The sequence below is a fragment of the Odocoileus virginianus genome, chromosome 29, assembly GCF_023699985.2.
Source record: "Odocoileus virginianus isolate 20LAN1187 ecotype Illinois chromosome 29, Ovbor_1.2, whole genome shotgun sequence".
In the NCBI taxonomy this organism is placed as follows: Eukaryota; Metazoa; Chordata; class Mammalia; order Artiodactyla; family Cervidae; genus Odocoileus; species Odocoileus virginianus.
The window spans coordinates 18,029,418-18,173,596 of NC_069702.1; the positions used below are offsets into that span (position 1 = coordinate 18,029,418).

A 144,179-nucleotide genomic window follows, 5' to 3' on the forward strand; every position below is an offset into this window, starting at 1 on the left:
GGGTGCCCCCTTCCCCTTATCGCATGGTTGGTACCAGGCTTGGCATGGGACCCAAATCGGGCCAAAGTCCTTCCTTCGAGATTCTTCTGTCTGTACCTGAGTCACAACACAGAAATTGTTTGAAATCTGGACCTCTAGCAGCACTCTTCCCTGAAGCAAGAGGGGATAAAACCAAACAGAAATGAGAAATAGAGGGGCAGGGCCTGGGGACAGTAGGACCTGGAATTAGCCTCCAAGGCCTTGGCTCCTGCGGCAGCTTCCTCAGTTCTGCGAGATAACACCTTCCTTGCTGCTGCTGCTGCCGCTGCCAAATCGCTTCAGTCGCGTGTCTGACTCTGTGCAACCCCATACACAGCAGCCTATGGGATTCTCCAGGCAAGAACACTGGAGTGGGTTGCCATTTCCTACACCTTTCTTAAGACAGTTCAAAACAGGTGTCTATCAACTGACATCAGAACTGATTACTATACAAAGGCTTTGTCCTAGCCAAATAATGTAAACTCCTTTTAAGACACTAGTTCTATGGGGTGAGGTTTTAAGTCTGAAAGCCCAGAAGTCCTCATAAACTTTTCCCTTTTTTTCTTTTTTTTTTTTGAATATAATTGCTTTACAATGCTGTGTTAGTTTCTGCTGTACAATGAAGTGAATCATCTATATGTATACAAATATCCCCTCTTTCTTGGACCTTCCTCCCACCTACCCCCACCCCATCCATCTAAGTCATCATAGAGCACCAAATAAATAGCTGGTGGGAACCTCACAAACTTTTTAACAATTTTTCTGGAAAGCTGAAGATGAATTGAATTCAATACATTCATAATACTGACCACAAGATGGCACCTAAAGCATTCTTTCAAAGACTTCTCAGCCACTCATGATGATTGCCAAAGTCTAAGATCTTATTTATGAGCCACATAGATTCCTATTAGATAGCAAAATTGCTTCATTCTAGATGATTCCACATACATGCTGGTAGTTACAGTGTACCTCACAGAGTATCCTGCTCTTAACGATGGTCTTCAGCTAATAGTCAAATCACTAACATGTTCAACAAATGGATAAAGGTGAGGTCTGGTCATTTCTTTCAGGATAACAGATGCACCTACAATGTGTTTAGGAAATTAGTCATATCACCTATTCACAGGGCAGCAGTAGCGATGCAGACACGGACAGCAGACTGTGGACACAGTGGGGGAAGGGGAGGGAGAGGGTGGGACAAATGGAGAGGGTAGCATGAAGACATATACATTTCCATATGTAAAATAGATAAGAGTGGGGATTTTCTGTGTGACTCAAGGATGTATGACCCACTACAATGCTCTGTGACAACCTAGAGGGGTGGGATGGGGTGGGACGGGGTGGGAGGTGGGAGGGAGGTTCAAGAGCGAGGGGCTATATATATACCTATGGCTGATTCATGCTGACGTATGGCAGAAATCAGCACATATTGTAAAGCAATTATCCTTCAGTTTAAAATAAATATTTATTTATCATAAATATCAACATGTCATATCATCATATCAACATGTCATATGACAGCTGAGATCGCCAAACTCCTATGATGTACCCATGAAATTAGCCTCATTATCTGTTCTTTCTTCACGGCCAAACACAACTTTAATGAGTTTTAAATCACTTTCTCTGTTGAAACTTAGAGTCACAAGTTTATGTCCCCATCTCTAAACCAGATTTAATGCCCACCAAATGGCCCTAGGGGGTTCCCAGGTGGCACAGTGGTAAAGATCCATCTGCAGTGCAGGAGACCCAAGAGTCTCCAGTTTGATCCCTGGGTTGGGAGGATCCCTTGGAGAAGAAAATGGCGACCCACTCCAGCATTCTTGCTTCAGAAATCCCAGGGAGAGAGGAGCCTGGCAGAACTACAGTCCCTGGGACCACAAAGAGTTGGACACAACTGAGCAACCGAACACACATACACAAGTGGCCCAAGAGGTCTTCTTAAAACTTGCCTTCAGCTTTCAGTTACAACCTACTGTCCATAAAGTCAACACAAAAACATACTGTACCTTACAGAATGTATCACACAAAGCCTCTTGGATAAAATGCAAAGACCTTACCATCAAACTGAAAGTTGGTGAACCCTCTTTACAGGGAAAAGTCTCTCTCCATAGCCCCTCCTTCAATAGTAAAACACCATGTTACATCCTGATCACAATTTGCAATATTCCTGCTTAGCACGTGGCACAATTTGTAATTATAAATTTCTGTTTAACTGTTTGCTTAATATCATTCTCCCCCTCTCAACAGTTACTATCCCCTTGAGAAAGGAACTGTATCTACTCTGTACCACTAGGTACTTAGCATCAATATCAGTGACTGGCATTCAATAAATATTTACTGAATGAGTAAACAAATGAGTGTCACAAATCTGAGACAATTTCTTGAAGGCAGAGAGTGACTACAAAGCAGGTGCAATGATTTATCAGGACAGGATCTATGTCCTGATGAACAATGGCAGGTTCAGAGAACAGTTCCAGAGTCCAGTACAATTCAGGCTGGAAGAACAGTCTAACTCAGGGAGCCTAGGATCTATACCAGTCACTGGTGTCCAACCTGTTTCCAGCACACACACTGCCCAAGGAAGAGGCTGACTAAGAAGTTCTGATCTATTCCTGTCCCAACAAGAGTTCTCCCTGAACTCTCTTGGCCATAGATGGATGAAACTTGACCTTGTCTCCAACCTTACACAGGGTTGTTTTTTTTTTTTTTTAATTTATTTAAATTGGAGGCTAATTACTTTACAATATTGTAGTGGTTTTTCCTATACATTGACATGAATCTGCCATGGGTGGATGTGTGTCCCCCATCCTGACCCTCCCTCCCGCCTCCCTCCCCATCCCATCCCTCAGGGTCATCCCAGCCCTGAGCACCTTGTCTCAGGCATCCAACCTGGACTGGTGGTCTATTTCACATATGACAATATACATGTTTCAGTGCTATTCTCTCAAATCATCCCACCCTCGCCTTCTCCCACAGAGTCCAAAAGTCTGTTCTTTACATCTGTGTCTCTTTTGCTGTCTTACATATAGTGTCATTGTTACCATCTTTCTAAATTCCATATATATGTGTTAATATACTGTATTGGTGTTTTTCTTTCTGACTTGCTTCACTCTGTATAATAGGCTCCAGTTTCATCCACCTCATTAGAACTGATTCAAACGCATTCTTTTTAACAGCTGAGTAATGTGTATATGGACCACAATTTTCTTATCCATTCGTCTGCCAATGGACATCTAGGTTGCTTCCATGTCCTGGCTATTGTAAACAGTGCCTACACAGGGTTCTTGACCAATAAACATCTTTATAACTACCTTTTCTCTTCTTGAACCCACTGTTTCCTGGTGAGCTCAGATTTCCTACACTTTTATTAACTGTTTAACCTGGCTCCAGCTTGTCTTCTGCTTGAAAAGGGCTTTTTCTCCACAAGTTAGCAAATGTACAGAAGTATTTGCATAGAATATGAAGGCTGCCCACAACAAAGAAAATACTGAGCAACACTGCACCACTGCTGTACTTGCTAGAGTTTTTTTATTATTATTAATGCTGTGCAATGAAGGAAGCCTGAGTCCCCCCCCCCCCTTTTTTCCTTGCTGTAGAACACAGACTGTGGGTTCTTAGCTCCCCAGGCAGGAACAAACCTCTGCCCCCAACATTGGAAGCACAGAGTCTTAACCACTGGATCACCAGCAAAAGTCCTGTTAGAGATATTTAGATTGAAGCAACCAAAATTAACTCTGGGCGACTTAAACTAAAAGCAGTAAATTAGAAGGGCATGTGGTAACTTATCAAGTCAAAAGAAATAGAGAAGTATCAGACCCCAAAGAGGAAAGAGAGCAGCGTTGAAGATCGCAGTAGCGGGAAAATAATGGCCAGATTCTCTTCAAGTGATCTCCCTCAGAGTGAATCACTTCAGTCCACCTGAACATTTCAGTCCAGACTCCAACTTCAGAGAGGGAACCTGATTGGACTAGAGTGGATCATGTGATCAACCCTTGACCCAAGGAGGGGCATCTTGATTGACAGGCCCACTAGAACCCAGTCAAGGGGGATGCTTCTGCTACTCAAATAAAGGAAAAGATACAGAAGAGTCCATGTGTCCCTTAGAGCCTGTAAACCTAGTGTAGATTCCTCTAGGTCCTAGTGTGCCGTGTACCCTTGAGCAGAGTGAAGCATAATATTCTTTCAAAAGAGTCTCCACAATAATTGGCCTGATCTCTGAGCTCTGGAGTTTTCCTCCCAGAACGTTTTGATGAACAGTAAGTGATGATGTCATAAGGAAAATGGGAATTAAAAGGGCCATTATCCATATATCTAAAGCCAGATCCTCGTGACTTGTTGAAGCAAATCCCTCTAGTCCTTCATTCATCATGCCTTTGTTGAGTGATTGGGCTGTTTTGACATTTTCCTCTAGAAAAATCTGTCTTGAGTCCCCACACCTTCTCCCTCACTTCCAATACATGCACAGTACACACACGCACACACCTCTAGGCACTGTGTTTCTGATCATAATGGCAGCAGAAAGAGCTTCAATCTAGAAATCTGAGTCTCTTCTTCCTCATCTGTAACAGCCTAATTTACATGGATCAATCAAGAGGATGTGTGCAAAGCTGCTTACGTGCACAGAAAAATAAGATAATATTTTTATTGCTAAGAAAGTATTATTTCTAAAAAAAAAAAAAAGAAAGTATTATTTCTGAACCATTTCCCCATTTCACAGCTTTTCGCCCCTTTCTTCACTCCTTCTTCAAGTCAGAAGCCTGATGACCAGTGGTGGTTTAGGAGGAAGGGGTGCTGATTTGGTTTTTGTTTTATTAAATGGTAGAACAAACAGCCAGATAACTCAAATCCCAAGAGGAAAAGTTACAGACTAAAAATAATTGAATATTTTAATATTACAGTTTAATATTAAGTAGCAAGTGATATGGAGGGTCTGTGCCCAGGAAGGCTCTGAAATGTGTGGCTAGGTTTCCATAGCACCTTGGGGGACCTCCCTGGCGATCCAGTGGTTAAGACATCACCCTTTCACTGCAGCTTTGGTACCTGGTCCGGGGCCTAACATCCCACATGCTATGTGGTGGGGGCAGAAAAGGAAAAAAACAAAAATGACACTTTGGATATAATCTAGTAAAACACACAGCAGCCGGCATGCCTGGTGGACACAACCTGTGTCCAGACTGTCTCCCAGACTAAGCCGGGCAGTCTATTGGCCTACCGTCCACAGGAATACAGTCCACCAGCCATTCTCCAGCGGTCTCCGCTCAGGCTGGTTTTGTTGCGTACACGACCCATCCTGTCCTTTGCTTCACAGGCTCTGTTCCCTCCGCACGCAGAGGTGTCCGGTGCCTCCCTCCTTCCCTCCGGTCACCACCCCCATGCAAGTCAGCGTGGGGCTTCCTCGGCCACACTGCAAGGCTTCTCCAGGTTCCTCCCTGGCGGCCAGTCGATTCCCCACCGCCGCTGGGAACCGGTCCTGTGCAACTTCTCTGGCGCCGGTGGGGGAGCCGTGGGAGGAGACTGTGCCTCCACACGCCACGCCCTTCCGCTCTTCGTCAGCTGCGCCATCGCAGCTTGCGGGCTGGGACAGAAGGACTTCGCGGCTTGCTGCCCTAAAGCTTCACCTGGGAAATAAGGGGCAGGTCCCCTCTGCTCCGACATCCTCCCAGATGAATTAAAAATGTCTCTCCTTTCTCATCCTTCACCTCCACTACATGGCACAGTGCAGAAGGCCCGTCCCAGATACTCAACAGCATCAAAGTCTCGGTCATGTTCTGTCTGAAACTTGCTTCTAACATTAGACTTAGACTTTAATGCCTGTCTGAAGGGAAGCTACTACCACACCATTACACATGCTTTCCAGACCACAGTTAGAAAGGTAACTCAATGCTTAAGGCCTCCTTTTTTCCTCTCAAAAGTTTACCTCTTCCAATAGGATTTCCAATATAATAACGAATATAATAATTCATTATTATTATTCATATATAATGAATAATTCAATATAATGAATAACAATAATGAATGCTGCTATGTGGTTTTTTTTAATCACATAAAACTCAATTTTTACACTTTCTAGGGCCAAAGCAGTGAATGCTACCAGTAGCATCTATGGAGCAACAAGAAAATTGCAGAAGAGAAAAGCATTGGTTATTATTTTGCAGTTCTCTCTCGTCACACTAGTCTGTGTGTCACGTGAGGACTTGGAAGTATAAACAACGAAGGCATTTGAATATGGTTTTCGAAAGTCAAATAATAAGTTAAACTAAGTCAGCAGAAGTCTTGGGAACTGTATTTAGCTTCACTGAAAGTCAGAGCTCCAAAGTCCTGAGAATTCATCTTTGTCTAACCCCCTCCCTGCACATGTGAAGCTCCGAAGCTTTGGAAAGCGGGGAACAGATGGAATCAAATGATTCGCCCAAGGACATGGAAACAGACACTCTTTTTTTTATTTTTAGCTACAATCTATTCAGTGCTTGCTCCCTGGCAATCCCTTTGCTGTCACTTCATAGTCATTGTCTCATTTACTCCTCTCAGCACTCCTGAGAATTGGGATGATTAAACTCATTTTACAAGGGAGTAGCTGGGGCTTATAGAGGTTAATTTATCTGCCCAATGTCACACAGCTACTGAATGAAGAGCCAGTTTGCAATGCCATGATGTTGGATGCCAGAACCCAGGCTTCTAACCTGGACCTACTGTGTTTCAGATACCAGGCTGAGGGCTGAGAAAACATGGAAAAATAAGGTACCCTCCGTGGCCCTGAGTGTCTGGATCTGCTAACAATACAAGTTCCTGTGGTCTACTACTGTGACCCGCAGCGATAATCCTATCAAGTCAGGAAGATGGCTTTCCCCTTGGAAATCTACTTAGTGGCAACTACTCATTCATGGGCAATGTCGTTATGAGCAAAGATCACAGGACTTGGGGTCTGAAGGCTCTGGTTCTAACCTCAACTCTGATACCTACTCATCAGCTACGAGTCCTGGGTGAGCCTCTTTCCTCTACCTGCAAAAGTATAAAATTCCCATCCGAGTTAGTTCATAGAACTGTTGTGAATTTCAAAGGAGACCATAGCCTTGAAAGCCCTCAGCATGAAGTGAAGAATTACTGTATTAATAAATACACATCTGAAGTCACATTGCATATTCTCCTAAAAGGTTTTCAAAACTCTTTATAAATATAGTCAGTTCACGAAAATTTTGGAAAGCGCAACGTGGTTCATAGTGGGAAGGGAAGAAGGAGGAAGGAAATGAGCCACAGACCAATTGAATAGCATTAACCATGTCCTGGCTCAGAAGTAGATTGGTGGTTCCATGGATATTCAACTTATTAGTAGGTTTCTTGATTACATATGTGGTACAGACATTCATTTTTATATATTAACTGTTGAATAATAAATGTTTGAATTTTTAACATAGAAAGGAAGGTATTACTGACAAAAAAAACCTGTGGACCCTTTTCTGGAGCTCTTTTATATTTGGGGTTCTTTTATGGAGGGAGCTTAAGACCACGCAGATTTGAAGGATGGAGAGGGAATAAAAACAGGATCCCTAACCCACTGACCTCTCTAATACAGACCCCATCAAGTTTCAGCCTTAATACAATTGGGTGCCCACTTTCCCTGTTTGAATGGAAAGAGACCATTTCCTTTTCCAAGAAAAAAAACTCTCATCTAGTCTAGAGAGATACCACAGTTGTCATAACTATAAATTTATTTGGAAGAACAACTGGGCTTTACACAGGCCATCTGGAGAAGACAAATGTTTCGTGTAAGCATGTGGGAAATTTCACTGACAACATATGCAGCTAAATGAACTGTCTTCAGCATTGCCAAAAAAAGAAAATTCCGTTACACATGGGGAAGGTATTTCAATCATCACCTCAAAATAAATACACATCCATCTTTTAATTTAACTAAAACATACCTAAGGTGTAGCTATGTTTCTTTTCAATGTACTGAAAACCAAATATACAGCCTCTGCAGGGAGATGTCTTAGGTCAACTCCACAGGGACAGCTCTGAAATCACCGCATTCATCTGCTCATGTTTCAAAAAAACACATCTTCTTACTACCTCTCCTGGTCTGTATACCTTCCACTCCTCTGAACCCTGGATGTGACATCATGGAAGAGTGTTAGACAAGAAATCAGAAATTTGAGTCCTGCCCTCATCACTAATTCACAGTGACCACAAACCCTGTTACCAATCTGTTTTCATTTACTCCCATCTAAAATGAAGAAAAAGTCCTTCCCTATTTACATCTTAGAGTTTTCTGTGAAGATACTATTAACACCTCACATTAGCAGACTATTTCATAATTTAATAAGTGTTTAAATATATTATTTCAGTAACAACTTTATGCCCATTTTATAGATTTTTAAAAATTGATGCTGGACCTTCCCTGGTAGTCCAGTGATTAAAAATCCGCCTGCTGATGCAGGGGACACGGGTTCCATCACTGGGCAGGGAAGATGCCTCATGCTGCAGGGCAGCTAAGCCTATGCACCAAAACTCCTGAGCCCATATGTCCTAGAATCCATGCTCTAAAAATAAAAATTAAAAATTAAATAACAACAAGAGAAGTCACAGTAAAGAGAAGCCTGCATCCTGCAACTAGAAAGTAGCCCCTACTTGCCACAACTAGAAAAAAAGTCCCCATACAGCAACAAAGATCCAGCACAGCCAAAAACAATTGGGTAGCCAGTTCCTCCTCCAGGGGATCTTCCCCTCCCAGGGATCATACCCACGTCTCTTGTGTCTCCTGCACCGGCAGGCGGATTCTTTACCTCTGAACCACCTAGGCATCCTCAAAAAAAGTAAGTAAATAAATAAATAACAATTTTATTAGTTTGGAACCATACTGTGGGGAGCCTAGAATTCCAGGCTAAGGAACTGACCTTTGTTTGGCATCTAGTACGGACCCAGGACAGGATGAAAGGGTATTTTAGGAAGCTGAATCTAATGGTGGATTCAGATTTGGAGAGTTTTGGTTCCAAGGCTGTTATAATCTAGCAACGGAGTGAATAGGTCCGAACGCTGCCTGAATGGTGATGACAGAAAAGAAGAAAGGAGTGAGCCTAAAGGAAGATTCCAATTGCGTGTATAGGGTAAGAGGTTCAGACATTGCCAGACAGTTTGATGGGGAGACAAAGGTGAGAGAGAAGACCCAGAGGACATACAGTATCAATAAATCAGAAAAGCAACTGGAATGCTGAGGCAAAGAATAAGAATTAAGGAAACCAAGTGATAAGGAGTGGCAGCCATTTTGAAAAATATAGCAGTAAAATATTTATAAAGAAATATCTTAAATGTATACTAGCTGTGACTCCATCTCAAAAACTGTGGGGCTTTAGGTAGCCTCCTCGCCTCTGTGGGCTTCACTCCTGATCACCTGAAAATGAGGATAATAATTCTTACATCGCAGGGTCAGAGTCCCTGGGACACAGAACACACATAACAATGACACCTACTTTTGCAACTCAAAAGAGTAAGGGAGGAGACTTCCCTGGCTGACCAGTGATTAAGATGTGACACTTCCACTGCAGGGGTGCAGGTTTGATCCCTAGTCAGGGAATTAAGACTCCACATGCCGTACAAGCCTTGAACGAAGTGTGGCAAAAAAAAAAAAAAAAATTAAATAACAATAAAATGTCAATGAAACATAATTTTAAAAAGTAAGCGCAGCACAACCGGCAAGTGACCACACGCTCGGCTGTGTGGCTCAGACAGATCCACCTATTGAAGCAGCTGCGGCTCAAGTTCCTTTCTCTTCCAGGAAATTGCATGAATCTAGCAGCTTTAGTGGCAAATCCAACACCAGGGGATAAACAAAGAGAAACACAGTCTCCCTCACCCCTGTTTGAACTCAGGAGTCTTCAAATGCCAACCACTCCCACTGCTACTGCTGCTATTTAGCCACTAAGTCATGCCTGACGCTTTGTGACCCTATGGACTATAGCCCGCCACGCTCCTCTGCCCATGGGGGTTCTCCAGGCAAGAATACTGGAGTGGGCTGCCATTTCCTTCTCCAGATAACCTTCCCGACCCAGGGATCAGACCCTCATCTGCTGCGTTGCAGGTGGATTCTTTACCACTGAGCCACCTGGGAAGCCCAGTCGCTTCCACTGGCCACTAACGAACCTGCCAACGTGGCAGGGACCACCTCCAGCCCCTCCACGGGGAGCACCCGGAGGCAGTCTCACAAGCCATGCTCAAAAGCTTGACGCGCCAATGTTGGCCACGCCCTACCCCCACAACCACCACAATGAGGGGCCCCAACATGGACCCCAAGACCAGAGAAAGATCTGTAGGCAGACTCAACTCCTGCCCCATGGCCACACCCACAGACAAACGGGTGAGACGTCAATCGATGTGAAAAATTAACGCTTGTTTCTGCCCCGAGGGTTGTCAGGAAAGGTTCTATTTCAGTGATCACTGAGTCAATGAATGAATCACTGTCTTTAAGCTTTTGTTCAGAACGTCGGGCTATAGATATAGGACAGGTGGTTAATCCACAAAGAATTTTGAACTGTGGCCAGAAGATCCACTCTCTAGATTTCATCTGTAAATATAAGATGACAACAGCAGAATAAAATCTCCTGAATTGGAATTTATTAGGAGTCGTGAGAAGGAAGAAATGTAAAACCTTTTGACTATATAGCAATTTCCCATTATTAAAAAAAAAAGGCGCTAATATGATATTATTTACTTTCTTAGTAGAACATGAAGTTGAACTTTTGGTCACAGACTTTGGCTTGTGTCTATGAAACAGGATTTTCTTCTAAGGATGCAAGCAATTATTTGATGAGACCACTTTAGAAGGAAATGAGATCAGTCCTGGGAAATAAATACTTCTTGTTCCAAAGCAAATCTCACTAGAAAGAATTCCCATGACCACTTGGAAAATACTACTCTTAAAAAAAAAATTCTGACTTGGCTTCGCTTCAGTGATTACTATGCCTTTGTTAGCTGAATGATTTGTGCTGCCAAGGCACATGATTTTGATCCAAAACTACCTCAATGATGTGTTAAAAATAGCAAAGCTAAATGAACTGAACACAGGCTACCAAAGCCAGACTGAGTGTTGAAGAAGTCACACTATAAATAGAAGAAAAGAGCAAAAGAAAACAGGTCAAAAGAAAAACCAAAATGTTCTTCTTTAATACAGACTGGGAGTCCAAGATTCCAATGAGAAAATGGGTTACTTCTGTTTTTAAAAATTTTTATTGGAGTATATTGTTTTACAGTGTTGTGTTAATGTCTGCTGTCCAGCAAAGTGAATCAGCCACGCATATATATTTGGCCCCTCTTTTTTGGATTTCCTTCCTATTTAGGTCACCATAGAGCAGGGAGTAGAGTTTCCTGTGCCATACAGTAGGTTCTCATATCCATTTATACAGAATAGTCCACATATGTTAATCCCAGTCTCCAGCTCAACCCACTCCTCTTCCCCTCCTTGGTGTCCATACATTTGTTCTCTATGTCTGTGTCTTTATTTCTGCTTTGCAAATAGTTTCATCTGTACTACTTTTCTAGATTCCATATATATGCATTAATATACAACACAGCTCATGCAGCTCAATATCACAGAAAAAAAGCAAACCACGCCATCCAAAAAAATGAGTGGAAGACCTAAATAGACATTTTTCCAAAGAAGACATACAGATGGCCAAGAGGCACATGAAAGGGTACTCAACATCAATAATTATTAAAGAAATGCAAATCAAAACTACAATGAGATATTATCTCACAGCCACTATGGAGAACAGTACGGAGGTTCCTAAAAAACTAAAAATGGAGCTACCATATGACCCAACAATCCCACTCTTGAGCACATGTATCTGGAGAAAACCATAATTTGAAAAGATACGTGTATCCCAATGTTCATTGCAGCACTATTTCAATAGCCAGGACATAAAAAGCAACTTAAATGTCCATCCGAGGAATGGATAAAGATGTAGTACAAATATACAATGGAATATTACTCGGCCATAAAAAGGAATGAAATTGTGCCATTTGCAGAGACATGGATGGACCTAGAGACTGTCATACAGAGTCATAACAAGAGAAAATGGGCTACTTCTTATGTTGCTTTATAGAAGGTTGCCATGGTTTACTCATTCTGAGATTCTGCAAGTTGTTCTTCTGCAATGCAGCATTCTCTCCTGGACTTCCCAGGTGGCGCTAGTGGTAAAGAACCTGCCTGTCAACGCAGGAGATGCAAGAGACCTAGGTTCTATCCCTGGGTAGGGAAGATCCCCTGGAGAAGGAAACGGCAACCCACTCTAGTGTTCTTGCCTGAGAAATTCCATGGAAAGAGGAACCTGGCAGGCTACAGTCCACGGAGTCGCAAAGAGTCAGACACAACTAAACAACAACAAAAGCATTCTCTCCTAATAATAGGGGTTTGTTTACAGAAGAAAAGCACTGACACAGCCTTCTCGTGGTCCCCCTCAAAGTGTAACTACGGCATTGTGGAATCTCTAATTCCCAGTATTTTATTACTAAACCCCTTTGAGAGTCTGTTCAGTTATCCCTTTTCTGTTCAGATGTCAGAGTGGTGTGAAAGTGAGTGTGACAGTCACTCAGTCGTGTCTGACTCTTTGTGACCCCACGCACTACAGCCTTCCACGCTCCTCCGTCCGTGGGATTCTCCAGGCAAGAGTACTGGAGTGGGTTGCCATTCCCTTCTCCAGAGGATCTTCCCCACCCAGGGATCGAACCCCAGTCTCCCACATTGCAGGCAGAGTGGTGTGCCCTATACCAAAATCTATCATTCTGCAGCATTAGAAAACGTGTGTATGTTCTGCTGAATATGGGGACTTCCCTCAGGAGATGGCTGGAGTCAGGTATAGATTCACCACAAGAGGTACTGGGGTCTCAAATGCTCTTTTTCTCCAGCTCACTCCTAAAGGGAGGGGGAGACTTCTGAAAAATCTTCCTCTAGCTTCTGTGAGTGTGTGATAACTCTGTACTGCTCAGGACAGGCTCAGACTGGCTGGCTGTCTGCCCTGACCTTGAACTAAGATTCTGTGCTCCGCAGCTGCTGAAAGAATCCATGACTCTGAGGTCTCCCTTGTCTAGGGGCAACACCCACACTGGCTTCTCTGCCTCAGACAGGAGTTCTGCAGCAGGCAGGAAGCTGCCAGGAGCTCATGGCACAGTTACTGATCTCAGCTGGACTCGGGTTTAATTACATTAATATTTAATTAGCATGATAATTGATGCTGTCCAAAAAGTACTCTGAGGGAGATATTTAAATTCTATAAATAGTCAATAACAGGTTTACTGTAGTTTTATATTTAAACCACTAAAATTAGGCCCTACTTAACTAAAGGGGAATTTCCTTAAAAATGCACATTGCACGTTCATTGCCCAAAAATGGACTTTCATTTTTGTCTCGCAGAGCCCCAGGATTTCACAGTGTTGCCCCAAAGAGAATGGATGGAGGCAAAAGGAGACCGAGTGAATGAGGCTCTGGGCATTTGGAAGCCCATCCCTAACCCAGTGAAAGTATTATGTTATGGAGTTCCAAAGAAGATTTCAGGTGGGGAAAAGAAAAGAATTCCTGGGACTTCCCTGGTAGCTGAGTGGCTAAGACTTCAGGCTCCCAATGGAAGGAGCTCAGGTTCGATCCCTGGTCAGGGAACTAGATCCCGCATACCTCAACTAAGCATTCACATGCCACAACTTAAGACCCTGCCTGCCGCAACAAGACCTGGCATGGCCAAATAAATAAATAAATATTTTTAAAAGTTAAAAAAATTCCTAGCTGGAAAGTTCTTGTGTATGTGCACATATATGTATATAAACTATACATATATATTTATAAAGCTATTTGTTTAGGACTGTTTCATTTTCAACATACTATAGCCAAAAATTTAAACTCACTCTAGATACAAACCCATCTAGCTTAAGTAGGGGGAAAGTAGTTTATCAATTATTGTATCTCAAAATTCATGGGGTTTTCTGGCTTCAGGCATGCGTGAATGAAGGGTATCAAACTGTACCATCAGGATGAATCCTTTTGCTGTCTACTTTCCTCTATGTTGGCTTCATTCTCAATAAGCTGCTCTCCGTGTGTAGCAAAGATGACCTCAGGATTTTGAGATCTGCATGTGCAACCTCAGAAAAAAATAACTTATCTCCCCTATATGCCTTTTGCTCTTTCAAAAGACTCTGCTTGACACTCTTGGGTCATCTATTCACACTGGGAACAAAGGAAGTTCTCTAACTGGCTAGCCTGGAGGGGATGTACCAACCTCAGTGACAGGAGAAGTGGCTTGCTCAGTACCGTAGCATGGCAACAACAGGAAAGAATATGGCAAAAGTAAAGATAACATTTACCCTCTGTGGCACAGTAATATCAGACCTCAGTTTGTTTCATAGTACTACCAGACCGCCAGGAGATGGTGAGGGACTGGAAGCCTGGAGTGCTGCAGTCCATGGGGTTTGAAAGAATAGGACACGACCTAGCAACTGAACAATAAAAACAACCATCAGATCTCAGTTTTCAAAAGAAAACATAGTCCTAAAACATTCTGACATTCCTTGTTTGTTAAAGCAAAATTAGAATTCATCCAGGAGAGGACTTCCCTGGCAGTCCAGCGGTTAAGACTTCACCTTCCAATGCAGGGGGTGAGGGATCAATCCCTGGTAGGGTAGCTAAGCTCCCACATGCCTTGGGGCCAAAAAACCAAAACATAAAACAGAAGCAATATCGCAACAAATTCAATAAAAAGCGATCCACATTAAAAAAAAAAAAAGAATTCATGCAGGAAAATGACCTAGTCATTTAGAGTGAAAGTTAAAGTGCTCCTTGCTTAGTCATGTCCGTCTCTTTGCAACCCCATGGACTGTAGTCTACCAGGCTTCTCGATCCATGGGATTCTCTGGGCAGGAATACTGGAGTGGGTTGCATTCTCTTCTCCAGGGGATCTTCCTGTACCAAGGCTTGAACCCAGGTCTCCTGCATTGCAGGCAGATTCTTCGCCATCTGAGCCACCAGGGATCTTTAAATATGTACACTTATCTATGTGTAATTTATAGAAACATGTAAGATTGAAAGTAAAGGTTGAAAAAAAGATACACTCTGCAACCACTAACCAATGCCCCTGCTGTCCCCTCCTCAAAATACAAAAAACAGGAATGGCTCTCCCACCTCCCGTTTCTCTGCTTCTCCCTTTCCTGAACCACCCTGTCTTAAGGCCACAGGTGGTGCAGAGTAAGGCGGCCCCCACGCTGGGGGTGGGAAGGCTCGGGGAGCGGAGACCAAAGCAGGTGTCAGAACCTGCACAGGGGGCGGAGCTGTCCGTGGGGGAAGGAACCACAGGGCTCATTTCACGGGCAAGTGACATGATTCAGTTATGATTCTAAAGGATCATAATCATTCATTAGGATGCTATTTGGTGATTTGCAGTCACCAAATAGATTATTTTTGAGAGAAGAGCGGAAGCAGGTTAATCCGTTGAAAGATTCTTACTGTAGCCCAGATGAGAGGTGATGATGGTTTGGGCTCAGGTAGCATTAACAATAGGAGAGAAAGGGTAAATGACTCTAAAAATAAGAACAGGAAACACTTCACAGACAAACAGCTCTGTGGTTATAAACAACCCTCTCCTACTGAGGCTTTTGTTCTGTTTTTGTTTGGGGTGGGGGGAGGGAGGGTGTGGTATACCTAGGTGCACAAAGGGAAAGGAGGAATCCATTCATCTGCATTTTCCCTAATTTCATCAGAGAGCACTTACCCTCCAGAGATGGCTCAAATGTCCTCCCTTCCACACGCCCTCTCATCCCCTGCATTAACCACTTCTTCAGACTCCACAGCACTTCGCGCCTGAGCCAAAAAAGAAAAAAAAAAACCCAACGGTCTTGCCACTTCCTCTTGTGGTTAGTGATGCTTGTTTTCACTTCCAGGTTTGAAACTCCTGTGGTGCCGATTCCTATCGTGGGCAGCACAGAGCCTCCGTACTAGCAGAGTCAGAATCATCGTCTGCATTACCTAAAGAATGTGCTAAAAACCTACACAAAACCACTGTTTAATAAGAGCATTTTCCAGGGCTTCCCTGGTGGTCCAGTGGTTACAGATCCACCTGCCAATGCAGGAGACACGGGCTCCATCCTTGTTCTGGAAAGAAGGAGACACGGGCTCCATCCTTGTTCTGGGAAGGAGGAGACACGGGTTCCATCCTTGTTCTGGGAAGATCCCACAGGCCACAGGGCAACTAAGCCTGCGCTGCAACTGCTGAGTCCATGCTCCAGAGCCTGTGCTCCAAAACAAGAGAAACCACCGAAATGAGAAGCCCTCACACCGCAGCCAGGGCAGCAACAAAGACCCTGCACAGCCAAAAATAAATAATTAAGTAAATAAGTAAATAAATAAATTAGTTGGTTTAAAAAAAAAAAAAAGCATTTCCCAAAGAGAGGTATTAAACCAAGGGATTTATTGGTTAAAGCCACAGCATCTCATTCATCACTCCACTGATTAACCAAATTATTGTAGAACCTCCTGGGTAAGACAGGGTTTCAAAGTCCTTCCTTTGTCTCATCCTAAACAAAACTCTGGCTCTTCAAGGACAACCTCAGAACCTGCCTTGAAAACAACCAGCAGTGAAAATTCTTTCCAGTTAGGAAGTCTGGAACTCTTTCACTTATGTCCAATTTAGCAACAATCGGGCTTAGCGGTAAAGAAGCTGCCTGTAACACAGGAGACATAAAATGCAGGAAACATGGGTTTGATCCCTGGGTCAGGAAGATCCCCTTGAGAAAGAAATTGCAACCCATTTCAGTATTCTTTTTTTTTTTTTTTTTAAGGATGAATTCTATTTAACTATCTTCCTTTTTTCTATTCCTATATTTATTTTTTTTATTTTTTTTTTATTTTTATTAGTTGGAGGCTAATTACTTTACATCATTACAGTAGTTTTTGTTATACATTGAAATGAATTAGCCATGGATTTACATGTATTCCCCATCCCGGTCCCCCCTCCCACCTCCCTCTCCACCCGATCCCTCTGGGTCTTCCCAGTGCACTAGGCCCGAGCACTTGTCTCATGTACCCAACCTGGGCTGGTTATCTGTTTCACCCTAGATAATACACATGTTTCAATGCTGTTCTCTTGAAACATCCCACCCTCGCCTTCTCCCAGAGTCCACAAGTCTGTTCTATACATCTGAGTCTCTTTTTCTGTTTTGCATGTAGGGTTATCGTTACCATCTTTCTAAAGTCCATATATATGTGTTAGTATACTGTAATGGTCTTTATCTTTCTGGCTTACTTCGCTCTGTATAATGGGCTCCAGTTTCATCCATCTCATTAGAACTGATTCAAATGAATTCTTTTTAAAGGCTGAGTAATATTCCATGGTGTATATGTACCACAGCTTCCTCATCCATTCGTCTGCTGATGGGCATCTAGGTTGCTTCCATGTCCTCGCTATTATAAAGAGTGCTGTGATGAACATTGGGGTGCACGTGTCTCTTTCAGATCTGGTTTCCTTGGTGTGTATGCCCAGAAGTGGGATTGCTGGGTCATATGGCAGTTCTATTTCCAGCTTTTTAAGAAATCTCCACACTGTTTTCCATAGTGGCTGTACTAATTTGCATTCCCACCAACAGTGTAAGAGGGTTCCCTTTTCTCCACACCCTCTCCAGCATTTATTGCTTGTAGACTTTTGGATAGCAGCCATCCTGACTGGCATATAATGGTACCTCATTGTGGTTTTGATTTGCATTTCTCTGATAATGAGTGATGTTGAGCATCTTGCCTGGGAAATCCCATGAACAGAGGAGCTTGGAGGGGCTAGTCTATGGGGTTGCAAAAGAGCCAGACACGACTGAGCAATTGAACAAGACGTCAGGGTTGCCAAAAGTATGAGAAGATGGTTGCTATAATAAGCAGGTCTTAACCAAGGTCAAATGTTCAGTCCATTTGGCAATGTTGACTGTCAGTTGTGCATTCCATAGAGATTAGGCTCACTCTCTTCTCCCAGTTACAGAGCTCCATTGAGTTGACACGATACTCTAAGAAGAGTATAATTTTCTGTAAACTCTTCCTAAAGTTACACTGAAGAATGCATAGGCATTTACTATCCTAGGCTTATACAATGAAAAAAGTTAAAGATCACATGGAATCCCTGGGACGGTTTTGTCCAAACATGTGCCTTGATTTTTTGCTTTTCACCTGCTACTGTGGATTTCTGTAAGCCCAGTGACTTTGTCACTCCTTGTCATTGCTGTATCCTTTGACCAGGCCCACAGAGCAGTCACCAAGTATGTGTTTTACTTTATTAAGCTAGAGAAACAGTCATTTGAAGGCTTTCCCAAGAAAGCTATCTTTCCTAATTGGTTTGTATAACTGGCAATAATGTATCTTAAGTGAAGGGATATAATTTTGAAAGCATCTCCAAAAAAATTAAATTCACTTATATTTAAAAGTAATATCATACTTCACTTTGCAAGGAGGATGAATTTTTGGTCCCCGTCTTCCAGGCATCCCACACCCTAATCATAGCTTAGAGCTCAAAGGGATTCACGGTATTTCAGTTCACCAAGACAGGGCATAAATATTCTATTTTAAAAGCTGTTTTGGGGCATCTTTTCCAAGAGACCATTGAGTAGCCGGAACTGCTGTATGCTTCCTACAACAGCAGGGGTCACCCATCAAGGAGATTTTTGACTCTCGTGAAGAGCAATCAAAGGCTTTGATGGGACTTCAGCCCAGGTTGATTCAGACCACAGGCAGTCAGAGAACTTGTCATTCAACCAAAACTTCAGGAAATACCACTGCACCTGCTTTCAGCTGCCATCATGCCATCAGGTTATCGTATGCAATGTGACTGTTAAGAATCTCAGAGCTTTCCCTGTGTTGGTCCAATCTTCCTGTTTATCACTTCATCTTACAAAAAACCTTCAGCACAGTACTTAATTTGTAAATTAAGTTCTAATCCTAAAGGAAGCACTCTGCTCTTTATATTAAAATAATGACTCAGAGAAACTTTTTAGAAAGTTATTGCTTTCTAGAACTCTTATTTCTACCAACATGTACCTATCCTCTATTTTGACTGCTTCTATGAGCTAGCAATAGCAACCCACTCGTGTTCTTGCCTGGAGAATCCCCATGGGCAGAGGAGCCTGGTGGGCCACAGTCTGTGGGGTTGTAAAGAATCATATACGACTGAGAAATTAAGCATAGCACAGCACATTAACCAGCAAAAAGGTACTCACACCAAAGAATGAAGGAAGATACATTACCCCAGCAGATAAGCAGACTGGAGAGGCCAGCTATTGCCCTTCACCTTGAGGGTGCTGGCTGAGCCAAGCAAGCTTGAGCAGTGGTTCCAGAGCCGCAGGGACCATAAAAAAGGCTGAGCGCAAAAGAATCAATGCTATCAAACTGCGGTGCTGGAGAAGACTCTTGAGAGTCCCTTGGACTGTAAGAAGATCAAACCAATCAATCCTAAAGGAAATCAATCCTGAATATTCATTGCAAAGACTGATGCTAAACTGCAGCTCTAATACTTTGGCCACCTGATGTGAAGAGTTGCCTCATTGGAAAAGACCTGATGCTGCGAAAGACTGAGGGAAAGAGAAGAAGGGGGCGGCAGAGGATGAAATGGTTGAATGGCATCACGGACTCAATGGACATTAGTTTGAGCAAACTCTGGGACATAGTAGAGGACAGGGACGTCTGGCGTGCTGCAGTCCATGGGGTCAGAGAGTCGGACACAACTGAGCAACTGAACAACAACAAGAAGGACCTAAGGGACCAGATAAAAGGCTGAAGGCCAGCCTAAGGTGAGAAGTCTAACTAGAAACTTTCCTTGAAGAGTGGGATCTCAAAGGACTACATCCTTATAAGTAAGGAGAAAGAAGAAATCACCCATCCTTCACTCCCAGATGCCAGCCCAATAAATTGCCTGTGTCAAACCTTAGTGCTAAGTGAAAGGGAAAGATAATTTTCCCCTAAGGATTTAAAACCACTTGGCAATTAAAAGGAAAGAACTACTTATAAACATAACAATATGGATGAATCTCAAAAACATTAAGCAGAGAATTCAAAACCACCAGATGACCTCACTTGGGTTGACAAGCTACATTCTCACTATAAACATGGTTCAATAAATCTCAAGCTAGTCAGTTAGTATAAAGTGGTGCCAGGTTGACTGTACCCTAGAACAGAAATAGGCAAACCATTCCAGGTGAAGGGCCAGAGAGTAAATATTTTACGCATTCTGGGCAATCCGGTCACTGTTACAACTGTAGCACAGAAGCAGACAGACAGGGAGTGAACAAACAGGTGTGGCTGTCTTCCAATAAAATCTTACAAAATTTTTTTTTTAAACTTACAAGATTTTAAAAAATATTCCACAGGGTCCAGCCTATGGGCTATAGTTTGCTTATCCTTGATCTGAAGGCCTGAAGCTTAAAGATAAAAATTCCAAGATGACATCATCATGAAAACTCTCTAAACACACAAGAAATGACTCCCTTAATGAGAAGCCATGGGGGGGAAAAAAAAAGACTCAGACTCAAGAAAGATGTAAGACTTTGGAATAGGTGGAAAAACATATAAAATCTATATGTGTAAGATGCTCCAAAACTTACTGAAGAGTAAGCACTCTTGGAAAAGAATCAAATACACAAGGAACTATATACAATATCTTATATAACTTAGAAAAGAATCTGAAAGAGACATATATAGATGCAGATATAGATATGTGAATAACTAAATCACTTAGCTATACACCTGGAACTAACACACTGTAAACCAACTACACTGCAATTTAGACCAAAAAAAAAAGGAACAAATAAATGTATATGCAAAACAGAAATAGACTAACAGGTATAGAAAACAAATTCACGATTACCAATGGAGAGAGGAAAGGGGGAAAGACAAATTGAAGGTATGGAATGAAGAGAAACAAACTACTATGTATAAAACCGATAAGCAATAAGGATAAGCACATCTTGTAATAATTTTTAATGGCGTAGAATCTGTAAAAATACTCAGTCACTATGCTGTGAAACTGAAATGAATATAATAAACTATATTTTAATAAAAAATATTAAACACTGTGATTTTAAGCAATATGCCCTTTAGAGAATTATATTTTAAAATCTTCAAGTAATAAAATACCTTGCAGCCTCATAAAAAAATTAAAAAATAAAAAGAATCAAATATAACTTATAGAAATGAAAAATATAAAAACTGAAATTAAAGACTCAATGAAGGGACAGAACAGCAAATTAGGCAGAACTGAAGAATTAGTAAAATGGTACAATCATAAAATTGTCCAGAAAGAAGTCTAGCTAGAGGCAAGGAAATGGAAAGTATAAAAAAGAGATATTAAGAGACATACAGGATAGAGTGAGAAAGTCTGCTGCTGCTGCTGCTAAGTCACCAATCGTGTCTGACTCTGTGCGACCCCATAGACGGCAGCCCACCAGGCTCCCCCGTCCCTGGGATTCTCCAGGCAAGAACACTGGAGTGGGGTGCCATTGCCTTCTCCGGTGAGAAAGTCTAGCACCTGCTTAATCAGACTTCTAAAAAGACAGGAGAGGGCAAGTGGAACAGAAACATTATGGAAAGGAATATCTGAGAATTGATTAAAAAAATACTAAACCACAGATGAGAAGTCAAGTCACAAGCAAGAGAGATAACAAGAACCTCACACTGAGTCCATCACAGCAAAGTGGTATAAGAACAAAAACAAGTCACCTTAAATATGCTCAAAGAAACTACCTTCAAAGAAGTAATAATCATGCCTCATGGCTGACTTCTCAGTAGCAACTATGGGATGATCCTTACCGTGTTTAGAGAAAAATAACTTGATATGAACATAAACTTCTACATCTAGCAAAAGCTTTCAAGAATGTATATAAAATAAATAAACATTCAGAAAAACAAAAACTGATTTGCCACCAAGAGACTCTCAATCAGAAAAGTGATCCCACATGGAAGGGTTGAAATAAAAGAGGTAAGAAATAACAAAGTAGTCAACATATGGGTAAACACTGACTATATAAAATTACAAAAAAGATCACAACGGCAACAATGTCTATGATATTTTGTGGGATTATATAAGTAATTAAAATGCATAATATCATATAAATTGAAAGAAGGAATGAATGACTGGAATTCAAAGTCCCTCTTTTATTCAGGAGTATAAGGATAGTGATCAATTTCAGACTTTGGTAAGCATGCAAGTTTAAATTTATAAAGTAACCACAGACGAAAACAAACAAGACCATTAAACTCCAATTTAAGTAGAGAAAATGGAAAAAGGAATAAATCCAAAAAAGGGCAAGAAGGAGAGAGAGAGAGCTATTTTTTTAAATGTAAGAAAGAGAACTGGGCTTCCCTGGTGGCTCAGTGGTAAAAAACTCACCTGCCAATGCAGACGATTTGGAGTCAATCCCTAATCTGGGAAGATCACCTGGAGAAGGAAATGGTAACCCACTCTGGTATTCTTGCCTGGAAAATCCCATGGACAGAGGAGCCTGGTGGGCTACAATCCCCGGGGTTGCAGAACAGTTGGACACGACTTAGGGACAAAACAACAAACAATAAGAAAGCACAAAATAAGATTAAAAATAAAATTCAAATATGTTACTATACTAAATGTAAATGTTGCTTTCATGTACTGTTTACAGTGCAATTTGTGTAAAATGATACAACCTTTTTGAAAATGTATGGCTGTTTCAAAACTAAAGTTGAAATGTTTATACCCTATCCTAGAGTATGGAAAATTCTTAAAGAGATAGGAATACCAGATCACCTGACCTGCCTCTTGAGAAACCTGTATGCAGGTCAGGAAGCAACAGTTAGAACTGGACATGGAACAACAGACTGGTCCCAAATAGGAAAAGGAGTACATCAAGGCTGTATATTGTCACCCTGCTTATTTAACTTATATGCAGAGTACATCATGAGAAACACTGGGCTGGAGGAAGCACAAGCTGGAATCAAGATTGCCGGGAGAAATATCGATAACCTCAGATATGCAGATGACACCCACCCTTACGGCAGAAAGTGAGGAAGAACTAGAGAGCATCTCGATGATGGTGAAAGAGGAGAGTGAAAAAAGTTGGCTTAAAGCTCAACAGTCAGAAAACTAAGATCATGGCATCCAGTCACATCACGTCATGACAAATAGATGGGGAAACAGCGGAAACAGTGGCTGACTTTAATATTCTGGGCTTCAAAACCACTGCAGATGGTGATTGCAGCCATGAAATTAAGATGCTTACTCCTTGGAAGGAAAGTTATGGCCAACCTAGACAGCATATTTAAAAGCAGAGACGTTACTTTGCCAACAAAGGTGCGTCTAGTCAAGGCTATGGTTTTTCCAGTGGTCATGTATGGATGTGAGAGTCGGACTATACAGAAAGCTGAGGGCTGAAGAATTGATGCTTTTGAACTGTGGTGTTGGAGAAGACTCTTGAGAGTCTCTTGAACTGCAAGGAGATCCAACCAGTCCATCCTCAAGGAGATCAGTCCTGGGTGTTCATTGGAAGGACTGATGTTGAAGCTGAAACTCCAATATTTTGGCCACCTGATGCGAAGAGCTGACTCATTTGAAAAGACCCTGATGCTGGGAAAAATTCAGGGCAAGAGAAGGGGACAACAGAGAATGAGATGGTTGGATGGCATCATCGACTCGATGGACATGGGTTTGGGTGGACTCCGGGAGTTGGTGATGGACAGGGAGGCCTGGGGTGCTGCAGTTCATGGGGTCGCAAAGAGTCAGACACGACTGAGCGACTGAACAGAACTGAACTGAGAGCAATCCTAATTCCTAGTACACATACAACTAGAGAAACTCTTGAGCATGTCTACCAAGAGATACACAAGCATGTCTCAATACACTGAAAAGAACCCTACTGTCCATTGCCTACAGATGGAATAGCTGGTGAGTTTTTCATACCTTCCAGGATACAGTCATTTCCCACTCATTGGCTTGGTAACAAACATGCCAACAACGAAGTATCTGTTTTTATCATTGCCCTTAAAGTGCACCTGCACAAAACGTACACACGTACATTTGTGCGTGCTCTAGAATTTCACAATAAATAAAAAGAAGACAAATGAGAATCAGAGCAGTAATTGGTCAAAGGCTGAAAAGTTGATGAGTGCTACAGTCACAATTAGAAAATGTCTTTATGACTCTTGTCTCATCCTAACCATTACTCCAAAAAATAACATCAAATACCAGTAGCATCTATCCATTGGAACCCAGTATTCAGAAAAAAAACAAAAAAACAAAAAGCAAGCACACAGCTTTTGTCAAGTTCATAATAGGTCACTCAGACCCAGCAAGAAACAGGTTAGGTCTGCAGTACCACACTTTTAAAAGTATCATATTTCAGAAACAGCTACTGAAAGCAACTCTGATGCAGAGGTGGCCCTCATAACCCCGGGACATTATCTGTAGGCACGAGAAACCAACAGTCCTTATTGTGTATTTCCAGGTATCAGTAGATGTCCGAAATGCAGCATGTGCAAATCACCAAGAAGTTGACTAGACCTTAGCAAGTCTGTCTCTGCTAGAAAACTTTCCTCACCACGGTTCTTTGCACCAGGCTGTGATCCAGGACTGTCTCCCTTGTGCTCTGAGGATTATTTGCTGATTCAGACATGGCTGCTCATCAAATCCCAGTATGTGCCAGGATGTTTCAGAAACCCTTGGTGTTCCTGAAACCCAGTGCCTATAGAGGTCACCGAGACAAAGGATAGGAATAAAAATGGGCCGTCACATTTTTTTAGGTGATGGCCCTTCACAAGACTCAACGAATGAATCTGTGTTACATGAAAGAGTCAGATGAAACGGTTTATCTAATGGGATTTTTTTCTACCAATTCCTGCTTACCCTTCATACACCAATAGTTACAGAAGTCCCAGGAATACTAAACTCTGGGCACAATATTTCTAAAAGTGGGTATAAAATAATATAAAGAAAGGCAAGTCAAAAAAAAAAAAAAAAACAGGTATTCTAGGGAACATAAGCTAAATCTGAGCAGTATTTGCTTTCTAAAAACATGCTTTCAGTAATACTGTAATTCCTAAAACAACTTGAAAACTAGTTGTATAAGTCAAAAACTTACAAGACAAAGGTTCTGGTGCTCTGTGATGACCTATAGGGGTGGAATGGTGGGGGGTGGGGGTGGGTTTTACAGGGGAGGGAGGCTCCAGAGGGAAGCTGCTGCTAAGTCGCTTCAGTCGTGTCCGACTCTGTGCGACCCCACAGACGGCAGCCTATGGGATTCTCCAGGCAAGAATACTGGAGTTGGTTGCCATTTCCTTCTCCAGGATATATGTATACATATAGTTGATTCACCTTGTACAGCAGAAGCTAAGACAGCATTGTAAAGCAATTGTATTCTGATTAAAAAAAAAAACAGCATTAGATTTTCTAGTGAATGTGTGATAGCATGATTGCTTTCATGGTGCCCTTGGAAAGATACATATTATCAGTATCCAAACAAAAGGGCTATTAGTTGCTCTACCAACTTTTCTGAGAATTGACCTAATTAATAGAATGAGTTTATTAATTCAAGCTGTATTGAATATGACAAGCAAAAAGAAAAAGGAAATCTTCTGAGAAAAAAAGAGTCACCTCAACATACAGATTCACTGATTTGGGGTCAAAGCTTACCCTCAAGAGAGTTTTTTGGGGGTGTGGGGGCAAAGGTTAAAGCAAGAACAAAGGAAAAAGATGGGGGGAAGTAAGAAGAGAAGGCTAGCTGACCGTGACGGTCACCTGTTCACAAATTTTCCTTTGGGACCAAATCCATAAAGCTTGATGAGAAAAATACACATTGATTGTGCTGGGGCAGGCCTATCTCAGTTAAGAGAGTAGTGCCTGAGTTCATTTGCAAAACAACTGAAGTCTATGTCTTTGCTCAAGACAAGGTCCAAGAGTCAGTCCAGACAACTTAGCTTAAAAAAAAAAAGGAGAAAGAGAGGAAAAAAAACCACAGCGAAACCAACGGTACATGTTTCTCATTTTCCAGCCGTTCCAGTCGAATAAAATCCAACTATGTCACTGAAATGAAAAGACAAACAATCCTTGATTGTAATGTGAAAAAATTTAACTTACTCAAAATCAGAAGAAGGCAAGAGAGCTGAGGTACAGAGAAAATAATGCAACACACGTTTAGAAATATAGAATTTATTTATATTCACCGTAAGACAGTGTCACATTTTGTACATGGTTCCCAGAAGAGAAATAACACTCTGATGGCACTATATTGCTATCAACATTGCTTATGCTGCAGTCGGGAAACATTGATTTTCCCCTTCAAAAGATTTAAGGCTCAGATTCCAAAAGGTAATTTTACCACTTATTTTCATGTTTAAGAAAATGGCAAAGTTCTGAAATAAAGGACAAAGGAGTGATGGGGGAGGAACAGTGCCAAACACTTCACTCACAACACCCCCACCTCTGCGGAAGACACTCAGTGTGATTGGTGGTGGTTGTCAGAGGCTCTTCCTCTTTGAAATGTGTTTGGTGACATGGATCAAACAAATCAGTAGATGCGAGAGGCATCAGGTAGAGATCTTTACTATAGAAACATGGAAAACTAAAAGCTTTATCACCGGTTGCTGGCTAACACAGGTCTATTTGAAAGTCACCTACATATAAACATGAACTCACTGTAACGTAGATTCACTTTTCTTTGGTAAAGTTCACCAAATAGGATGTCTCCTCTAACACGCCAGTAAAAAATATTTAATTTCCTTTCAACTTTCAGATCAAGGGGCCACAAAGCTGTCCTTTCTCCTAAAGACTGTCTTCCATTTTTCTTTTCAACCTTGTAGTAGAACAAAACCGTAACAGCCATTCGAACCTAATGTGCAATCCTTGTTTAAGTGAGTAAGCAAAGTGGGAAGGGAAGGGCGTGTGAAAACGAATCATTAACAAAGTGTGGGGTATTTTCTTGAGAACTGCCCTCTCAATGAGTTCCAAACACAATGAGTTCCCAAAGTGTTTTAGAAGAGCTTTTTCCAGTACAAATATTTCATTCCATCCACAAGGCCACAGTCATTTCACAAAAGGCAGAATCAGTTCAAACTCAGCACACAACTTTACCGTTCATGCGGCTAATGCTTTAACAACAAAAGCCAAAAATGGCACCGGAGGTTCTGCCTCTGGCAAGAGGAGGTAGAGACAACCACCCTGTAGAAAAGGTTAACAATTAAAAAAAAAAAAAAAAGTAAAACAAAACAACGCACTTCCTTCTTCCCCTTGTCAAAAAAAACAAACAAAAAAAAAAAACCCCACCCCGTTCCATTTCTAAGGACTAGCTCTAGAAAGCCTGCATGGCATTCAGTCCAGTTCCGACTCGAGAGATCCATTGCCCACGATCATTTTGCTGTAATTCTTCTGCTGCTCTTCCTTAAAGGTGTCCTTCACCTTGGCTCTCTTCAGCCCTCCATCCCTGAAAACAGAAAGACACATAAATACTCCCAGCAGTGATTTCAAAGGGTTACCTACTCACACATGTTGCACAGTGCCATGGCGCTGAGCAGATGCTCAGAGAGGAGGCAAAGTACAGCGGATCTGGAAGCAGAAAAACCCAGGCTTCAGTCTCTGCTCTACCACTCAATCAGACCTGTGTTACTTGAAGGAACAATCTCTTTGATGTTTGGAAAGAATTAAGCACAATTTCACTGCTCACTTTCTTTTTAGAAGTTAGGGCTGCTATCTTCCATATTTGGATGTGATATTAAAACTCGGACTGTTTACCTATCTTTTTCCCCAAGGAAAGACAAGTACTAGATCTTTTCATCTAAATCAGCCTATGTGTATGTTAGTTGCTCAGTCATGTCCAACTCCTTGCAACCCCATGGACTGTAGCCCACCAGGCTCCTCTGTCCATAGGATTCTCCAGGCAAGAACAGTGGAGTGGGTTGCCATTTCCTTCTCCAGAGGATCTTCCTGACCCAGGTTTCAAACCCAGGTCTGCTTCATTCCAGGTGGATGCTTTACCATCTGAGTTACTGGGCTTCCCTGGTCTCACTATAAATATACATATAAGAAATGATGAAGGTGCTATGTGTGGGGGTGGGGGGGTAAATTCCTCAAAAAGAAATGGGCTCATGATTCAAATCTAATCCTGTGTCTAACAAGTCATGTTTTGATTCAAAGTGCTCTATTGTAAGTATTGATAATCTAAAGAGACTCAAAATAAATCAAACAAACAAAAACATAAATGGCATTCAACAAATCACAGGGCCTATGTAAGCAGCATTCCTTAATTCAGAGCCTGTGAATCTTTGAACTCTCTCCAGGGTAGTAAAAATCAGACCTGCCAAAGTTAAAAGGATTGTGTATGTCTTTCCTTCTTTTGACAATACAAAGAAACAAGTTGGAAGACCTGGAAGAAAACTGGATTATCAGATCCACTCTCTCCTAATCTCACACTTTAGATTTTAATTCCCAGGAGACCACGGACCAAGAAAGTGCTTACTTTATACTCTGCCTGTTTAATTTTAACCCAGCTAAGCATGAATGTTTACCAAGTGCTCTCTAATGATGATGGGAGTTTTCATAGGTTAGCCAGTGAACTCAATGCCATGAAGACAGAACTTGACCTACAAACAGAAGGCAGCCTGAGTCCGCTGTAATGTTCAGGCCTCTAGAGTCAAAACTAAGACGTGGTCCACCACGAAGTCCTCAACTTTAAAAATGGACTTGGGCCCACAAATCTTCCAGGGGGCCAGCTGTAGGAAATTTCCATGAAATAAGGTCAGAAGTTGTCATGAGACCTCCAGAATTGTCCACAAGAGCCTCTCTTATCCACAGGAGATGCTTCTCACTATACACAGCATTTAGGGGTTTCCCTGGTACCACTCAACATCTGCTCAAGGGCAGATGTTGGTTAACTGACTTGTTGCCTGTTTTGGCTGCTCAGGAGAGATGTTGCTAACTGACTTGTTGCCTGTTTTGGCCTGGACCTCAGAAAAGGAGGAATGGCCTTTCCTCTGGCCCTCCCTCCCTTTCTTAGTTCTTCAGTTCAGTTTAGTTCAGTCGCTCAGTCGTGGCCGACTCTTTGCAACCCCATGAACTGCAGCACGCCAGGCCTCCCCATCCATCACCAACTCCCGGAGTCCACCCAAACCCATGTCCATCGAGTCGATGATGCCATCCAACCATCTCATCCTCTGTCGTCCCCTTCTCCTCCCGCCTTCAATCTTTCCCAGCATCAGGGTCATTTCCAATGAGTCAGCTCTTCGCATCAGGTGGCCAAAGTACTGGAGTTTCAGCTTCAACATCAGTCCTTACTATTCAGAATTCACATAAAAGCAATGTGTGCAGTGCTTAGTCGCTCAGTCAAGTCCAGTTCTTTGTGACCCCATGAACTGTAGCCCGCCAGGCTTCTCTGTCTGTGGGGATTCTCCAGGCAAGAATACTGGAGTGGGTTGCCATGCCCTCCTCCAAGGGATCTTCCCAACCCAGAGATCAAACCCAGGTCTCCCGCATTGCAGGCGGATTCTTTACTGTCTGAGCCGCCAGGAGAGCCCAAGAATACTGGAGTGGGTAGCCTATCCCCTCTCCAGGGGATCTTCCCAACCCAGGAATCGAACCAGGGTCTCCTGCATTGTAGGCAGATTCTTTACCAGCTGAGTTACCAGTTCAGTTCAGTCGCTCAGTCGTGTCCGACTCTTTGGGACCCCATGGACTGCAGCACGCCCAGTTTCCCTGTCCATCATCAATTCCCAGAGCTTACTCAAACTCATGTCCATCGAGTCGGTGATGCCATCAAGGATGGTTGGTAAGAAATAAGAAAGGGAGGGAGAGCCAGAGGAAAGGCCATTCCTCCTTTTCTGAGGTCCAGGCCAAAACAGGCAACAAATCAATTAGCGACGTCTGTCCTTGAAAATCCTGAGCATCTCCCTTCTAAAGAAAGTGAAAGTGAAGTCACTCAGTTGGGTCCAACTCTCTACGATCCTATGGACTGTAGCCTATCAGGTTCCTCCATCCATGGAATTTTCCCAGCAAGAGTACTGGAGTGGGTTGCCATTCCCTCTCCAGGGGATCTTCCCAGGGATCGAACCTGGGTCTCCCGTGTTGCAGACAGATGCTTTACCGTCTGAGTCACTGCTCTAAGCACTCCAATAGAGACTTCAAAACTTTATTCAATTCCCCTTTGCAATGGCAGATCTTAGTTCTTACGGAGGGCAGCAGCTGAATATAAAAGCCAGTTTAAGATGGTACAATTGAGGGCTCCCCTGGTGGTCCAGTGGTTAAGAATCCACCTGTCAATGCAGGGGACACAGGTTAGATTCCTGGTCTGGGAGCATCCCAGACCGAGGGGCAACTAAGCCGGGCCCCAAACTACTGCCCATGTGCTACAACTACCGAAGCCTGTGCACCTAGAGCCCAGGCTCTGTGTCAACTACAAACTGGCACTTGCCAAGAGGATTTGCCAGGGACTGAACAACAAGAGCATTTGCCATCTGCCTCTGCGGAGACTGAACCTTGTGCTGCTGCAGCTGTTGACCCTCAACAACCCCTGCGGGCGTTCAGGGTGGAGAGCGAGGCACTCTGTGCTCCACGGAATCCGACGGGACAGGCCTTTAGATAGGTAGATGTTTTCAGGAACTGATTTCGTGATCCCAATCTTTGCATCTCTTCATGTCTAGAAAATCACTAAGTCCCTTCATGATGACATCAGCTCTTCACGACAAGCAGAAAACCTTTTGTAAAGTGCTTCATTCACCAAAATCTTATATATTGACCTTCCCCCACTACCTCTTTGGAGCAGTCTCTCAGAGCAATCTGAGGTGCTATCTCCTAGGCTACAGTCCTCATTTCGCCCTAAATAAAACTTGTAACTCTCCCAGAGTGCATCTTTTTTAATCGACATCTATAACAAGAAAAGCCATAGCAATGAGAAACTCATTCACTGCTACTAGTAGTAGCTCCCACTCACTGCAACTAAAGAAAACCCACCTGCCGCAACGAGCCAGCAGAAAATAAATCAATCAATAAATTTTTTAAAATAGTCACATAATAATTTTTAAAAAGATGATTCAATTAAGTTCTCATTTAATCGAGGGGGGGGAATATCTAGACATGTTAATTCATACCCAACAGATGAATGACAAATACAACTGGAAAGGCAGCGAGCTTATTTTCTTTTAAAAGAAGAGTCTAAATAATTAAAAGTAACTTTTTTATATATAAAACTGCATAGAGCCTGATAAAAGGCAATTTTAAAACTATGAGGATCATTTCTGTCATTCTGTTCAAGCCAGTCTGTCCTTGAGCTCACTCCCTCGGGCTCTCTTTGTTTCGCAAGGCTTTCTTCCTTTCCTTGGTACCTGAGGCTACAGATCTAAAGCTCTAAGCTTTTCATAATGGCTTCAGGGCAGGATTAGGGCTAGCATGTCAAGTAAAGGGAAGGGGGGATAAAGAATAGAAAACAATGGACGAGGAAGAGGAAGCCAGTTATACATATGAACATGGGTCACTAAGACATCTGTAAACTAGAGCATTGGTAAGCCTGTTATTTCCTGATGGCAGTGATAAGGATAGAATAGGATACTTATACAGGTAGTTGTAAGGGTCCCGGTAGGGGACTACAAATAGATACAGAATCCTAGGAAACTTTGGGAGACTGATTGCTCAAGAAAGGTCCGTCTAGTCAAAGCTATGATTTTTCCAGTAGTCATGTACAGATATGAAAGTTGAGTGCCAAAGAACTGATGCTTTTGAATTGTGGTGCTAGAAAAGACTCTTGAGAGTCCCTTGGACTGCAAAGAAATCAAACCAGTCAATCTTAAAGGAAATCAACCCTGAATATGCCCCAATACTTTGGTCACCTGATGCAAAGAGCTGACTCATTGGAAAAAACCCTGATGCTGGGAAAGATTGAGGGCAGGAGAAGAAGCGGGCAACAGAGAATGAGATTGTTGGTTGGCATCACCGACTCAATGGACATGAGTTTGAGCAAATTCTGGGAGTTGGTGATGGACAGGGAAGCCTGGAGTGCTGCAGTTCATGGGATCACAAAGAGTCAGACATGACTGAGGGACTAAACAGCAACCGCTAGTTGTAAAGGTCCCAGTATGGGACTATAGATAGACAGAGAAACTTAGGAAATTTTGGGAGACCACTGTAAGTTAATGATTGCTCAAGAAAACTATGGGATTATCATGGAATGAAGCAGGCTTGCTTTGCTATAAAGTCATAAATAAAAAGCATGAGACATTCCCCAGGTCATTAGGTCAAAGAAAAACATTACCACCCTCTTACTGATTTGAATAAGCTATGATAGTGTCTGACCCTGCAAGGTCTGACCCTTGTAGGGTCAGGCACTCTCCTACCCAATACAAAGGAGGAGCTAGTGATATAAGCTTGACCTCTACTCAAAGAAGACAGTCTTTTCCTCTCCCTCATTTTCCTTTGATTATAAAATTGTAGACCACTTAATTTGTGAGGCAGGCAACCTGTCCATTTGCATTTCCTCAACTTTCCTATAGTAACAAATCTACTTCTTGCCTGTCACTTTGCCTCTTACTGAATTTCTTCTGCACTGGGACACAAAGTACCTGAGCCTCAAGTAACCCCAGACATCAGGTGAGTGATTCTAGTTAAAACACCGTGGGTTCAAGCCCCCATCTAGGTTTAGGCAGGGTTCAAGTCCTGGCCACGTGGACTGAAGTCCCACTCTGAGTCACCTGGTTTCAGCAGGATGTGTGAAATTTAGTTTCACATATTCCAGTTTAGAGAGTGTAATAAGAATGTTAGTCCTAAACTATCTTAACCACAGTTCAGGCAGTTGCCCTAAATCAAGAACTCACAGCCCCAGAGCGGTCAGCCAGGCATTTAATTAGAAGGCCATCCTCCAGAGATGCCACTATAAGGCTTTCACTGTCTTGATCTCCCATCAACTTTGCAAGCTTTGTTAATTAGCATAGTGAATTTAGAAATGGGTTATCACTGCAGAAGTTAGTGGCTTGTTAATTAGCAAGACAGATGCCAGAAACAGACTTTCCTGGGTGAAATTAAGTTGTGTTCAAGATACGTGAGTTGATGAAATTATTTTAGAGACATCCCCCACCCTTGCATTAAATGGTATATAAGAATCCAAGCAGCCCTTATTCATAGGCTTAATTCCTAAGCAGTCCTGGGTACCTCTGCCGGTTCAAAAGGTTTTGGCTGCCTAGCTCATAGCCAGACTTGCCTAGCCACTTCCTGCTCCACGACACTCCCAAAATTGCCTCTAGTGAACTTCTCAAGTCAAGTGTTTTCAAAACACCAAATAGATAGATAGCAGGGACTTTATTAAACGCACAGGACTTAACGAATGGACTGTTTTTGTGCTAAATATGCTAATACAATGTCTGTGTATATGTACAAATTTTATCTCCCCTTATAACCTAGTGATATTCAACCCTCACTGACACAGGCAAAATGTTTGCATGTGCCCCCCAAAATTCACGTCCTGAAGCCCTGACCCTCAATAATACAGTATTTGGAGATGGAGATTTGGGGAGTCCATTAGGTATAGATGAGGTCATCAGGGATGGGCCATCAAGACAGGAACAGTGCCCATGTAAGAAGACACACCAAAGAGCTTCCAGCCTTTGGAACTGTGACAAAATAAATTTCTGTTGTTTAAGCCACCCAGTCTATGGGAGCTTGTTCTGGCAGCCTGATCAGATTAATACTCTCACCTATATTCTATCCTTCTTAAAAAAAACACAAAACTAAAGCCATAGATATCCATACTTATAATATTCCACTTACTTCCTGTCAAGTTTTGAAGTTTTCTTTAATATAATTACAGCTGGAGATAAATAAGAACAAGTTTGTAGGTTGCCCCCCTGCCTTCAAAGATCCATTTCCCTCAAATCCAATCCCAGTTTCTTCTTCAGTGAAAGATCCCTAAATTTTAGCAAGACATATGGCCAAGCAGGAGCTTCCCTGGCAGCTCTGACAGTAAGGAGTCTGCCTGCAATGCAGGAGACCTGGGTTTGATCCCTGGGTCAGGAGGATCCCCTGGAGAAAGAAATGGCAACCCCATTACATGGACAGAGAAGCCTGGCAAAACCCAGTTCATGGGGCTGCCATGAGTCGGACGTGACTGAGCCACTAACAGGGCCAAGCAGAACAAATCCGAGCGTCCTCTACAACAAGGTGTCATCACGTGACTTAGCTCGAGTCAACAACAGAAGTGGAAGTGGCATGTCCAACTTCCAGCTTGTGCTCTTAAAGACATGAATGCATTCTTCTTGTTTTAGTTCTTCCCTGCTAGTCATGTTACTGTACGCACTGGGCAGAGCCGTCTTGGACAACACTGAGGATGGGAGATCAACACAAAATGAGCTGTTGTACCAGTCTAGGCTGCCTGTGATGAAGTATGAGAGATACATTCAATCTTATTTAAGCCATCATTATGCTGTATCAACCACTGTCAATGTCAGCTAAACCTCCAACTAGAAAGCATAATAAATAATCTATTTTTTAAAGTAATAATACTTCTGAAAAATTTCTTACCAAGGAAGCTCAGTCAACCCTCCTTGCACAGCAATAGCAGACTTAACCCTGTTAGCAAACTGGACTGCATCTTCTCCCTCCTGAAATAAAAAATGACCAGCACATCCTGAAGACAGTTCTCAACGCTTTCAAATATCGACACAATCATTTAGATTTGTTTTAAAGTATAATATTCACATTTTTAAGTCAAATATGCTCTATTCTGAATTATATTTAGAATTATATTTAGATTTGTTTTAAAGTATAATATTCACATTTTTAAGTCAAATATGCTCTATTCTGAATTATAGCAAATACCATTTGTTCCATCAAGAAAATGCAGTGTTCTTTTTGTTTAATAACTTTATCACATATATATATTTATTATGCTCTTTACTAGACTTATGCAAGATACAACATTCTACAGTATCTGTAGGTTCAATAAACCAATAACAATGGTAAAAACTATTATGGAAAAGAGTCTCTTGATCTAAAACCAGTGTGATTTTGAAGAGCACTAGATACATTTTTGTTAAATGACTCATTTGCTGAGAAGGCAGAAAGTCCAAATTCAACTGATATGAGGAAAGGAGACACCCACACGTGCAGGTAAAGGTTTTCTCGCCTTCATCTGATTAGATAAAGCACCTCTTATCTATGCAATACCTCTCTGGTCATGGGGGGCATGTACCACACGTCACAGACAATGGCCCAGCTGGTCATCACTCGAAGCAGGTAGCTCACCATGTTGTATTTACTACTGTTCCAAAACGCATCACCAAACTGAGGATTATACTGAGAAAAGAAAATGCATTCTAGTTAGGAATTAAATGGCAGCATCTCTTCTACATGTCAGTAGATAACAGGCCAAACATCCATCAGACCTGGCCCCCTCCAAAAAAACAAACAGACTATGGTTACCAGAGGGTAAAGGAGGGGAGGGATAGACTGGGAGACTGAAATCAACATAAACACAGGACCATATGTATAAAATAGATGACTAACAAGGACCTGTCACACGGCACAGGGAAGCCTACTCAATACTCTGTAACAGCCTATATGGGAAAAGAAGCTAAAAGACTGGATACATGTGTATGTATAACTGAGTGGATTCACTTTGCGAAACACCTGAAAACAAACACAGCACTGTAAATCAACTATATTCCAACGAAACTTTTAGCAAAAGAAAAGAAACAAAATAAAGAATAAACCAGGCCAGGTAACTCGCCTGACGAGAGCCTCAGAGTGCTTAGCCTGGAGGGTTATAGACATGATTCTTAAATATCCGTCTACCCACTCCACTGGGAGGTGGGTCAAAGCAGGAATAGTATCTGATACTGATATCACAGTGTCCTCAGTACCCAGACACTGGCTTTGCACATAGTATCCCCCTACTGCTACATATCTGTATCTGTATCAGTAGAAAGAGATCTAGCAAACGGGACAAACGTAAACAATTGGTGGATATGAATAAAGAGCACACGCTCAGTGGTGCCCGACTCTTTGTGACCCCATGGACTGTGCAGCCCGTGAGCCTCCACTGTCCATGGAATTCTCCAGGCAAGAATCCTGGAGGGGGTTGCCACTTCCTTCCCCAGGGGATCTTCCCAACTCAGGGATCAAACTCGGGTCTCCTGCATTGCAGGCAGATTCTTTACCGTCTGAGCAACCAGAGAAGCAAAGAGCACACAAGTATTCCTTATTCTTACAAATCTTAAGTTTGAAATTATATCAAAATAAAGTGACCAAGTCACTGTCTTTGGCGGGGAGGGGTGTGAGAGTGGATAATCTGTCTTACCTTAATGGCAACTGGATGGATGGTTCCTCCAATTTCAAAGCTTCCTTTTTTAAACATCATGACTGAAGTATTGTTGATACAAGTTCCTATAAGGACATCGGCAGGGAGTGAAATTTTTTAAAGCAGTCAATTTAAAAAGGAAATATTTTGTTATAAAATAATTTAAAATATTCAGGTCACATCAAAGTTACAGACTTTTTTAAAAATTACAGATATTTTAAATACTATCACTTTACAAATTAACTCCTGTCTAAGCAGTAGTAATTCAACAGTTCTAAGCAGGTTTGACAACAAATTTTACTTTATTGTTAACTACTTTAGAGATACAGTTTCTTCACAACAAATGGCGACTTCAATATATTTTAAAATAAGGACCTTTATAAAGTTATGGACAATACCTATCTTAGTTCATTAAAAGTGAAGTTGTTAGTCACTCAGTCATGTCCAACCCTTTGGGGCCCCATGGACTGTAGCCAGCCAGGCTCCTCTGTCCATGGAATTCTCCAGCCAAGAATACTGGAGTGGGTTGCCATTTCCTTCTCCAGAGGATCTTCCCAGCCCAAGGATCGAACCCGAGTCTCCTGCGTTGCAGGCAGATTTTTCACCATCTGAGCCACCAGGGAAGCCCATCAAACTTTATTTCCCAGAAACAACTTCTGAGATCCAAAAGGTACCATGACTTCCATCAAACCTCATAAGAAAGCAGGGAATTACTGGCTGAGAGAGGCCATAACATTCCTAAAGGACAGCAGAAATCTGGACTAAGAATGCCAGCTCCAGAACAATCCAGCTCCCCATATACTTCGGGTACCTGTTGTCATCAACCATAACTTGGTAAGCAATCCCACTTCTCACCTTCAGGAAATATTAATATGGGTAATTCTTTCTTATGAGCAATATGTTCTTTTAGTCTGTGAAGAAAAATAAAGGATCTAAATTATACCTTCAAAAGTAGAGAGGTGGGAATCCTCTTTGATATCCTTTCTTTTAGGTTCAATTAAATCATGTACATTTTTTAAAATTGGTATACAGTTGCTTTACAATATTGTGTTAATTTCTGCTGTACCACAACGTGAATCAGCTATAAGTATACATATAACTCCTCCCTCTTGAGCCTCGCTCCCACCCTACGCCCATCCCACCCTACCCCCATCCCACCCCTCTATGTCATCACAGCTCTGAGCTGAGCTCCTTGTGCTATACATCAGCTTCCCACTAGCTATCTATTTTACACATGGAAGTGTGCATACATCAATCCCAATCTCTCTTTGGTATTCTTTACTCTCCACTAACACAAGTATAATTGTAAAGCAATAAGGAGAAGAGAAAGGAAATAAACTCAAGTTGGCCGCTTTCTAAACAAGTGTAAGAGTTGGCATAGCTGAGATAGATTACAACTGCCAGGATGCACACCACTGCTCAATAATCACAGACGGGAAACAGTTCTCTAACCTTAAAGACATTTCAATAGGCACGTACCATTTCACTCTTAAAAGCATAGCCCACCATCATATTTACAGAAGCAATGACTCGAGTGCCTCCAGTTAAAGGTCTCAGGCAAAAAGCTGCTTCAAACAAAGGTTTCTGGTAGCTTAACTCCACTCCAAGACCCAGAAGTTCCCGTCCTGTTCCATAAAGAGCACTAGCTCTGTCTGCCTCTCAGTTCAATTCAGTCGCTCAGTCATGTCCAACTCTTTGCAACCCCATGGACTACAGCACACCAGGCTTCCCTGTCTATCACCAACTCCGAGAGCTTGCTCAAACTCATGTCCATTGAGTTGGTGATGCCATCCAACCATCTCATCCGCTGTCATCTCCTTCTTCTCCTGCCTTCAATCTTTCCCAGCATCAGGGTCTTTCCCAATGAGATAACTCTTTGCATCAAATGTCCAAAGTATTGGGAGTTTCAGCTTCAGCATCAGTCCTTCCAATGAACAGTCAGGTCTGATTTCCTGTAGGATTGACTGGTTTGATCTACTTGTAATCCAAGGGACTCTCCAACACCACAGTTCAAAAGCATCAATTCTTCGGGGCTCAGCTTTATGGTCCAACTCTCACATCCATACATGACTACTGGAAAAAATATAGCTTTAACTAGATGGACCTTTGTCGGCAAATAATGACTCTGCTTTTTAATATGATGTCTAGGTTGGTTGTGGCTAAGCTGCTAAAGAATCCACCTTCAATGCAGGAGACCTGGGTTCGATCCCTGGATTTGGAAGATACCCTGAAGACGAGAAAGGCTACCCACTCCAGTATTCTGGCATGGAGAATTCCATGGACTATACAGTCCATGGGGTTGCAAAGAGTCAGACACTTTTCATGATGAAAGTGAGCAACTTTCACTTTCTTTATTCACTTTCTAGGTTGGTCATAGCTTTTCTTCCAAGAAGCAAGCATCTTTTAATTTCATGGCTGCAGTCACAATCTGCAGTGATTTGGGAGCTCTAGAAAATAAAGTTTCTCACTGTTGACATTGTTTCCTCATCTACTTGCCATGAAGTGATGGGACCAGATGTCATGATCTTAGTTTTTTGAAAGTTGAGCTTTAAGCCAACTTTTTCACTCTCCTCTTTCACTTTCATCAAGAGGCTCTTTATTTCTTCTTCGCTTTCTGCCATAAGTGTGGTGTCATCTGCATATCTGAGGTTATTGCTATTTCTCCCAGCAATCTTGATTCCAGCTTGTGCTTCATCCAGCCAGGCATTTCACATGATGTACTCTGCATATAAGTTAAATAAGCAGAGTGACAATATACAGCCCTGACATACTCCTTTCCCAATTTGGAACCAGTCCGTTGTTCCATATCCCATTCTAACCATTGCTTCTTGACCCGCATACAGATTTCTCAGGAGGCAGGTCAGGTGGTCTGGTATTCCTATCTCTTGAAAAATTTTCCACAGTTTGTTGTGATCACACAGTCAAAGGCTCTGGCATAATCAATAAAGCAGGAGTAGACGTTTTTCTGGAACTCTCTTGCTTTTTTAGTGATCCAGTGGTTGTTGGCAATTTGATCTCTGGTTTCTCTGCCTTTTCTAAATCCAGCTTGAACATCTGGAAGTTCATGGTTCACATATTATTGAAGCTTGGCTTGGAGAATTTTGAGCATTACTTTGCTAGCATGTGAGATGAGTGCAATTGTGCAGCAGTTTGAACATTCTTTAGTGTTGCCCTTCTTTGGGATTGGAATGAAAACTGACCTTTTCCAGTCTTGTGGCCACTGCTGAATTTTCCAAATTTGCTGGCATATTGAGTGCAGCACTTTCACAGTATCATCTTTTAGAATTTGAAATAGCCCAGCTGGGATTCCATCACCTCCACTAGCTTTGTTCTTAGTGATGCTTCCTAAGGCCCACTTGACTTCACACTCCAGGATGTCTGGCTCTAGGTGAGTAATCACACCATTCATGGTTATCTGGGTCATTAAGAGCTTTTTTGTATAGTTCTTCTGTGTATTGCCACCTCTTCTTAATATCTTCTGTTTCTGTTAGGTCCATACCATTTCTGTCCTTTATTGCGCCCATCTTTGCATGAAATGTTTCCTTGGTATCTCTAATTTTCTTAAAGAAATCTCTAGTCTTTCCCATCCTATTATTTTCCTCTATTTCTTTGCACTGATCACTGAGGAAGGCTTTCTTATCTCTCCTTGCTATTCTTTGGAACTCTGCATTCAGATGGTTTTATCTTTCCTTTTCTCCTTTGACGTCAGCTTCTCTTCTTTTCTCAGCTATTTTGTAAGGCCTCTTCAGACAACCATTTTGCCTTTTTGCCTGTCAATCTCTAGATGCGTGTAAGTGATAACATCCAGCAAATACTTACGCAACCATCTATTTATTCAGCCAACCGTTACCAATTATTTACATTCAAGGTAGTAATTTTCAGTTTTAGAAATTCAGTGATTGGAATACCTAAGTCAGGGCAATGTAAATGTATGGGTCTTCTAACCACATCATCTATACCACCATGACTACAGAACTCAAAAATTTTTAAGTCCAGTTAAGACAGGTGACTCACCAGAAATGGCCAACCACAAACAGAGGTCCATATATTTGAGTTTTAACCCTTATTTTTAGTGTAAACTTTTAGTACCGCTGGCTCTGCCCTCTTTGACGGGAAGGCCAAGATTTTATGCCAACCCAATGGATACCAAGTAATGTCACTGCTTACCTCTTAATAACCAGGTGACGATCCTTCATTTCTGAGCGTTCAAACCAGACATGTGGACAAGCCTTGACCATGGCTCTCTGAATAATTCCCATCAATCCACCATGAACCTGGCCAACCTACAAGGACAATGAGAAAATGGAAAAAAATGTAAAGGCATAGCTGTCCAAAGAAAGCCTTCTTTTCTTTAACGTGAGTTCCTACTCCCCCTCAGAGAAAAGACTGGCCTCCTGCTGACTGAAGTTCTTAGTCTCTTCAAAGGTCATGTACGCATGCTCAGTCACTCAGCAGTGTCCCACTCCATTGCGACCCCATGGACCGTAGCCCGCCAGGCTCCTCTGTCCATGGGATTCTCCAGGCAAGAATACAGGAGTGGGTTGCCATTTCTTCCACCAGGGAATCCTCCAGACCCAGGAATTGAACCCGCATCTCCTGCTGCCTCCTGCTTTGGCAGGTAGGTGCTTTACCACCTGGGAAGCCCCTGCTCAAAGGACATGACTGGCCAAATATAAGCACAAAATGTTCTTGAGTAGCACCTTTCAATTTTAAGTTATGTTGCGGTACTGGCTTTATGCTAGCTCTTAGAAGTAGAGATTTTCCAACTAAGTCAAAGTAAGTGAAATACAAATTAAAACTACACTGAAATATGATTTCAGACCCAACAGACTGGCAAAGATTCAAAAGCATGACAATGTACCAAGTCTGTGGGAAATAGGCATTCTCCTACAGTGCTTGGGATGGGGAGCTTATAACACTCACAGAAGGAAATCTGGCAATCTCTATTAAAATTACATATACATTAGCTTCCCTGGAGCTCAGATGGTAAAGAAACTGCCTCCAAAGCAGGACACCAGGGTTCAGTCCCTGGGTCTGGAAGATCCCCTGGAGAAGGGAATGGTAACCCACTCCAGATTTCTTGCCTGGAGCATCCCATGGACAGAGAAGCCTAGGGGCTACAACCAATGGGATTGCAAAGAATCAGACACAGCTGAGTGACTAACACCTTTACTTCACTTTACATAAACGTTTATCCTTAAACTCAATAATTCACTTCTAGGAATTTACCCTGAAGATATACCCCAAACAAAATGGAAATACACAATGTTTAAATTGCAGCATTATTCATAATTGTGAGATACTGGAAAATTAAATTTGAAAAATAGACTTGGCTTAGAGAGGATAGGAATGGGGAGGAGGACAAAATAGGTGAAGGAGATTAAAGAGTACCAACTCTAGTCACAAAATAAGTAAGTCATGGGATGTAATGTACCACACAGGGAATATAGTCAATAACGTTCCACTAACTTTGTATGGTGAACAGACAAATAGTAAACATATAGTGGTGATCAATTCACAATGTATATAAGTGATGAATCACCATATTGTACACCTGAAACTAACATAATATTGTATTCAACTACAATTAAAAAATTAAAAGTAAAAATTAAATCCAACAGGATTTTGCCTTCTATTACTCAACCCATCAAAGTTTGCAGTTCTATTTCTAAGTCTTGGCTAATACTGTAAATTATACAATTGTATATTGAAGCTGTAATGACAATTATGTATGATCAAGAAGCATGAAAAACGCTAAGAAGATTCTGAGGCCTTCAATCACATTTAAATGAGTTATCCTCAAATCTTTGTTGACTAAGACACATAATGAATATTGTCTCAGAAACACAAAATCATGATTAGGCAAGTTGGTTCAGAAATTTACAAAGATAGTATTGTAGGAAAACAGCTGCTTTCTCAGCTAAACATCTCAGCCCTAACCTCTTTGGATTACAGGGAAGGTCACAATGCATGTGAAAGGTCACAAAAGATTACAGTGGATGTGAAAGTGCTTGTCCACTTAAATGCAAGGAATTACTATATACACCCAGAGTTGGGTGGGATCTATCAAGGACAGTTAACATGAGGGTCTCTGGATGGGCTTTTCCGGAATCCATAAACATCTTGGAACTACATAAAAATATTTGTTGGTATAAAGCATGCCTTGTTTTTCTGAAAGAAAGGATACATAAATATTAACTGATTGCTAACCTAAAAAATGTCAAGAACTACCAATTCCCATAAGTCTTTTCGGAGAGGTTGTTAAAGCTTCCTTAGAGTCAGAAAGAGCTTCACAACTTAAGAGAAATCTATAACTTGTTAAAAGGTAGTTGTCCAAGAGTTATATATCTGAGCTTGTGTTTTAGACAATATCTGCCAATAAGATAGCCGTTTTTACAAAGGTGTTCAAACCCCCCTCAATGAATGTATAACCCACAGGCAATCAAACTACCAGGACTCCACGGTGGCCTGCAGACATTTCAATCAACAATGGCTCCCTTCAAATGCCTTCCCAGGAAAGCACAGCAGACCATGACTATCAATCACAGGAGTAGGAGACTAATAGGTACAAAACTACCATGTAGAAAATAAATAAGCTACAAGGACATACTGTACAACACAGGGAATATGGCCAATACTTTACAACTATAGATGGAGTATAACCTTTAAAAAACTATGAATCACTATAGTGTAAACCTGAAACTTACATAATATTGTACATCAATGATATCTCTAAATAAATAAATAAAATAAAGGTTCCCTTCAAATGCTTTCGCAGAAAAACAAACCAGACCCCAACTATCAGTTACTGGAGCTGACAGTAAACTAAAAAAAATCCATCTGTTCTCTATGAAGCCCAAGCCAGTAACATGAGATATGAAAAGAAATTCCCCTCCCCAGAATCCCAGGCTTCCCTGGAGGCTCAGGTGGTAAAGAATCCTCCTGCAATTCAGGAGACCTGAGTTTGATCCCTGAGTTGGGAAGATCCCTTGGAGGAGGGCATGGCAACCCACTCCAGTACTCTTGCCTGGAGAATTCTGTGGACAGAGGAGCCTGGCGGGCTACAGTCCATGAGGTCGCAGAGTCGGACACGACAGAGCGACCAACCACACCTCGGGATCCCCATGCCATCATTCTATTTCACACACCAGCGTGGGGCATATTTACCACCATGCAGGACAGAACACCTTTAGAGATTCTCCAAATTTAACCTAACACACACAGGAAAGAGATGAAGGAAATCTTGACAAGTTCTTCAGGGTGACAGAAAAGACCCACTGACTTGAAACATCTTCGATTTGAAAAAAATGCAAGAAATGCCACAAAAAGATCTTTAGAGATGTTTGATTTTAGTAGGCTTCGTTTTTTCCTTGGGAGCTGTCAGCAAGAACTGAGAAAGGCAATATGGTATAAATATTAGCCTTTCTTGCTTGATCTTCACTAAAGAGCCAGGTTTTTCTTTTTCTTCTTTTTTAATTGCATATGACTCCCTGAAGGGAGAAAGAACTAATTGGCTGGTGAGGGATTTGTACAGCTCTAAAGAGGATGGCTTTAACATCTTAAAGTGTCATTAAACACTGCAGGGATTCTAGAAGCAAGATGGAATCAACTTTATAAAGTATAGTCATGCTCAAGTGTGTCTACATTTCAACACATTAATTTCTTACTACCTTAAATATAATGACTATTTTCTTTCTTTTTCTTGCACTATATATTCCTCATGTAATTATATATTAATATAAATAATGTAAATATATTATTAATGTATGTAAATATATTAGTAATTTATGGGTTTCCCTAGTGGCTCAGGCAGTAAAGAATCAGCCTACAATTCGGGAGACCTGGGTTCTACCCCTGGGTTGGGAAGACTCCCTGGAAGAAGGCATGGCAACCCACTCCAGTATTCTTGCCTGGAGAATCCCCATGTACAGAGGGGCCTGACAGGTTACAGTCCATGGGGTCACAAAGAGTCGGACATGACTGAAGCGACTAGGTATTAATAATTTACAGACTTACTTATATAGTATAATCCAGTCACTTTCTAATATAAAACTAACTTTCTAATTTGTGCCAAAATAAAAAGTCTGAACAATCCACAGAACATGCAAGTACTTGAAATACCAGTGAGCTGTTCTTACCATAGTATAGCACCCATCCGTGGTCAAGATCAAAACATCGATTGGGGATGTATGGTTGGCAACACAAATGCCTCCCTTCTGGGGCCTGTACTGCCTGCAATTACATACAATGGTTAATACTAAACATTGAAAAATGACCACTATTTTACAAAAGAGCAACTTCCACAATAGCTCAGACGATAAAGAATCCACCTTCGATGCAAGAGACCCGGGTGTGATCCCTGGGTCAGGAAGATCCCCTGAAGAAGGGCATGGCTACCCACTCCAGTATTCTTGCCTGGAGAATTCCATGGACAGAGGAGCCTGGTGGGCTACAGTCCGTGGCGTCACAGAGTCGGACACAACTCTATTTTTTATAATAATTTTTTCTCCATGTGTACCTTTGTGAATTTGTGAATTTATAAAAAAAACACAAAAAATATTAGGCTGAATATTTAAGACTGAATCCCTAAGAGCATGATGAATGTCACAAAGAGTCATGTTAGATGGACCATAGTCCATCAGCCAAATTTTATCAACTGAGATCCTGATTGCCACTGAGCAGCTAACTCACAATACACCTGGAGAAATTCATGCTATTTTGTGTCTTAAAGAACACTGAAAAAAATAAATAAACTTTCAAATATGTGGGCTCATCTTTAAAGGGCTGTCTCTAGGCAGTACAATGGGAGGGGGTAAGAGTATACGAGGAGGGGGGCCCATGATTTTCCCTTTACACATACTTATATCGATTTTCTGTATTGATCATATTGTCCTTTTAGAATGAAAACACTTTTAAACATTAGACTGAATTATCAATACAAAAGATTCCATCACTTTAATAAACTTTGTGACATGTAAGCTTTCCTTGTTTTATCCTAAGTATTTTTGTATTATCTCCATCTTCATAAATATCACTTTCAGTTGCTTCAGAGTGATCCAGAGTAAATGTACTGTAGTTTCCTTCACCTTATCTCCCTAAAGCAGAAGTTGGCAAACTTTTCCTTGGAAGCCCAGACAGTAAATACTCTAGGGTTTGCAAGCCAGCCAATCCCGGTCAAAACTCTGGACTCTGCTGTTTTGGCACAGTGGCAGCTACAGATTATACATAAATGAATGAGCATGGCTGTGTTCCAATAAGACTTAATTTACAAAAACCAGAGGATGGACCACGTTCGGCCTACAGGCTCATAGTTTGGTGTGCCGACCTCTGTCCCAAAGTTTAAGCAGTATTTGACACTACTGAAGCAAAGTAGTTTTCTTTGAGCCAAACAAGAGAAGAAAGGGAACAAAATGCATAACAACTTCAGCAAGTTTTCCTTAAAATTAGAAGCAATTCTACAATAAGCTGTGACCTCCTCTCTATGTAATTAAAGCACCTTTTCCGAAGAAGGGGCTTCCCTGATGGCTCAGATGGTAAAGAATCTGCCTGCAATGCAGGAGACCAGGGTTTGATCCCTGGGCCATGAAGATCCCCTGGAGAAGGGCATGGCAACTCACTCCAGTATTCTTGCCTGGAGATTTCCATGACAGATGAGCCTGGTGGGTCACAGTCCATGGGAACGCAGAGTCAAGACACGACTGAGTGACTAATATTTCATTTTATTTCTGAAGAAGGTGTTTCCTTTGATCACACTTCTACCAAAACATTTTCTTCTCATTCTTGCCCCAAAACTTACAGCCCAATCACAAAAGTCATGCAATTTTAGACATTTAAGAGGGCTTTTAAGTTGGTAACACATTTGGCAAAGCCAAATGATGACATGTTTTCCTTCTACAAATTAGCCAGAAAGATCCAGTCACACGGATACAGAGAACAAACCAATGGTTATAAGTGTAAGGAGGGGGAGGGCAATACGGGGGTGAGGGAGTGGCGGGTACAAATTCTTAGGTGTAAGATAAGCTCAAGGATGTAATGTACAAGGGGAATATAGCCAACATTTTGTAATAACTGTAAGTAGAAAGTAAACTTTAAAAGATAAAATCTTTTTTAATTAAAAAAAAAGATCTAGTCAGTAGAAAAGAGATGTTTGTCCTAGAATTTTTAAACTAATGATACTAAGTATAAAAAAACTGAATTTACAGAAAAGCAATTCAAAAATAATCAAAACAAACTTCAGGTGGTTAATGACTTCATTTACCACCTTTCTCCCCCCTGATGAAGCAAAAAGCTAGGTTCTATTTTCAGCTCAGTGCTGGGATTTTAGAAGCTGGCAAGGCTGAGACTAGAAACCAGCCTCAGAATTCCAAGTCTAGTCCTCTTTCCACCATTCTATATCCCTATCACCCTCACCATTTAAAAAAAAAATTTTTACTTAACCCCATTCCAAACCTAACTCTGACATTTACTAGGCACGTGACCCTAAACAACCAATCCTGGAGCTTCCACTTCTTCACCTGTAAAACGGTATAATAGCACCTTCTCTTAGAGATGACCTAGGAGAAAGAATCACAGGCCAGGCCTGCACACCATGAATGCCCAATTATTAGGTGTCATGACATGTTTATGGTCATGTTCCTTCTGCAAATAGATTGCTTTTTCGGGTGGGCTGGTGCTCGCTGTGCTGGGTCTTTGTTACAGCGCTCGGGCTTCTCTAGTTGTGGTGTGCGGGCTTGGTTGCCCTGCGGGATGGGATGTGAGATCTTAGTTCAGAGACTGAAGCTACGCCCATGCATTAGAAGGTGGATTCTTAACCACTGGACCACCAGGGAAGTCCCTGGATGCTTCTGAAAGTGCTCAGGTGCATTTTTATGTCTCTGACGCTCTACACGGTAGAGATGAACACTCCGATGAACACTCTGGAAGTACTCTTACTTCCCTTGTTTTCCCCCACCCACTCCTGTCAATCACACTGGCCTGACCTGGGAAAGCAGGTATGAAAGCGGTACACACTCACCTGTTATGATAGTGAATGGTTCCGGAGAGGGCACGGACACAGATGCGGCAGCAAGTCAGGTGGACCACTTCACTCAGCAGGTTTTTGAGGCTAAAGGAGACAAAACATTTTATTGTGCAGCTCTGGGCTCTCCTATGAAACAACACAATCAAAGCTCCAGGGTGTTCCTTCCCAGCAACATACTATGTGCTGAAATACGAGCACAGTTCAATTCTCAAGGTCCCACTGAGGCTGCTGCTGCTAAGTCGCTTCAGTCATGTCCAATTCTGTGTGACCCCATAGACAGCAGCCCACCAGGCTCCCCCGTCCCTGGGATTCTCCAGGCAAGAACACTGGAGCGGGCTGCCATTTCCTCCTCCAATGCATGAAAGTGAAAAGTGAAAGTGAAGTCGCTCAGTCATGTCTGATTCTTAGTGACCCCATGGACTGCAGCCCACCAGGCTCCCCCGTCCAAGGGATTTTCCAGGCAAGAGTACTGGAGTGGGATGCCATTGCCTTCTCCGCCCACTGAGGCATTTAGGACAAAACTCTACTGGAAAATGGTTCCCATCATGACAAATCCTTGACCAAGATAAGCTGAGGCATCTATGGTCTTGGCCTCACAAGCTTGACGATCCTACAAGAGTCTTTTATGTTCCTTGAATCGCTCAGTCCATTTCCTCCCTCCTCTTCATTTTCTCTTTTGTAAGAGCACCTTCAGTCAATTTAAATGAAAGCATGATGGAAAATCACTTAGAGACTCTGAAGATGAAATGAGCAGCATTTTAATACATGTGCTAAGGCCATAAATTTGAGGCACTACACAGGAATCACACAAATATTCTCTTTGTGGACACAGCTAAGAAAAGGAACAATCCAGGACTTCCCTGGTGGTCCAGTGGTTAAGACACCACATTTCCAAGGCAGGGGAACAGGTTCAATCCCTGGTCAGGGAACTAAGATCCCCCATGCCATGCAGCATGGCCAGAAAACTTTTTTTAAAAAAATTTAAAAAGAAAGCAAAGGGACAATCCTATTAAATGGCTGGGAGGAAAAAAAAACATTTCACCTGCTTCTCGGCAGCTGTCCAACCAGGGTGGTTCCTATAACAAACAAACTGATCCCAATGAAAGCCAAGGTAAGCCTGAAAGAGAAAAGAAAAGGTAATGCAAAAGCTAGTTGAACAGCAGGGGGAAAAGAGAAGGAACATAAAATTCATGAATAACAAAACCACAAGTAAGCTGTGGAGTATCCACACTACAAAATATGATGCATTCAAAGAATCATGCAAATCTATAGATTCTGACACAGAAGAATGGTTCGTGGTACATTTTGAGAGGAAAAAAAGCAGCATAACTTTCAAAATACTGTGTAGGGTTTGACACCATTTTCAAAATAACAGCAAGCACATAACCAGCTTACAGATGTATAGAGCAGACCTGGAAATTTGTTCACAAAACTGCCACATTCAGTCTATGCAATTATCAAAGGGTTGATCTGGCTAGTGAAGAGAATAAAATCTTGCTCTTCTGCTTTTCCGAAGTATTTTTTAATTAAAAAAATATATATTCATATTTAAATTTTAAATGTTTTTATTAGCATATAATTGTTTTACAATGTTCTGTTCATTTCTGCTCTATAACAAAGTGAATCAGCTATAAGTACACATGTATCCCCCCTTTCTCTTGAGCCTTCCTCCCCCTAGGGGTCATCACAAAGCACTGAGCTGAGTTCCCTGTTCTTCCCGCTAGTATCTAGTTTACACATGGAGTACATATGTCACTCATATTAACTTCTTGTACAATATACAAAGCTTCCCTGGGGGCTCAGATGGTAAAGAATCTGCCTGCAATGCAGGAGGCCCAGGTGCAAGCCCTGAGTCAGGAAGATCCCCTCGAGAAGGGAATGGCCACCCCGTCCAGTCTTATTGTCTGGACAATCCCGGTGGACAGAGAGGAGCCTGGTGGGCTACAGTCCAGGGGTGGCAAAGAGTCGGACAGGACTGAGTGACTAACACTTTCACTTTTTTTTCCTTTCACATAATGTAGAAAGGAGTCATTTTGGGTTGAAAGTGGTTATTCTGGTGTGGCCTGGTGTGGCCTGGTGAGGCTATAAAAGAAAATACCTTGCAAAGTTCTAAAAATAACTTGTTTTCCTGTATTTTCTAAGTTCAGTTCAGTTCAGTCACTCAGTGTTATCCGACTCTGCGACCCCATGGACCACAGCAGGCCAGGCCTCCCTGTCCATCACCAACTCGCGGAGTTTACTCAAACTCACGTCCATTGAGTCGGTGATGCCATTCAACCATCTCATCCTCTGTCGTCCCCTTCTCCTCCTGCCTTCAATCTTTCCCAGCATCAGGCTAATTTTTAATCATGGGGACAAAAGGGAAAAAATTCCAATTTTCCTCAAAGAAATTTAAAATGTATAGCAAATGGCAAGGAAGTTTTACTTAAAGGTTCCTTCATAATAAAAACAGCACATTATTTTTTTCCACGTAAATTTAACTGCTGTACCCTTGTGAAGTTCTAAATAGCTCAGAAGTTAGCAAACAGGGCGGCAGACAGGACCTCTCATCTCAACAGACACTTTCTAATTTTTAGAAAGTGCTTTTAATATCTGGGCCAATCACTTCAAAAAGAAAATAGTTGTTTTTAGAAATGTAAATAGAATTACTCGAAAAGAAAAGGCTGAGATTTTAAATCTTTCAAGATAAATAGGGCTTCCTTATAAATTCTTTGTTAAGGTTTTAAACCTTGCTAGAGTCTTGGTTTAATACCTTTTGAGACTGCAGTTTGAAGGTTTGTTTCATTTTCTTTGGACACCATATTTTCACGCCAGCCACTAATGCAATAACTAAAGGACTGCTTAATCTCATCCATCAGTTACACAAGTTTTAAAATACTGCCACCTTACATAATGAATCATTTGCTCCTACACATTAAATCAGAAGAGGTCATATATTTTAACACACTTCACAGCTGGGTTCAAAACTACTGAACATTTTAATTTGCTAAATTAACGGAAAATTCTGTTTTCCAGTGTCAGTGAGCCAACGTGAGAATTCTCAAAGATGACACAAGTTTTCTGGCACATCTGTTTTGCTAAAGAACTTTAGTGAGATACAATTCACATGTCATACAATTCACCTACTTAAAAGTGGCAATTCAATGGTTTTTGGCACATTCACAGAGTTATACCACCATCAACGCAATCAATTTTAGCACCATCTGTGTTTTAAATGCTCACTTTGTAGAAACTACTTTTTTTTAAATTGGAGTATAATTGCTTTACAATGATGCGTTGGTCTCTGCTATACAACAATGTGAATCAGCTCTAAGTATCCATATATCCCCTCCTGAGCCCCTCTCCCAGCCCCCCGCCCCCATCCCACCCCTCTAGGTCATCACAGAGCAGCGAGCTGAGCTCCCTGGACTACGAGCAGCTTCCCACTAGCTATTTTATAAACTATGTCAATGTTGCTCTCTCAATTTGTCCCACTCTCTCCTTCCCCCAACGTCCACAAGTTGTTCAAACTGCTTCTTCTAAAAAGTACTTAGAAAGTAATTCTTTCACATGAAGAGTAGGTACTAACAGGAGGAGCTTCAATTCTGCCATTTTCTTATTTTCTCGGGTGCTTACTCGATTATCCTAAATCTGTGGTTTCTTTGCAAGAATCTTTTATGTCATGTACTTATTTTACGAGTGTAAATTTAAACCAGGAACAGAATCATACCATTATTTGGTGGGCACCTCCAGCAAGTGGAAGCTAACCAACAGAGGAGAGCATCTCAAGCACCCTGGACTGTAAAATCCTCACTCTTTCTTCAGGTTGCCTTGGATACAGTGTCTGACCAATTGAGCAAGTGACGATGTAAGAGCTCATCTATGTATTATTCAACTTGGCTGAAATTTCATTTCTTTATAAAAATAAAATAATATCAATGGAAGGTGCTAATTATAAACAGACTAGAAACTTCCAAAAAATAAAAGTTGAACTATTTTTTTTTTTTTGGGGGGTTGTGCTGGGTCTTCTTGGATGCGTGGGTTTACTCTAGTTGTGGTACGCAGGCTCCTCACTGCAGCAGCTTCTCTTCTTGCGGAACATGGGCTCCAGGGTACATGGAGGCTTTAGCTGTTGCCGTAAATGGGCTAGGCAGATGCAGGTCCCGGCTCCAGAGCACAGGCTCTATAGCTGTGGCTCAAGAGCTTAGTTTCCCCGAAGCATGTGGGACCCTCCTGGCTCAGGGATCGAACCTGTGTCTCCTGCACCAGCAGGTGGATTCTCCACCACTGAGCCACCAGGGAAACTCAAAGCAGAACCATTTCCTTTTTACCCACCAAAGGACAATCTTCTGTGTCCCCAGAGAACATGAACTCCACTTTGGGAACACCGACTTAATGTTCAAGCAAGTATGTCCGAATTTCACTCTGTTATCACAGCTGAGATGATTCCCCAAAGATACCTCCACCGTCTAATTTTTTCTCTCCCCTCCTCTCCCTCCTACCCCCACCATCTAGACACTGGCAACAAGAGGGCAAGAAAAGAGAAACAGCTTGGTAGAAATGTGCCTTTGCCTACACTTAAGCAACCTCTTTCCTTGTAATAAATCTGAGTGAGGCAAGGACAGGCCACCCTAGGGGTGGTCAAGACATTTCAACTCACGTGCCAATTTTAGTTGGCTGGTAGCAACTCCCTGGAAAGCCCTATTGAGAGTACACCAAGGCCACATCCAGGGGAATGAAGCAAGACCATCAGCGACGATGTCATGCCTGGCAGCCGCGTTTCCACCTGCCACCATCATACTAAAGAGACCTCTGCCACTTCCTCCCGCGGCCCGGCTTGTCCTGCTTCATCACTTTTTCTACTTACACTCCACACTGTGGCTCCAGGAAACTGGGCTTTGAGGCTAACTCCTCATGAGGAGGCACCCTCACTTAGAACAAAGGGGACCCAACTGGGGAACTTTTAGTACAAAAGAGAGAGATCAAAATGGAACGAGGTGGAACAAATTCACCCTCCCATATATCTCTCTCCCGTGTGGTAACCACTCTCAGGAATTTTTTTCTCTCCTGTGCAGTTATGAACTGCTACAGACCAGTGAAGAGAGGCAGTCACACTTTGGATGACACTCTGGTGGACATGAAGCTGTACATACTTTCCCTTCTTTTTTCTAACTTCCCTTTTCTATCCATCCTCAGGGATTCCTGGGTGGCTCAGTGGTAAAGAATCCACCTGCTAATGCAGAAGACATGGGTTCGATCCCTGGGTCGGGAAGATCCCCTGGAGGAGGAAATGACAACCTACTCCGGTAATCTTGCCTGAGAAATCCCAGGGACAGAGAAGCCTGGTAGGCTACAGTCCATGGGGTCACAAAGAGTCAGACACTACTTTGCGACTCAACAACATTGAAAATCCACCCTCAAGTTATCTATGACTAAGAAAGCAACATGGATCCAGATGGATATATACTAGATTCTGAATACACACTTTCATTTGGGGAAGATACGAGAGAAGAGATAATATGTCTCTGTGGAGGTCACATTCAATGGTGTTTTCTACTAAAAACGGGAAGGGGTGGGATCACTGCCATTAATACCCTCATGTGATCACTACATACATAATTTAAAAAGAAAGCTGGGGGACTTCCCTGGTGGTCCAGCAGTTAAGACTTCACCTTTCCATGCAGGGTGTGCAGGTTCGATCCCTGGTCAGGAAGCTAATATCCCACATGCCCCATGGCAAAAAAAAAAAAAAAGCCCATAAAGTTGAAGCAATAACGTAACAAACTCCATAAAGACTTTAAAATGGTACACCTCAAAAAAAAAAAATCTTAAGTACATAAAATGAAAGCTGCGCCAGTTGTACCATCATCAAGTTACTGGCAGGGAGACGTACCTCAGAGGCAGCAGAACACAGTAGCGCACAATGACGCCCAGCACCCACACCATGGTGAGCCGAGGACTGATGTACTGGAAATTTACATTGGTCCTTGTGAGGAGATTCCATGACACTAGCTCCTCTGAGGAGAACCTCTGGGTCACTTCGTCTTCCACAATGGCTTCCAACCCCTTCTTGGAGAAATAAAACACGTCAGACAGCTCAAAGTCCCTTCCTCGCAGACCAGACAGCCCTTTTTCCATGGGTGACTCATCTCTTTGGATAATACCTTAAAAGAAAGCATCAGGACATGAGAAAACGCCATAGGACAGAAGAACAACTGATCAAAGAGACTACTTTATGCAGAAGACAAATACATCTAATGGGTAACATGAAGCAGATTTCAGAAATAAAGGATAAGCAACTGCAGTGAGAAAAGGGGCAAAATCACTGAGTCTGCATGAAATGGCTTCTATCCAATGATTTCAATTCATTACAGAGGAATCTCGTCCTCAGTAACTCTCTTGCTTGCATTCATCCCTATGCATCATCAGCAAAAGAACTCACAGAAACAAACTCTCCCCCAAGTATAGACCAAGATTGTGTAGAAACAAAGGTTTATATTTTCCCCAGTAAAAAGCTATAAAGCCAGAAAGTAAGCAAAATGGCAAAATGTATTTTTCATAAATAGCAAAAGGTTGATGTTTTTAATTTGTAAAAATTATTTAATAAGAAAAACATAGGCTCCTGAAAAAAAAATAAGCAAACTTCCTGAACTGAAGTTTAATCAGTATCAGAGAAACAACATAAATAGTTAATAAATATTCAATGCCTTTTTTAGTCATCAAAGAAATGTGAAATCAGACACAGTGGCCTGTTCACATGGTCAAGTCAGCAGCATGTTTGTTTAATGATAAAATTCAAAGACGGAAATGACACAGGTATTCTCATACTCAATTTGTACGAGTTTGGAACTGTATTATTTTCAGTAAATCACGCAAGAGAGGCACTGATGTCAGCTTGTCCTATGCTTGTGCTGTTTAACTCTGAACGCTTGGTTTCAGGCAGTCAGTTAAGAAGCAATCTTGTCAAAATCTGTTTGGCATAAAGAGACTAAAAGTAGTTTTGCTGATGATTATAATTCCAATTCTAGGAAACTGTCATAAGAAAATAATCAGAAATGCAGGCAAGAGTGTTTACTGTAGCATTTTCCATTATAATCGATCCAGACAACACAATATAGTGCATCCATTAAAAGAAAAAAACTATAATGTTAAGTGAAAAAAAGTCAGGATCTAAAACTCTGGTTTACTCAATTCTATGAAATATATACACAGTAAAAATGTCAAGAAGAAAAAAACTAAGAGGTTACTCTGGGCTGTTGGGTTTTCCTCTTTATACTGTTTATTGTACCTCCCATAAAGAAAATAATTCAAAGACTTTTCAAAGTAGCATAAGTTTGTTAAATTGAAAAATGACTAATACTACCCAGTTCTAACCACGTAATAAAAATAATAAATGAGAAGATCTTCACAGAATAAAAAGTAGCTGCATACACAGTGACATGGCTGTCCATCTGTCCCTATGGGGCATATCACAAACAAATTTATGTTCACCTTTAATTAGAAAAGTCAAGAATTAAGATGTTAAATTCCCTGAAAGAAGATTGCCTTTGATTTCCTCCCTTTTCCATTTCCTAGGAAATCAGTAAGGACAGTGGAGGGAGCTATGTTATCTACCTGCTGGAGAACTTGGATGTACATCTAAAGAATAAGCTATAATATACCCATTTTCTTTTTTTTTTAAGAACTGCAGCATAACGGAGTAGAAAATAAAGAGGATGTGAAGTTCAAAGTCAGGTTCTATTAGGACAACCAGCAGGCAGCTCTATGTCCAGGTGTAACTGGTAAGTCACGTAACTTGGTGTCCTTCTTTATAAAATGGGGATGGAGAGCAGTTGGGAAAGTGTTTAGAATCCTTACACTTACTTACTAAAACTTACTCAAGTTTTCTGATTTTACTTTTGGGATTTGGGGTGGTTTTTCTTTCATTTTTGCCCAAAGCAAAGCTAATACCTAACCACCTTAAGAATGAGAGCACTAAAGTAAGTTCTTGAATGATCATTAGATTATCTTCTTCAGTTGCACAGTCCAAGTAGTTTAATCTTGCTTCAATTCTGCAAAGGGTTTAATCAGTATCAGAGAATGAACCAGCGTTCTACTGAATTACCCTCGATTCCATAGGTACTGCAGTATCGCTCAGGGCAGGTGACTCTATCCAATGTGGCCAATATTTAGCAGTAAAAGAGTTTCATTATTTACCAATGTACACTGTTTGTTTTTTTAAGTCTAGAGGGGAGAGATGAACAGTTACTTGGGAAATCGCTGGATGAAACACGCTGGAGACAGGAGTGTGTGTGCCTAGTTGCTCAGTCATTTCTAACTCTTTGCGACCCCATGGACTGTAGCCCACCAGGCTCCTTTATCCATGGGGATTCTCCAGGCAAGGATGCTGGAGCAGGTTGCTTTTTCCTTCTCCAGGGGATCTTCCAGATCCAGGGATCGAACCCAGGTCTCCACACTGCAGGAAGATTCTTGACTATCTGAGCCACCAGCCCTTCTAAAAATAAGCTTTTTCAGAGGACTTCCCAGGTGGTGCTAGTGGTAAAGAATTCGCCTTCCAACACAGGAGACACAGGTTTGATACCTGGGGCAGGAAGATCTCACTGACAAGAAGCAACGAAGTCCTTGTTACACAACTATTCAGCCTGTGCTCTAGAGCCCAGGAGCTGCAACTATGAACCCACCCGCAAACCACTAAAGCCTGCGTGCCCCAGGGGCTGTATTCCACAAGAGAAGCCCACACACTGCATCTGGAGTGTAGCCCCCGCTCCTGCAACCAGAGAAAAGACTGCGCAGCAACGAAGAGCCAGCACAGCCAAAGTGTAAATAAGTAAATAAATAATTTTTAAAATTAACTAAACATTTACAGACTTAGACAATTTGCAAACATCAGAAGAAACAGATAATTCAGTGTAATACGTGAAAGGTGATATTTTTAGAGTTTGCATAATGCAAAACAATGAGAAGAACTAAAGAGCCTCTTGATGAAAGTGAGAGAGGACAGTGAAAAAGTTGGCTTAAAGCTCAACACTCAGAAAACTAAGATCATGGCATCCAGTCTCATCACTTCACGGCAAATAGATGGGGAAGCAGTGGAAACAGCGGCTGACTTTCTTTTTTTGGGCTCCAAAATCACTGCAGATGGTGACTGCAGCCATGAAATTAAAAGACACTTACTCCTTGGAACGAAAGTTATGACCAACCTAGACAGCATATTAAAGAGCAGAGACATTACTTTGTCAACAAAGTTTCATCTAGTCAAGGCTATGGTTTTTCCAGTAGTCATGTATGGATGTGAGAGTTGGACTATAAAGAAAGCTGAGCTCAGAATAATTGATGCTTTTGAACTGTGGTGTTGGAGAAGACTCTTGAAAGTCCCTTGGACTGCAAGGAGATCGAATCAGTCCATCCTAAAGGAGATCAGTCCTGGGTGTTCATTGGAGGGACTGATGTTGAAGATGAAACTCCAATATTTTGGCCACCTGATGCAAAGAGCTGACTCATTTGAAAAGACCTGATGTTGGGAAAGATTGAAGGCAGGAGAAGGGGATGACAGAGGATGAGATGGTTGGATGGCATCACCAACTCAATGGACATGAGTTTGGGTAAACTCTGGGAGTTGGTGATGGACAGAGAGGCCTGGCATTCTGCAGTTCATGGGGTCGCAAAGAGTCAGACACGACTGACTGACTGGACTGAATTGAACTGAACTGACTAATGAAAAACAATAGATACTATATTATTGAAGAATACATACATGTATGGGGGGGCTTCCCTGGTGGCTAAGTTGGTAAAGAATCCACCTGCAATGTGGGAGACCTGGGTACGATCCCTGGGTTGGGAAGATCCCCTGGAGAAAGGAATGGCTACTCACTCCAGTATTCTGGCCTGGAGAATTCCTTGGGGTCACCAAGAGTCAGATATGACTGAGCGACTTTCAATTCACTTCACTTCACTTCACATGTACAGGGGAAGTATGAAAATATGCATAAAAATAATAAACATCAAATCAGAGCAGTAGTTTCAGAGTGTGGCAGGGCAAGTGTTAGTGTGAGCAAGCTCCGGGAGTTGGTGATGGACAGGGAAGCCTGAAATGCTGCAGTCCATGGGGTCACAAAGAGTCGGACACAACTGAGCGATTGAACTGAACTGAACCATGAAATAGAAATTTCCTTTAGCACTATTTCCACAGGAAATTTAAAAATTAAATCTAGTTTGGGATTAATAAAAACAAAAAATTCCTCATCCTGTAGGGACTTAGACAGGGCAACAGGAGGACTTTCTGGGGCACAGGTAATGTTCTATTTCTTGATCTACATGAGAGGTTCATGGATACATTTACTTTGAGAAATACATCAAGTTGTACAGTTATAATTCTGCACCCTTGTCTGTGTATATTATGCTTCAACTTTTTAAAAAAATCATACTTGAGACCTGCTGTACAGTATGGCCTATGGTTAACAATACTGTATCGTACACTTTAAATTTTGTAAATAAGGTAGATCTTATGTTAAGTGTTTTCACAACTATGGGAAAAAAGAAATCGGAGGAGACAGTATCTGTTAATCCTCTATTTTCATGATTTATCTATTACAGGATTAAGTAAATACTACTTCCCTTTAAAAAAAGTGTACTCTGTCTATGTGTGTGTGGGGTGTGTGTGTGTGTGTGTGTGTGTGTGTGTGTGTGTATTCAGTCGTTCAGCCATGTCTGACTCTTTGCGAGCGTATAGCCCACCAGGTTCCTCTATCTACGGGATTATCCTGGCAATAATACTGGAGTGAGTTGCCACTCCCTTCTCCAGGGGATGTTCTGACCCAAGTAGCAAACCCACATCTCCTGAATTGCAGACAGGTTCTTTTACCACTGAGTACTGGGGAAGCCCTTTACTCTATAGCCCCCTACCCAATTATTAAGCAATTGGGCAAGAAGGAGTCTATCTGTCTCAGTACCAAATCCTGGTAACAAGGTTGTTTTTCTGCTATGAGGAGCTCCTCTGAAGGGCTCTGGTCTCGGCAAGGAAGCCAGCCCTACATTCTTCCCTCCCCTGCCCCAATATCCTTTCTGATCCGTAAATGCAATCTGCTTGATTAAAGAGACCAAGGTAAAGTAGCTGTAAAAATTAACTGCGTGCTGTTGGGTTTGGGGAGTGGGGTGGGTCAGAGCTGCTGGGATTAAAGAGCAGAAATATTCAGTGCCAAGCTCCAGAGAGATAAGACCCATGTTTAGTCACTTAGGCGTAGTTCAAGGTCCTGATGCAACGCTAGCAGGCCAAGGCCAAGGATTCCTGAAGACCACTGAGCTCTGTCCTCGTGCTTCTCCAGTTCATTAATCATCACAGATATTAATTAACACACTAACCAGTTCACCAACTATGAAGTTACACAACTGCACAGGTTTCTAGTCCACTTTTTGTCACCTTTTTTCAAAGTAATTTACCAGTAATATGACAAGGCTAAGCTTGAGACATACCATATGCAAAAAATTCCCTGGGCCATTAGAAAAATACAATTTCCAGCATAGAACTTAGGCGATTTGACTGTGCTTCTTCACAGCAAATTCTTTGTGTTTCTGATGACAACTGCTTTCCTTCTTAAGTACCTTTTAAAATCCAGTTTACTGTTATCAACTTAGTTAAGTATAATAATGGTACCTGGATTATGTTTTTTAAAAGTCAAGTTTTTGAGGTGCATGCATACTAAGGTACTTAGAGGTAAAATGACATAGTATCTAGATTAGTTTTAAAATACTTCTACAAAAAAAGATGAAACACTTAAGGTGAGAATATGGTGTTTTTGATTGTTTATCTGTATCCTCTGATTTTCTACATTGCTTACATACTGCACTTCTCATTAAACTTTTAATGAAAAAAAAAACTTCCACAAAGGAAAAACTGAACAAAAAAGGATAGATGAAACAAATCCTTGTTGAATTTGTGTGATGGGTATAATGGGATTAATTGTACTATTCTCTTTACTTTTTAAAAATGAATACTAGATATATATATTTTTAATGTATCTAAAAACTCATTTGAAAAGCCAATTTAGCTGGGAATCTATTTTCTCATCTAAATCAAAAGCACTCATTCATTTGTTCATTCAGTCATTACAGAGAGAGTGCCAGGCCAGGAACTAAAATACACAGAAAGGTGACGGAAAAAAAAATTGGACTTGGCTGCACATTAGACTATCTTTGGTATCTATAAAAATACAGACATGAGTGTGTGCTCAGTCACTTCAGTCGTGTCCAGCTCCCTGTGACCTATGGACTATAGCCCGCCAGGCTCCTCTGTCCATGGGATTCTCCAGGCAAGAATACTGGAGTGGGCTGCCATCCCCTCCTCCAGAAAAATACAGACACCAGGGTCCAATCCCAAATCTAATAAACTAATCATGGGGACTTTGTTGGCGGTCCAGTGGTTAAGACTCCACGCTTCCAATGCAGGGGGCACAGGTTTGATCCCTGGTCAGGGAACTAGGACCCTGCCATATGGTGAGGCCAAAAAACTAAACAAAATAACTACACTTTTAAAAATAAATAGGAATAGAGGAAAAATTATAAGGAAAGACATCAAAATACTAGGTCTTTTCTGAGTAACAGGATTTCACGTGGGTGATTTTTTAAATTTTCTTATTTATACATCTGCCATGTCTAATTTTTCAATTAAGCATATGTATCATTTTACATAGGCTTCCCAGGTGGCTCAGTGGTAAAGAACCTGCCTGACAACACAGGTTCGATCTCTGAGTAGAAAAGATCCCCTAGAGGAGGAAATGGCAATCCACTCCAATATTCTTGCTTAGAGAATCCCATGGATCCTGGCAGGCTACAGTCCATGGTGTTACACAGTCAGACACAACTGAGCAATTGAGCACACACATCATTTTACATAGTGAGAGAAAAGTACTTAAGATGCTGTTTTTAATAAAATGCTGCTTTTAAAAAAACCAAAATGAGATATGTACTGCTACTTACCCTCCACAACGGCTATAATTAAAAAAAGCTCAAAATATCAAGCACTGAAGAAGAGGTTATGGCACTCAGACCCAGCTCTGAGAGCACACAACCATCTTGGAATACCACTTAGCAGTTTTCAACAGTTAAAACACACTTGCTTACCCTGTGACCCGGCAATCCTGCTACAAGGCATGTACAAGAAAAACAAGTAAATAGGTTCACAGCAATGGTCATAGCAGGTTTATCCCTAATGGCTAAAAACTGTAAAATACTCAAACGTCAATCAACACAAGAAAAGGTAAGCAAATTAATATGCATTTGTATGTAAAGAAATATGTGCGTGCAAAGTCACTTCAGTCATGTCCAACTCTTTGTGACCCTATGGACTGCAGCCTGCCATGATCCTGTGTCCATGGGATTCTCCAGGCAGGAATACTGGAGTGGGTTGCTGTGCCCTTCTCCAGGGGATCTTCCCGACCCAGGGATGCAGCCAGCATCTCTTAAGTCTCCTGCATTGGCAAGTGGGTTCTTTACCACAAGTGCCATGTGGGAAGCCCCATATAAAGAAATAGTCCACAGCAATTAATAAAAACCCACTGATTCATGCCACAACAAGGAGAAATTGCATAAACGTTATGCTGGGTGAAAAAACTGATACAAAAGAGCCCAAACTGTATGATTCTATTTTTGTGAATTTCAATAAATGGGAAAAACTAAATGATGATGACAGAAATCATGAGAGGTTACAGCAGGGACTGAGGGATGAGTGCTATCTCCTACAGAGAGGCCTGCGAGAACCTTGAGATGATGAATATGATCTTTAGTTGAATCTGGGGGGTAGTCACATTGGTCTACAAACATGTAAAAATTCACCTTGTTGAACAGCTGATATTTGTACAGTTTAATGTATGCTAATTATGTCTCAGCATTGTGGTTTTTTTTTTAAAGTCTTCACAGGGACTTCTCTGGTGGTCTAGCAGTTAAGACTCCATGCTCCCAACTCAGGGGACACGGGTTCGATCCCTGGTCAAGGAATTAAGATCCCACATGCTGCACGGTACATGGTGTGGCAAAAAAAAAAAAAAAGTCTCCACAGCTTTCAGCTTTTAGTCTCTCAATTAGAGGCTCTAGACAATCACACCTACAATTCCCATGGATATTTTTGTCTTCTCTGCTGACATTTATTGAGTGCTTCCTGATGCCAGACTGTGTGCTAAAACCTTGACACATACACTGACAGAATCCCCATAATCCTGGGAGGTACTGTCTATTATCCCCATTTTGCAGACGAGGAAATTAAGACTCAGTGTGATTAACTTGCCCAGGGCAATTGGGGAGAAAGAGGAATAGAACCAGGATTTAAAAACCAAGCCTGTGACTCTGAAACCAAATGTTCCCTCATATCCTAAATTTCCAAATTCCATGTTACTCTGTCCAACATTTGATCTTTCACAAACCTCAAAGATATTAATTAAGATCTTCCCCCATCAACTCCACATCAGCCTAGTTTTTCCTTGTTAAATAGATGCCCTACTCCAGTAGCGGTTCTTCCTAATATCTCTCCTACCTCGGAAGGAAGAAATGGAACATTGATATGGGAAAATCTATAAGTGGCCTCCATCTGCCATTAATCTGGACACCAACTTGTCACTAACTGACCTAGGCTCAATCATCTTTCCCAGGAAGCCAGAACTCAAGTCACTATTTTGTTATCGCTTTTTTTTAACAGGGGCAGGAACCTTTACAGACTGGAGCACATCTGTTTAGGTCTTCCCACTACAAGCCCAACAGAGAACAGCCCCCGGGCTGGGGTCTGTTTAACACTCCCTTGGTTTGTAGTTCAGCCAGACTCAAGTTCTCTGAGGAGGCTGTTCTGTCCAGTTAATGACTCAGCACACAGATGTCCTGCCTGTATCTTTCCTCTTCAAGTCCTCTCTGAGGCAGAGACAGCTGCCCCATGCATCTTGCAGATTGGTCAAGGTTTAGAAAGGATAATCATCCCTGATGTTTATTGCTGTCGCTAAGGTGTATTCTAAAATTGTCTACGTCTGTTATATTAACAGAGGTACAGTAACCTGTACAGTCACACTGCCCAGTTTTGTAGAAAACAGCCTCTATCTCTTTTGGTCCCAATAAATAAGCTGCTGCATCTTCAGCCATGATAGCTCATTGAATTCAAGGTCTCTGAGCCAAAGACAGACGGACCGTGCCATTAACGAGGTTAAGCCTCAGTTTCCTCACCTGTACAGACCTTTCCAACCTCCCACATCTAATTTTGAGTACTATTTTTCTTAAAGACAGTCTCCAAACTGTCTAAGCATCAGGCCCCCACAAAATCTGGAATGGCCCCCACCTCTGAATCACATTATTATTTTGTTGCTACAAGCAACAGATCTATGTGAACACACTCACTCTACAACCTAAAAGGGTTGTGTATGCCCAGTCGCTTCAGCCATGTCCTGTAGCCTGCCAGGCTCCTCTGTCTATGGGATTTTCCCGGCAAGAAAACTGGAGTAGGTTGCCATGTCCTCCCCCAGGGGATCCTCCCGACCCAGAGATCGAACCCACATCTCCTGCATTACAGGCAGAATTTTTTGCCGCTGAGCCACCAGGAAGCCCCCTAAAATGGTTTAGAAGAAGAACTACTTAGGATTGAGAGAACCACATTATTACCAATAAGTATTAGAACACTGAGATGTCATACACATCAACATCTTTCTCTTATTTTCACCTATTATTGATATTTTAGCTGACTGATGGTCAACTTAGCAATGTACTTGTAAGAGGGGTTGCCCTTCGCTCGGTCGTTTGGGTGTTGTTCTAAGGTCTGAAGTTTCTGTCTTCTTGGAAATGGAGAAACTGGTAAAGATGAAAAGCAAAAATGTGGAAACAATGCAAACTAAAAACAAAATCAGTGCACAGAAGTTTCACAAGTGTCCCTGCTTTAGAACTAGATTCACATGCACCATAAAATAGAACCATAAAAAGAAAAGGAATTTCCTGGTGGTCCAGTGGTTAGGACTTGGCACTCTCACAGCCAAGCACCTGGGTTCAATCCCTGGTGGGGGATCTAAGATTCCACATAGATCCTTCAAGCTGCACAGCCAAAAAAATGGGGTTGGACAAAGTCAGAATAATCATGAAGCAATCATTATCATATACATGACATGTGCTAAAAATAAATGCTGACTTCGCACTTCTTCTGGTTTCCTAAGCACTACTCTATCACGATGGCCTAGTTTTTTAAAAAGCATTCGAGTTATGAAATTAGGTTCCTCTGGTAACCTTTCCCCAGTTGGCACATTTAAGAGTTACATTCAACTTTTTTTTTCTTTTTTACATAAAAAGGGTAAAGTTTACTTTAAACACCTATATATCCATCAGTTAATCCAAGCAAGAAAAATAAGGACAGGGGAGAAAGTCACATAAGTATGAAATAAGAATTTACAAAGATGAAATTAGCAACTGGAGAAGCCTACACATCGAAACAAGAAGCCTGGCACCACAACTACAGCAGGCCCTGTGTGATGCTACAGAGAAAGCCTACACGCTCAAACTACTGCACAACTGCCCTCATCTCACAGCCAGCAAAGTGATGCTCAAAACTCTCCAAGCCAGGCTGCAGCAATACGTGAACCGCGAACTTCCAGGTGCCCAAGCTGGTTTTAGAAAAGGCAGAGGAACCAGAAATCAAATTGCCAACATCCAATGGATCATCGAGAAAGCAAGAGAGTTCCAGAAAAACATCTATTTCTGCTTTATTGACTATGCCAAAGCCTTTGACTGTGTGGATCACAATAAACTGTGGAAAATTCTGAAAGAGATGGACATACCAGACCACCTGACCTGCCTCTTGAGAAACCTGTATGCAGGTCAGGAAGCAACTGTTAGAACTGGACATGGAACAACAGACTGGTTCCAAATAGGAAAAGGAGTACATCAAGGCTGTATATGGTCACCCTGCTTATTTAACTTATATGCAGAGTACATCATGAGAAATGCTGGGCTGGAGGAAGCACAAGCTGGAATCAAGATTGCTGGGAGAAATATAGATAACCTCAGATATGCAGATGACATCACCCTTACGGCAGAAAGTGAAGAAGAACTAAAGAGCCTCTTGATGAAAGTGAAAGAGGAGAGTGAAAAAGTTGGCTTAAAGCTCAACAGTCAGAAAACTAAGATCATGGCAGCCGGTCCCATCACTTCATGGCAAATAGATGGGGAAACAGTGGAAATAGTGGCTGACTTTAATTTTCTGGGCTTCAAAATCACTGCAGATGGTGACTGCAGCCATGAAATTAAAAGATGCTTACTTCTTCGAAGGAAAGTTATGACCAACCTAGACAGCATATTAAAAGGCAGAGACATTACTTTGCCAACAAAGGTCCATCTAGTCAAGCCTATGGTTTTTCCAGTAGTCATGTATGGATGTGAGAGTTGGACTATAAAGAAAGCTGAGTGCTGAAGAATTGATGCTTTTGAATTGTGGTGTTGGAGAAGACTCTTGAGAGTCCCTTGGACTGCAAGGAGATCCAACCAGTCCATCCTAAAGGAGATCAGTCCTGGGTGTTCATTGGAAGGACTGATGCTGAAGCTGAAACGCCAGTACTTTGGCCACCTGATGTGAAGAGCTGACTCATTTGAAAAGACCCTGATGCTGGGAAAGATTGAGGGCAGGAGGAGAAGGGGGTGACAAAGGATGAGATTGCTGGATGGCATCACGGACTCAATGGACATGGGTTTGGGTGGACTCCGGGAGTTGGTGATGGACAGGGAGGCCTGGTGTGCTGCGGTTCATGGGGACAAAGAGTCGGACACAACTGAGCGACTGAACTGAACTGAACTGACAGGCAGCAATGAAAACCCAACACAACCAAAAAAGAGAAAAAAAAGAATATAAACAGAAAGTATAAAAGGAATAAGAAACAGCTTTGCACAAAGTCCTGCCAAATTAATAAAAAGCTGAGCAAAAGTTTGGCTTTCTAACTTAAAAAAAAAAAAGTACTAATACTGACACCAAGAGATGAATGCTCTAAAGAGAACCATTTGCACAAATGAAATAATGTGGGAGTAAAGAAACTTTATCAGTCCCTGACCCAAACTGTTTTTACAAGGAATTCTACCAAACCTTTAAATCTGAGAAGAAAGGGAGACAAGGGGAAAGAAGGGAAGGAGGGGAAACAAGTAAGCTGGTAGGTAATACACTAACCTCAATATAAGGATCAATTGCAAAAAGTCCTAACTCCAAATTTTGGCAGACAGTTTCTAGCACCATATTATGGTCAAGCAATATTTAGCCCATAAACTCAAAGATGACTCAAATATTATGCTATTAATGTAATTTACCAAAATACGCCTAAGTGGGGGAAATGTATATTCATCACCAAACATGCTGAAAAAACATTAAAACTTCAACATTTGTTCTTGACTTACAAAACAAGCATCAAGAAGTATTTACCATAAGATGGAAAACTAGATCAAGCCCAACCTAATGCTCACTGGGAAGACACTGGAGGCCTGTCCCAGTAGGAATGACAACTAACAGCACTGCTAGTCAACACTACTGGAGCAGCCACCAGAACAATTAGACCAGGGGAAGAAAGGAAGTGTAAACTGGAAAAGAGGGACTTTGCTGGCAGTTCAGTGGTTAAGACACCACGCTCCCACTGCCAGGGGCACAGGTATGATCCCCAGTCAGGGAACTAAGATCCAACATGCTGTGTGATGCAGTCAAAAAAAAAAAAGAAAGAAAGAAAGAAAATAAACTGGAGAAGAAATAAAATACAAACTAAAGTTGAATAATAGGTGGCAAAACTATCACAATTTGACAATAAAATAACTGCATACCTGGAAAAATAAACAAGGAAATATGAAAATCTACATACAGTAGGAGAATTCTTACTTGATTATATCCTTCTGCCTTACTAAAATCAAAAGCTTTCCAATACACAAACAACAACCAGTTAGAAGATATGATGGAAGAAGATGCTCCATTTATAATATCAGCTAGAATTATAAACTTAAGAGGAAATGTACACTATGTAAGGAAAACTTTCAAACACCTCTGGATGACACACACACAAAAAAACACCTAAACAAATGGAAAGATGCAATGTCCTTGGAGAGGAAGACTCAACACTGATAACTTCAAACCACCCTCAGGAAATTTATAAATTTAACATGATGCCAATAAAAACAGATGTTGTATTTCTTCTTGATCACAGACAAGCTAAATCTCAAGATCATATGGGTCAAAAGCAAGAATTATCAAAACAGTTTTCTGTAAGGAAAAGTGACCAAACAGCAATCCCTACCAGGTATTTAAACAATCTGTTAAAATGTCAATAATTAAAGCAACATACCCGTGCAAGAGAAGACAAGCAAATGTTAGAGAACAGAAAGTTCAGAAATAGATCCAAAAATATACTAGAATACAGGAAACTATGAAGGATGCATTGAAAATCAGTTGGGTAGAGATGGGCTTTTTAATAGGGAGTTGGCAACATCTGGATAGTCATCTGGACAAACAGACCAGAATAAATGAGTCAAAGATTTAAATTTTTTTAAAGCCATAAAAGTAATCAAAGAAAACATTAGGAAATTCCCTTAGGACTTGGCAGAGGGAAAAATCTTTCTACTAAAAAACTCAAAATCCAGACGCCACAAAAAGAAAATACTGATAAGTTTGACTACATAAAGATGAAAAACACTCGTAAAGTAAGACGCATGATAAGCATAGGACAAAACACAGATCGCAAACTGAAAGCAGTACTTTTATCTCCACAGAGATGAAAGCTAACCACTTTAATGCATGAGAAGATCCTAGATGCCAAAGTGAAACAGAAATCAAGAGAAATAGAAAAGTGGCCAAAAAAAAAAGAAAAATGACCAAAGATGGGAGTAGACAGTTCCCAGAAAAACAAATACAAATCGCCCTTAAAAACATAAAACAAGTACCAAACCACACTCTCTATAAAAGAAATGCAAATTAAGACTCAAGGGTTTCAGGACTTCCCTAGCAGTTTAGAGGCTAAGACTTGGCCCTCCCAATGCAAAGGGCCCTGGTTGGATCCCTGGTCAGGGAACTAGATCCCACATGCCTCAACTAAAACATCCCCCAGGCCGCAACAAAGATCGAAGATCTGCGTGCTACAACTAAGACTCCTTGCAGCCAGCCAAATAAATTAATTAAAACTAAGGGAAAAAAGGAGTATCAGTGGGCAGAGAAATATGGAGAGAAAATATACAGTTAGAACTCCCTCTCCTCTGAATCTCCATTCTCTCTGCTCCTATTCTCTTCCCTGGTGAATCCTCATTTGGTTCTTTTATCTCTTCCTGCTCCTCTTCTATTTTTTCTTTCCTCTCTAGCCTCAATAACATGTCTTTCACCAAGTGAGTTCACTCAGTCCACCATTTCAATTTTCACCCTCTGCAAGTAACTCCCAAACGTGCAACTCTAGTCCTGACTTCTACCCCAAGGCTTACATTTTATAATATATGGCTGCCCAGACCCTCCACCTCTGCACCAGCCCCACAGCTCTGGTTCAAAGGCATTTACCTTCCAGAATGGCTTTCCATCTACCACCATCCTTTCTCTACTTCCCCCACCTTCTTCCTGTCTAGCCCCACTTCCACAAAGTTACCACATTTGTCCTGAATTTAATTAAATAATCTCCTGGCCTGACAGTCAAGATCCTTCAGGATTGAAACATCCGTTCTCGATTCTATCCACCTCCAACTCATCTTCCCTCATCCTAGCTCCAGCCCGCCTAGGCCCCTAGTTCTTAGGCCCCTAATACCTCTTAAGACTCTCCTACACTTCTGCCTTTGCTTACAATTTATTCCACCTGATAGTCTTTTTCCCCAAAATCACTCAAAATTCTTCACATCAGCGGAACTCCATTTCCCCTTTTCAGTCTCCTTGAGCCCATGAAGCATCAACCCCACTCATTATATGATGCAAGAGTTGTTTTAACTGATTGTCTGCAAAGACAAGGGGGGGAAAGACTATGTTTCCTCAAACTTACAAAATATCACTTATAAGCTTCTAAATCTAAATCAGTTCAGTAGTTCAGTTCAGGCACTCAGTCATGTCTGACTCTTTTCGACCCCATAGACTGCCAGCACTCCAGGCCTCTCCGTCCTTCACCAACTTCCGGAACTTGCTCAAACTCATGTCCATCGAGTCGGTGATGCCATCCAACCATCTCATCCTCTGTCGTCCCCTTCTCCTCCAGCCTTCAATCTTTCCCAGCATCAGGGTCTTTTCCAGTGAGTCAGTTCTTCGCATCAGGTGTCCAAAGTATTAGAATTTCAACTTCATCATTTAAATCAGGCTTTTACCACAACTAAATCAGGCTTATACTAAAAGACACAATGGACGGCTTGCCCTGTGAAGGTAAGGATGGGGACTTCCTTGGTGGTTCAGTGGTTAAGAATCCTCCTGCCAATGCAGGGGACACAAGTTCGATCCCTGATCCAGGAAGATCCTACATGTTGCAATTAAGCCCATGCGCCACAACTAATGAGCCTGCGTTCTAGAGCCCATGAGTCGAAACTACTGAAGCTGATGTGCCTAGAGCCCATGCTCCACAAGAGAAGCCACCGCAATCAGAAGCCCACCTACCACAATTAGAGAGTACTCCTGGGTCATCATCACAACTAGAGAAAGCAGGCACACAGCAACAAAGACCCAGCGCAATCATAAATAAATAATAATTTTTTAAAAATGATGAGGGTGAAATGGCTAAGCAATGTCCTGCCTTTAAAAAAAAAAAAAGGATGTCAGCTCTTTTTGTTGATTACAAAATGCCTGTTTTTCTCTTGCACAGGTATTCTGAGACACAAGCTTCCCTACTGATTAGTGATTGTGGGCACAGGCTCATTGAGAGGGGCATCAGAGGCTAAGCTGAGCACTGCTGCACTGGGATTTCACAATGCCTGCTGGCGTCACACACTCGATAACTGTTGCAGAGGGTCATGAGGATTGCCACTGACTGGCAAGAAAACTCATTGTGTGAACATGTGAGTCACTGAAAATGGGGACATTCATTTATTCAAGTAAATCTGTGCAAATGCTGTGGGAGAAGCAGGAAGAGGAAGGAAGGGGATTCAAGTCTGCATGAAACACTAACAGATACCAACTTAATAAACAGAAAGTTTACCACACTTGGGGAAAAAACCAACAACACCAACCCTCTGCAAAGACTTGGAGGACTTTACATAGTCTACCTAGCAGGCGCACACTATAAATCACACATAGCCAACATCTGCACTGTCCAATTTTAATCTTTCCTTCTCCCTTTTAAGGGATAGTCTCTAGAATTCATTATCAATTTCCACTTTGCTTAAACCAAGAGAGTGCCATTGGTTACGAAGGGATATCTGAAATCACCATCTGTAACAATCTTTTCTCTTAGAACTTGAAGAAAGATGTCATTTGCTTTGTATTTGCACTGTCTCCAAAGTACAGTAAGTCCCCTACAACTTACAACTTGCGAACTTTCAAACATGTGAACACATGTTTGCAGGTCCATTCACGTAAGTTAGTTCTATTTGAGGAGGTGCAGGATCCAAACATAGAACGGTACAGGAAGGATACAGCAGCATTCAGAATGCAATCCAGTGCCACCCTGTCATCCAGGAGAAGAAAAAAAATAGCTACTACCCAGATGGGAAAAAAGTGGAAACAATGACAGATTTTATCTTCTGGGGCTCCAAAATCATTGCAGATGGTAACCGTAGCCACGAAATTAAAAGATGCTTGCTCCTTGGAAGAAAAGCTGTGACAAACCTAGACAGTGTATTAAAAAGCAGAGACATCATTTTGCTGACAAAGGTCCATATAGTCAAAGCTGTAGTTTTTCTTTCAAGTAGTCATATACGGATCTGAGAGTTGGACCATAAAGAAGGCTGAGTGGTGACAAAAACATCATCACTTAGTGATGTCTCCAGGGCCACAGGAAGATTAACATGGTCCTGGATTGGCCAAAAAGGTCATTTGGGTTTTTCTGTAACAGTGTATGGAAAAACCCAAATGAACTTTCTGCCAACCCAACAGAATGCATTTGTTGACCCTGTTATTTGGGATTAAGATGGAAGCAAAAGTTCTGCTGAAATAAATGTTCTATTTTCCTAATTTCTACATGGTTCATATATCTATAATAAAATAATTTGCCATTTTCATTGTGAGTAATTTTCTATTAGGGTCTCAGTTATTAAGACTGGAAGTACTAAGCCAGAAGTACTGGAAATGTACTTGTAGCCTCTTGAGAAACGTGGATGAGAAAACCTACCATCATTTCCACCGTTATACCCTCAGTAGTTCAGAAACTTACAAAATAGCCAATACTGATTATAAAATGGGAGGATTTTAGCCCCAGATATATAATCATGGGATGAATTATGTATTTATACCTATTTCAAGGCATCAATGGGGTAGAAGTATGGATACTGTAATCAGTTGTCAACTGACACTGCAGAGAAACCAACAGGCATTTGGAATAACAGGCATAGTTTCATTTTAACAACTAACATTTTAACATCTCATTCAATACACTGTCGACTCATATTTTGACTGACACACATTATTCATTGCTTTGGACATAACTAGTCAGATTAAACAAGAAATTCCACAACACGATAGTGTCCATAAAACTTCATCATCAAATGAACCATTAATTCAACTAAAATGTCAGTCTTAGGGTTTGGCATTTATGTACAGTAGCTTTGATCATAATGTTAAATAGTCTGAACAGATTCATTTCTTTAAAATTTCTGTTGATGTCTTGAGATTGAAATGTTATGAGTTTCCTAGGATATGACAAAGCCAGCACCCAGCAGAGGAGTTTCCATTTGTGCAAGAATCACCTCAACCTTCAAAGGGAGAATCAGAAGACATTGACCAGACAGACTGGTAAGGAAGGCATGGATTAGGATAGGGAGTGGTGGCAAGGGGTTTTGAGTAGGAAAGACAAATTGAGATTCCTTTCCAGGCTGCCTGTGACTAGTGACGTGATCTGAAGCAAGTTACTTGAGCTTCTTCATCTATAGTTTTCTCATCCATAAGATGAGGGTTAAGAAAATGCTGTTGTTTAGTTGCTAAGCCGTGTCTGACTCTTTTGAAACCTCATGGACTGTAGCGCTCCAGGCTCTTCTGTCCATGGTATTATCCAGGCAAAAATACTAGAGTGGGTTTGCCATTTCCTTCTCCAGGGGATCTTCCTGACCTAGGGATTGATCCCACATCTTCTGCCTTGCAAGGTGGGTTCTTTTTACCACTGAGTCACATGGGAAGCCCTAACAAGACATTATCTTGACATAAACAATGTAAATAAAGCTTGCACAACGGAGTGAGTGTTTAACATAAAGTGGTGATTATCATTATTATTGACAGGTTCTCATCTATAAGGCAGAAACAGAATGGAAAAGCTTTGGAGTTTTGATCAGGGTTTTCTCTGTGGTGCAGAGTGGCCAGAAGGGGTGTGGTGGGTGGGGAGGCTGGTTTTAGGAACGCTTCTAAAATGACAAGCTGCATTTTAAATCTGATGAGTCCCCAATGAGATGTCCACCCCTCCCAGCAGTAAAGAGAACTCTAAATAAACAGGAGATGTGCTCTTGAGTTGACTGTCTTATCATCTGAGCCTACATTCTTTTCCCTCTCAAAGAATCCTTGAGTCTACTTTACACCCAGTTTTTTCAAATCTCATAATTCTGAAATGCAGATACCCTCTTCAAAACAACTGAGGGAATTGAGATGAAGAGAGAGAAATCACCAACAAGACTTCGAACAGCTGCGGATTTGTTTAGTCACTAAGTTCTTTCTGACTATTTTGCAACCCCATGGACTATAGCCTTCCAGGTACTTCTGTCCATGGGATTTCCCAGGCAAGAAGAATGGAATGGGCTGCCACTTCCTTCAGCAAGGGATCATTCCAACCCAGGGAAGATCCCCTGTGTCAAACCTGTGTCTCCTGCACTGGCAGATTCTTAACCACTGAGCCACCCGGAAAACACAGTCCCACTGTGTGATTCCATGGACTGCAGCCTGACAGGCTCCTTTATCCATGGGATTTCCCAGGCAAGGAAACTGGAGTGGGTTGTCATTAGATTAAAAATCTGCTTAGATTAGGTACTTTTTTTTTTTAATGGCTGATTCTTATTGATGTTTGACAGAAAACAAGAAAATTCTGTAAAGCAATTGTCCTTCATTTAAAAAATAAATAAATTTTTAAAAAATAAATTTAAAAAAAAAACTAATTTCACGGAAAATAGGGAGAGGGCAAGTCATCCACTTTGTTACAGCTATATGAAAAGGAAAACAATCTTGAGAAATAATAGAGTATGTTTTATGGGCTAAAACATACTGGAAAAACTGGTTTCTTAGGCTAGGAGCCTTCCTCTCTGTGACTTATGGCTCAAATTGCTCTTTTTCCACCCATCCCTCACCGCGCAGTTAAGACCATTAGTCTCCTCTGACGTCCTGTCTTCTCTTTCCTGCCAGAACCACTCCATCCCGCTTACTCACTGTTGGCCAGAATTACATGCATAGTCATCTGCATTCAGAGGCGAAACAGTAAAGATTCCTCTAAAAGAGGAAGTCTATTTTCATCAGATGACGAGGTGAACTTTGAAGGAAGATTCCCTCCACTCGCTTCTCCTTTCCTTAAAGAAACTGCCACCTCCTCTCCCACCATCCAGTGACCCCGCTAACCCTGTGGATTTCATGTCTTACCTTGAATCCCCCCAAACTAGTCGCCACAAACTGGAGAAATCAAGTTCTGCTCCTTCGAGGGGCTACTGGTTAGAAAACTAAATAAATTATTCCAATGAGAGTGGGTACCAATAGATTAACATGTTATTCACTAAAAGAAGTGGAAGGCGGGGTGGGGGAGAAGAGAGGAGGATTTTGCCCCCCAGGGGACAGTGGGCAATATCTGGGGACACTGCTGGTTGTCACATTAACAGTGTGTTACGGTCACCTGGTGAGTAGAGACCCGGAACCCTACGCAGGACCGCTCCATGTAACAGAGAATGACTCAGCGTCAGAGAGGGCAGAGTACATTTGGGGCTTCCGTGATGGCTCAGTTGGTAAAGAATCCGCCCACAATGCAGGAGACTCTGGTTCAATTCCTGGGTCGGGAAGATCCCCTGGAGGAAGAAATAGCAACCCACTCCAGTATTCTTACCTGGAGAATCCCATGGACAGAGGAGCCTGGTAGGCAGTAGTCCATGGGGTCACAAACAGTCGGACACGACTGAGCGACTGAATAACGACAAAATGTCAGTAGTACTAAGGTTGTGAAACTCAGCTCTAACTCAGTTACTAGTGCCTCTGTTCCACAGGTTTAAGTTTAAATTCCAGGCACAGGACATACTGACTAGAGATGAATTTTGGAGCTTGAATCCATCAGTCACACCTCTGAGATAGGTGTCTGTTTTCTAGTCACATGAAATTCCATTCATCAGACTACAGACTCTAGCTGAATGATTATTGATATTAATAACTTATTTGATTGGTTTTCTTAACATTTATGTTTAAAATACAAATTTAGCCAAAACATACAAGTTCAACAAAGAAAAGAAACCCACTGGCCTATCCGCTTCAGTTATTTTTTAAAGAAAAAATTATAGGTACAGTTAAAGCCCACCTCTCCATCTGACCTTCCTTCTAGCTGATGCATCATTTCTGTAAGTATTTTATTACTAATCAACATGCATCTACATAAATATATAGTATCTGTTTAAGGTACTCAATTTTAAATGAATATTATTATATTATTATACTGTGTATTTATTTTCTCTCAACATTGTTTGAGATTTGTCTATTTTGTTTTCTTCATGTAAATCCAGCTAATTTATTTTGATTGCTGTATAGTATAAATAAAGCAGCTTACATAATCTTCCTTCCTCAGGAGTAACTGGGCCGTCTCCACATTTCCACGTTTCCATGCACTCGTAACATGTCTCCTAACACATACATGCTGAGTTCGGATAGGTTTGATATCACAGGAATTGAGGAGTTATTGGGTAATAAGTAGGTCTTCAACTTTGCTACAAATTGCCAAACTGTCCTCCAAAGTGTTGGTAAACTAACTTGTCATTATAGCTCAGTGGTAAAGAATCCCACATGCCTCATGGCAAGAAGAAAAAAAAAAATTGAGGTGAAATTCATCTAACACCAAATTCACTATTTTCAAGTGTCTAATTCAGTGGTATTTAGCTCATTCACAGCGTGCAGCTGCCCCTCTGTCTGGTTCCAGAACATTTTCATTCCCACCAAGGGAGACTTGAACCCGTGAAGCAGTCGCTCCTGACCCCCCACCCCAGCCTCTGTCTGTATTCTGTGTGTGTGGATTCATCTCTCCTGGTCGATTCAAATAAATGGAATCACAGGCTTCCCAGGTGGCTCAGTGGTAAAGAATCCACCTGCCAGGCAGGAGACCAGGGTTCAATCCCTGGGTCAGGAAGATCCCCTGGAGAATGAAATGGCAACCCATTCCAGTATTCTTGCCTGGGAAATCCTATGGACAGAGGAGCCTGGTGGGTTACAGTCCATGGGGTCACATACAGTCGGACACAACGGGAGCAAAGAAACAGCAACAACTACTAATAATAACAATGTTGTACTGGTATCAACACGGTTAGTCAGTTCTCACAAAAGAATTCCTAATGTGGGAGACATTAGTCGGGCTGAATTCTCCTTGAACAGGTACATCAGAAGCTTAACCACAGCATTTTTTCCTTTGTGTGTTTGGGAGGAGGGAGAAGTGGAGTGGGGGTGCTGAGGGGCAAGAGATGTAGGGCAGAAGAAAAATTTAGCCCAGGGGCTTAATTAACAGTAGGCCACGTGACCCCAAATCCTTGCTAGAACAGAGCAAGGTGGAGGACCGGAGGAGGCAAGTGTGTTTCCCCACTGACGATGATGCTGAGTCAGGCCAGCAACACGCATCAGGGAACACCAGCAGGTCTGGGCCACAGCCTCTGTGTGTATTGTTTGTGACTCACTCCCCAGGCAAGGCCAATTGCAGGCCCTTAATTCCTACCTGTCAACATTCAGTTGGTAATCATCACGGTGTCCTAGCACCATAAGGCAATTACAGTGGAATTTATCTTGAGTCATGAAAATGACATAATCAATGACATTCATTTCAATGACAATCACAGTTACTGACTCATTCAAGTCTGACAGTCTAAGTCCTGGAAATCAGATACCCAGAGAAAGAGGCGAGAGGCTTCTTACAGTCCAAAGGTCCCTTCCACTATTTACAACAGAGTAAAATAAAAGTTGTTAAAAATCACATTCCAGGGTTCCAAGGAGATGCATTTGTCCTATGGCTAGAGCACAGCTGACGCAAAGAAACCAAGACTCTTTTCTTATTTTACATTCTAGCACATCAGCTCTCAGGGAAGAAAAACTAGGTTAGAGGGCAACTCTGTACTCTCCACTGAAGATGAACGCTTCCTTTATAATATAGTTACTTGAACGGAGGAAAAAATTTATATTCACCACTGTTTTAACTAACCCTAACCTAGAAGAGGAATGTACAATGATAGAGCTTCTTAAAGAGACTCTTCATGATTACATTTAAAGCTCAATGAGTTAAGACAGTGTTTTAATAAAAGTCACGGTGGAGTCCAGTCAAGGACGGCAATGAAGTATTTAAGCACAAAGATAACACTTCCCAAAGTTCAGCTTTCAATCAGCTTATTCAATAAAGGCTAAGAAAAAATACTGGGGTGGCCAAAAAGTTCATTTGTGTTTTTCCATAAGTCGGTACAGAAAACCCAAAAGAACTTTTTTTGGGGTTTTTTATTGGCCAACCCAATACAGTACATGAGGGGTTTAACTGGAGAGGGAGACGTGAAAAGTGTTTCCAAAAATGTGCTTTACCAAGTAAGAGCGGCAGAGAGAATTTTTGGATGCAGAAAATAAACATAACTCTCATCCCTGTTTAGCTCATCTCCTCCTCTCGGTTCCCCAAACCTTTCATCAGCACCACGTCTCAAAACCATACCTGCACCCCCGGCCCGTGGCCTGCCAGTGACCCTCGCCTAAACTCTGCTGGCTCAGCCCTGACCTGTGCCCCAGCTGGCCGCGGGACAGAGGCGGGACGCTCCGGAGGCAGGAGATTGCAGCAGCCAGACACACAGCACTGAAGGTTTCATCACCCTCTGCCTCGGTGTAGGGCTGAGACATCACCTCCCAGCTGACTCCAAGCACCAGAACGCATCCAGCAGGGGACACACCCTGCCAGCGGGCGACCCAAGCAGGCCAGAAGTCAGGAGGAGAGGGGCACACCAAGGACAGCCGCGGGATTGACAGAGACGGGATTAGCAGCGCGCGGCAGAGCCTGCGTGAGATCTCACATCATCCTCCGCTTATGCAGCGATTTTAGCATTTATCGCCATGGATGCCCATCTCCCCACAGGAACCGTGTCTTAATCACCCGTGGATCCCGTGTCAACCTCACTGGCAACAAATGCTTGGCCCCTGCAATAGTCAATTGCCAACTGCACAGGCTGAAAAGGAAGAGCAGCCACTCAAGGAAATAGGATAAATTTTGTAGAAGTCAAAAGTGTTTGATGACATCAAAAGAGTCAACACATGACTCTCAACCATTGTGATGTGTATTTTCCCCTTCTGCTCATTTCCACTGTCTTCTGGAGGTACCAAGGAACAGGCAAAGACCAAAGACAGAAAAGACAAGAGCGTGACAAAAATAAATAAATAAATCCAAGTGGAAATAGTCATTTCCATTAGGCTGAAAAAACTAAAACAGAGACTTCCCTGGTGGCCTAGGGGTTGAGAATCTGCCTTCCAATGCAGGGGACTCGGGTTGGACACGCTGGCCCAGGAGCTAAGACCTCACATGCCTTGGGGCAGCTAAGCCTGCGTGCCTCAACTAGAGAGGCCCAAGTGCTGCAACCAAGGCCTGACACAGCCAAAAATAAATAAATTTTACTAAACTAAAACAATGCTGCAAACACCTTTACCTAGTGACTTTAATCCTCTTAACTACCAAGTTGAAATACTTTGTGCTCTTTTAAAAATTCATGGCCCAAGATACGGGCCACCACCATCCCAATCTACAGGGTCCCAGAGAACTTCATCCAAGGTCAACAACAGCCCAAAGTCTCACGGAGTGCAACAAAAAATCAGTAATAAAGTTTCTTCTCTCCTTAAATCACAGGACACACATTTAAGAGAACCCAGAAAAAAAAGTTAGTAGATCTGCTACAGCTCAGAGAAAGTTGTGCTGTTTAGTCACTCTCAGAGAGGGCATCCAGCAATAAAAAGAGGATGAAGTATAGCCAGAAATACCCAACCTTGGTAAAAATGTTATCGGTGCTAATCCTCTGGTGTTTACATAGACAACACAACGCTCACTAGTTGCTTCAATCAGTAGAACATAGCAATCTAATTGTACAAAAATGCACAGATATGTTCATTCAAAATCTTTGTTTCCAAAATGTACTATATTTCTACAATTCCTCTTAGACAAGCTTTCAGAAAACAAAATCCATCTAGTAAAGTGTTTGACATTTTGACCATGCTGAACCCTAAATTAGGTGGGCACACTATTGTTTCTATACATTTATTTTTGGAAAACACACACAGCCTAATTCTTTTAATTAAATCCAGGGTTTATTTCTTCCTAATTTCATTGCCATCACTCCCACAGAATTCTACTCCCCTAGGAACCCTGTGTCTTAAAAAATTCTTAAAATTCTTAACTCACATGAAAAGAGTTTTGGGGACAAAGAAAAAACACACAAACAGAAGCAGAAACTCACTTCTAACAAAAACTAAGGGAGTGTCTACCACCGAAATTTTCTGAGCCTTTATTACTAGACATTATTAGTCTCCAAAGGAATCTGTAGCACGTGGTGACTCCCAAGCTTATATCACAAAGGAGTTTTTTTTTTTTCATGAATTACTAATTAGTTTTCAGCAGGAAATAATATTTTAAGGAACATACTTTGAGAACCAAAGTTAGAATAAGGTGCTAATGAAATCTCAAAAATAGGTTTAACTTAACCCCAGGTGGTCCAATTAGCCCCCCTTTTTTTTCTTAAGACCATTTAAATACCATGGGCAATCACTTTTAAATGCATACCTTTAGAAATGCCCTGTAAGAACACATAGATAACCAGCATGGTATGACTACCTTTACAGTGAAAAGTCATCCAGAACTCAGAAGGCTGCTATTTTGCATAAAGGACAGAATTATGAACAATCCAAGGCCCATAAAATGCACTATTTTGGGTATATTTCAAGTTCAAGTTGGGTAGGCACATATCTACCCAATTTGGATATTTTAACCATCATAATGAAAAGGGAGACTTACCGACAGAAGCTGAGTTTTTAAGGATTGATTGCTTTGCAACTCCTGTTTCAATTCGTAATGTGGCCCACTGTTCAAAAAACAAGAAGTTATTAATGTAAAATGTGCCACAGACAGGATGCAACATATTTAAACCATGCTTAAATAACATGAAATTAACCATTAAGCCCTCATGCTATCTGAATTGAAGAGATACCCCACTGAATCTCTGATATAATAGCATTCCAAGTCCCATGTATACTCTTATATTAGTTACCGATAATTCCCAAATAAAAATGAGGAAGAGATCATGTTTACCTTTTTTAAAACTCTCACACACACCTGGTATCCAGTAAATTACTCCTTGAAAAGGTCAGAAAGAATGGAGGACAAGAGCACAGACTATAGCATCAACCCTGTCTGGGTGCAAAATCACTTAATCCCTCTCGGCCTCAATTTCCTCATCGGTAAAAGGAGGATAATAGTTCCTATCCCCTAAGGTTGCCATGAGGATTAAATGAGATTAATACATGTAAAGACATAAACACAGGACACAAAGAATATTATTTTCATAACAAATTAGGCTTTCAAGGATGAGATTCTCTAAGATGTCTAACTGCCTATATCAGACAGAAGCTTGCAGAAGGACTGTTGTGAGACTTGGAAAGCTGGAAAGGAATCCATGAAATCACTAAAGAGACTGGTGTTGAAATATACACACTACTCTACCTAAAATAAGTAACTAACAAGGACCTACTGTATGGCACAGGGAACTCTACTCAAAACTCTGTAAATGGCCTATTTGGGAAAAGAACCTAAAAAAAGTGGGGGAAAAAAGATATATATATATGTATAACTGACTCACTATGCTATACATTTGAAACTAGCACAACATTGTAAAGCAACTACACATGAACAAAAATTTTTAAAACCAACAAAGTTAAAAAAAAAAAAACCTGCCCATGAGGTCACTTATCTACTAAGATAAAGAAAACGTTATGATTAAGAGAAACCGCAGTTTTGAGAGAATTTAAGAACAGAAAAAATTAACTCCCAGAAATAATTGCAAGGTGTGATTTGCTCTTTTCTTCTTTATACTTTTTTTATACATTGCCCAAATCATCTACCATTAACATCACAGTTCAAGAGTGGCAAGTGAACTCTTTTGACAGCACTCCACAAAACCCAATGGCTACCATCTTCGGTTGAGAAAGGATTAAAATATCATCTAGATGATTACAATTCTAGAAGCTAGCAGCGCCTAAACTTACTCGGGGAGGTAGGAGAAGAGCAAAACAAGAAGTAAAGGTCACTGTAACAATTATAATTAAGAGTTCAGTACCTTTGAAGGGGCAAAAAGACAGGATTTATTAAGCATGTCAAGGCAAAACCCTCGGTTATTGGGACTTTCCTGGTCGTCTGGTGGTTAAGAGTTCGCCTTCCAGTGCAGGAGACTCAACCCCTGGTTGGGGAACTAAGATCCCACACGCTGCAGGGTAACTCTGCCTGCGTGCCATAACTAGAGAGCGCGAGCGCTGCAACTACTGGGCCCACAGGCAACAAGAGAAGCCTGTGCACTCAACAAAGACCCAGCACAAGCCCCTCCCAAGATACAAACAAACAAAAGAACACACTTCAGTTATTGCAGGGCTTGAAGGTGTTAAGCAGAAAGATAAAAGGGTTTTTTTGTTGTTAATTTTTTTTAATACATAAGAAAATAAGTGCTAGAGAATAAACAACCTAAAACATGCACATGAAGGTCAAGAAGCAGGACATAACCTGACTGTATCAGGACCGCTGCGCCACTGCCCAAACAGCAAAGTAGGAACATGCCATTTGTGCTCAGAAAACAGCCTATAAATAGATGCCTAATCTTCCCGGCTTCAAGTGGCAAGTCACAAATGATAACAGGCTCAGAGTCTTAATTTGGTTGCGTCCTTTTCTCCTCCTTGCTGATCCCAGGCAGGAATTCTCAAATCCCGGACTTTTATGCCTCCCATCTTGTCTCAGGAGAGGTGAAGGTTTATTTTCAAGTGTTTGCGCACGCACAGGCTCAGTCATGCCCAATGCTTTGTGACCTCATAGACTGTAGCCCATCAAGCTCCTCTGTCCATGGGATTTCCCAGGTAAGAATCCTAGAGTAGGTTGCCATGCCCTCCTCCAGGTTCTTCCCAACCCGGAGATCGAACCCACGTCTCCAACATCTCCTGCACAACAGGCGGATTCTTAACTGCTGAGCCACTGGGGGAGAATTTTTCACTTTACAGTCTTGGTACCTATTATTGGTTATAAGTAGACTAAAGATATGATTAAGATAAAATTTTGTAAATAAACATTCATCCTCATCTTGGAGCCCTTTCTTTTTTTAACGTGAGCATGCACATTTGAGTATTATATAAGTGGGAATTACCTTAGACTAGGACAATCAGTTCATGCTGACAGGATGGAAAATATCGGTATCGAATGGCTGTTATGAGCTGAACTATACCCCTATCCTCCCCCCAAAAATTCATGTGTGAAAGCCCTAACCCCCAGTACCTCAGAATGTGGCTGTATTTGAAAACTGAGTTTTTAAAGAGGTGACTAAGTTAAAAAGAAGCCCTTAGGGTGAAGCCCTAATCCAGTATGACTGGTATCCTTATAAGAACAGGGAGAGCTAGGGACACGTATACACAAGACAGACCATTCAGGTCACTACCTACAAGATGGCACCATCTACAAGCCAAGGAGAGAGGCCTCAGAAGAAATCTAATCTCCTGACACCTTGATCTTGGACTTCCAGCTTCCAGAACTGTGAGGGAATAAATTTCCATGGTTTAAGCTACCGAGTTTATGGGACTCTATTATGGCAACAAACTAATATGGGTACACTGATCCAGCAGCATAATGTGCTCCAAAGAACTCCATGTTCTGTCATCACACGAGCTTTAGAACAAAGACCCTCCCCTGAAATGCTAGCTCCAAAGTCTGTCCTCCAAAACACAGTTACTGTGTTCAAGACGAGCACGTTTTTTGTCTTTGCTTTTAATGATTATTTATTTATTTAGCTGTGTCTGGTCTTCGTTGCGGCACATGGAATCTAGTTCTCTGACCAGGGGTCAAACCTAGGCCCCCTGCATTGGGAGCAAGCAGTCTTAGCCACTGGACCACCAAGAAAGTCCTGACAACTTTTCATCAGGTTGTCATTTCACTTAATTTCAAAATCCTCTTGAAAGAAAATAAGTAGCTATCCACAACTCACAGTAAAGAAATGGGCAAGCCTAATTTTTCAAGCTTGGGCCAAAAGTTTGCAAAAACATGGCACGGTCAGCTAGGCAATTCAACTTTCAGTTTCCATGCTCAAAAGACATGTAAGAATTGACTAAGGAGAGGGAAAGGAAAAAGGAAAAATGTACAAAATTGTACAAAGCCTCAAAAGGTTAGGCCTACTCAATGGCTGACCAACAATTGTAGCAAAATAAACTGGTCTCTTGGCAGTGTAAGAACTTAGGGTCTAGATTCAAGTTAAACGCTGATTCTACCACTGACAGCTGTATGCCACTGTCTAGTCAACTCACCTCTCTGAACCTTCTTTCCTCAGTCTATCAGTGGGAATCACACACCCTATCCCAGAGAGGTGTTGTGGAATTAAGTTAACTAAGAAGCACATTGCTTTAGTAGTTTTCTTTTACTATGACTTAATGGCTCAGCGGGTAAAGAATCCGCCTGCAATGCAGGAGATACAGGAGCCTCGATTGGATCCCTGGGTAGGAAAGATCCCCTGGAGGAGGGCATGGCAACCCACTCCACCATTCTTGCTTGGAAAACCCTATGGACACAGGAGCCTGGTGAGCTACAGTCCGTGGGGTCACAAAGAGTCAGACACAACTGAGCGACTAAGCGCACTCTGTCATAAACAGTCATGGCCTTCTAGAAGATTTACTGTATTTCTAACACCAAAGGATAATATCTGAGTGTTATAATAACAGAAGTGTTAACCATCTGAAAATTATCGACCTGCCTATTTTAAAAGACAGAAAAATAATCAGTGGATGGAGGAGACGGTAAGGGAAAAAATAGTAACTAAAATACAAGGCAGGAGTAGTCTGCTCTGAATATGTGTGTGCTGACCCATCAGATCTGAAGGTAGATTAATTCTTGGCTACATAGGAGCAAACACACACACATACAACCAATGAGTGTTCTGATCCAAACTCCACTAAAATTTGATCACCTAATGTATATTAAGTGCTTTCATTCACTTCTCCTCATTCAATCTGCACAATAACTCTGTGAGCTATATTCCTAAATACACAGGGAGAAAGTAAGGTGGAGATGTTGAATGACCTGCCCAAGGTTACAACGCCAGAAATTTGGAGGCAGCTGTTCATGTGTCCAACCTATGCTTCAAAAGTTGAGGGGAAAATTAAGTCCATTAACATTTATTTTTATCTATCTATTGCTTGCAGTATCTGGTTAGATTTGGTAATTTATGTATCATTCCCCTGTATCTTTTTCTCCATTAATCCTACATTCTCTTTCTATTATTTATTTCCCTCTAATTGTGAACTTCAGGCCAACAAAGAACAGTCCTTAGGCCAATGAATAACAAGCATCATTAACCCTTCCTGGTTGAGAACAGCATAATTCAGTCTTTAATCCATGCTCCTGTTTGATAAACATAAAAAACTCATACTCTCTTCCAGAGATCTAAATATATATTAATACACCCTACCAGGCAGACATACTATGTATTCCCTCAGCCAGAAGTTTTACTTTTCATAGTTTGCACTCCTAAAACAACTTTCTCCAATATAAAGTCATAATATTGACACATCTACTTCCTAAAAATTACTATATAGCCCTAGAAAAATCACTGGTTTAGAGGGAGTTCTCTGGTGGGCCAACGGCTGACTCTGCACTCCCAATAGAGGGGACCTGGGAGCTTGCATACCACAGTTAAGACCTGGCACAGCCAAATATATAAATAAATAAAAATAAACACTACAAAAAAAGAAACAGAAGTGAAGAAAATCACTGGTTTAGAGAATCACTCACTTACTCTAAGAATTCAAGCCCTAAAAAAAAAAAAAAAAAAGAATTCAAGCCTTGTTTTTCAAGTAGCTTGCCATATCAAGGACTTATGAATACATATAAAGATGCTCAGCAATGCAGAAGGCAGCATTCAGCAGGTACTTAATAAATAATTATTACCTGAACTGGAGCACTAAGAGGAGTCCTCAGCTGGCTGAGTTAGTTGACAATTAGTTGTTTTCATAGTCAGCTATTCTGAACATCACCCCCTCACTCTGCAACTTCCAGAATTTGAGTTTATGGTCACAAAAAAGCTACCCATTGTCAAGAAAACTTATCAAAGTAAACATATAATGTATAAAACTAAACAACCTTTTAAAATGGTATGTAAACTGTAACCAAGGAAACCTGAGAAATATCCAATTCTAATTAAACAGTCCAAAGAGGGGTTTCCCTGGTGGTCCAGTGGCTAAGACTGCTTGCTCCCAATGCAGGGGGCCTAAGCTCAATCTCTGGTTGGGGAACTACATCCCACATGCAGCAACTAAGAGTTCACATGCGCGCAACTATTAATAAAAGATCCCACATGCTGCAACAAAAACCAAAGATCTCACATGCCACAGCTAAGACCCCTCACAGCCAAATAAATATTTTTTAAATTAATTAAATTAAATAAACATATATTTTTTTAAGAGTGCAAAAAATATTCTTGGGGCTGCGTGTGTGCTCAATCGCTATGTTCAACTCTTCGGGACCCCAAGAACTACATATATAGCCAGCCAGGCTCCTCTCTCCATGGAATTTTCCAGGCAAGAATACTGGAGTGGGTTGCCATTTTCTACTCCAGGGGACCTTCCTAACCAAGGAATCGAACCCAAGCTTCTCAAGTCTTCTGCATTGGCAGACAGATTCTTTACCACAGGGCCACCTGGGAAGCCATATATTCTTGGGACTGGAAAGTAAAAGAAACTACCAAGTCAGTTGAGAATATACTAAGGAATAATGAGTAACAGAAGGTCTGGACCTTGAACGGACTTTAACAAAGAGTAGGGTATTTATTTGTCCAAATACAAAAATGTTTTAATATTAAACAAGCAGCACAATCTTTAAGGGAATTATTCCCATAGTTGGCAGAAAGACAATCCACTCTACCAACCTCTACCTAACAAATGTCTTTCAAACACCAAATACAGTCCTGGGCTGCCCTGATGGCTCAGGCAATAAAGGATCTAGCTTTACTGCAGGAGACCAAGGTTCAAAACCTGGGTCAGGAAGATCCCCTGGAGAAGGGAATGGCTACCCACTCCAGTGTTCTTGCCCGGGGATTTCCATGGACAGAGGAACTTGGAGGGCTACAGTCCCTGGGATCACAAAGAGCTAGACACGACTGAGCAACTGTCAACTTCCAACAATGCTGTTCTGGTCGGAGAATACAAAGCCCCGGGTTACCATCTCCCTCTCCTGTGCCCAAAGCAAACCTCGCTACTGGATCATAGCTCTTCCGAGGCGCCCAGCTGAACCCAAACACAGGAACTCCAGGCAGCTACCACCAAATCAGAGATAGCTCACAAAATGAATCCCCATTCTAACTACATATATGCCAAACATCTGTCTGACCTAATAAACTTTGGTCTTAGCAAAGAGGATGGTTCTTTATGCTGCCATCTACCTGGTTTCCAAGCTAACTGGTATATCTTCCACTAAAATTAGAAATCTGGTGGGACTCCCCTGGTGGTCCAGTGGTTCAAATTCACCATCCAATGCAGGGGCCTCAGGTTTGATCCCTGGTCGGGGAACTAAGAATTTAATTAACTCTAAATTAATGGAGAATTTAATTAATTCTAAGCCTGTGCATAACTACCGAACAGGCGCCCATGAGGGTCCATCCTCCACAATAAGAGAAAACTATGCTGCAACTGAAGAAGAGCCCGCCTACTGCAATGAAGATCCAGCAGCTGCAAGAAAGACCCGGCACAAATACAGAAAAAGAAAACTGGCATTCTTGAGAGTTTACTAATAAGGAGTACATCTCTAAAAACCTTTTCAAAGCTAGAAGGACAAAAATTAAAACTTGAGGCCCTGCCACACTGCAAGTCAGATCCTGGGCTGGCGATATCTCTTCAAAGTGTAGAAGTTATTTGCCAGGCCAACAGCAACTAGAGAGGGCTTCCCCAGTGACTAGTGGTATAAAGAATCCAAGAATCGTGTTCAATCCCTGAGTTGGGAAGATCCCCTGGAGGAGGAAATAGCAACCCACTCCAGTATTCTTGCTTGAAAAATCCCATGGACAGAGGACTCTGGCAGGCTACAGTCTATGAGGTCACAAAGAGTCAGATACTACTGAGGAGGCAAGCTACAGGGACTAGAAGGCCAGTCTCCTTGACGTCTCTTTAGCTGTACCTGACTTGCGCAAGCAATCAAGAGTCAGCACCCAGAAGATAGAGTGTGAGATTTACTCTGTTCTCACTTGCAGTATCAATTCCAAAAGATATTACTGTATGGGAGAACAGTTTGGTCATTTCAGAGTTCTAAGAGTGAACACCAGCTGAAGATAATCATCTGCTACAGGCAGAGCATTCTTAAGAAGATCTAAGGCAAGAGGCAGCTAGGAAATTCACAGTAGACTGTGACCATGTCCAAAGTGTGACGTCAGCAAGGAAGGTTCGAGACGGAAATATCTCCCAAGTAGAAACCACAGAACTTTTAAAACGTGAGGGCTGATAAACAGTCAAATATAACTTTTAAAGACTAGACAGGAAATCAACCACAGAGTGCAACAAAAATGTGAGATAAAACAGATGAGTATGTAGAAGAGATCTGCAGATTAGCTGGTGGGTGACAGGTAATCTCCAGGTAGGAGATAAAAGATTAGAGATGTGTATCTGAAAGCCACTCTCCTGGCTGAGGGAGAAGAGCAAATAAAGCCAAGCCCTGCACAGAGAGAGATTAAGGGCAGAAAAATGAGAATCCGTGTGAGGTACTGTAAAGAATCCACCCGAGATACAGAAGACTCGGGTTTGATCCCTAGGTCAGGAAGATCCCCTGGAGGAGGAAATGGCAACCCACTCAGTATTTTTGCCTGGGAAACCACACGGACAGAGGAGCCTGGCAGGCTACAGTCCATGGGGTCACAAAGAGTTGGACCCCACTGAGCAGGCATGTAGGCACATTAGAAGCTTTTGTAGCAGCTAAAGAAACATGCCATGTAAGATCCTCAGGGATAGAACCCTCGTCTCCTACAGCGGAAGCGCGTAGTCTTAACCACTGGACCACCAGGCAAGTCCCAATAATATTATTCTTTTAATAGCAGCAAACATGTACCGATCCGAAGTGCTTGACATATTTTAACTCACTTAACAACCCAATGGAAGTAGTTCTTATTGTTACTACTATTTTATAGATAAGGAACATGAAGCATAAGTAGGTGAGTTCCCTGTTGAGAAGCAGAACTGGGATTTTGGTACCAAGTCAAAGCAAATCTGTACCCAGAGTCTGCACCATTAACCTTTACGCTTATAGGCCCTCTCTTCAGTTAGATTCCTGTCTCCACTGCTTGATTCAAGCAAATCACTGAACTTCTCAGAGTTTCAGTGTCCTTACCTGTAAAGGGGGGATAACATTTGCTCTCCCTACATCTGATGAGAGTCCACAGGGAACCCTCTGTGACTTAATAAAACCCTATATGAAGGGCAAGTAACAGTTGTTCCATCAGGGCCACTCCCATCTAACACCTTTCTTGGCAAAATTTAAGAAACAGGAGGGTAGGGAGAGCTAAAGTCAAAGAAAACATGGATTTTCAATGACATGTCAAGTGCCATTGGGTAGATTAAATTTCCATGACTCCTAAAATATAATCAGATTTCTTTCTACCATCCAGCGATACGTTTCTTATCTTGAGCATAAACTTGATGCCTTTCGGGACGGGAAACCTTAGTCCACAGAAGGACCTCTAAAAACCTGAGGTTGTAAAAACTCAGGAGAATGAGGTGGCGGCTGCTCACTTAAAGAACATAAAGAAATACCGGTGATAGAAAAGGCGGTCGCGTTGTTATTGAGATGAGTAAAAATCATCATCATAATAACAGGGGGTGGGGTCGTTCTACCTCCAACCACAGCAACAAGGTGGTCCAGTGGTCTCTGGAGCCCTCCAGCTCTGCGGGAGACGCCAAGATACAGCCGAGGATAAACTGAAACGCATCTCCCTCCAGACCACTGACCTTCCTCCTGGTCTCCTTGGCTCTCAGTTCTAACCTCGTTCTCCATGGCCCCGGGTTCCCCCCACCCCAAAGCCCTCCGAGGAGGGGGCGCAGCATCCCTCCACGGACTCACCTCTAAAGTTTTCACCAGGATCTTCATGTAGATCTCAGAGATGCCCAAAGACACCCCAAAGGCCGAAGGCAGGAGTATGAGGCCGAGCACCAGAGTCAGCCAGGTGTAAAGGACCTGCCCGGCCAGCTCCGCGCCATCCATGGCTCGGCGCACCCCGACTGGGCTCCACGGAGGAGGTCCGAGCGCGATGGCCGTCCCCGTCTCCAGGTAGTCCGAAGGCAACTCCAGGAGCAGCAGCTCGGAGCCCGGCTCCCAGGAGTCAACGCCGCCGCCTCCAGGCGCTCACCTCTGCGGGGGGGAAAAAGAAGAGAGGAAGGGGAAAAAAAAAAAAAAAAAAACTTTCAGAAGGACAGCAATTTCCTTCCTTCCTCTTAGGGCTCCTCCTCGCCGCGGCCGATTAACTCTCTCTGCGCCAGAGGCCCAGGCCCCCCGCCGAAGCCGTCGCCTGGAGCGCAGACCTGGGAGCGAGCGCGGAGACACGCGAGCGCGGCGGGGAACGGGCTCCACCCCGGGTCCGATTTCCGCTGGGTGGCGATTGCGACAACTCAAGCGGTGACTCACGGAGGCCCTCCCGGGCGAGGATCCCGAGGCGCACCGCACCGCACCGCCGCGGACCTGGCGCCCAGCCGAGGACTGCACCGCCCGCAGGCTGCGCGCGGACGCCGGGAGTCCCTATTTCTGCGCCATGCCCTGGCCCCACCTCCTCCGCCACCCAACGGGGAGCCTCCAGGCGGGATCCACGCGGAAAGCGCCGCAGCCTCCCGGGGCGGCCTCCCGCCTTCGCTGAGCCCCGCCTCCCAGCACTCTCAGCGGAGATCCCTTTGGGAGCAGAATTTTCATCTGCAAAACGTTAGCCTTTTCTCATGCCCAGAATGGACTACCGATGGGTCCGGGACGCTTGAGAAGGTCCTGTTTGGGTATAAAACGACCTCTCGGCCGGGCTTTCGGCGGGGGAGAGAGAAACGCCTCGGTTCCTCCGCTTCCAGGTTTCCCACACCTCCTTCTCCCCCGGCCCCCCATTCCCTCCCTCCTCTGCTGAGCGGCTGGGGAGAGACCTAGCTCATCCCGGGAGGGGAAAGCTTTTTCCGACCGCTCACCTGGCTCAGCCGCCGCGTCCCTGGCACAGAAATCCTTCCGCCCAGGGTCGCTCTCTTCCTGGGGCAAAATTCCGACCACAGCTCCCCTCTCCTTTCACCCCCACACTCAAGGCACAGAAACCACGGAAGAACGGCCGGGCCCGCGCTGGCTTCACCCCGCGGACGCGCGCTGCCAGGGAATTCAGTCCCCGCACCGCCGTCCGGCTGGCCCTCCTTCGAACAACCTTGGAGGGGTATTGACTTCCCTGCGGTTCACGCCTCTTAAAAACCTGATCTCTTTTTTAAGAATAAGCGGGAGAAGGGATGTTGAGACTGTGTAATCGATGAGAAAATCAGGCTCCCCAGGATTTCCAGATCGTCACGGAATGAGACCAAAAATCTCACAGCAGCCTCTTTCGGGTGTTATTTCAAGCTGGAAAAACGGGGAGGGCAGGAAAAACTGAATTCAGAGGGTTGATCGAAAATACTGCCACGGAGGCTGCCGGGGCCTAAGGTGTAGCGGAAACTAGAAGCGGAAGGAAGGAGAATCCCCCGGTAAAGAATGTAAATATCCAGCCTTTGCACCTCTCTCCAGGAGGGTATCACAACCCCCCTACCTACCCACACCACCACCCTCCCCTCCTCCCCCCCCCCCCCCCCACTAAGAAGGGGCAAAGAAATGTGACTCGGTCCTAAAATTCAAGTTATGAATAAAGAAATTCCAGGCGCTTGACTTCTCAATATTAAACCTCTGTTTGGTCTGCCATTTTATGAAAACAAGAAAAACACAGTTGCCAAAATCCTTACGAAGTCCTTGCTGGAAACAAACACCTATTTAATCCAAATCCTCAAAGATTATTTTGACTCAACACTGTACATTCAGGCAAAACTCTTAAACGCTCCTTTTATTTCCTCAGGTCCTAAAGGACCCTGAGCGATTAGACCGACGTTTACCCAACAAGTCCCAGTGCAGGCAGCTTTGTTTAAGGATGGACTTTGTCTACCCATTGAGACCCAAAAGCTGAGCGCCCACAATCTCCAATGATTTCTGTTGCTCATGACCAAATTTCATGAACTGGGTTTGCTTCTTTTGTTTTGGGGGGTTTTGTTTGTTTTTTCACGGAAGAAGTATTGTCCCACAACAGAATGGTAAAATGGCTATGCTCTTGAGTGACCTCTGCCTGCAGCAGCTTGAAAAGGGGCTTTGGTTCCCTGCCAGAGATGGAGGCCGTCCTCAGTGACAAGACCCTGGCTTCTCAGCTTTGCAGAAAATAATTCCCACAAAGAAGGCAAGCGGTGAAACAAGTCAAGTGTTTGTTGGGAGGAAAAGAGTGATGTGGATGAACACACAGGCAGGCTCAGAGAGTCACTGAGTTGCACCCTCCTGGCAGTTTTAATTACTTTTATGGGGCGTTTCTTCCCGGTTTCCTCTGGCCAATCATTTAGATTTGCCTGGTCCTGAGTCTGTGTTTGGTATATCTCAGGACACCATGTGTGCAGGCTCATTTCTTAGCAAATTATGGAGTCTAGTGAAGAGGCTCCTGGGTAGTTGATTATCACTTACTATGAGGTGACGCCCCCTCCCTTTTTGACCACCAAAGAGCCTTTCTGCGCATGTGTGATCTGGGAGGTCTCTTCAACTTGGAGAATAAGGAGTACGTGGTCTTCCATGTTTTATCTGGACAGGGCCCAGCTTCCTCCATCGTTCTGTTTTTATGGAATTTCTGCTATTACAGAGTTTCTATCCATAAAGGGAGAAACTGCTCAGCCTGGGGCTCATCTATCTCCTGCCTCAGCAATAACGTAGAATTTGAAGGCTTTTGACTCCAGCACATAAATCTGAACAATTCATTTAGTCTTCTGTGCTTCAGCTTTCTCATCAGTAAAATGCATTCTTTTTAGGGTCAAATGTGATGATGAGTTTGAAGTCATTTAGTAACAACAAAGCTCTGTGCAGACATTGAAGGGGGCTTCAATGAAAGAAATAAAAGATCATCATTTTCTTGCCTAAAACAGGAGAGCCAAGATAGGCTCGCTTCTGCAGTGATGGGGGAGGGAGAGGGGAGACAAGACATAGCAAGCAGTCTCCATACTTTCTTTCAGATTTCTCACTTCTCCCCTTTCCTTGCACAGCCTAAGGCGCTGTCATTTAAACCTGGGAAGGGTACTCCCTCCCTTGCTACACTTAGGATTCCCTTCACAGTATGTGCAGTCCATGGGGTCGCAAAGAGTCTCACAGGACTGAGCGACTTCATTTCCCTTTCCTTTTTCCTTTCACTGTCTTAGGGCTGCCATAACAAATTACCACAAACTTAGTGACTTTGATGGTGGTTTAGTCACTAAGTCATGTCCAACTCTTGCCACCGCATGGACTGTAGCCCACCAAGTTCCTCGGTCCATGGGATTCTCCAGGCAAGAATACTGGAGTGGGGTGCCATTTCCGTTGCCAGCAGATCTTACCAACCTAGGAATTGAACCTGGGTCTCCTGCGTTGCAGGCAGATTCTTTACTGACAGAGCCACCAAGGAAGGCCCCTAGTGACTAAACATAAATTTATTCTCTCAGTTCTAAAGGCCAGAAGTCTGAAGTCAATGTGTCTGCAGGGTCAAGCTTGCTCCAAAGGCTCCAGGGGCAAATCGTTCTTGCATCTTCCAGCTTCGTGGGTACTTCTCAGTCTTCCTTGGCTTGTGGCAGCATACCTGCAGCCTCAGTCTTCAAATGGCCTTTTCTCCTCTTATAAAGACACCCATCACCCCAGATTTAAGGCTCACTCTAATGCAGGATGATTTCTTTTTTAAAAAATATGTGATTATTTATTTATTTATTTGACTGATCTGGGTCATAGTTGCAGGACCCAGGATTTTCGATCTTCACTTGTAGCATGTGGGATCTTTAAGTTGCAGCATGTGAGATCTAGTTCCCCGATCAGTTATTGAACCTAGACCTCCTGCACTGAGAGCTCAGAGTCAGCCACTGGACCAACAGGAAAGTCCCCAGAACAATTTCATCTTGAGATTCTTTACTTAATTATATTTAATCAGTAAAGAACTTTTTTTCCAAATGAGTTCATGTTCACAGGTTATATTTGGGCATATCTTCTGGGAGGCTACAGTTCAACCCACTACTCCTACCATATCTGTTCAGTTCAGTTCAGCCACTCAGTCATGTCCAACTCTTTGCGACCCCATGAATAGCAGCACGCCAGGCCTCCCTGTCCATCACCAACTCCCGGAGTTTACTCAAAACCATGTCCACTGAGTCGGTGATGCCATCAGGCCATCTCATCCTCTGTCATCTCCTCTTCCTCCTGCCCCCAATCCTTCCCAGCATCAGGATCTTTTCCAGTGAGTCAACTCTTTGCATGAGGTGGCCAAAGTATTGGAGTTTCAGCTTCAACATCAGTCCTTCCAATAAACACCCAGGACTGATAGCCTTTAGAATGGACTGGTTGGATCTCCTTGCAGTCCAAGGGACTCAAGAGTCTTCTCCAACACCACAGTTTAAAAACATCAATTCTTCAGCACTCACTTTTCTTCACCGTCCAACTCTCACATCCATACATGACTACTGGAAAAGTCATAGCCTTGACTAGACAGACCTTTGTTGGCAAAGTAATGTCTCTGCTTTTCAATACGCTATCTAAGTTGGTCATAACTTTCCTTCCAAGAAGTAAGCGTCTTTTAATTTCATGGCTGCAGTTACCATCTGCAGTGATTTTGGAGCCCCGCAAAATAAAGTCTGACACTGTTTCCACTGTCTCCCCATCTATTCCCCATGACGTGATGGGACCAGATGCCATGATCTTAGTTTTCTGAATGTTGAGCTTTAAGCCAACTTTTTCACTCTCCTCCTTCACTTTCATCAAGAGGCTTTTTAGTCCCTCTTCACTTTCTGCCATAAGGGTGGGTGTCATCTGCATATCTGAGGTTATTGATTTCTCTCGACAATCTTGATTCCAGCTTGTGCTTCTTCCAGCCCAGGGTTTCTCATGATGTACTCTGCATATAAGTAAAATAAGCAGGGTGACAATATACAGGCTTGACGTACTCTTTTTCCTAGTTGGAAGCAGTCTGTTGTTCCATGTCCAGTTTGAACTGTTGCTTCCTGGCCTGCATACAGGTTTCTCAAGAGACAGGTCAGATGGTCTAGTATTCCCATCTCTTTAAGAATTTTCCACAGTTTATTGTGATCCACACAGTCGAAGGCTTTGGCGTAGTCAATAAAGCAGAAATAGATGTTTTTCTGGAACTCTCTTGCTTTTTTGATGATGCAGAGGATGTTGGCAATTTGATCTCTGGTTCCTCTGCCTTTTCTAAAACCAGTTTGAACATCTGGAAGTTCACGGTTCACATATTGCTGAAGCCTGGCTTGGAGAATTTTGAGCATTACTTTACTAGCGTGTGAGATGAGTGCAATTGTGCGGTAGTTCAAGCATTCTTTGGCATTGCCTTTCTTTGGGATTGGAATGAAAACTGACCGTTTCCAGTCCTGTGGCCACTGCTGAGTTTTCCAAATTTGCTGGCATCTTGAGTGCAGCACTTTCACATCATCATCTTTCAGGATTTGAAATAGCTCAACTGAAATTCCATCACTTCCACTAGCTTTATTCGTAGTGATGCTTTCTAAGGCCCACTTGACTTCACATTCCAGGATGTCTGGCTCTAGGTGAGTGATCACACCATTGTGATTATCTGGGTCATGAAGATCTTTTTTGTATAGTTCTTCTGTGTATTCTTGCCACCTCTTCTTAATATCTTCTGCTTCTGTTAGGTCCATACCATTTCTGTCCTTTATCGAGCCCATCTTTACATGAAATATTCCCTTGGTATCTCTAATTTTCTTGAAGAGATCTCTAGTCTTTCCCATTCTGTTGTTTTCCTCTATTTCTTTGCATTGATCATTGAAGAAGGCTTTTTTATCTCTCCTTGCTATTCTTTGGAACTCTGCATTCAGATGAGAATATCTTTCCTTTTCTCCTTTGCTTTTTGCTTCTCTTCTTTTCACAGCTATTTGTAAGGCCTCCTTAGACAGCCATTTTGCTTTTTTGCATTTCTTTTCCATGGGGATGGTCTTAATCCCTGTCTCCTGTACAATGTCACGAACCTCCGTCCATAGTTCATCAGGCTCTCTGTCTATCAGATCTAGTCCCTTAAATCTATTTCTCACTTCCACTGTATAATCATAAGGGATTTGATTTAGGTCATACCTGAATGTCTAGTGGTTTTCCCTGCTTTCTTCAATTTAAGTCTGAATTTGGGTAAGGAGTTCATGATCTGAGCCACACTCAGCTCCCAATCTTGTTTTTGCTGACTGTATAGAGCTTCTCCATCTTTGACTGCAAAGAATATAATCAATCTGATTTCAGTGTTGCCCATCTAGCAATATCCATGCATAGAGTCTTCTCTTGTGTTGTTGGAAGAGGGTGTTTGCTATGACCAGTGCGTTCTCTCGGCAAATCTCTATTCACCTTTGCCCTGCTTCATTCTGTACTCCAAGGCCAAATTTGCTTGTTACTCCAGGTGTTTCCTGACTTCCTTCTTTTGCATTCTAGTCCCCTAAAATGAAAAGGACATCTTTTTTGGATGTTGGTTCTAAAAGGTCTTATGGGTCTTCATGGAACTGTTCAACTTCAGCTTCTTCAGCATTACTGGTTAGGGCATAGGTTTGGATTACCGTGACGTTGAATGGTTTGCCTTGGAAACAGAGATCATTCGTCATTTTTGAGATTGCATCCAAGTACTGCATTTCGGACTCTTTTGTTGCATGATGGCTACTCCATTTCTTCTAAGGGATTCCTGCCCACACTAGTAGATATAATGGTCCTCTGAGTTAAATTCACCCATGCCAGTCCATCTTAGTTCGCTGATTCCTAGAATGTCAACGTTCACTCTTGCCATCTCCTGTTTGACCACTTCCAATTTGCCTTGATTCATGGATCTAACATTCCAGGTTCCTATGCAATATTGATCTTTACAGCATTGGATCTTGCTTCTATCACCAGTCACATCCACAACTGGGTATTGTTTTTGCTTTGGCTCCATCCCTTCATTCTTTCTGGAGTTATTTCTCCACTGATCTCCAGGAGCATATTGGGCACCTACCAACCTGGGGAGTTCATCTTTCAGTGTCCTATCTTGTTGCCTTTTCATACTGTTCATAGGGTTCTCAAGGCAAGAATACTGAAGTCATTTGCCATTCCCTTCTCCAGTGGACCACATTCTGTCAGACCTCTCCACCATGACCCGTCCGTCTTGGGTAGCCCCACACGGCATGGCTTAGTTTCACTGAGTTAGACATGACTGTGGTCCTGTGATCAGATTGGCTAGTTTTCTGTGATTATGGTTTCAGTTTGTCTGCCCTCTGATGCCCTCTCATAACACCTACCGTCTTACTTGGGTTTCTCTTACCTTGGACGTAGGGTATCTCTTCACGGCTGCTCCAGCAAAGTGCAGCTGCTGCTCCTTACCTTGGACGAGGGGTATCTCCTCACCACCTCCCCTCCTGACCTTGAAAGTGGAGTAGCTCCTCTCAGCCCTCCTGCGCCTGCACAGCCACTGCTCCTTGGACCATATCTGTAAACCAGGGTTAATAACACCTACCTGGGCAGGTTGTTATTGAGATTTGAGATAATCCATTTAAACTTTCAGTTTAGTTCAGTTCAGTCGCTCAGTCGTGTCCGACTCTTTGCGACCCCATGAATCGCAGCACACCAGGCCTCCCTGTCCATCACCAACTCCCGAAGTTTACTCAAACTCATGTCCATCGAGTCAGTGATGCCATCCATCCATCTCATCCTCTGCTGTCCCCTTCTCCTCCTGCCCCCAATCCCTCCCAGCATCAGGGTCTTTTCCAATGAGTCAACTCTTCACATCAGGTGGCCAAAGTATTGGAGTTTCAGCTTCAGCATCAGTCCTTCCAATGAACACCCAGGACTGATCTCCTTTAGATGGACTGGTTGGATCTCCTTGCAGTCCAAGGGACTCTCAAGAGTCTTCTCCAACACCACAGTTCAAAAGCATCCATTTTTCGGCATTCAGCTTTCTTCACCATCCAACTCTCACATCCATACATGACTACTGGAAAAACCATAGCCTTGACTAGACGGACCCTTGTTGGCAAAGTAATGTCTCTGCTTTTTAATATGCTATCTAAGTTGGTCATAACTTTCCTTCCAAGGAGTAAGTGTCTTTTAATTTCATGGCTGCAATTACCATCTGCAGTGATTTGGGAGCCCCGCAAAATAAAGTCTGACACTGTTTCCACTGTCTCCCCATCTATTTCCCATGAATGATGAGACCAGATGCCATGATCTTAGTTTTCTGAATGTTGAGCTTTAAGCCAACTTTTTCACTCTCCTCTTTCACTTTCATCAAGAGGCTTTTTAGTCCCTCTTCACTTTCTGCCATAAGGGTGGTGTCATCTGCATATCTGAGGTTATTGATATTTCTCCCGGCAATCTTGATTCCAGCTTGTGCTTCTTCCAGCCCAGGGTTTCTCATGATGTACTCTGCATATAAGTTAAATAAGCAGGGTGACAATATACAGGCTTGACGTACTCTTTTTCCTAGTTGGAACCAGTCTGTTGTTCCATGTCCAGTTTGAACTGTTGCTTCCTGACCTGCATATAGATTTCTCAAGAGGCAGGTCAGGTGGTATGGTATTCCCATCTCTTTCAGAATTTAAACTTCAGCTGATAGTAAGTACTCAATAGTGAGGTTGTTTAGGACAACCCTGTTTTCACCTGTTGTTCTGCCATACATTTTTAATGACACTTCCTTTCACTCTCAAAAAAATGTCCTGGTTTGAGTGATAAATCCCATGGTTCCCTTATTCTTATGTAATTTCTGAGATCCCTTCCTGTCCTAAAATATTAAACTTTTTGATGAAAATGTCAAGTCCATGCATGATCCCTTGTCAACACCTGAGGCCAAATGAAGTTGCATAGGAGAATGAAGAGAAGGGTTAGCATCTAGTCCAGAGCTTCTCAAACTTTAAAGTGGGTAGGAATCCCTGGGGCCCCTGAGAGTGAAGATTCTTCCTAGGGCTGGGATGGGGCCTGAGATTCTGCATTTCCAGGAGCTCCCAGGTGATGCTGATATTGTTGGTGTACAGACACACTTTGATCAGCAAGCCCTTAGACTGTGGACAAAAAGGAGAGATTTTTATACTTAACTGATGGCAAAAGGTCATGGGGGAAAAAAGGTGGGAGGAGGGATGAATTAGGAGTTTGGGATTAACACACACTACTATACATAAAATAGATAAACAACAAGGACCTACTGTATACCACAGCAAACTATATTCAATATCTTGTAATAACCTATAATGGAAAAGAATCTGAAAAAGAATATATATACACAAATATATGTATAACTGAACCACTTTGCTCTGTACCTGAAACTAACATGACGTTGTTAATTACTTCTTGCTGCTGCTGCTGCTAAGTCACTTCAGTCATGTCCGACTCTGTGCGACCCCATAGACAGCAGCCCACCAGGCTCCCCGGTCCCTGGGATTCTCCAGGCAAGAACACTGGAGTGGGTTGCCATTTCCTTCCCCAGTGCATGAAAGTGAAAAGTGAAAGTGAAGTCGCTCAGTCATGTCCGACTCTTCAAGACCCCATGGACTGCAGCCTACCAGGCTCCTCCGTCCACAGGATTTCCCAGGCAAGAGTACTGGAGTGGGGTGCCATTGCCTTCTCCGAATTACTTCTTAGATAATACTAAATAAATAAACAGAACAGGAATAAGCTGAGTGAGTCCAGGTAAGTATCCAGGAGCCAATGCAGGAAGAACTGATTCTGAAAAACACCTTCTTATTTGAGGATTTGTTGTATTATCTGCACCTTCTTCATACCCCTGCTTTGACAGCAATTGTGGGCAATTGTGAACAAGTAATTTAGGCTAAAAAGCCTTGAACAAATGTCAATACACTCATGAATAGATGCCTATTGCAAATAAGATATCATTGTTGGAGCGAAATGGCAAATATTGATTTAAGAGGAAGGAATCCACACTGGCAAAGGAGAAATCTGGGGGTGAAGGAGACTGCTGAAGCATTTTATTTAACAGGTAAGTCTTGCATTTCTTGCCTCAGTCTGTATGAGATCTCTCTTTTGTCTAATTTCACACTTTTCTTGGGCCTTCATCATAACCCACCTTGATGTGTGTGTTTGCTTCATCATCACACTGTCAACTGCTTAATTCCAGGAACCATATCGTTTCTCTGTGACTGCCTCCCGTTATTCCACCGCTTCTGCTAGCACATGATTTTACCACATGCCATGCTATTGCTCAGAGCCAGCAGTTATCTCCTAATGGCCACATGTTAACGTGCAAACATCTCAAATATCTTAGGCTAGATCTTAATGGGTGCCACCTTTTTCTCCCTATGTCCCAAACAAACCTTTCTCGCCTTCCCCTGGTTGCTGCAGAGCCTTTTCTTCTCTGGTACTTGATCGTGTCACCACGCCCCTCCACTTCACTCCCCTTTGCACGCTCCTCTCCTGACCTCTAGTCCAAATCTCTCATTTCACAAGTTAGGGTTTTCTTATGGCAACCCTGCCAGTTACTGAGTATGTCAGTTACAACGATGCATCCTGGGGACCTGGGGACTCACCAGGCCCAGTGTTAGATGGCCCTGAGCTAAAACCATGTTGTTCCCCTGACATCCACAAGCTCCTATTTTCACTGATACTCCAGAGTGACTCCTAGTCTCTAGGAGTTAGTGTCTTTTTAGAAATAGTGTCTAGGAGTTAGTGTCTTTTTAGAAATAGTGTCCAGTAGTCCCTGAAAAGTCCGATTATTTCCCTTTCTTCAATGCACAGTCACCCTGATAAATGGCTATCGATCCCTTTGCAGAAGATTGGAAGACAGATCAACAATATAAAACTTTGGCAGTCTTCAAGGGGGCCCAGCCTTCCCTTCTTTCAAGTGGTTCAAATTCTGTAAATTAGCTAAAGTTTGGGAATCAACTGAGAGATTGTGACTGTTCTGTGATTCGAGTTAGACTTTGGTCTACTAAACTAGAACTTTCCCACTTACACAACTGAGAGTTTAGTTGACTGTCCATCTATTTCATTTGATCAATTATTCAACACCACAGGTTTCTTTGAGTCAGACCATACTGATTACTACTCTGACTCTTCTGTCCATTACAATGATTATACTCCCTTTGTCTTTGGTGATTAAATGCAGCACTTGGCACCCGCCTTCCTGGAGTCCCATTATCCCCAATGCCTATAGGGATTGTAGTTGAATGGTAACTATTCCCTCTATAAATTCTGACCTATAGAGAAGAGCAACCACAGAACTCTTCAAAGATGCTGGGGCTCCTCCCACAAATTTATTTCTCAGAGTTAAGGTAAAAGGCACACCTTTGGACCCTCCCAGGGTGAATGAGCGGGTCTTACATGATAAACGCATGCAAGCATTCCATCTCCCTAAGCCTCTAGATACTTTCTTCTATAGCATACCAACGAAGCTCTAGCACTGAACTTATTCAGTGGAGACCACTGATGGATGCATGTTGGATGCATGTTTCAGATAACAAATCAAACTGTCAACGTCCTTTCTGACCTCTTGAGCCAAAACCAATCCTAGAATTTCTGCTTAATGGGTCATCTCAATAAGTTCCACCTGACTCAACTTTCTATTCCTTCCACCATGCTCTCACACCCTTAATATCCATTCTCACACATATCCCCTAGATTTTTGCCTGTAAAAATTAGAAAAATCACACAGTTCTTTTGGAGTATAGCGCACCTTCTCATGGAGATACCTCACACTTTGGACCTCACCTCTGGCCTGCCAGGACTTGAGTTTAGTTACAGGTCTAGAAGCAAAGAGTGATAGAGGCAGGTCCTGAGAAGGATCAGCAGTATCTTGCAGGACAGGTACTTCAGGGGAGGGCATTCTTTACAGGTTTTCCAGGTAGAGGTAGAAAGCTGCTTCCACTGGCAAAAATGACTCAGCAGAATTTTGGGCTTCAATGTCCCTAGCTTTGAGATCTGCCTATAGACATCCCCATGTGAGTTTTTAGGATCCTCTCTCCTCTCTTCCCAAGCAACACCCTCACTTTTGTGTCATTAGTTCAGCCTCTGAAGCATGAGACTCTAGGTTCAGTTTTCAGAAATGTTGGCTCATAGCTTTAGGAGATAAGATTGTCCTTCCGGGCAGATATAGAAGCTTTCAGACCATCATGTAGAGCTCAACCTTCATAATGAATTTGAAGCCCTCAACTAACCTTTTTCTTTTCCCTACCGAAGAAGGGCAATTAGGAGCAACTAGCCAATTTCATTATACAGTAAGTCCCCTCCCTACATACAAAGTTTCGAGATTTCAAAGATGAGAAGCTGCCTCTGTGTGTCAGTTATTGTACCATTGTACTTTTCAAGATACTTTACTATAGGATTTAAAATTTTCTCTTTATTTTTTGTTTGTCTGTTTTTTATGTATTATCTGTGTGAAAAGTATTATAAACCTATGACAGCATACAGTACTATATAGCTAATTGTGTTAGCTGGGTACTTAAGCTAACTTTGTTGGATTCACAAATGTGCTTTCAGAATGGAACTTGTTCATATGTAGGGGACTTACTGTATTCCTCAGTTTGACTAAACGTGGTCACCTAGAACCTTGGCCTTCTACTGACTAGAAGTATCCAGTGGCCATATTTTGGATATCTCTTTACATATCACCAAGTGGACTAACAGCACCCTCTCTAGCATGGAAAAGAGAAGAATTAGTGCCTGTAAGCCTAGTTAGATTAGAAAAGGGCTTCCCCGGTGGCTCAGTGGTAAAGAATCTGCCTGCATTGCAGGAGCTACAGAAAATGCAGGTTTGATCCCTGGGTCGGGAAGATCCCCTGGAGGAGGACATGGCAACCCACTCCAGTATTCCTGCCTGGAGAATCCCATGGGCAGAGAAGCCTGGCAAGCTACGGTCCATAGGATTGCAAAGAGTCATATATGACTCAAGTGATTTAGCATGCACATACAGATTAGAAAACCAACTCCAGAAAACTCATCCTTAATATTCTGTTCTTCTTAACCACTTTTGCTACCAAAATTAAATCAGAGAAACAGAATAGAAGGAGATTATATATGAAGAGATTTCCTGCAAAGAATTTCTTGCACAGTTCTGGGGGTTGGCTAGGCAAGTGTGGAACACATAGGACAAACCATCAGGAAGGGCAGGCTGAAAATCTCAGGTGCAGGAAGCTGCAATCACAGGTGGAATTTCTCCTTTGGCGAAGCATCAGTTCTGCTTTTAAGACTTTTGGACTGATTGACTCAGGCCCACCCAGGTTACCTGGGATAATATCCCCATGTCAGCTGTGGACTTTAATCCCTTATACAAAGTAGTGTGACAGCAGCACCTAGATTTGTGTTTAACTGATTCACTGAGGAGCCTGGCCAGGTGTAGACATCAAAAGACTGTCAGTCACATGGGTGAGAAAATCAGGGTGAAAGAGGAAAATATTGTTGTTTAGTCATTAAGTTTTGTCCGACTCTTTGGTGACCCATGGGCTATAGCCCACCAGGCTGCTCTGTCCATGGGATTTCCCAGATAAAAATACTGGAGTGAGTTGCCATTTCATTCTCCAGGAGATCTTCCCAACCCAGGGAACTCACGTTTCCTGCATTGCAGGTGGATTCTTTACCACTGAGCCAGCAAGGGAGGCACCCGCCCCCCCTCCAACCAAAGGAAAATAACCTCCAAGTATCACTATAAAAACAACTGTGACCTTGTACCCCTGAAAGGGCTTCAGGGGCCTCCAGGAGTCCTGGGCTAACATTTATGAACTACTTACCAACATAAAAGTGCTTCTCCAACAATACCATGATAGCACATGGAGGCACATCAGTTACAGTGAAGCTGTCTAATACCTCAGCTTCACTTCATTTATTTGAAATAAATTATGAAAGTGAAAGTGTTAATCACTCAGTCACATCAGATTCTTTGTGACCCCATGGACTGTAGCTGGCCAGGATCCTTTGTCCATGGAATTCTTCAGGAAGAATACTGGAATGAGTATCCATTCCATTCTCCAGGGGACCTTCCTGTAGGCAGTTTCTTTTACCATCTAAGCCACCAGGGAAGCCCAGAAGTAAATTAGATGATGAAAATAATGAAAAGAGGGAATTCCCTGGTGATCCAGTGTTTAGGATTCAGTGCTTTCATTGCTGGGGCCCAGGGTTCAATCCCTGGTCAGGAAACTAAGATCTCGCAAGCTGCACAGCTTGCCAAAATTCTTTTTAATAAACAAATCAAATTAAATAATAAAAAGAGCCAGAATTGAATGGTTGGTAGCATGTTGAGATGGAGAATATAAATCTGCTTTTCCTTCTGGAGGTATCAGTTCCTGGGAGGACCCTCAAAGTGTGAGATTTCCTCCCACTGAATGTGATTCTGGTGTTTAATGGTTGAGGCATATTTTCAAAAGCTTAGCCCTGAATGTCACATCATTTACTTCCTCCGTGCTCAGTCCAGGAAGCAATGAATCTATTCCAATATCAAAGGGAAAACTGACATGGTGATGGAGTCTGTCTTCATGACGGAGCATTCCCAGGGAATTTTTCAAGAATAGTTTTGACACACAGAACTTTTTCTTTTATGGCTAGGTTTAGAATCTAATTCTTGGATCAGGATGTGACTCCCTGGATTCTAATCTAGAGTCTGATTGGGAATCACTATCATAGACTTACTATATCAAATCTCCAAAGTTGTAGTATAAACTAGTGAAAATTTTTCATCCCAAGGCATACTGTTATGATATAGTGATGCACTCAATACACACTTGTGAAATTGAACAGAATGCCCTCAAAGGGCAAGAATGTAGCTTCAAGGATTACGTACATTGAGGGGGAAAAATCTCTGATCAGGAAGTCCAGGCTCTCTTCCCAATCCATTTATTCACTGGGTATCTGTAAATCTGCAGTCAGTAACTAGAGGGCCTTCACGATGATCCATACATATTTTTTAGAAATTTGAATTGATTGCCCACATGTTAAAATATTTACACTAAGATAGAATTCTGAGTTCTCTTAGAATCAGGCAGCACTGAGCGCCCATTCCTATAGGACATACCGTCTCCTGTGTACTTTATGTTCAGCCCCTCATGGTCTTTCTTCATCACCACGGCATTGGTGTATTTTTTATAGTAGAATAGACATAAGGAAGAAATGGCATGTACTTTGTACTTAAGTACTTATCAAAACTTTTTTTAACCCCAGTCTGCTTCCTCATTTTCATTACCTGACCAGCTTCTTTCAGTAGATATTTAAATTTGAATATAGGTATATTTCAGCTCATCTTGGTTAGTCAGAATTTCTTCCACGAGGGATGCTACCCTTCACTACCAAAGTTATACATTTCATTATTCATTATTTTTTTCTTTTCCCTTCTTTCTTCCATTCTTTCTCATTTTATTTTTTGTTAGAAAGAATAGAGGAAAAGTTTAATGGCCAAGTGCCCCATGTCTCCAGAAAAGTATTAAGACAGAAGACCTCATCATAGAGTCTGGCAACTCTAGGGAAGGATTGAGAGGTGAGAACAAAGAAAAATACAAGTGGAAATTACAAGAATGTTGGCAAAGGCTTCCATTAAGAAACAGCTCACTTATTAAGGGGAAGGTCTTATTCCTCAGGCAGTTGTAATCACTTTTATCCCCAGTAGCATCCATAGTCCATCAATCTTCCCAAAATATCTCTCCAAATTTGTAAGAATCATTATATTATTTTAATAACCACTAAACTTTTAATTGGTTTTTTAAATTGGCTTTATATTTAAATTTTCCTGGCAATAGCACCATTTTGCACTCTAGAGAGAGTGGGTCAAGACCTCATGTGTGCAAGTATTGCACTGTATCTACACGCTTACACATGTATGCATGTACCTACGTCTTGGTGGCTTGGTGATTTCAGACATGGTTTATAATTCTGTAATAGTATAATAATCAGTCCCACTCTAAAATTTATACTTAATTGGAAAACCTGTCAGAGAGACTGATTTTTTGTCTCTGTCATTAAAAGATTCACATTTCAGGGAAAATTTGTTAACAAATTTAAATAAAAAATTTAAAAGACCAAATGCAGCTCTGAATTATATATTTGAGGAAGTGGTAATAAATGGAAACTAGTATTTTGAATATTATTCAGGAGCATACTTTCCCTTCACTAAGACAGAATAAAAATAAGTAGATTAGTAGTTAGAGACAATAATCAATTTTATCCAGAATTAGTCTTGAAGTCTTCATTCCGCAAGTTCATAAGTTAAAGGCTTCTCAAATCAGGAAAGTTTCCTTTAATTAATGAATTGCTGCCACCACCCTGCAATATATAGTGCTAAAGTTCACTTCTGCATTTTAAGCAGACAGCAACTGCCTGCCAACAATAATTAAAAAGAAAACAACCTGCTGACTAATTAATAATTTCAATGCACTCTGACCTCTGTTAAAAATAAAATCTCTTCAAGTACCATGATGACTGTTATCACACAGTCTGATCATTATATAATGCTTCATCCATTACTCTTTATTTGTCCCCTACTGGTATCTCCTCGCTATAGTCCTGCAGAAAAACACTCATCCCCCAGATCAAGCCAAAGTTTAGTTGAGCAAGCCTTGAAAGAGATAGTGGTGCCAAGCACCTTCTGGTTGATTTTTAGCTTCAATTATTTCTGCAATTCTTATTGTTATTTTACAAACAAAAACGCTTTTGTTTTACTTACATTTAAGTCCATCATATTTTTTCTTTCTCTAGTTAGAAGTCTAACAACACATTGGGCAGAACCTCAACATAAACACAAAGAAAACTGGTAACCCAACCTTGTCCGTGAGTCAGTCAACAGTCAGGTGGAGACCATCATCTCCCCAGTGCTTCTCAAACTGGAGTCCCTGAAACCCACAGGGGACATAGCTGTATTCTCGGGGATCCATAAATCCTCTGTGAGTAAGTAGTGGTCATCGACTGTTTTATTCAATATTTCTTAAGTTAGCATAAACAAACATACTAGTGATCTGAGAATTCTCTGGTTTGAGCAACCCAAGAAGGTGGTGATATGATTCTGAATCTGATGAACTTAAAGCCAGAGGAAGTATTCTTTGGAACCAGGGAAAACCCAGCCTATGAATCTGTCTCTAAAGACCTTAAAAAGCAGATGGTTCACCTACATCTGTGTGTTGAGTGAATTAAAGAGAACATCATGAAATGGAGCAGGACCCTGTGATCCTTACCCGCCACCATGTCTTCTGCCTGTCTTTTGTCAGTGGAAAGCTTTAGTCAAAGAATAAGTTTAATCAGAGAAATTAGAAATGCTGAAACAAAGGAAAAGAGTCAAAGGAGACTAAACAATAATAATGTCATTAAGCTGAGTCAAGGACTTTAGTTCTTTCTCAAGGGTTATAGAGAATATTCTGAGCCATATCCTATGTGCTGTCTTACGCGTATTAAAACATCAGGTGGAGAAGTTAACTGCATGATGACCAGACTGTACTCAGGACATGAGTCCCCACAATTCTGAGAAATGGCCTCAATTAGGAACAAATGGCCCCTGGAACTGAAGACTAACTGTACCTAACGTGATCAAGATAACGCTGGTCAGACCAGTTTGAAGACGACTGGTAGAGATGACTGTGCTATTTCTGCGTGTAGCAAACGCCCGCCCCCCAGTGCCCCTGCTGCCATCTGTCTATAAAAGCTCCCACCCCTGCTTGTCAGCAGTGTAGGGGAGTCGGCCTTCCTTCAGACAGATGTCTGCCACCCTCCTCCTCCAGTTACCAGCATCTGAAATAAAGACAACTTTCCACCAACCTGGCCTGTTTATTGGCTTTTGCATGGCAAGCAATTGGACCCCACAAACTCTTTTACTAACAATCAGCTTGCTTCCTGTTGGCTGAAACTTCAGCTTCCTAGATTTTCCTATTGACCTGCCTTTACAAAAGTGTATCCAGAGGGCATTTTCTCCATGACTCCTATTTGGAAAATACCATGATTTTCCATGAAAAGACCATGACTGGAGAAAATACCAGTCTCCCCAGCCCTCCTAAAGTCGAAGCCACACCAATGATTCCACAGCAGAGATTTTGCAAGAGTGTCTAAGAATGAGCTGCCCTGAGGAGTAAGGTTCCTCCTTCAGACTCCAATGGGGTTAGAGAGGATGAGACAAAATATTGAAATGTGGGACCCACCACCTTAGCGTTGATCATCTCTTTTTGAGATAGCTACAGTGACCCTTGGCTTTAAAATCAAAAGCTTGATTTGGTCAGGCTTTTGTCGCCACTTCAGAACAATCAAATTCACAGGAGACTGAGCTATGACTCAGAATGCCAAGGGCCATGTATGGTCTTGTACGTATTTTTCTAGTAGACAGAACATCTTCAAAATATAGTGCCTCTTCCTTCACTGTGTCAAAGAGGTGGAAGGCCAAACTCACAAGCAAAAGAAATGAGAGCCGTAGAGTGTAGAAAGTTTTTTCATCCAGGGCCAAGAGAAATCTGGAGCAGAATCATTGCTGCGGGGCTGAAAGATGGGTGACCACCATCCATTCCCTCCTCTGGTCAAGCTGCACAATGACACCCAAGTCAGCCTTTCTGGTTTCTTTCCTCTTCCTGGTTCCATGTGGACTCCCTGCCTTCTTTATTTAAACAGGTTTCTCAATAGTCAGTGAGGTCACAGGTTCCTTTCATGTTAGTCATTTTCTAGTCATTCTTCTAGGAAATTTATTCTAGTCACATTCATGGACATTCCTCACATCTCTTTGGCAACACATTGATCAGTTTTGTTTTGTTTTTTTCCTTCCTGATGTATTTAATTTTTTTCCCCACTACCAATGACTCTACATAGTTTCATTCATCCCCTCAAAGCATTTTTGGGGGAAAAAATGGGAATAAGTACTCAAGGGAAAAAAAAAGGCTAGCAAAGAAATACATACATGTACATTATTTTCATTCTCAAAGGATGTTCTTAGTCTTACTCCATATTCTACACAGTGATTTTTAAAATAATCTCCTAATGAAAAAGTCCATTCATTCAATAACAAACATGGAGGTATTACTATAGATATGCCAGATATTATGATTAATTTTGGAAATTTAAAGAAGAATAAAATGACCCAGTGCATGTGAAGAAATTAACTAAGGAGGTCCATAGATACAGAATAACACAGAAAGAATCCCCTTTGGCCCCTCCCAATCCATTTTCCACTTTGCTATTGGAGCAGTCATTTTGAAAGCAAGCATCAGCATATTTGGGGTTATGTAGTCTTAGAGTCATGTGTACAATATCAACATTCAGTATAGATTGGGTTGTGCCAAGTTCAGTCCTGTTCCTCATTACTGTCCCTTCCAGTATAAGGTGAAATCTCTGACTCCTCTACCCTGGGGCAAAAGCTCTGGATCTCCTGCAAGCAATTCTTGAATAAGCCCACACCCATCTCCCCAGGGTAATCCCCCTTTGCTGTAACCATGAACTCTAGGTATAAATAAAATCAAGAAACATTTCTCACTGCCAAAGCAAAAGAGCCTCAGTATGCAGATTCAGTTATCTACATCTACTTAGAGTCCAAGTACTAATTAAGACTTACGTCTAAAACATCTGTATCCCTTGGGAGGGGAGTTGGGGGAGAAGGGATACATGTATACGTATGGGTGAGTCCCTTCACTGTTCACCTGGAACCATCACAATATTGTTTGTTAGTCGGCTCTAACCCAATACAAAATAAAAATCCACATGCTTGTTTTTCTTTCAGTTTTCTTCTATCAACAAAGGGTAACTACTTGTCTAAAATTTGTGTAATCAAAGGGTTCATTCAGGTGATTTTCCAGAATAAAGAAACTCATCTCAGATGAGTCAAAATAAGTTTCTGAAATACATATTTGTTTTCTCTCTCAGCTCATGTAATCCTTTCCCTAAGTTTTGGTCAGGGCTTTTACCTCTGATATTTGCCTGGGCACTGGTTCTTTCCCTGACCCCTTTCCTCCCTTTTAGATCCTTGAGAAGATTTTTCCTGATCCCAATACTAGGGGGAGTAGATACCTTAGTTATCCTTGCTTCTAGCTTTCTATATTTTTCCTACAAAGTTTTGATCAGAATTGTAATTATGTCATCACACAGGAGATTATGTCTTTGATGTTTCTGTCTCCAACTAGATTATGAATTCCATTAGAGCAGACACTATGTTTTATTATTCAATGTACCTTCAGTAGTTAGCATGGTGTGTATGCTGAGTTGTGTCTGACTCTTTGTAGTCCTTTGGACTGTAGCCTTCCAGGCTCTTCTGTCCATGGGATTTTTCAGGCAAGAATACTGGAAGTTAGCATGGTACCTGACTTAAAGCAGGTATCAGTGAGACTGAGGGCTTCCCAGGGGGCGCCAGTGGTAAAGAATCTGCCTGCCAGTGCAGGAGATGCAGGAGATGGGGGTTCAGTCTCTGGGTTGGGAAGAACCCCTGGAGGAGGCGATGGCAACCCACTCCAGCATTCTTGCCTGGAAAATCCCATGGACAGAGGAGCCTGGTGAGCTACAGTCCACAGGGCTGCAGAGAGTCAGACACAACTGAGCGAGCGCACGTGCACAGACACTACACACACACACACACACACACACACACACACACACTCTCTCTCTCTCTCTCTCTCTCTCGATAAGAGTGAATTCGTGAATACAAGGAAAGTATAAATATACGGCAAGATTCTTGCCCTCCGAGAACTTAAACTCTTACTGAGGAAAGAAAAAAACAACAATAAGAAACACCTAACTAGCCCAACATCAATAATTAAGTACCAAAATGTATTTATTCCCACATATATTTATTTAGTGTCAACTTTGATCTAGACCTATTCTAGAGATCGAAAATAAAGTGGGGGTGGGGAGAGAAATAAATAATCTCTATTTGTAGGATGCTCACATTTTAGCAAAGTGATTGATATTGATTAAAAAATTCTAGAAGAGCAAAAATAGCTTTCTGACTTCCCTGCTTGTCCAGTGGTTAAGACTCCACACTCCCATGCCGGAAGGCACAGGTTCGACCCCTGGTCAGGGAACTAAGATTCTGCATGCCCCCAAAAAAGGAAAACAAAAATAACTTTCTACAATGGAAAGAGTCAAGGAGAACACAGAACTCCAATAGCTGAGATAAAAATTGTAGACGAGAGAGAAAACATGAAAGGGATTGCTGTGGATTCTTGTCCATGACTCCTATTTGATTGATTTTTGCATAAAGCCCAGACTGAAAGAAATACCGGATATCCAGACCTAAAATTATAAGCAAACCAATGATTCGCAGAGATTGCAAAGAGTTGTCTTAGGGAGTAGGAGTATGAGGAGTGGTTCTCCTTCCGACTCATTATAGAAAGGAATTGTAGAAAAGTTATTAATGTGTGGACTCACAAACTTACTGATCATCCATTTGGTTAGTAACAGCCTGACCCTTGGCTAAAATCAAAAGCGATGGTCAGGGCTTTTTCGCCTTCAGAAAACGATCACAGGGAAACGAGCTGACTCTGATGCCCCAAGCATTAGGGCTTTGTACAATTTTTCTGTATGACAGATCATCCCAAATTATCCTCTCCTTCATGGTTAAAGGGGCATACTACAAGCGAATGGTAGCCGTGTGTAGAATGCTTTTTTATCCCCAGAAACACAGAATCATTGCTGCAGGGGTGAATATGGGTGAACTCCATTTCCTCGAACTCAAAATGGACCAAAAAAGCACTTTCTGGTCTTCTCCCTGGTTCATTGGCTCTGCACAAAACTCTCAAATGTCAGTGGGCACTGAGTTTCTTAATTTCTAGTCAGGAAACTAGATCCCACATGCCACACACACCTTGCACACCAATAATAAAATACATTGTTTTTTTTTAGCCCCACTTATTACACCCCAACTAACAATGATAATAGCAATTATCCCAAGCAGGGAAAGAACATGGAAAAAGCTCACCAAGTCAAACAAAAGAGGAAGAATAGAAATCTACATGAAAATAGAATTTAGAATAATTTATAATAATAAATGATCCAAAATCTGAAACAAATATTCAAAATAAATACCTGGAGACTAACAATTGAGAAATCAAGAACGTTTTAACAAGGACCTAGAAGAAATAAAAAAAAGATCAATTAAAAATTAACAATGAAATAAATGAATCAAAACACTCTGGAGGAACCATAGAGTTAGAATAACAGCAGACACTAGATAGGATAATCAGTTAGAAATACAAAATGGTGAAATAAATAAGCAGATGAGGAAAAAATAGAAAAAAGAAATCAAAAAAATGAGGACAACCTCAGGACCTCTGGACTTGTAAAGCCCCAAACATTCGAATCATAGAGTCCCAGAAGAAGAAGATAACAAAGAAGAAAGGCAAGAGAAGATCTCAAATATAATAGCTAAAACTCTCCCTACAATCAGGAAGAAATAGCCACCAAGTTCAAGAAAACCCAAGAGCTAAACAGGATAAACCCAAGCGAAACAACCCAAGAAACACATATTAATCAAATTAACAAAGAATCAAACACAAAAACAATATATTAAAACAGCAGGTGGAGAAACAACAAATAATACACAAAGGAATCCATAATGCATAACAGCTGATCTATCAATAGGAAACCGTTTCACTGTGGGGAATGAAGCAGACGCCTACTAAAAGGTAATTCAAAGAAAACTAAACTAGAACTCTGACCCAGCAGATCTCATTCAGATAAAAGGAAACTCAAAAGACTCTGACCAGTACAAGCAAAAGCCAGCATGAGAAATCAGCATCCATCCAGACCACTCTCAACAATATACACAGGATTTCTCTAGACAGGAAAACATTGAACAGTTATGAGTGTGAAACTGACCCAAACAACAATAACAAAGTCAAAGGACCATTACATATCAATAATTACCTTAAATTTAAAGGGTTAATGCTCCCAATCCAAAAAAGACAAAGCGGACTGAATGGATACAACAAGCAACTCTATATATGCGTACAAGAGACTCCCGTCAAGCAAGGACACACTCAGATAAAAGTGAATCTGGAAAAAAATATTCCACAAACGAGCCAAAGAAGCGGATCGAGCAATACTCAACAGAGTAAAACTAGACTCAAATTAAGTCTGGGTGAGAAGAGGACAAGATGGACACTACATAATGATCAAAGGATCAATCCAAGAATGAGATATAAACGAATTATAAATATATAATTCACCCAACATAGGAGCACAAAATAATGTAAGGCAAAAAAATATAAAGAGTAAAATTAATAGTAACACAAATATAGAAGACTTAATCTCCAACTCACAAACTAGGATATATTCAATAAACAGAAATATAAACAAGAAAACAATTTAAAGGAACAATGGACCAGTAGACTTAATGATACTATAGGACGTGTTCAATAACCAAAAGAATCAACTCTCAACCTTTTTCTCAGTGCACAGCCTTTCGAAAATAGAGCATCACATCTTTAGGCATAAGATCTAGGTCATGTGTAAATTCAAAAATTGAAACCAAGTTCAGTCATCCTTTACTGACCACAGTGCTGGTAAACTGATCTCCATTACTGGGGAAAAGATTATTTAACAATTCAATACATAATTAGGCTAACACACGCTTCTGAAATAACCAGATAAAAATCAAGAAACATTAAAAAGAAACAAAACATCATAGAAATGATTAAAATATAACCAACAACCAAAACCTAGAAACACTGTAAAGGCAGTGTAATGGGGAGAATCATGCATACAGGCCTACCTCAGAAACACGGAACAGTCAAATATGTTCGTTAACGGCTCTACACCAACAAACAAAAGAAAAAATGAATGCCCCAGTTTACTACAAGAAAGAAATTTCTAAAAATTAGGGTAAATAAAGCAAAAGAAACTAAAGAAACTCATCCAAGACAAAAAATTCAACAATACATAATTGTTTTTTTCGATAAATTAACCTTTCACAACCATTTTGCAAGGCACTCTATATTGAAACATGGGCATGGATTTCCAAATTAACACTTTAAAAACCAATGGAGAGATTCACCAGACCCAATACTAGAGGAATAAGATACCTACTACCTTGCAGCTTCTAATTTTCCTAAAATTGATCAACTTGTAAGTACAAGGAAAGTTCTTGATGTTACTGTTCCAACTAGATAGAATATAGAAGATTGTTTAATCAAACCCATCAAGCAAGGGATGCTAAAGTTGTAATCTGACTCTTTCGAGTCCTTACGAAGCCCCAGGACCTAGCATGGATTTTCACAAGCTGAATTAGCATGACCGAAAAATTAAGGATGAGGCTACCAGCGCATGTTTACAAAATCTTCCAGCAAATGCAGAAGAGAGATGGTCTTCCAAATCTCTTGAGGCACCATCACCCTAGACACAAACCAACCAAAGATTTGCCTGAGAACTATCAGGCCATAACACTGATGGACATAACGGGGCTAAAATCTAACACAATCTGAGCAGAGCGCAGTGCCAACAACATCAAAACACAAAACATAACACCAACTCCAGTGCTTTTATCCCAGAGTAATGCAAGGAATAGTTAAATATCGCAAATTCTTCATCAATTTAAACACCTTAACAAATTGAAAGAAAAAAACAACATAAGAATATCTCAATAGATCAATAAAAAGCTTACCAAAATTAACAATCATTTATGAGTGTAAAACTTTATCCATAAACATGTAGAACGAAATAAACGTGCTAGAAAATAAAATGCTATTTATGGCACACTTTAGCAAAGGATATACTCAATGTGAAAAAATTGAAAGCAATTTCCTCCCTGCTTCAGGTCAAGGACAAGATCCCACACTCCCATACTGATCACATAGTTCAAATGGTAGGGCACAGAATCTGGGCAAAAAAGAAGAAAAAGAATAACTTAAATGGAAAGAGAAGGAAAACGTCCCCATACGTGAGATACATGATTGTAACGATAGAGAAAACATAAAGACTTTTACTCAGTGACTGTGTCCCCTACAGTAATTACATAACAGTTATAATTTTGGATTAATGGCAGGAGAACTAAAAATTAAACACGAAGAAAATGCCACCCATTCCTATGCACTAGACTAAGTGAGAAAACCACAGAAAAGCTCTTTAGGCACATAGCTATTCCACCAATGGAAGAAAAAGAATTCAAAATACTAGGATTATTTTCTATAAAGAACAACAGACTATACAGGATATAAAACATAAAATAAGATGAAAGACCAGAGGACACAAACATGATGGAGAAAATTGTGTTCAGGGATTGGAAGAATAATTGTTACAAGGAGGCTTATATAGCAAAGAAATTTCTTTAGAAGTTAAGGGCAACTGCCTTAACAAGCCCTCAAACCATTTTAAGAACAGAAACTACATGTCTCACAATTTTGAGGAGAATACAGAACTCGCAGGGCAAAGTATCCTTGAAAGAAGAAGGAAAGGAGAATGCTATCTGCCTCTTCAGCTTCTGCGATGCCTGAATCTGACGTTCTCTGGCTTGACGTTTGTATCAATCCCAATATCCCTCCTTATGGTCACACTTCTATCCGATCGTGTACAGGATTACATGGCATTACTTAGTCAACACTCTTACTAACAGTAGGGTCCTGGGTAACTAGTTCCTCACCTGTAAAAGTGGAAATAAAACACTTTCCTAAACTCCTGTTCACAAAAAAAACTCAAAATGGCTGAGTCTAAATTAAGGTCAGGAAACTTAATCAACAGAAAAAAAAATAAAAAAAAAAATAAATACATATTTTTAAAGAGTACCCTTTAAAAAATAAAAATAAATCACATATAATCTTCTGTAAAGCAGTGGTTTACAAACTTGAGGACATTCAGAACGACCTCTTCAAAACTGCCCCCGCCTGGGCCTCATCTCTGATGATTTCAATTCATTAGTTCCGTTCTGAGGCCTAGGAACCAATTTCTAAAAGATGTTCAAGGGATGCAGGGAGTCTTGGGGGACAGGAATAGTAAAAAGACGCAGCACTACATATGCACATGGTTAAATTTCTATCAAATGATGTATTCATTACTTAATAAGCAAAACAAAATGAAATAAATCTAAATCTTGGGTGATTCTTAAGTGATTTGAGAACCACTGATGTGGGAGCTTCTCAACAGTATGCCTCACAGGTAAGTGCTTCAAAACATTTTCTGTGGTTATGAATTAAATAGTCTTTTGTTAATTCATGTTTATAAAAGCAAACCTTTCCATTTGTTTACTTCTACTTCATGTCTTCATCAGTTCTGATATATCTGCAGTATGAAACAGGTTCCCAGGAATGTTATCAGTTGGAACTGATAACACTGCATCTATAGGAAAAAAGGACTTGGTTGACTAAAACCTTTGAGAACTGCAAAAACTCTTGGCCTGGAACACTCCATTCAAACTCCTGCAGGAGGAAACGCTGCCAAATTTTTACACAGCTCTTAGCAACCTAACTGAAGGCAGGAGGAGAAGGGGATGACAGAGGATGAGATGGTGGGATGGCATCCCCGACTCAATGGACATGAATTTGAGCAAGCTTCAGGAGAGGGTGACAGACAGGGAAGCCTGGCATGCTGCAGTTTATGGTGTTGCAAAGAGTCAGACACGACTGAATGACTGAATAGCAACAACAAAGCTATCTAAGATCACTCCCTGAGGCAACTCAGTCCCCTACTGAGTTACTGTCTAAAAAAGTTCAAGGCTGCCAAGAGATCTACTGTTTGTCCCAACAATACTTGATGATAGACTCCTGACCTACCTTTCTTAGAGCATTTACTAAAAATGGTTTACAGTTGTAAAGCCTTCCTCTGTCCCTTTGAGACGTATTTGTATTTCCCACAACTCAGGGGTATCTTCTAGGACTTGAAAGCCACTCCTTTGAATGTAATTATCAGGAAGAAAGGGACTGTATCCTAATCTTTGTGGAAAGGTAGAACCCAACTTAGGATACTGGCAAACTAGCAGGCATGACTTGCCTAATCATATTTATGCTGATCAACCCTTTCTAATTTTTCACTTTGCTGACTCTACTTGAGCCCTCTGGTGACTACCCCTTGGTTCTCTCTTGTTCTCCCTCCTAAACGCCCAGTTTAAACTGAGCAGGGTCCTGCAGGGGTCTTCCAGGGGACAGACTCCTCCTCCTTCCTCATCCCCTGCCTCTTGTTTGCAGAAAAGCTTCAACTTCCTACGCCTTCCCTGAATTCCTAAGAGAAAATTTAATCAGAAAAATGAAAAAATGCAGAAAGAAAAGCAGTCAAGCAATACAAAATGATAAAAGTTTAACCATAAACTATGGCTAGAGTCAAGGAAGGGACTTCCCTGGTGGTCCAGTGACTAAGACTCTGTGTTCCCAATGCAGGGAGCCCACGTTCCAGATCCCTGGTCAGTGAACTAAATCCTGCATGCTGCAGCTACAGATCCTGCATGCTGCAACCAAGACCTGGAACAGCAAAATAAATAAACGAATATATTTTAAAGATACAAAAAATAACGTGGTTACTCCTAGTACCAAACACATTAAACTCCCCATTGGAAGTTTGCAAGCTGGTCCAGGTTATACTATCAGTCTGTCAATCCCAGTTTAGCTCTCTCAGACTCAAAATGATAACTTCAGAAAAATTAATAAATAATTCTTGGGACTAATTCAGAGACTTTCACTTAATTGGCATATTAGGAGTTCACTCTTGGTTACAATTAAACAAAGGTAAAAAATGAATATATAAAGGGGAGACAAGATGGGAAGAAAAAAGATAGTCTAGAAATAATGGGCTGTATTTTCTTTTATTAGTTTCCTGGTGGCTCTGTGGTAAAGAATCCACCTGCCAATGCAGGAGATGCAGGTTCAATCCACAGGTTGGGAGGACCCTCTGGAGAAGGAAATGGCAACCCACTCTAGTATTCTTGCCTGGGAAATCCCATGGACAGAGAAGCCTGGTGGGCTACACTCCATGGGATCACTAACAGTCAGACATGACTTAGCCACTAAACAGCAAAACAACAACAAATTTTCTTATATTTAAGTCATCTGAGTGGAAAGCATCACTGAGGGCCTATCCAAGAGTCTACCCTGGGACATGCTGACTGAGTCCTGAGGGGGGAAACAATTTCAGTTACTTGCAGATTCTTCTGAAGAGCAGTTTGTAAATGTCACTGCAAGCACTTGGAGATGTTGTCAAGACCCTGAGTGCTGTGGTCCATCTGAAATTCCGATGCCTTGGGTTTGAGGTGGGGCTGGAGGATCTGCATATCTAACAGCTTCCCAGATGCTGCTGCTGCAGCACTTGGAGAATCATTGCTCTGAAAAGCCACGAGAGCTTTCTCTGTGGTGTGAAATGCCTGCTGTTTTCCTGTTTGCACCTCTATTTCAGGTAAACCAGGCCTGTACCTTTTCCTCATCAGAAATTCTCCATTTCACCCTTTTGGTCAATGTCAGCTTTTAAAGGAACCAAATTGTCCATAAGGGCTACCTTTTGACACAGTCCTTTTCGTTGGAATTGCCTTGGGATAATGACTTTGTAGGAACATTAAGTATCTGTACATCAGACAACAGAGAAAGGCAAAAAGTGTAATGGCAATCATGAATATCATAAGAATTATTTTGAACCTATTTTTATAACCAATCCTCTAGTCAGCCTAGGACTAGCCAGTTTGAGTCAGTCAGAGTTAAACTGTATATTGCAGATTTTTGTTCAAGAACTTGACATCAGGTCAAAAATCTTTGCACAAGCCAGTGTTTCAGATCTCTCCTGGTAGTTTATCATCCTTAATAAATGGGTTTGCTTGAGTATTTTTGGAAGTCCAACTGACCACTGATATATGGTGGGTTCTTTGACAGCCACCACTGAGATGAACTTCAGTCTGTAGGGCATTTATTAGGGATCAGTGAAACCAAGCAGGACCCTGCAGGGCCTTCTTGGGTACAAAAGCTCCTCCATGTCCCCCACTTCTTGTTTGTAGAAAACTCTTAGCTTCCTAGGCCTTCCCCAAGTTCCAAAGAGCAGACTCGAGCAGTTAATAATTAGAGAATCAGGGGAATAGAGAAACAAAGGAAAAGCAGTCAGGAAACAACAGTTCAGTCACAACAGAGTCACAGGTCCCCTAGTTCCTCTGGAAGGGATATAGATAATAATCTGAGGCATATTTTGGAGTTGTTCTGCAGAAACTGAGATTCCCCCCACCTGGTGGCAGATGGTGACTACAAGCTGACCCATGTAGATCCCAGACTGGTTGAAAGCAAAAGACTAATGATTAAGTTTCCCAAAACATCACCCTGTTACTTCACCGTCAGTTAATCAGAAGAATGTCCACAAGCTGATCAGATACTTTTGACCCTCACCCCTACTGTTGCCTTTAAAAATCCTTCCCTAAAAGCCATGGGCGAGTAAACTCAAGTTTGGTTCAGTAACACCAACACCTTGGAGGCTGGAGAGTGGTGGAGAGGAAGAGGATTAGGCAGAAAGTGAAATCCAACAGTCATGCAGACTTGGCAAAGCCTCAGCCCAACCAAAGCCACAGGGAGTTCTGGGGCATACATGACCCACAAGAGTTGTCCGTCATTGAGCCAAAATGGGCCTTATACCCCTGCACAATCAGTTAAATGTCAGCCACCCTAGAAAGGGCAGGTCCTCCAATAAGGTCGCTTCCTGCAGCTAAAAGAAACCTTGGCAGCTGAAATAGGAAGTCTTGTTCTCCAGAATTATGTCTAAATCATAAGTTGCATTTTGATGAGGTCATCACAGGAAGACATGTCCCAGGAATTCTCATTGAGGAGAAAAAAATTTCCAGTTTAAGGTATAAGTTGATGTCTGATTTTTCGGTCTGATGTGGAGGATAAATGCCCTGAATGGTGTTAAATAAATCACATAATGGTCTCTAAACTACTTTGTGAGAAAATAATTCCATAATAGCTTCTGTTATTAATCCCTTGTCTCTTTCTATTTTTGATGTCTCTTGGGTTTCTTTAAGACTCTGGAAGATAATAGTAATAGGAGTTAATTAATGGAGGCCTGGAGTACACTTGACGCATGCAGATGTGGGGAGCTGATAATATTCTAGAGGGTTCCAGGGAGAGTTAATTCAATAGTTGCAAAGTCCAGTGGTTGGAAAGTCCATTTGTTGGAAAGATTTGGAGTCACTTTGATTGTTTAAGAATGATATTTACGGATGTTAAAGTCCATTGTCAGATCATGGGTCTTGATCCAAAGGTCATGAGAGAAAGATAATTATACTGAGAACTGCAAAAACTCTTGGCACAAAAGGCTCCATGCAAACTCATGCACTAGGACACTTGAACAAACTTCATAGCTTCTAGCAGATTAAGGCCATGTCCCTGGGATGACCCAGCTGCCCTTGAATTTCATTTAATTAAAAGAGCTTACAATTATAAATCCTTCCTCTATCCCTTTTAGACGTATTTGTGTTTCTTACAATCTGAGTGTCTTTCTCAAGGACCTGAAAACTATTCCTTTAAAATGTAATCATCAGGAAAGATAGGGTCTCTGTCTCTCAGTGTCTTTGGAAGGGTGCTATGTGCTCAGTCGCTCCGTCATGCCTGACTATTTGTGACTCCATGGACTGTCGTCCACCAGGCTTCTCTGACCATGGGGATTCTCCAGGCAAGAATACTAAAGTGGGTTGCCATGCCCTGCTCCAGGGGATCTTCCCAACCCAGGGATCAAACTCAGGTCTCCCACATTGCAGGTGGATTCTTTACTATCTGAGCCACCAGGGAAACCCATGAATACTGGAGTCAGTAGCCTATCCCTTCTCCAGGGGATCTTCCCAAACCCAGCAATCAAACTGGGGTCTCCAGCATTGCAAGTGGATTCTTTACCAGCTGAACTACCAGGGAAGCCTCCTTTGGAAAGACAGAGGCCTCATTTCAAGAAAATGCCAGTTAGCTGTTCAGGTCTAATCATATTTACATTGACCAATCCTCTTACCCTTTTCCAGTAATTTTTCGCTTTTCCACCTCTGCTCCAGCCCCTCTCAGTCCTTTCTACTTCCTCATTCTTCCTCTGCACTTGCAGTGGACCCCAGGTCTTTCTTCTACGGTGGTGGTGGTAATGGTTTAGTCAATAAGCTGTGTTTGAGTCTTTTGATCCCATGGACTGTAGCCCACCAGGCTCCTCTGTCCATGGGATTTCACAGGCAAGAAAACCAGAGTGGGTTGCCACTTCCTTCTCTAGGGGGTCGTCTGCTATGATAGTAGTTACTGTGTAAAATCTGTTTTTACTCCTTTAATGAATGTCCAGCTTTGTTTATCTTTGACAATAGCCAACGCCATCTTCTTGATACATAAAACATTTGGCATGTTGACCTGGAACAAACAGACTGCCAGATATTTCTCCAGCGAAGATGTGTTTATTTGAGATCAGTAGAGAACTTCAATTTAGGATCTGCAGCCTTGGCAAGCCACATGGAAGCTCCAACACAGCAAGGGAAGAACACTTTTATCAAGAGGAAAAGGCAGTCTGGAGGGATATCGTAAACAAAGCACCCAGGGCTTTTCGTATGCTGAGTCCTGCCTAGGAAAGCAAGGTCTTTCTTCCTCTTGTTGGGCTTGCCTATTGTCACAGGGTGTGAGAGCTCCCCCTCCTGGTCTCCACATTATATTTAACTGAGGCTTCTGCTCACTAGAGAAGGACATGGCAACCCACTCCAGTATTCTTGCCTGGAGAATCCCATGGCCAGAGGAGCCTGTGGGCTACAGTCCACAGGGTCGCAAAGGGTCAGACATGACTGAGCGACTACACACTTTCTGCTTACTAATTTTTTTATGGGAGAAAGCTTTCTACTTCTGGAAGTTATCTGCTTACGGAGACTACTTAAGGAGCCTCAGAATCAGATCTCCAATAAACTAGCTATCTGGGGTCTTAAATGCATCAGGCTGGTGGTGTGGAGTGAATTATGTCCCCACAATGCTTATGCTGACACCCTAAAAACACTCAAGACTGTGACTGTATTAAGTTAAAATGTGTTCATTAGGGTGGGTGGGCCCTAATCTAAATGACTGATGTCCTTACCAGAAGAGAAAGTTTGCATACACAGACACCAGGGATGTTCATGCACAGAAAGACCATGAGAAAACACAGCAAGAAGGTTCCCATTTACAAGCTAAGGAGAGAGACCACAGGAAAGAAAAATCCTGCTGACACCTTGACTTTGCACTTTGCACTTCTAACCTCCAGAACTGGAAATAATTTCTGTCATTTAAGTCACCCAGTCTTGTGGTATTTTGTTATGAGAGCCCTAGCCAACAAATACAACTAGGAAGCAAGAGTGTGTGTTGTTGCTAGGAAACGTAATTAGGATCTATGTTCTTTCCTAGTATGTTCTAAGGCCAACTTCTGCTGGTGTCTTTTCTTATATCTCCCGGTGGTACATCAAGGAAGGGTATGGTAATGGTAATGTTCTTTTTGGAAACACATTGTGTACCTGCTGGACATATGCTGTTTGCATATCTATTGGACATACACTGTTGAAACTGTCAGGGCAATGTGTCATTTCCTCGGTTCTGTCTTGCTACAGCAAGCGATGAATTTGAAGCAATGGACAGACCAGTGTTACAGCTCCGTGTTACAGCTCAGTTTTATTTGGCAAGCAAAGGAAAATACATCCTTGAGGCATGAGGCGTTGACGGCAGGCCGACCCAACACGTGAAGAGAAGAGAAGCCCCCGGCTCAATTTTGGCTCCTCTTTTTCTGTGTTTTTTCTCCTCCCCCTGAGACTGCCCTATGTAAACTGGGCTAGCCAGGAGGGCTGTTTGTTTTATTGGAGGCCCTCACTCCAGTCCTCAGACCTTCCTTTGTTCTATATTCGCAGGCTTTTCCCTTCTTTGTCTTTTAGCCACCGCCATTCTGGACTCCTTTTTCCTATTCTAACTACCTAACAAAATGATACTTTGAAAATACTTGACAAGATTGGAAAGTATCTAGGAGGGATCCATCAGAGTAGGAATCATGCCAAGCTTTATGAGCCTTCTTATAAGAATTTCAAAGACTTGATGGGGACTTCTGACATAAAGATTATAATATCAGTGTATGTGTGTGTGTTATTCGCTCCGTCTTCTCCAACTCTTTGCAACCTCATGGACTGTAGCCCACCAGGCTCCTCGGTCCATGGAATTCTCCAGGCAATAATACTGGAGTGGGTAGCCATTCCCTTCTCCAGGTATCTTCTGGACCCAGGGATTGAACCCGGGTCTCCCACACTGCAGGTGGATTCTTTACCATCTGAGTTATAGGGAGCTAAAACTTAAGCTGAAGGGAGACTACTCTTTATAGAAATTTTAGCCTCTTCTGGCATTATAATAGATTATCTTACCTTCTGAGTTTGGGGACTCAGAATGATGTGCATGATATTTATGATCCATGAAATGCCATATCTTGTATAGTTCCTTAAGTATTTCACCTGTAAAATGAGTTTTTTTAAAAATTTATGGCGTATATTAAGGAATCCTCAGACTGAGAAAAATAGAATCCATGCTTTTTTTTTAAGCAAAATTTCAAGGCAGGGAAACTTTTCAATCTGACCAGAACATTTACAAGCAATTATTCAAGTGTATTCAGTGCTAAGCAATTCAGGAAACTAGGAAATCTATTTGCAAATTCTAAAAATAGCTCTTGAAGTGGAGGTTTCAGAGTTGCTCTGTTACTTAGGGTTTCCTGACTTATCATGTGCTATTTATGTACTGCGTTTAGTCGCTTTAGTTGTATTGGACTCTTTGCAACTCCATGGACTGTAGCCCACCAGGCTCCTCTGTCCAGGCCAGAACACTGGAGTAGGTTGCCATGCTCTTTTCCAGGAGATCCTCCCAACCCACAGATCGAACCCAGGTCTTCCGCATTGCAGGAGGATTCTTTACCAGCTGAGCCACCAGGGAAGCCCATGATAATTATAAAGGCAGAAGAAAATCAGGTAAAATCCTTTTCGTCAATACTTCAACATTGTTTGAGCCAAGTTGTCCCTGTCATTTCAGGTTATTCCTTGCAGCTTTTGCTTGTCTCTTTCTTTGTTTTTCTTTAACCTAGAACATTTTCTCAGTCTTTGTGTTTCATGCCATTGACATTTATAAAGAAAACAGGTCAGTTTTTTATAAAATGCTCTTCTATTTAAGTTTAATCCCTCAAGAAAAAATTCACTTTTAGCAAGAATATGGCCGAACAGATGTCTTATATGAGCTTTGTACCAGGAGGCATCTGATGCTGCTTTGCCTCTTTACTGGTGACGATAACTTCAACTATTTGATTAAGATGGTGGTTGTAAAGTTATTTTTCCTCCTATCATTCATAAATATCTTTTGTGGAAATACTCATTGCTGTTGTTGTTTAGTCACTAAGTCGTGTCCAACTCTTTTACAACCGCATGATCTGTAGCCCACCAGGCTCCTCTCTCCGTGGGATTTCCCAGACAAGAATATTGGAGTGGGTTGCCATTTCCTACTCAGACACTACATAAATAGCTGGTTAGTCAAACTTTACCCACAAGTTTTAGTATCTGTTGCCTTGTATCAATTATGATGACGATAATAGTTGCTAAAAGGGATTTTCTAATTTTCTGATTCCTTTTCCAGTTGGTTTGCAACTGTAAAGAAGAGCTTTCTCTTAGCCCATTTATTTATTCATCAACTCACTTGTATCAGTACGGACTGAAAGATTCTTATTTTGTTCAATGGGACATAATTTATTACTCTTGTTATTCATTTTCATATTTCACCTCTGATGTGGTCAGTATCAGCCATTTCCACCTGCCTTCTATGTCAGATCAACATGTTTACCTCATTCTTTGTGTCCATCTTTATTTTCTGGCACTAAACAAATGTTTCAGGCTAATCTTGTATTTTCTATTGCTCCAGCTTTCAAAGTTACTGAAGAAACAAATGACCACTAAAAATCTTTTTAAAGCAATTCTACTGTTTGTATGGATTCTGTGCTTAGACTTTTGGTAAATGATCTCTGCTAGGGCTCCATTCAGCACATGGCATTAGTCTTAATTAGTTCAGTTCAGTTCAGTTCAGTTGCCCAGTCGTGTCCGACTCTTTGCGACCCCACAAGCCGCAGCACGCCAGGCCTCCCTGTCCATCACCAACTCCCGAAGTTTACTCAAACTCATGTTCATTGAGTCGGTGATGCCATCCAGCCATCTCATCCTCTGTCGTCCCCTTCTCCTCCTGCCCCCAATCCCTCCCAGCATCAGGGTCTTTTCCAATGAGTCAACTCTTCGCATGAGGTGGCCAAAGTACTGGAGCTTCAGCTTCAGCATCAGTCCTTCCAATGAGCACCCAGGACTGATCTCCTTTAGGATGGACTGGTTGGATCTCCTTGCAGTCCAAGGGACTCTCAAGAGTCTTCTCCAACACCATAGTTCAACAGCATCAATTTTTCGGCACTCAGCTTTCTTCACAGTCCAAATCTCACGTCCATACATGACCACTGGAAAAACCATAGCCTTGACTAGATAGACCTTTGTTGGCAAAGTAATGTCTCTGCTTTTTAATATGCTATCCAGGTTGGTCATAACTTTCCGTCCAAGGAGTAAGCGTCTTTTAATTTCATGGCTGCAATCACCATCTGCGGTGATTTTGGAGCCCAAAAAAATAAAGTCTGACACTGTTTCCACTGTCGCCCCATCTATTTCCCATGAAGTGATGGGACCAGATGCCATGATCTTAGCTTTCTGAATGTTAATTAGTAATTGCCTCTTATTCAAGAGTAATGGTTATTAATCATGACACAGGGAGGTCTTCCTAAACATGATACCTTAGACATAAAGATTAGGATATGAGTAAAAGTTTTAAATAAGAAGTGTTAAAGCTTCCATATTAAAAACAGTTTACCTTAAATGCAAGTAAAAGTTAAAAGCAATCTGGGGAAAAAATACTTTCAATAATTGACAGACAAGGTCGATACCTTTAATATATAAGCATTTTTAAAGCCATAAGATATAAATGAGAAGACATCAACTCTTCCACTTCTCTACGTATCTTCTCAATCTAATTGCAGCCCGTGTTAGGGCTTCACCAAGATGCTGGTGCTGCAGTGCACGAGGCTCCTATGCCAAGGCATCTCCGAGACTTCTTAATTAGTGAAGAGGAAAGTGGGGGGAGGCAGAGGGAAGAGCCAAGGGACTCCATAAGGTGGAGATCTTCAGGTGCTTGTTAAGAAATGGGATGAATAAAATGTACATTTTATTTAGAGCTGAGAAAAGGAACACTATCAGAGCTTGGGTGGACCACGTGGACCACGATGGTCCCGAAACCTTAAAATGCCCCCAACAAGTCTGCTCTATTTAGCCCAGTTTGGAAGAACTTTTTAAAAGCTGGAAAGCAAAGAATTGAAATGAGAACCCTGACCTAGCATGGCCTGGGGCAATCAATAGTCAGGCAGACAAATCGACATGAAAATTTGACAAAACAGGATCCTTTCTTAGGCTCAAGCTCCAAAATCTAATGCACAGGAGTGGGTAAAACAGTTTGGGGATGAGGGAGCCCATTTGTTTAATTTGGCTTTTGTTTCTCTTGCCTGAGGAAAAGTATCTAGAAAGGTATTGCTGAGACAGATGTCAAAGAATGCACTGCTTATGTTTTCTCCTATGAGTTTAATTGTTTTAGGCCTGACATTCAAGTCTTTAACCTGGAGCCCCATTCTTTAGTTTTAACGGTAGTTTCTTTACTTAGGCACAGTTGATTAAATCATCCCCTATTAGTGATGTAAACTCAATCTCCAGCCCCTCTCACTTAAGAATTCAGTGTTAGTCACTCAGTCATGTCCAACTCTCTTTGACCCCATGGACTGTAGCCCACCAGGCTCCTCTGCTTTTGGAATTCTCCAGGCAAGACTACTGGAGTGGGTTGCCATTCCCTTCTCCAGAGAACAAGTCAGGAGTGCGACTAAAAGTTCCAATCCTCTAATCAAGGCTTCCTCTTTCTGGAAACTAGCTCCCATCCTTAAAGCTATCTAGCCCACCACTCTCATTCCCCAACAATCACGTTAGCATACAGAAGACACTACTATCATGCTAGAGACGACAAGGGTTTTAGGAACTCTGTTCTTGGATGCAGGAACAAAGATCAAATGTATTTTTTTAACTATACCATTGCTATCCTAATGAGTATGATGTGGTCTGTCATTAAAGTTTTTCGCATTTTTTAAAAGATATTATTTTATTTATTTATTTTTGGCTGTTCTGGGTCTTCGCTGCTTTTTGCTCTGGCTTTCTCTAGTTGTGATGAGCGAAGGCTACTCTTTATTGTGGTGCTTGGGCTTATTGCGCTGGTTTGTCTCACGGGCTTCAATAGTTGCAGCGCTCAGGTCAGTAGTTAAGGCACATGGGCTTAGGTGCTCCTTGTGTGTGAATCTTCCTGAACCAGGGATCGAATCCTGCACTGGCAAGCGGATTCATAGCCATTGTGCCACCATTTTTGTTTTTTAATTTTTATTTTATATTGGAGTATAGTTGATTCACAATGTTGTGTTAGTTTTAAGTATACAACAAAGTGAATCAGTTATACATATACAAGTATCAATTCTTTTTCAGCTTCATTTCCCTTTTAAGTTAGTACAGAATGCTATACAGTGGGCCATTATGGTTTTGATTTGCATTACCCTAATGACTAACTCCAGGAGTTGGTGATGGACAGGGAAGCCTGGCGTGCTGCAATTCATGGGGTCGCAAAGAGTCAGACACGACTGAGCGACTGAACTGAACTGAATGACTAGTGATGTTAAGTATTTTTTCATGTACTTGTTGAGTGCATGCTCAGTCACTCAGTCGTGTCCAACTCTTTGCAACCCCATGGACTGTAGCCCACCAGGCTGCTCTGTCCATGGAATTTTTCCAGGCAAGAATACTGGAGTGGGTTGCCTTTACCTACTCCAAGGATTCCTGACCCAGGGATCAAACCAGGTCTCCTGCGTCTCTTGCATTGGCAGGTGGATTCTTTACCACTAGCACCACCTGAGAAATCTGTGCATCTTCTTTACAGAAAAGTCTACTCAAGTCCTTCGCTAATTTTTTTTCTGCTGTCATTGAATATATATTCAATATATATTGCATATATTCTTTATATATATATTCTGGATATTAATCCCTTGTCAGATACATGATTCACAAATACATCTCCTATTCTGTAGGTTGCCTTTTCACTCTCCTGATAGTGTCGTTTGATGGACAGAAGTTTTTAATTTGATGAAGTAAATAAAATTCATCTTTTTTTTCCCTTTGGTGTTACACACAAAAAAATCATGGCCAAATCCACTGTCATGAAGATTCCCCCCATGTTTTCTTCTAAGAATGCTAGTTTTAGGTCTTTCATTTAGGTATTTCATTCCTTTTGAGCTAATCATTGTATATGGCATAAAGTAAGGGTTTAATTACATTCTTTTGCATTTATTGAAAAGCCTGTCCTTCCCCAATGAATTGTCTTGGCAACCATGTCAAAAATCATTCGCTCTTATATGTGAGGGTTTACTTTTATTGTCTTGGACAAACTTTAAAAAAAAGTTTTTAATCCTTTAGATCATTACTACCTATAAAACACAACTTAAGTGAAAATCTTTTTGTATTAACAGTGACTTTGCTGAAACGACAGCAAGAAACTTAATTTTAGACAAAAAACATAACTTTTAATGCTATGCATGTCTTCAGTATGTTAGTCAAATATGGCTGCTACACAACAAAACCCAGAAACAAGCAATATTAATTTAATTCAGTAGTCTGATATACAGCTAGCTTTCATTTAAAAACCATAGCTTTATATATCATATGTGGAAAATTGTTAATTCATAATCTTCCTATTCCCCTTGAAGATGACAAGTTAAAATTTTACATAATCTCCTGCTCAATCTTCCTCTGTAACTCAGCTTGCTCCTTGCAAAGTCTGGATCACATAGGTCACACAGTCTCAGAAAGTGGGGACTTAAAATATTAGGAACTGGAGCTTATCTCGGTCATCCTTGTCCTGCTCTTTGCAATTGTCCAGCCCCTGCAAACCTGCTTAATCATGCCTGTCCATGTAAAGGTCAGGCATCCCCCTCCCCATCCTGACCACTGTTCCAGTGTGTGCAAAACCCCTTAGTTTAAACCAGCCTATTAGCAGCTAGTGTTGCCCACTATAGTTTGTGCATAAAAACTCTGTAACCCCTTTGTTCTGGGCTCAGAGCTTGGAGTGTTAACTCCTCTGGGCCCGCTGGCGTAATAAACCTTTCTCCAACTCTCTTGACTCTGGGGCTTGGTTTCTCGATTACTGGTTTCTGCAGCACCCTTATCAAATGATCATCAGCATGTCTATAACTATCATTAACTTGTCAGAACAAGGTTAAACAGTCTGTATATTCTTTGAATTGAGTTCTCAATTTTCTAAAAGCAAACACTCAAAGAAATCCATCCCCCTCCCTCATTCTACGAGATGAAACATCACTAGAGAGTTCTAGAAGAAACATTCTCTGACATTGTCATTAGTATTCTAGAAGTTTCAAATGGTAAAGCGCAGCATCTGACAGTGTGAAAACGCCAAACGTGGCATTTCCATTGTGATATTATGCCACTAGGCAATGCTTCTATTCTGTCAGCTGTTTTCATTTTCCATACTTTCGCATCTATGCCAGGTCCCCTCAGAAGCAGTTAGCTGCTAAGGCGCTCGCTATTCCTGGCCCTGGGCAGAGCAGTTGCCCAACACCCAGAAAGACAGACCTGAGCACTAGTTACAACCTCTTCGCCGCGGCACCCCACCAGAGGGCGCCCAAACCTTGCCCGCCGGCCCGCGCAGCGCGCCGTAGCCACTGCGCAGGCGCAAGCCCGCCTCGTCGGGCGACTCCGCCTCCTCACTTGGCCCCGCCCACACCACGCCCCCTGGAGTCGCGCGGCGGCGACGGAAGCATGGAGGGCGAGAGCACGTCGGCGGTGCTCTCTGGATTTGTGCTCGGCGCGCTCGCCTTCCAGCACCTCAACACCGACTCGGACACGGTGAGCCGAGGGCGGGGGCGGGATGCGGCGTCGCCTCGGAAGCCCACCACTCCCCCCCGCCAGCCCCCGCGCTTGGGCGACCTCCGGGCCGCTGCTGCTCGGGGCGGCCCGTGGGCTTCCCCGCCGCCGCCGCCCAGGCTCTCTGCCGTCGGCGCTGCCTTCTCTCGCTCCCGGGCGGTCCTAGAGGTGCTTTCTCCAGGTTTAGCTCCCCTCTTGGAACCAGTGTTTGCGTTCCCGTGCTTCGCACGCCGCCGTGTCTCTCGGCGGTCCCCCTTTTCTGGTCGAACGCGGTCGTGAAGGAATAGAAAGTTCACACAGCGTTCCCGCCGCGGCTGGGAACGTTGCGAGTTAACTTGCTCCTCGCTCCCGACCGTGGTTTTCGCATACAACTCGGTGTTTCCCTTGCGGAGCCGCAGTTGGGCACGTTTGCTGAAATGGATGGCTCGTAAAGGAAAGATGGATGATGCCACTGGTGGCTATTTTGGCGTCAGTCTTAGTACGCGGAAAAGATGTATATCGGGTATCTGACTTTTGTTTGCATTGTTGTCAAATTTATTAAGCTATGGCCTCAGCTTTCGCTTATAAACATTTAAGTATAGCCTCCAATATGAAATATTTAAATGCTGATTTCACACTTTTGCCTAGGTTCCGAACCTCTAGATAAAGTTAAGTAATGAAGTAGTTTTTGTTTTTTTTAAAGAGCCTATTTTAAAAACTTTTATATTTATGAAACTAAAAACCACTGTAAAACTTTGAGCCCGAGAAGTAGTGTCAGAGAGAGTACGTGCTTTGTGTTAGTCGTTCAGTCGTGTCCGACTTTTTGCGACCCTATGGGCTGTATAGCTTCTCAGGCTCCTCTGTCCTTGGTGTTCTCCAGGCAAGAATATTGGATTGCCATTGCTTTCTCCAGGGGAATCTTCCTAAACCCAGGAATCAAACCTAGGCCTCCTGCATTGTAGGCAGGTTCTTGGCCGTCTGAGCCAAAGAAAGGAAGTGCTTAGTAACTTGCTAAGAGGGTGTAGGGAATATCTGTACCAAACCCAGTAACTTGCTAAGAGGGTTTAGGGAATATCTGTACCAAACCTCATGATTTCTGCTAAATGTTGTGCCTTTCATTTTGTAATAAAGGCTTGTCTTTTCCGAAATAGTATTTTGGCGCAGTCCTAATAAGGTTGGAATTGATAGCTTTTGTGTATGCAAATGTAAATTACATTGTAGCTTAACACCTAGCATAGAGCAAATATATGATGATTTAAAATGCCTGTGGTTGTGGAAATTATCTTCGAATATCTTAGTGTAAATATAAACAGAATGGGTTTAATCCTATGTAGCTTAAAGGATTAGCACTTGCAAAGTACCATACTGTTAGGCCTTTGCGTCTCAGATCTTTCTCCTAAAGCCTTTAAAAAGGTGGTTTTCCAGGTAGTTGTACTGTCTTCTGTTGTCTCTTTTCCAGGGGTTTGTCTGGAACACTATAGAGTTCTGGACTGTTCCCCTTTGATTCTAATGAAGACTCACATTGTGGAAACATTGCTTTGTGTTCTTCTTTTAATGAATTTTTAAAAGTAGTCTTAACTAATTATAAAGATTAAAAATTCATTGTCAAGCACATTGGGTCTCTAAGTGTACCAAGAGAAATAATTGAATTCTTTGAAATTCACAGAAGTCACTGCTGTTGTGGCAAGATGCCTACATCTTAAAAAGAACCAAGCTCCTCTTTTATAAAGCAGACTCTGATATTGATTTCCAGATCATTAATAATGAGCACAGTTCTTAATCTAAAAAGCCCATCTTGTGTCATTTCATAGCACAGAAGCCATCACTGACTCTCAGAAGCCCGTGCCATTGATGGTCGGGCTAGTCATTTGGGATGGTCAATTATTGGCACTGTTCTTTCTACCTATGATTTTCTTACAGATGGGTGGTGGGTCAGTCGATAAGTTGTGTCCAACTCTTGTGACCCCATGGACTGTACCCTGCCAGGCTCCTCTGTCCATGGGATTTCCCAGGCAAGAATACTGGAGCCAGTTGCCATTTTCCTTCTCCAGGGAATCTTCCCAACCCAGGGATCGAACCCGTGTCTCTGGTATTGGCAGACAGACTCTGTAAACTTTCCTTACAAATGTAGCTTCCCTGGTGGCTCAGCTGGTAAAGAATCCACCTGCAATGTGGGAGATCTAGGTTTGATCCTTGGGTTGGGAAGATCTCCTGGAGAAGGGAACAGCTACCCACTTCAGTATCCTGGACGGAAGAATTCAGACAGAGGAGCCTGGTGGGCTACAGTCCATGGGATCGCAAAGTCAGACGCAACTGGTCAGGACACAACTGAGCGACTTTCACTTACAAATGGGAGTCTTCTTTTCTAAGGCTAACTGCTGCTCTTCCTTCCTCAAACATTGTGCGTTCATTTCTGGCTTTAAGCCTTTTGTGCTTCCTAGAGTGCTAAAGTCACAGTGGTATTTAGTCTCTTCTAACCATGTTTTGGGCTTCCCTGGCGGCTCAGACGGCAAAGCGTCTGTCTGCCTGCAGTGCAGGAGACCTGGGTTCCATCCCTGGGTTGGGAAAATCCCCTGGAGAAGGGAATGGTAACCCACTCCAGTACTCTTGCCTGGAAAATTCCATGGACTGAGGAGCCTGGTGGGCTACAGTCCATGGGGTCTCAAAGAGTCAGACATGACTGAGCGACTGCACTTTACTTTCATCCATGTTTTTAAAACTGGTCATGTGTCCCATGTAAACTGGAGTGCACCTGGTCTTTTGAGCATACCCCAGTTGGTAGCACACACTTGCACATGTTGTAAAAGTCTCGGGAAATAACGGTTAATTAAGTGACTGAATGGTAATCCTATTGGTGTATTCCATATACTGCTTATTCTTATCCTAGGAAGGTTTTCTCCTTGGGGAAGTGAAAGGTGAAGCCAAGAACAGCATAACTGATTCCCAGATGGATGATGTTGAAGTTATTTATACAATTGGTGAGTCACTTATTTCTGTGTCTCCTATTTTGATAGTTTATGCTGAAAGGGATCAGCATAAGTTACTTTTAAGTTGTTAAGGAATAGATCAGAATTTTTAAAGGCAAATTTTAGAACAATATATTGCACTCATTTCTTAAAGTTATGGCTATACCCTAAAGCAAGAAACAGTGTGAGACACAGGAAGTAGATTAAGATGACAAGATTCTCCTTGTCAGGAGACAAGGATGAAACATAGTTCCTGCATACACGTAAGTGGCAGGAAGATGGTCCAGCAAAAGAAGGAACGAATAAGCAAGACCAAGAGAGAAAAGGTAAAACAGGTTGGAGTAAAACGTAAACTGCAGAAAATTTGGAAGATAAGAACTAAAAAAATTTATTGGTTAAATAACTGGAGTGCTAGTTACTCAGCCCTGTCCGACTCTTTGCGACCTCCAGACTCCTCTGTCCATGGGATTTCCCAGGCAAGAATACTGGAGTGGGTTGCCATTCCGTTCTCCAGGGGATCTTCATGACCCGGCGATCGAACCGAGGTCTCCTGCACTGCAGGCAAATTCTGTACCGTCTGAGCCGCCAGGGAAGCTCAGAGGTCAGGCCTTATCACTGTTGAAAGAAAATAAAGTGAAGTCACATCCGACTCTTTGTGATCCCATGGACTAATGTAGCCCACCAGGCTCCTCCGTCCATGGGATTCTCCAGGCAGGAAGACTGGAGTGGGTTGCCATTTCCTTCTCCAGGGGATCTTCCCGACCCAGGGGTCGAACTGGGTCTCCTGCACTGCAGGCAGATGCTTTAACCTCTGAGCCATCAGGGAAGCCCAGTTTGATAAGTGAAAAAAGTACAACCTACAGATATTTACTTGAAAAATTCTTCTACAGCAGTTTGGTGTTGGGTTTTCTCATATAGATGAAGACTCACAAATTCTCCATAATCAGACTGATGTCTTTGATTTAAGTGACTAAGGAAATTTCAGGTAGTCTGGCTAGTATCTCCCTGAGGAGAGAAATGTCATAGGAACTGTGTGAGGTCGGTGATGACTGTTACAGTGATCCTGTTAATAATGCTCTCTGACAAACACAGAAAGATGGGGTGCCTGGAAGAGCTTGTATTGTCTTGATGACTTTCTGTGTGATTATATGTGAGTCTTTTGCTCTTTTCACTGTTCCCTCCTGAATCTTAAGGGACCTGAAGGTTTGGAATGATAGAGGAAACACCATGTTCATCTTCATACCTCTTTATGAATTGCTTCATATGCGATCTGTAATGATGTCTCATATGATAGAATCTAATGTTTGCACAGCATCTGCAACTATCAGAATTTATATGTATTTAGATGTAGTATTTCTATAGACAGGAGAATAAGACTCACCTCTTTAGAGATGTTGAACATTTTTTCTCTAGTCTACAATTAACACTGACAAATCCTTTATGAAACAACCAGTTGGAATAACAGATAATTCCTTGAACAGCTACTTTTATCAGTTGGGTAAAATTGGAGCATAACTGTTTCAGAACTCAGTGAAAATAGCAACTGTGACCTTGTCTTTTGTGTAGCCATTGTTAAACCTAGTTAGAAAGAATATAGCATTCTAGTCACGAGTGAGCCTCTGGGTTGAAATCTCTCTGCCTGTTGCTTCGTCTTTAAAATGGAAGGAATAATAACATCTATCACGTGGGTTTGTTGTCAGGATTAAATGAGATAACAGTAATATAAATCCTGGCATGAAATGCTTGATAAATGTTATTCAAGTGATCATTAATGTAATCATAACTAAACATTCTTTTTTTTTTCCCCAGACATTCAGAAATACATTTCATGCTATCAGCTTTTTAGGTGAGTAGTAAGGGCAAGTGAGAGATCCATTGTGAGAATTATTATCTGCAAGTGAATCTTCAAAACTAACAAAGTATCTTAGTTACAAGTTATACATGGTGGTACAGATTAAAATAAAGACTTTTTAAATACCTGAAAATGCACCTCTTCATTTCAGCCCTGTCTAATAGTTCTTTCTCTGTGTTTACCTGCTTCCTTCAGCTGGTCCTCACTGCCTCTCCCAGGTACCAGTTTACCTTGAGGATTGCTTTTCCTTCTCCCACCCATCACCTCATCACATACTGTAAACTCAGTGACACTTCTCATGCATCAACAGCAGCCCTTTTTTCCTACCTTTTTATTCCAGTTTATTTTATCATCTGTTTCCTCACTTCTGTTTTTTTAATGTTACCTTTTGTCTATTAACTGGTTAGGTTCTTTATCTAGCCTGCTTCCTGTTGTTTTTCAAGGGTGGAAACCTACACTCTTAACCCTACAGATAGTAGTAGTATTCTTAGCCCTGATAAGCTGTGATGTTGTTAAAAACTTTTCATTGAGGTTTATAATGCATAGAAAAGTACACAAATCAGTGAACTTCCATAAAGTAAGCAACTATAACCATAAAACAATCAGGTGTGGTTTTGGTGAAATAGCTTTATGGTTTATGTAAATGGTAATGTCTTAGAGTCACACTGTATGCACCGTTTCCGAGGTTGTGTGAGGGTTGCGGTGGAGCAGAGTTAAGGTGAGAACCACCCCTGGAGGCCTGGTGTGGCTTGAACTGTACTGGGAAGGGGCACAGCTCCTCTCTGTTGCCTAATATACAATGGGTATGAGAAAATACCTTTGGAACGAGGGACTCTTCGTGGAGATTCATAAAGAGTACTTTCTTGAAGAACTCTGGGGCAGGAATGGATTAAGGAGGGAGAATAGGGGGGAAAAAAGTGATTCAGTATCTCCTGGCAACCACTTTGCGTAATTAGACCAGCTTTTAATAGTCTTAGAGCTGAGGACGCTGTCTGATCCAGTGATAAGGAACCCATGCCTCAGCCTTTTAGGTTTACAGAATTGTGGGGCAGGGGCTGGAATAACTAACAGGTTAGCAGTAGGGCAAAACTAGAGGAATTTGGATTTCTTAAGTTCTAATCCCACAGCATGCTGTCCTGTTTCTCTCTGGTTTTAAATGACATAGGTGCACATGTTAAAAACAGCCTTTCAGTACCATACTTCATGGAACCCGAGCTGGATAAGCCTTCGTACTCAGTTTTGTGTTCTAATAGACAGGGTGGCAAACTGTGGCCCCATAAATAATATGGCCGTCCATAAATGATATATTTTTTAAGAGTTAAAATGACGGACGAATATGTAACAGAGACTGTTCCTCAAAGCCTAAGATACTTTTCTGGCCCTTTTACAGCGAAAGTTTATCAACACTGCTCTGATATGTTGTTTCTTAAAGCTTGCTACTGAAATACAATGATTCTCTTAACTCAGAAATCTGGGGGAAATCTGGAAAACAGCCCATTGAAGCCTGAAACTGAAAATCACTTAAAAAAAAATTAAGCAGTTTAACATGAATTCTACTGCACAATGTATTTCTACAAAAAAATGCCCCCCTTCCCAAAAGCGTCACATAAATTAGTGCTTGCACAGAAGATGTACACTGTTGTCCTGCTCTTTCTTGTACACTGGTATGTTGCCTTGTCCCCAGTTTGAGAAGCTCAGAAGTGAATCATCCTAGAGAAAACACAGGAATAAACTCTTGTATTTAGATTTTTCATGTTGGAATGAATAGGTGAGATGAAGAGTCTGTTCAATGAGTTGAACTATTCCCCTTTAGAGGTAGAACACTTTGTCTATTTTATAAGTTGAAAAAGCATATTGCCTATTATGATATATTTTTTCACTTTATGTAGCTAAATTTATTCAGTGTACAGACTAGAGTTACCAGTAAAAGCCTATTACAGTGAATAGTATTTGTCAGGAATTTGGCATAACAGATATCTCATCATTGTTGATCTTGATGGAAGTTAAAAAGGAGGAAGATATTTGCCAGCCCTGGAGGGGAAAGAAAGTTGGAAGTCAGTGCTTTAGAATGTTGTAGAAATACTTCTCAGTTCTCCCTACATTTCCTATCTATATTTAACATTCCAGCTACAGAACAGAGATCACTAAACTAATACCTGTCCCCTCCCCAACTCCCCCAGAAGACAACCAACTCCCAAAGCACTTCTCTTAATTTAAGTGTAGCTTTTGGAATTAGCAATGAATAAATTGTTTTGTTTTGCTTCATTACACATTCTTTTGTATGTGTCATTATTGTAAAAAAAAGTTTTAGTATGTAAATTGTGACTAGCTATGTGAACTTACAAATACCTGTATTTAATGGATAGTTTGTTTTGTTTTAGGTTAAAAAAATGTGGTGCCCATACTTATCCCTTGAAGTTTCTCCATTCCTTTTCCTTTTTAATTGCTTATGGACCACATATTACTACCACTTTTAAGTCTGTTCATTTGAGAACTTTCTCTCCTATTTATTTTAGAACTTCATCTCACAGGTAAGTAAGTCTATGAATGTTGAGTTGTTGGGCTAGAGTAACTAAAATTAAAAGTGCTGATAAAATCATGCCTATTTTTAGTTTATTTCAAATACCTTTAATTTTGCCTTTTACAGCTTTTATAATTCTTCCGGTGAAGTAAATGAGCAGGCACTGAAGAAAATATTATCAAATGTCAAGAAGGTATTCCCTGATTTACCCTTTCTCTTTTTGTATTATATGTATTATTTTAAGCTCCTGAAAATGTGTAATACTTTGACAGAACTTTCAAGCAGCATTTGTCTTCACAGTGTCTTCTATAAAGCAGGTGAGGAACGGCTTGTTCTTTCCAGAAATTCAGAGGGGTTTCTCTGAAAGCAAAGCTAGTCACGAAGAATCTTCATCTTGTTCTCTCCTTCTCCTGGCTGTTCTGGCTTACCTAGTGTCTCCCTTTTCTCCACCCCCACCACGCCACTTCCCACACCACTTATTACGGACTCACGCCACTGCCGTCCTTTTCCATGGCTGTAGTTAGTTTCTCCTATTGGAGAGATGGTTTCCCATACAGCACCTCACCTGGATCCTCCCCAGCCTGCTTGGTGTTCAGTTAAAACTTGCTGAATGATCAAAAAACATTTTTGTTCAAAGACAATATTTTTTTCTTGGTACTTATTTCCCCTTAAAACGTCTTGATCTTTTAGTCAAGAATAAAAGTAGATTTAGTAAAGGAAGTTTCTTTCAAAAAGCATCCCTTGTTGAAAGTGCTTGAGCTTTTCCTCCAGTTACATTTGGGCATTTAAAAATGCACCTGTAAATAGCTCGGACATGGAGGAACCCAAGATGTCCATCAACAGATGAATGGATAAAGCAGCTGTGGTCCATATATACAGTGCAGTATTATTCAGCCATAAAAAGGAATGCATTTGAGTCAGTTTTAATGAGGTGGATGAACCTAGAGCCTGTGATACAGAATGAAGTAAGTCATAAAGAGAAAAATAAATATCATATATTAATGTATATATATGGAATCTAGAAAGATGGTACGGATGAACCTATTTGCAGGGCAGCAGTGGAGACTCAGACATAGAGAACAGACTTATGGACACGGAGGTGAGGGGAGGAAAGAGAGTGTAGGATGAATGGAAACAATAACATGGACACATACACTACCATATTGAAAATAGATAGCCAATGGGAATTTGCTGTATGACTCAGCAAACTCATACCCAGGCTCTGTAACAACCTAGAGGGGTGGGATGGGATGGGAGGCGGGAGGGAGGGAGGTTCAAGAGAGAGGGGGTGTATGTATACCTATGGCTGAGTCATGTTGCTGTGAGGCAGAAAACAGCACAATATTATAAAGCAATTATCCTTCAGTTAAAAATAAATTTTTAAAAATGTAGAAATGTTTTTGTTAAAATAAAGTAATTTTTATTTCCTCAATTTAAACATGCAAATGTTAAAAAATTAGTTGCTGAAACTGTCAAGAGATCTCCAAAGTGGTAGTTTTTCTTTTAGTACTAAGTTTCCAGTAAATGAGATTTTTTCCAGTTTGAAGAAAAAGGTTTAGTGATACTAACAACACATTTGTTTAGCATAATTTACAAAACCCTTTCATATGGTCTTAATCTTGCAACGAAGTCTGTGATAACATGCCTATTGTATAAATTTCAATTAAAAGCTATTGGCTTCAGTTTACTTCCTTAGCAAACCAAGGATCCAGACAGAAGTTAATTAGTTTTCATTGACATTTTCTTTTAAATTTTGACTAAAGATTAAGATTTAAGATAGAAAATGCCATCAGAGAACTAGAGGAAGTTAAGAATTTTTCCTTTAATCCATATTGAATAAAATTGTAGCCCTGTAACTGAATGGGAAGTAATTTAACTGCAAGTCAGTTTGCACACTCTATACAAGGTTAAAGCATATTCTTAAGTGTATGTTCTGTTTATTTAGGCCCCAAATCTTGCTGAATATTAAGAAAGCCATTTTTAAGATTGTCAGTTTCACTACTTAATTGTGACAGTAAGACATAATAATTGTAACCATGAAGGTGTACACCTGATATATTATTTTCTTTCAGGATGTGGTTGGTTGGTACAAATTCCGACGTCATTCAGACCAGATCATGACATTTAGAGAGAGACTGCTTCACAAAAACTTACAGCAGCATCTTTCAAGCCGGGAACTTGTTTTTCTGTTACTAACACCAAGTATAATAACAGAAAGCTGCTCTACTCATCGGCTGGAGCACGCCTTATATAAACCTCAGAAAGGGTAAATGTTGGCCAGTTACTGGCTCTTTTCAGATAACAGAAAAATGTGCTCAGTATTTTCATTGTACTTTTTATGGCTTACTGTTTTTATCTATTGGCATTAGATTGTCACAATAATTCTTTTTGATCTGTTTTAACATTGGTTCTTTATAGATGGGAAAATGAAGGTCAGATAAGGAAATTAGAAGTCCAGTATGGCAACCCACACCCGTATTCTTGTCTGGAGAATCCCATGGACAGAGGAGCCTGGTGGGCTACAGTCCCTGGGGTCACAAGAGTTGGACACGACTTAGCAACTAAACAACAGTGGAATGATGCCTTGTGTTTCTGACACTGAGAATTCGCTGTTACTTGCCATAAGGTGGAAAGCATATGCATGCTTTAGGTGTCGGTTGCTAAGGCATGTAATGTAGTACTGAAGCCTGTGTACCTGAGCAGCTTTTCTCTTAGCCTCTGCCAGGAAACAGTGTTTCTTGTTGATCCAGCAAAATGAGTTAATAGGACTCTCCTCAGGAAATACAGACAGCATTTTCATGGAGTATGAAAATGAAGTTCAGAGTACCAATAAACAGTAATTATATCATTCACGAAAGATGGGAAGAATTGCAATGGTAATACCTTATTTTCACATGTGGTAATCAGTTAAAATAGCCATTAAAGTATTTTTTCACACAATAATTGTACACTATGTACATCTCACAATTTTTAAAAACTACTTGCCCCAATACATTTTTCTTGGGTAAGTAGTAAGAAATGGGGTTTTAGTTTGTTTTTAAATTGTGTAGGGAAAAGGCAGTCTATACTAATAACTAGATGCTAGCCTTTCACTTTATTTAAAATATATTTTAAAAATTATTTCTTCAGACTTTTTCATAGGATACCTTTAGTGGTGGCCAATCTGGGCATGTCCGAACAACTGGGTTATAAAACTTCATCTGGTTCCTGTGCATCGGCTGGTTTCAGTCGAGCAGTAAAAACACACAGGTGAGATTCCGCAACTGCTTTCCCACTAAACTTAACTCCTATTCATTTTTTGAAGTTAATTTTTTTTATTACAAAGAGAATAAAAATGAAAGGAAAACTGACTAATGGCCACATTCCTGAAGTTTACTCAAGTAAACCAGACCTTTAACTTCTCTCTTTCCTTCCAGCATGTGTCCATTTATCAAATACGAAAGGGGAGTGGTAGTGTACAGCCTACATATTGTGACATATTTACTCAGATTAAGGAGCTAATAATAATAATAATAAAATAATTTTCTAAGATAGCAGTTCACATTATAAAGGCAAAAAAATTAGACTGGATATTAAATAAAGAAAAATAAGGCTTTAGTCAAAACTCACAGTGTCAACTGTGGAACTGTAAGTTTTGTGAGCAGTAAGGGAATAATGAATGTCAAGAATGACAGCACTGGTACTGTAGGGTACTTACTAAATGTAAATTTTATGAGACTAATGAACTTGATTTTATTTATTTTTGTGTTCCCACAGTGCTTAACAGTGTCTTATTGAAATTGAATACCATGTTTCACTGATTTTTAAGACATAAAGTTTTATATATCTCAATCGGGGGTTTTATAAAATATGCCTTAGAATTGTTTTTCTTTTTTATATATATAGTATATATATATAATGTTGCCTTTTTCAATCAGTGATGGCTTGAACTTAGTGAAATAACTGACTGATGGCATTGCCAAGACAGATCCCTCCTCTACCCCTCTCCTTGAGTCTTTATCTACTTTCACTTAACCTCTCTTTTTGAGTCCTGGAAATAGTATTTAGGAGGCTAAAAAGTTTGCTGAGGTGAAGATAGATGAACTAGGTTTCCTGGTTGATTTTGCTGTATACAAACAGGTTAACAAAATTATGATCCCTGCAAAGCCAATAAAAACAATCTTCCATTATTCCTCAACTACATAGAAGTTTTTTCATTGTATTATTAAAATGAGTTCTGTACATTTGCCTGGAAGAAATGGTAATTTTTTTTACAGCTCTGAATTTTTTAAAGAAGATGGATCTTTAAAGGAGGTACAGAAGATAAATGAAATGTATACCTCTTTACAAGATGAATTAAAGGTAAGTTAAACATTTAAAGATCTCTTATAGAACAGACTTGTGTACACGGCGGGGGAGGGGTGCAGGGAGGAGAGGGTAGGGCGAATTGACAAATTAGCCCTGAAATAGACAGTCCCATTATGTAAAACAGATAGCTAGTGGGAAGTTGCTATATAACAGGAAGCTCAATCTGGTGCTCTGGGACAACCTAGAGGGGTAGGATGGGGGTGGGGGGGTGGGAGGGAGATTCAAGAGAGAAGGGACATACATGTATTTATGGCTGATTCACATTGTTGTATGGCAAAAACCAACACAACATTGTAAAGCAATGAATTATCCTCCAATTAAAAAAATTTTAAATCTCTTAGAGAGTTCATATCACATTGATCACTGGATATGTACTCTGGGACAGCTTCATAGTTGACTAGACATAAGTTTTTGTATCAGTTTAGCTTCATTAACAAGACCTCCACCTCAGTGACCTACAGAAATAAAAGTTCATTCACATTGTGTCTTGGCTGCATTCTCTTCTAAATGTCATCTTCATTCTGAGGTCCAGCCCTTAATGTGGGGCAAGTTCCTCTGTGACAGGGAAAAGAGCAGTAAAACGGGTGGAAATTGACAGCAGCTCTTAGAACTTCTGCTCGGAGCTGGCATATCACCTCCACTCATATTTTACTGACCAGAGGATGCCATGGTAGTAGGCAGGGATATATGACCCTTTTACAGGATAAAAGGGGGAGCAAATATTTGAGAACAGAACAGTCTGCCACAGTACTGAGTTGTCTCACTGTGTCCACTTAGGTCCCTTGAGAGGTAGACATCAGCACGGGAATTCAGACATGCAAGTGGCTTGTTAGGCCTCTGAAGAATAAAGCGGAGGGCCCAAGAGTGGCGGGGAGACTTGGCATGTTAAGTCTGACACCTGAGAGAGACAGGGAAGAAGGGTGAGGGGGATAGGAAGAGCTGTGGACTACATGGCCAGAAAAACTTCAGCCAGATGATGCAGAGGCTGAGCAAAGGTGTCCTATAGGAACAGACTGTCATATCCTCACTGTGCTCAGTCACTGGCTAAGGGAGGCCCGGGGGGAGCGTGACCTAAGCGCGAACACAGTAGTGGAACTAAAAGGGTAGCAGCAGGAGCCATCGGTCAGCTCTGCTTCCTGCAGGTGGGGATCTGAGTAGCATGCTCCGTGCCCACCACACTCAGGACAGCGCACCAAGAGAAATGGGGTTAATACATTTTACACACTAGTAATATTGTACTCCTTTTTTTTAATATAACATTACAGAAACTTTAGAAAATAGAGAAACGTCAAGAGTCTTACCATTGTAACTGAACTGTTTGCACTTTGCTACATTCTTCAGCTTTCCCCTAACAAATATGCTTTTATCCTGTGGACAGTGATGGGGACATAGAAATTTGTATCCTGACTTTTATTTGATGTATCATTAAGTAACTTCTAATATTTTAGTTCCTTTTAATAGTATATTTCTTAGAGCAGTATATTAGAGCTCTTGCGTTAAAAATACCAACTTGGGCTAATTTAGGGAATGGAGAGGTCTGTGAGAGGAAGACGGCCGGTCACTGAGCCTTGGTCCAGAGCTTGAATGCCATCTGGACTTCCTGTGTCTGCACGCTGGTTTCCTTCAGTCTCTACGGATCTTGTTTACTCACCCACTGGCTGACGAGAAAGCAGCTAACCTATAGCCTCTGCATTTAGATCTCCACTGTTCGAGAGATTAGGACTTGGCCAGTTGGCTGTTGTAGTATTTCTGCTTGGGTCGGGTTGGTGAAAGGTTGCTGGTGAACTCTGAGGGCAGGATGCGTAAGTTCATGAGAAATACGCTGGGTGGAGAAGTGCCATAAAGTATGCACGAAAACAGGCTTACTCCACTATAGTTGGAAATTAGTTATTTTTGATCTGATACTATTTTGAGATCCATCATCATATATAAATTTTTCTTATTTAAGATATATTCCCAAAATGAAATCACTGAATCAAAGGGTGTTAGTACTTAAAAACTGATGACACATTTAAGACCATTCTGCATTTCATAAATAGCTTTACAGGAATTAAAATCATCAGTTTTATTTTCTAATAGTAAAACAATTTATTTTTTCATATTTATTGTTTCTTAATGTTACATGTTTGCAGTAACTATGCATCTCAAAATAATTTGTTTCAAAGCAAGTTAAATATCTTTTTTCTGTGTATTATCTAGGAAATAACTTGAATGATAAAACTGTATAAGTGGGAACTTATTCCTTCAGAAAACTGAAAAATAAAATGTTAAAGGGAAATAATGATATAGGATTTTCTATTATTGTGAACCTAGACTGTAGTAACAATTTGAAAGTTTAGCTATGCCCTTATTTTACTTTGCAGAGTATATGTGAAAAAGTAGAACACAGTGAGAGAGCTGTAGAAAAACTACTAAATGATGTAAATAGATTAAAAGGAGAAATTAAAAAAAGAAAACAAGCACAGATGCAAGCAACAAGTAAGTAAAAAGTTCACGTTATCACTACTTTCTTTGCTTTAAAGAAAAATTCTCACTGATTGGAATTATGGATGAGGTGATTGCACTGGCTGATGAACTTGCCACCTGAGGATTAAAAATAACTTCTATTAATATTCTTAAAACCCCACCCAGCAAAGAACATGGTACAACTGCAGCTATACTATCTTGACATTAAGAAATATAACTTTAATTTTCTATTAGCATAGTGTAACATACAAATTTGGGGTTATTGTTTTTCTTAATGTAGGTAATCTGATAGAATTCTTAAAAGTACTTTTGCCTTTACTTACAAATAAATACAGGAGCTTTGTAGTACAGATCCTGTATGTTGAACTGTTTGTTTGCTTGTTTAGGAGAGAAGAATGTCGAAAAAGACCCTCAGGAGAACGTTTTGCTTTGTCAAGCTTTACGGACCTTTTTTCCAGATTGTGAACTTCTTCATTCATGTGTTATCTCCTTGAAAAATAGGCGCATTTCTGGAAGTAACTGTACTACCACCCACCCTCTTGGTGGGGTAGACAACCTAACCCTGATGGTGGAATACACAGACTTTCCTGAAGCTAGTCCAGCTCGTGGTGCCCTGCCAGTGACCAAGCGGAAAGCCTCAGACACGGATGATGGGTGGCAGTTCAAGAAGTCACGGCTAGGAGAGATACAGACCAGACCCTCTAAAACAGACAGCAATAGCAGTAACCAAGAAAAAGCATCCACAGTGAGCAGCCCAGAAACAGATGAAGAGTTTGAGAGAATGAAGGGTTCTGGTGAATATCCAGAGTCTCCTACCTTCTGATTCTTTTGGGCCAAAAGGAGATTTTTGATCAGCTGAAGGGGAAAGCCGGATGTGGGGTTTGTGTTTTTTTTTTTTTTTTACTGTGTTCAGCTCTGCAGTAACACATAGGGAAGTTCTAGTGCACTTATTTTATAAAATACTTTAAATTGAATCAGTCCAGAATTTTGAGTACAGAACAAGCCTGGTAATGCAGTGTGTTTGGATCAGCACTTGTTCAGTTAGGTGAAAAAGCCCATTAAGTGGGACTCAAATGATACATATAAATATGAATGGTGTCTATCACAGAGATTTCATTTTAACATAAAGCAGAAGCACACATTCATTTCTCAAACTTTTGTCGGGCCAGGAACATTTTTATGACTATACTGGAGTTCCTGGGCTTCCCTGGTGACTCAGATGGTAAAGAATCTGCCTGCAGTGCGAGAGACCTGGGTTCAGTCCCTGGGTTGGGATGACCCCCTGAAGGGAAGAATACTCATTCCAGTATTGCCTGGAGAATGCCACAGACAGAGAAGCCTGGCATTCTACAGTCCATGGGGCCACAAAAAGTCGAACACACCCGAACAACTAACACTACTGGAGTTCCTATGTGAATCACACCCATCACTTAGGTAAGCCCCAGTTTTAGTTTCTTTAAAGACGTTTGCAAAGCAGCCTAAGTACAAAAGGCTACTAGGGTTTTTTCATTTCCCACTCCCAATCTTATTTGTCTTAACCACACCTAATTTGACTTTTTTTAAAGTTAGTTGCCTTTAATCAGGTCTTCTCAAAGCACTTTACTTGGTTTTCATTGCAATAGTAATGTCTTTTTCATGCTTATATTCATCAATACAAAAACAGAACTGACAAAGATCTGGGAACAAAATAACTGATTATTGGTAATACAGAACTCAACAGTTGTGGGCTTCTGTGTGGTTTTTAAGGAGGATGTACAGCCCCTGTTCAGTGAGTTGGTTAAGTGAAGGTTGGTTAAGAGCACTCTCATGGTTTGGTTTTTGCATGTCTTTTCCATAACAGAATTTCCCATGAAGACACATCACATGAAGCCTTCATGTTTTACTCTCTGGGTGAAATGCTGAACCCACACATTGCTCTTCCATCAGTGACTTCCTAAGTGATGGTTTTTTTAATATTAGCTATGAATTTGCTGTCATCTTTTATTTATGTGTTAACAGACATTAGTTACTGTGGGGCGCTTATGGAGCCCACATAGTACCTGGGATGATGTGTACAAATCATGAGTTGCTGTTGGGATTGCTTCACTGATTACTTAAGCAGCACAG

At 41.6% G+C, this 144,179-nt stretch overlaps 3 protein-coding genes and 1 long non-coding RNA gene across 16 annotated transcripts in view; 1 reads left to right on the forward strand and 3 right to left on the reverse strand.

Moving 5' to 3' along the window:
• Positions 1-26,167: 26,167 nt before the first annotated feature.
• Positions 26,168-89,579, reverse strand: GPAT3 (glycerol-3-phosphate acyltransferase 3). 4 transcript variants are annotated; one of them, XM_020892891.2, is made up of 13 exons: positions 89,019-89,579; positions 87,922-88,209; positions 78,604-78,670; positions 53,193-53,463; positions 48,363-48,437; positions 47,315-47,404; positions 44,439-44,532; positions 40,468-40,583; positions 37,156-37,211; positions 36,301-36,386; positions 35,169-35,297; positions 34,524-34,603; positions 26,168-27,453 (listed from the first exon to the last, which is right to left on the reverse strand). In XM_020892891.2, the coding sequence occupies exons 2-13, from the start codon at positions 88,060-88,062 to the stop codon at positions 27,342-27,344; spliced, it is 1,317 nt and encodes a 438-aa protein (XP_020748550.1). In that variant the 5' UTR covers positions 88,063-88,209; positions 89,019-89,579; the 3' UTR covers positions 26,168-27,341. The 4 variants fall into 4 exon arrangements, with proteins under 4 accessions (XP_020748550.1, XP_070314301.1, XP_020748554.1 ...); XM_070458200.1 differs by lacking the exon at positions 89,019-89,579 and adding an exon at positions 88,380-88,469; XM_020892895.2 differs by lacking the exons at positions 87,922-88,209; positions 89,019-89,579 and adding an exon at positions 78,898-79,355.
• A 4,301-nt stretch (positions 89,580-93,880) lies between these two features.
• LOC139031992 (uncharacterized) lies at positions 93,881-101,955 on the reverse strand. Its single transcript, XR_011484523.1, has 2 exons — positions 101,811-101,955; positions 93,881-95,569 (listed from the first exon to the last, which is right to left on the reverse strand). It is a non-coding gene; the product is annotated as an uncharacterized lncRNA (long non-coding RNA).
• A 25,846-nt stretch (positions 101,956-127,801) lies between these two features.
• Positions 127,802-144,179, forward strand: part of ABRAXAS1 (abraxas 1, BRCA1 A complex subunit) — a 17,017-nt gene continuing 639 nt past the window's right edge. Inside the window, exons 1-10 of one of the 4 annotated variants that reach the window (XM_070458204.1) lie at positions 127,802-127,924; positions 130,809-130,899; positions 132,697-132,733; positions 135,121-135,270; positions 135,387-135,453; positions 137,333-137,526; positions 138,390-138,509; positions 139,517-139,601; positions 141,971-142,085; positions 142,460-144,179. The exon at positions 142,460-144,179 is cut by the window's right edge and continues 639 nt beyond it. In XM_070458204.1, coding sequence (XP_070314305.1) covers positions 127,838-127,924; positions 130,809-130,899; positions 132,697-132,733; positions 135,121-135,270; positions 135,387-135,453; positions 137,333-137,526; positions 138,390-138,509; positions 139,517-139,601; positions 141,971-142,085; positions 142,460-142,896 — 1,383 coding nt within the window. In that variant the 5' untranslated portion in view covers positions 127,802-127,837 and the 3' untranslated portion in view covers positions 142,897-144,179. The other 3 variants (XM_070458205.1, XM_020892876.2, XM_020892880.2) reach the window with 3 other exon arrangements.
• MRPS18C (mitochondrial ribosomal protein S18C) overlaps positions 134,280-144,179 on the reverse strand; it is a 15,554-nt gene continuing 5,654 nt past the window's right edge. For 2 of the 7 annotated variants that reach the window (XM_020892889.2, XM_070458210.1), the window contains one exon: positions 134,280-134,449. In XM_020892889.2, coding sequence (XP_020748548.2) covers positions 134,351-134,449 — 99 coding nt within the window. In that variant the 3' untranslated portion in view covers positions 134,280-134,350. Of the gene's footprint in view, positions 134,450-134,610; positions 134,771-134,884; positions 141,395-144,179 lie in introns of those variants that run through there. The other 5 variants (XM_070458212.1, XM_070458211.1, XM_070458209.1 and 2 more) reach the window with 3 other exon arrangements.

Bases quoted from the DNA above. Each gene is read 5' to 3' on its own strand.
- GPAT3 (XM_020892891.2), bottom strand. From the start codon at position 88,062: ATGGATGGCGCGGAGCTGGCCGGGCAGGTCCTTTACACCTGGCTGACT. The intron at 48,438-53,192 runs GTACGTCTCCCT...TTTCTCTTTCAG, and splicing joins TGTGTTCTGCTGCCTCTGAG to GCTTACCTTGGCTTTCATTG. The intron at 44,533-47,314 runs GTGAGTGTGTAC...ATGTAATTGCAG, and splicing joins ACCATTCACTATCATAACAG to GCAGTACAGGCCCCAGAAGG.